Genomic DNA, 135,664 nt, shown 5'->3' on the forward strand with positions numbered 1-135,664 from the left:
GCCACTCGTCCCCACCTCATTGATGTTACGTATGGAAAGGAGAATGAGGATAGAGGACCAATCACGACAATCTGTCGTAATTTAGCACACGAGTCCTGGCCTCTGATTGGCCGAAGCGTCTACCAATCACAACCGATAACGGCATTCTGGTAAGGGGGGGGGGGGTGCAAAAAATATTTCTGGTGCCAGTTCCGGTTGTAATTAACTGAAGAGAGAGAGAGAGAGAGAAAAAAAAAAGGCTCCCGTGCAATTCTCTTTTTTCGTTTTTCTCGCCGCTTCCGGGTTTCATCGGCTGACAAGCTTTCATTTTTTTCTTTTTATTTCTTTTATTTTCCAAAAAACAAAACAAAACACAGAATTACCCACTTATGAGTTTCTTCAGATTCCAGAAACGCTCTGTGTGCTGTTAGTTATTTCTTGCTTGAATACCAGGTAATGGTCGTCTTAATTTGGTTTTGCGAAATCTCAAATCCAAAAGAAAAACCTGAACAAACACAGAATTACCCACTTATGAGTTTCTTCAGATTCCAGAAACGCTCTGTGTGTATGGAGATTTTGTTCTAATCGGTTGCACACACTGGCTGCAATAGAGTCATTTTGCTTTTTCCTTAAAATTTACCCAATAGTTTATAAAATTTTTCCCCAAATTGAATATTTCATGTCATACGATATTAATAAGGACACTGGTTTACTACCTTGTTGTGTGATTATGTTTTATTATGGCATAAATGCTAGCTTTTGTAGACAGGGAGTGAGAGAGAGAGAGAGAAAAAAAAAAGAGAACTTCTTAGCCGTGCTTTAACTTAAGGTTTATTTCTCAATAATCTACAGAAAAAGCATCACAATATGTCTTATGAAATATAGTTTATCATCACTGACTGATGTATGTTTGTGATTGATACTTGCGAATATCATCGTACTAGAACGTATGAATACATAATGGTATACAAAATAATGGTATTTCCTGAGACCCGACTGAATTTATCAACATAGTTATAATGATATCAGACCGTCTCAATCCTGTTCAGTTTACTAAAACTGAAATAAAAGAAAAAAATGTAAATACAAATAGGCTATAACTGTGCTCATTAGTGATCTCATGAAAGTCTGTGCATAGGCCCTATCTGCTCAACGTTCTTGAACATATACAAGAGATGAACAGAAACTGATGACTCTGTTTTTTCTCCATTAGTGTATGAACAAGCAAGGTTTTCAAAGTAACTCATTTTGAAAGCAAAAGTCATCTAATGAGTTGTTTGCGCGATCATTACCTTTGGCGAGGTCTGCCAATTTTTGCACAAAAGTGGAAAATTGTTCCTGCGTCACGATTTCATAGCTCCTCGTTATCTTTTCATTTAGATTTCTGGCGTTGTTAAAGCGTTTTATGAGTAGCCGTGATTGTTCGGAGCACGACCTTCGAAGAAGAACACATGGGGTATAAAGACTGCAGAGTGAGAAACTCTATAGTGGATCGTATAGCGGGAGTCCGGTTACGCGTGGAGCGGTCTGTGTTTGCGATAGCCTGGTCTCTTGTCCCAGTCCTTGTTACGTTGTATACTTGGTGTCTGCTCTGCACCGCGCCTCCTGTGCAAATCTTACTCATCATCTGCTTAAACCGACGCTGAAATCTGACTGGCAAACTGATAATCAATCTTCCTAATCTACTCGATAAAGCTGTGTCGCCCTGTGTATGCAAGATATCCAATGTCCTGCTGGATTGCAATCGGCGTTGACGCTGCAGTGGGTCTGCCGTCGCATTGTTGGAGCACCTTCTCTCTTGGCTCAATAAATTCCAAATCCACGCCAGTTTTCTTAAAGACCGATAGATGCTCATTAAGTAGACCAGAATATCCCAATGGATTTAAATAACAACGGTAGTTTCATCTTTCACGCATGCAAGACATAGAATTTAAATCCGTGCTTTAAAAGACATTTTACCATCTACTGTAGATCGTTTACTCCGCAATCTTTCCCATTTGTGCGCATATCTACTCCGTGCAATCTTTTCGTTATTTCCCAGAACTTTGGAGTTGATTCTATCAGGGGAACAAAATGACCAATACCTCAGATGCACATGACACATGGCTTTTGATCGATCCTATCGTCGATATCTTGTTAGCCACGATATTAACGATAGCCAACATCCTCGTAATCGTCGCCCTACTTCGAGAATCGTCTGAGCTCACGTACAGCAATCGTGTGTTCATGACTTGTATCGCTATCGCCGATACTCTCGTTGGGCTCTCTCTGTACCTGTCGATCATCAATCTGGTGGTGTCGGAATGGCCACTCGGTCGGGTGATGTGCACGATAGTACTCATTGTGTCCGCCATTATTCTAAAGGGCGCCCCCTTCTTCTTAATCATATTGACATTAGACAACGCCATTGCCTATGGTCGACCTTCCATGTACCATATTGTGATGACGAGAAAGAGGACGAAAGTCCTGGTGGTGGGTGTGTGCATTTTGATGATACTGGCGTCCACTTTCGACTTTGTCAAGGACATCGACTTCCACAGCTGTAAGTGGAAGCAGGACAGCGTTGTTCTGGAGATCCTAGCTTTGACGGTGCTCATAGTCGCGCCCGGCATCCTCATCAACGTCTTGTACGCGCATATGAGGATCGCAACCAGAATGGCCGTCGTTGACGACTCGGTGAAAGCTGCTCAGGATCCGACCCAGTCGCCGACGTCTGCACGAGCACTCGAAGAAAGCGCCATCACAAAATCTCGTCGGAGTCGCCATCAGAAGCGGAAGGCGGCGCCTTCCACCAGCGCGGGCGATGACCCTTCGAACAAAGACGGGACGGGCCAGGGACAGGCTGGCTTTCTTCCTCCACCACCGCAGCAGCAGACATCACCAGTATCGCTGCAATTGGGTCGTGTACCGGATCCAGTTCCCGCCTCGCTGGTGTCTCCCACCGCGTCATACGACTCATCTGCAGCAGCACCGCGCTTTTCTCTGGCCCGCCCTCCTGTCAGCCCAATCAGTAACAGACGCACCGCACTGCACATGTCCTCTACCATTACACTGGCTTACTTCCTGGCGTGGGTACCCATTATTGTCTTCAGAATCTTCGATGCGGCGGCTGCGCCCAACGGTCCTCGGGTGCCCGCGCTCTGTCATAGGATCGGATACATCCTCATCATCATCAACCGCTGCTGGAACGTCATCATTTACGCAGTCATCAGCAACGAGTTCAGAAAGACGCTGAGGAGAGAACTTGGCTGCTTGTTGCCGGCCTGCTGTAAGGCGGACAGCCGTCATCGCCGAATTGCCCCGCTTGGGACATGATGACAGTCGACAAGTTTTTCGACGTTTATACCTTTTCCAAGTCGGAGCTTCAGAAAGCTCCATACGGAATGACGATGCCGTTACTCTAAGTTATGCTGGGTCCCCGCTGTCGTGCGGTACGCTACACGCACGCCATGCACGATAGGCCGTTGTACCCTCATTCCGCAGAGATTTTCTCTCTCCGGTCACTCATCGCAAGCAAAGTTTATAGCTTCCGGCCACCAACCGAAATGTATCGGATCGCAGTCCGATGAATCCGACCTATGTGTTGGTCGACTATCAGGTCAGTGTCAGACATGTCTGGCGGTGATCCAATGAGGCAAGATCGTCCGATGAGGATCACGCGCGACATGTCTGACACTCACCTGACAGTCGATTAACCACCCACGTCGGATTCATCAGACTGCGATTCAATACATTTCGGTGGATGGCCGATGAGTGACCGATGAGAGAAAATCTCTGTGGAATGGGGGTAGCGGCTGACTGTGGAATTTCTGTTTCAGTCTGGCACAATATGCGTCACGATTGAAATCGTGGTCTGAATCGTGGAGTAGTCGTTGAAGTGTGACCTTACCGGATCAAAGACCAGTCGTGGCAATCGCGTTGATTGTAGACAAGTTTTTGACAGTTCAAAATCGGCTCAAGATCTGATAAAATCTGATAAGATCACCACGACTACTCCACGTTCAATGCCACGAATTCAAAAGTGGCGAGATTTTTGAACAGACATACACAAAAGTTCTAAGATCAGTATACTAATTTCGATCATGGCGTGTGTAGCGGATAGCACGATAATGGGAACCCAGCATTATGAAACCCCGCATCATGCATTGTGTGATTTCAAATTCTCTCTAGATGAGTTCAACAGAATAATTATGATTGTCGTACGTTAGGTTTCTACTCTATGGGAGTCGGCGGCCGAGATGAAAAAGTATTGCACGAGGACTTGCTATACACGATACAAGTCCAGTGTGATGATAGGGAAATGCCTCTATCGCCAAGAAGGCCAGTGCACCTGATGCTAAAAGTGGACGACGAAATATAAAAAGGAGAACAAAATGTTTTTGACTTCATTATGAACACTAGAAGCTTACACGCAAAAAAGTGGACGACGAAATATAAAAAGGCGAACAAAATGTTCTTGACTTCATTATGAATACTAGAAGCTTACACGCAGCGTGTTGAACAGTGAAGTATATAAAGATCGATGAATAAAACCATAAATCAACATTAGCCGTACTCTCTGTCAGTCCCTATGTAAATACGATGTTAAACAAACTATGTAACTTGATTCGTGAACCATTCTGTGATTATGCTGATTAATAATCATCATAATCACAGAATGGGTTACGAATCAAGTTACAAAGTCTGTTTAACTGGTTATACCTTGTATATAGTTCGTTATTCTGAAGGTGCGTTAATCCGAAAATAAAATAAGGTTCGTTATTACGAAGAAACCTTTAACACGAATTTTGGGAATAACTGGATAACCTCTTTCATCTTCTGATTGACGGACCTCCGGAATAACGCCACAAATGTTCGGATTAACGAACATCTTATGGGTAAAGGGAATTAATTCTTGTGTTTTTGAATAAAGTGCCTTCGGAATAATGGATCGTATTTCATTTTCGAATCAACGAACCTAGGTAACAACGAATACCATGCACCCATTTAACTTAGTCACAAAATGGTTCTCTCTCGGTGCCAAGCTTGATTTGTACTATAGCAAGGACAAAATTAAAACTTGTTAAATATTGAACTTCCGGAATGTCCGGATGGACCTTCAGCTTACAGAATGTTCAGACATTAGTGTAATAAAGTTGTGGTCCATCTGATAGTAACGATAACTACTTTGTACATAATGAAAATATTGTGTTCCACCTGACTGTATAATGATATTCCGTTTATTATACTGTGTGAATAGCGGAACTAATTTAAAGGGTGCGTACAGTTCTGGTTGAGGTGAGGATTTAGCTTTTAACGTTTTGCGAGATATTCAGAAACCACTCTATGAGATGTCAAAGAGCATGCAATTCTAAGGGGTATCAAAAGTTATTTGATGAAAAATCGGTTTTGAAATGGTTGAGATATCCAAAAACAAAGTGAAACAAAGAGATCTTAATAAAAGGCGTGGCCTGTCGCCTTTTATTGTGATCACTTTTTTTAAAGATATCTCAGCCATTTGAAAACTAATTTTCATCAAATAAACGTTGAATCCTTCTTAAAATTACATGCTCTTTCATATTTCACAAGAGGTTTCTCATTATCTCACTTAGGAATGTTATAAACCTGAATCCCCACCTCAACCAGTACTGTACAGTCCCTTTAACATTCTATGTCGACACTTCTCTTGTATAGTAATCCACCAGAGATTGTAAATTGCGACGGATGTTCAGATGGTGTACTATATCATTCATAATTATAATTGTGTTGGTAGTTTGAGCATCTATCTTTTTTAATGAAGTGAAAAGAGGTATAAAACGCAAAAAAAGTGTTAAAGGACATAAATTTTCTCTCTTTTTTTTTTACCAGTTGTGAGTTGTTTTGTGATGGCGACTGATATGCTGATCCATACAATTTCATCTTCAGTTTTCAGTTTCAATCAAAATGGTTTTAAAATAAAAAGGTAATCAGTCAAAAATCAAGAATTTAACGCGCATGTTAATCACCCACATAATCATTGCAATATTATACGTAAGCGATCATTCTTTTTAATCTAGTTAGAGTCCGATTTACTTTTCTTACTTAACATATAGTCGCAATAAAAATGAACAAAGATGTAAGTCCGGTCATAGATCTTATAAGTACATTACATGTTGGGTCACCATTACAAACAATGGACGAATTGTGCAAAATATTAATTTTCGATAGAAATAAATCAACTCAGTCAGGTTTATTCATAATAAGTGTCATAAATTATGAGCAATAAACATAATTTTCAAAGTATAGGTCATATTGCCTTCATTATGTATTATGATTACATTTCTTTTTAAGTAAAAGCATCAATATATAGGGTCATCTTTTCCCCCAGAAGATAATAGGTTATAAGAGGAAGACTAATTAAAAACGCCTGGCTTATCAGAGCAGTGGAAGTTCCCTGAAAAAGAAAGTGAGGAGAGCTTCAATGAGCAGTGGGTACGAATAAAGTGGGAAGGGCAAGACAACGCTACTGGGATAGATCACAGGAAACGAAATTATTGTATATAAAATTAAGGGGGAAAGCCCAATGTAGTTATAACGCAGTGTCGTTGATACGTTGATCAAGCTTGTCTTGTCTTAATTAATGCATAATGATGACACTAATAGAATTGATGTAGTAGTAATTATGATAATAACAAAGCTGATAATATATAGTATAGTAATAATGAGAGCATGAAAAAATGTAATCTATTTCTAAACAAGTGCATGTAACATATTCCAGGGCCGGCGCAGCGTTTTCAAAAGTGTGGGGGCCCACTTCCGGGTTTCATGAGCTAACAAGCAAAAAAAAAAAAAAAAAAAAAAAAAAGGTCCTCAGCTCATCTCTCCCCGTCCCCGTCCACTTCCGGGTTTCTTCAGCTGACAAAAAAAAAAAGGTAAAAAAGAAAATGGGTCCTCAGCTCATTCTCTCCCATCCAATTTCCGGGTGTTATAAAAAAAAAAAAGGTCTTCAGAGAAAACACTTAACCTTACCGCCGCCATACTTCAAGATCTCTATATATTTCTGTTTTAGTGCCACTTACGTACTTCCGGATTTAAAAAAGTGTGGGGGCCCAAAGTGAAGACACCTTATGTATTCCTTTGTATGGTGCACAAAAAGTGTGGGGGCCCGAGCCCCCACGGCCCCCACGGCTGCGCCGCCCTTGATATTTAATAATAAAACGAATGTGCACGAGTTAAAAACGCAAATGACCAGCACACAGTCGGTATGTAAATAAAAAGCTATCACAAATGACGAATATGTAATATAAATATATCATATTATGTCATATCACATTATGTTATATTATAATTATTATATCACATTATAATACATATTTTGTATATTATATCATAATAAACAATATTCGTGTGTGTGTGTGTGGCGTTTGTGTGTACTGTCTGTGTGTAATAGACGCTCATGCATTGATTAACTCAATAGATGCATTCTAAGATGAACATTCAGTTCTCTACAGTATTAAATAAAACGCTAAGAATCAATCTGATGTGTTTACGACATGTTATAGGTGTGACAAGTATAATGTGAGGTGTCGGGTGATTTGAAATAATGTTATCATTTTTATCATTTTCTGGCGAACCGTTTTCGATGACTGTCGTTACAAGATATCTTTATCTTTGTCATGGAAATTAAACAGGAATGTTCTCTTTATTCAGCAAATGCTCCATGTTATCTTGGAAGAGCTCAATTGTAGCGGTAAATGTCACAGCTCGAAAGTTTTGTAGCCTTCAAACTTGAAACTGAAATTAACGAAACTAAAAAAAAAAAACTAAACTAAAAGAAAAAAAAAACTTGAACTAAAAATGACTTGTTTGGAAACTGAGATTGAAACTATAAATGCAATTAATTGTCCGGGCAAGCACACCCTTACTTCAAATGCGCTAAATTTTAGTACAAAAGCAGGCATCACCAGTTATATCTACCAAAGAAATCTATACTATAAGGTATAATTAAAATAACAAATCTTTTCACCAATGAGCCAAGAATTCAACTCAGAGTTCTCCTAGCAGTCACCGTAGAGGGCGAAAAGTATACTAAGTTGGCTGACGGCAAAGCGAAACGCTACCGATTGCGCACAGCAAACAAGACTGCTGCACGTAGAAAGTATGGTAAGAGCGTGCTCAGCGAATTACTTCCATCTCTTTCTCCTTCTCTCTCCCTCTCTCTCTCACTGGCTTCGTAATCTCAATGCGGAAGTGAATGGACCAGACATGCCCTCTGTGCAGTGCACTATGCGAGCAGTTTCCCATCGAAGTTCCCATACATGCTGCGCAGTGTACTGTACGTTCTTGCTGCGCTATTCGTTGAAGAAAGATCCCGAGACGAGTCGTGTAGAGTACGAGGTATCACATTATTTGTACACAAAAACGGCTCATAACGAGTCGGGGAAACCCATACCACGGTCTCATTCACGTTGACATGACACCGATATATTGCTCCGTAGCTAGAAATACGGAAGTTAGTAATGATCGAAACTGGATTTATTTTGGCATCGTTTGACTGAAGATGGATTAAGTATCGATGCCTGAGTCTGAGACTTGCTTTCTGTTCAGCTGCCTGTAGCTGTGCTGTGGTCGGTATCGGTGATAAATCTGAAATGGCTGCTCAATGGCTTTGAAGCCCGAGATATGAGGTGTCATGTTCGGGAAAAGTTCAAGTTCATCTCTGTTCCTGTTGATGCTGAGACTGTCTGCGTAGACGAGGATTGATTGCGTACCGGAAGGTGAGGAATATCTCTGATCTACACTTACACTGTTAACAGCAACACTGAACAGTAGATCAGGGGAGGCCGAGCATTGTTATGATCTACCTGATCCAACGTTACTTAGAGAATCTCGATAATCATAATAGGGCCTACTCAAATAGGGTTCTACAGCTATACAGTGCAGGCATGATATTAAATTTATTAACTCTAACTTAATAATACAGAGATTCAGAGCCGAGGTTGTTTACTCAACTCGGTACGCTTGTCACCTGGTGACATGGATTGGTTGTCCAGCCATTGTACTAGGGTAATTTAACTGTTCAGTTCAGTGTGAATTAACGGTTAGATCTATTCTATGTAGGTTTTAGGATACCTAGCCTTCTACGTTACAACTGTAGTGGCCAGTGTGAGCATAATAAATGTAGAGAAGAGTCCAATCTAACACTTAGAACTCTGCTCCATGGCATAGGTGTCATTTGACCGAAAGATCGGTCTGTATCTGTTCGTCGGGGAATGTTCCGCGGAGACTGCGTCTGGCTTCACGGATCCCCTCCGTATACAGACCGAAGTCAATGATGCCAGCTACTGTGTGGCAGTAGCGCACAGATAAAACGTTACGATAAACCAAATTACAGGCAGCTTTTTTACATTCAAACAAGTTTGACATGATACGACACATTATGTAGCAATATTTGGGGTTAATTTCTCACATTTTGCAATCGAAATACTCACAGTAACGCGGTTATAATGCAGAAATTTTGGGAACATATCGCAACATATCGCAACATCGCCGTTCGCTAGCTGTAAGTCGCCATTTTGAATCTGTAAACCAATCACATGCGAGGTACTTTATTAAGTAAAAAAAACACATAGAAACTACCTCGCATGTGATTGGCTAATAGATTCATACTGTATGTTTCTGCAGTTTGAACGTGACGACGCGACGGGCTGGTTGATGTGTGTTTTGCGTTGAAAATTCGACCGAAATATTGGATTATTCATTAATCTGGTGAGTGTAGTCTATTCTTGAATAGTTGATTTAACTATTCAAGCTTAAATTTGCCGAACTAGGGCCGTGAATTAGACGCAATCGAGAAGGGTGAGGTACCTCACCCAATTTTCCATAGAGACAGTGGTTAAGAACATCCACACAGCAATGGGTACTACAACCTTCCGTCTGTCTACGGAGGACGGCGTTAATGGCAAAATACAAAAGAGTCCTCCGGACAGACGGATCTTTCTGTCTAAGGTGTCATTTGATGGATGCATGTTGATGTATCAATTGCATAATTACACAGCCCTGTTGCTGTACACAAGTGTCGCGGCTGGCGCACGTAGACGTCGTGCAAAGCACGCTGTCTGGTCAGGCTACATATTTTGATGTTCTGTGTCATTGTGCTGCTAGTCAATTTGTACAACAGACCCCCACAGAGCTAGAGTCTGGTAGAGAGGCCAGAAGGGCCGAGGGCCAATCTAACTAGGCAAGGGCTTTCTGTTAATCCAGGGGCAGGGCAAGGGTTTAGGTTGACCAAAAGATCGGTCTGTACACATATCTTGCCATCGCAGGGATGTTCTGTGGAGACTCCGGCAAAATCGTGAAGCAGGCCCCACTGCAATGCGCGTGCACCCGTGCGTAAGCAAGCAAGGTTAGGTTAGGGTTTAGGGTTAGGTAGGGTTGTAGAAATTCATAGTTAAATTGGCCATAAAATTAGTCAAGGGACATTAGGGAGTCCTTCCGAGAATAAAAAGTTGAAGACCAAAGAAATAAACGGGAGAAAAGGAGGACGAAAGATGCTATCAACTATGCTGTGGAAATCGGCCCAACCGCTGTCCAATCAATCTCGCGTATACGCCGTTTGGTGGGGCTGCATTCGCGAGTATTTATAATGTGGAAGAAAGCCCCACCGCCGTGCTTATCTACCGATGAACGCCACACGGTGGGGCTAATTTCATGAGTATAAGTAGGTGAGCCGCCGTAGTACTAGTATAGTACGGACACGCAGTGGTGGGTCCTATTTCACGAGTATGCTGAGACTACGTCTGGCTTCACATCACAGAATCCCCTCATAAGGAGGAGGGCCGTAACAGTAAAGAGAATGATACAAGAACTCCTCTGGACAGACAGATTTTTCCGTCTAGGGTTTAGGAGCCATGCAGAATTAATTAATATGAGTCAGACTGTGAAATGACAGATTGATATAATACAGTGTACATGTAGAGGTCTATACACGTGTAGGTCTGATTTATTGTTCAAAAAATAAAGAGTGGTAGGGGGTCTACTCATGTTTCGGTTCCCCCACTTCATACGGTTTAAATGCAGAGGGGTGATCCTACTGACTATTGCCATAGATAATGATAACGTGATAAATTACGCAGAAATCTCACACTGCTCAATTGCTACTCCTGTCTGTAGAATGGGTGAGATTAGCCACTGTATAAAGTTTGGCATATAGATATCTAGCGCAATAATGTGACTGATGACAGTACATGTACCTACCTGTGCATCATGGTGCTCAATGCTCTTAGATCTCTCTTGTTTTGGCTTGCGAACTGTTTCAGTATAATTTCATTTTTCGTTGCTCAGCAGGGAGACGTGGAATGGAAATAATAAATTTCTGTATCATCTCTTCTTGAGAACAACAGACCCACCCCTCTCCCCCCTACCCGCCCAAAACAAGAATAACAACAGTGAAGGGAAATGCCTGTACATTCAGCCATTATTCAGGAATGTTGAAGGCCACCATACCCTGGCAACTGATAAACGGTGGCTGATTTTTAGTGGAGCCTATACAGCCTTGCTGGCTATGCCGGAAGTACAGATAGGAAGGGAGAAGTGTGCAATTTCTATCACGCGTCTGGCAATGTAATTAATACAAAATGTCAATATAGTTTCATATATCCTTTGGCTGAAGTACCTTGTAGGATTGCAATACATCATTGAGAAGCTGGAACAATTATTGTGAAAATACCATTTTGTGAATTTTAGATAAAAAGGTATCATTGTTAGATGATAACTCTGCATGACCATTGAAACATAACTCAGAATACAGAGCATACTATGAATCTGGACTTTGTCCATTTCCTCTTACAATCCGCCTGGTCTACAAATACAATTATAGTATCGCGTACATATGGTGCATGCATCTACGTGTACCGGTATGCTTCCCGTACAGTCTTGCATGTAGAGTCTGCACCAAGAGTGGTACATCTGATTGACAGACAGACCAAGGAATCTGCGATACGTACTGATGTGCGTAACGACTCATGCTGCAGTTTGCACTCAGCGAGGACACTCATTTCAGCGTAGTGTAAATGCGGATAGCTTGTAACTCTTGACATGATTAGGAACAGTGTGTTTACTTATTTTGAAGATTGCAAACGAAGTATTTTTTTGTTACCTTAAAATGAACTTGTGTGTGATATTCTGGCAGGCTTTTTTCTTCTTTTTTTTTTTGGGGGGGGGGGGGAGGGGGGTGAGGGGTTGTGTGAATTATGCATGCTGTAGGGGCAAATATTAAACATACACTGTACTTTAACATTTTTGAGGTGAGTTTACCATAATGATGCGCTTTATTTTTAAAGCAATAATCTGAAAAAAAAAATCAAATATGTAGAAAGTATGATGTACACTCTTACCCAATAAAGTCAGGCCTTGAATACAAAATTACATAGTGTATAGTTGTTGGAGAGGAAAGAATACTTGCATTGGATACAACTCCAATTTCTTTTTTCAGTGTCATACTGTAAACTACTTACTAAAAAATGTCAATAAAAACAATGCCAGTCCTTTCTTCATTGCTCTTCTCAAATCATTGCTTCAAGCTATATTAGATATCAATTACATGTCATCCACCTACTGCAAGATAATTAATCTGAAAATTATGCTAGATAGGGCCTACATACTATTACATATCTTATGAACAAAAAGAAAGAAAAAAAGCAGTGAGGTTTTCTTCGGCATGTACCATGCTGAAAACAGAGAGTTGTTCCGGACCAAACCAGTCACGAATGCTCATTGAATGTATGACCAAGATCAGAATGCCTTGTCATGCTGTTCCTGTAGATTGACATTGAAATATTCAGGACAAAGCCTTGTTTTAAGTTGTATTTTTGTGTACGTGCACGTGGATGACTGACTGTTCTTTCAAATTACTCATTCCAAGAGAATGAGAGAGAAAGAGACGGATAAAAATCCCCTTTTACAGACATGGTCATACAAAATAGCATTCTACAGGAAGTTTTCCTAGGTACGAGCGTGGTTGGTTTGAACTTTGCACTCTGCTTTAGATGGGTTTTTCCTCTTGTGTGGCGATGTGATCTGTAAATACATGCTGATACCAATGCAATGCCTGTTCATATGGCATTTGTGTGTTGAGGGAGAATGTAGCCTAAATCTCAGTGTATCAAGACTGTTATGTGTGACCCCAAAGTGCACCGTGTTGATGCAAGGTACACTAAAATTTTGATCCTGTCTCATAAAGTATACATTTGTAACTACCTTGTACAAGTGTATCACAAATATTGTATTAGGTAACTCCTACATTTCCACGAGATATGTTTTGCCTTTATGTACACATGGGCTTACATGCAGGATTGTAGTCACTTTTCTCTTGCTGTTTTGTTATCCCTGTTCTAGAATCAATGTCCGACGCTATAATTGAAAACTGCTATAAAAAAACAACAACAACAAAAACAACCTGTTAGTTTGAAACATTTTTGGCCTCATGGAAGGAACAGACCTGTAGACAGACAGACCTGAGACGAACGTACACTGTATACACCTGATAACCGACTGACATGCAGTATACAAGATGAAGATGCGCCATTAAAACACAAATTCCTTTTTGTAAAAACATAATCTGATAAAATTGCACCGCATGTTTCCTGATTCACCTCATAATTAACGCAAATATTTGTAAACACAGAAACCCGCTGCTTTTGCTTTAAAAGGTTGTTTTAATATTGTATGAGTAGATAGTAATATTGCTCATTTTTTGGCCTCAGTGAATTAAAGAGGTATACTTTATAATAGTTAGAATTTAAGTGAGTGAGAAGCAATACTTGTGTAAAGTTGATTGCACTGTCATGGTACTAGTAATGAGATAATACTTTTACCAGTGGTGAGATCTGCACATGCTATGTGGAAATGATAACAATTCCTTTGGTGATAAATGGCTGAGATACACTGTATAAATGAAGGTGTGATAAAATTTCTAGACAGAGTGTAGTTAATCCTTTAGACTCATTTAGGTCTCTGCTTCTCAAATGGTTGGCTGCGATGTCAGCCAAAAAAAGATAAAAGATTGATAATGTGATCTAACTGGGCCTCTAAAAAATTTGTAGTCCTGAGCCGAAAAGGTCCTTGGGTTGAAAAGGGTTGATATGCACAGACTTACATTTTGATTAAGTGAATCTTTTTGTGCGATCAAATTGAAAGTTTGTGTGTATGTATTTCGAAAATTACACAAAAAATGCTGCTATTTCAGCATCTTTGCAGCCAACAAGCCCTTTGGCAAAGCAGATTTTACCCTCCTTGATCATGAAAAAGGATACAACCAGAGTGGTGTTATACATGTAGATGGAGAAGGATCTACAATGTACATTTGTATTGCTCTCCTTTGAAGTTGTGCTCGACGCCGACACCGCCGGGAAGTTCTGCGTGAAATGGCAGGTGGTAGCAGGTGCTTTGACAGAATAGAGCATATATCAGTAATCAGGACTAGCGCTCTCAGAGCAGAAAAGACCTCCCATTGCTGCAGTTGAGTTCACTCTCTCTTACACTGCAGTGTGCTGGCAGTATCAAAGATATGTGCTTTGACTTGGAACAGCAAATCAAAATGCTGTGTAAAAATAACCATTTTGACAGCAAAAAAAAAAAAAACAGAAAAACTTCTGGAACACACTTTAGAAGAGTGCTTTATTTGAAAGATCAAATTTGCCAGATTAAAAGATAGTTTACACAGACAAATGTGTACATAGAGCATGCAAGTGTGTAAAAGAGGACCTACTGTAATTTTCATTTCATTTCAATTTGCATGTTACAAGTAGAAGAGATCCACAAACGATGTGTGTAATATGTAACTTTGAATTGTTTCCTATACTGCTCTAAATAAATTCTGCCATTTTATTTAACATTAAAATACAGCTAGTTATTCAATGAAATGGTAAACTCTTTCCTCTGTTTCCCTATTTTGTCTTCAAGCTACAATATTGTATATTGTGTAAAGCGATGCTGAGCATGACTTTAAAGCATAGAGGAATGTTCTGTACAAGTATCCCATTGTAATGCTTTAGAACCCAAACATCTGGATAACTACAAAGAGATGCTACTCCACTTCTCTGATACAACAGTGTAGCAATAGGAAGAGAGCAGGCCATAATCAAACAGTTTGCAGATGATTACAACATTTCAGTCATTGACATTTTAATGTGTCTAGTTGAATTAATTGCCTGTGAACTAAAAGTGAAGAATACAGATCTGGTATCATAATCTCAAATATTTGCTCAAAGCTGCCACCAAGTACATGTATCAAGTAGTCACAGTGTTTAGATTTTGGTAAATTCTCTTGTGTAAGGTACCTTCACTTAAATGTTTTTTTTTTTTCTTCAGGGGGTAGGGGTCGGGACACATTGAACCTAAGCTTGATGATGTTGTCAATATACATAGATATGCATACTACTAGTACTACACTCCATGGCTTGATTATGGACAACAGTGTAAAGAAGATATAAAGAAAATTCAACATATTCAAATAATTCAACATACATTGTATTTTCACTTTTCTAGCATAATGAAAGATCACTTGACTTTACTTCTTTCAGAAAGGAGGGGTAATGATATAACCCTTTATATCAATAACAAGTCAATGAAATCTGTATTTTTCACGTAATTTGTTTTCATTCTCCTTATATTTTCCCTATATTGTTGTCAAAATCGATATCATGAACTATAGTAGTTTTCTTTTAATATATCCAGCAATGACTGCACCGAAACTTTAAATATATTTAGGTGTATTATGTTTATATTGATTGTCTAATATCACGTTTCACTGATATAGTGTTCTACTGATATTGCTGCTTTCACTCAATCCACATTTATATTTTAGGCTTTGGGTTCCTTTACAAATAACAAGTTCTAAAGTTCACAAGCTACATGTATGTGTACAGTACAAATGTGTTAGAGCACTCCGGCTGGTGACTGCTGTGATTCTATCCTGCTGCTTGCATAGTCTCCTATTCCTCCTCATATACAGTTGTGTACCTGACCTTTTGACAGAGCAACAGATCGACAGAGTGATATGATGTATATGATGTCTGTGCTGTAAAAGTGGAAACTACATTTTCTTGGCTATTCTCGCTCTTCCAGTGCTCAAAATAGACCTCTTTTTTATTTAATAGAAGGGGCCCTCTCAGAACCCCTCAGATGGTTACACAGAAATCCTGCCCACAAAAACAGGTGTCTGTCTTGTATACAGCTTATGCCCATAGTATACAGTGTATTTTACCTAGAAATAGGAATGGATGGAGGCTTTAAATATGAAAAAAAAAGAAAAAAAATAAGCGAAGAAGAACAGGTGTCAGAGAAATATACATTTCCTTTTCGTCTGATGATCAATTTTCAGCCACAGGTGGCACAAGTTTTATAGTTGACTGAAGTTGCAATTATGGAGAAATGAAATGAAAAGAAACTGTTGCCATTATCACCATGCCACGAAATGTAATTTCTATCTGAACAGGTCGGTAGTAAGGGAAGGTCACTTTTTTATGTGTATCATGCCAGCTAATGAGAATGACATGTTGTACATTATTGTGTTAAATAGTTATTAATTTTCTGTTGCTGTTAAAGAGTTCAACTGAACATTACATTGTAACCATACAGTTTTTATGTACTTTTAGTAAAGTAGGAATATGTTGATTGAAACAGGAATGCTAAAACTCATGTCTACAGTTTTAGAAGCACTTTGACCTCAGAAATGGAAAAAATCAGGAGGCTTACACAGGGAATATCAAAAGACACTTCACACTACACTAATCGCATCATCTATTGCATTCAAACGAAAACTCTGCACTTGTAGCATGCCATCTTAGTGAAAAAAAAAAAACATTTCTGAAGGGTGAACAAATAATAGCTTCATCACTACCATTTTTTCATTCATTTTGTCCCTGTTCCATTTTATCCCCTGTGAAGTATTTTAGGCCCTGTTGGCAAGAACCACAAGGGCTCAACTCACTCTCTCTTTCTTTTGAAAATCTGTAGCCCCACCCCCCTCCTTCTTCCACATTTCTTTTCTTCGTCCCCATCTCGACCTCCCCCATTGAGGGAGGGGGCTGTTTACAAAGTGTACAAGCTCCTTCTCCTCCCTCGCTTCCCTCGCCCCTTCCTACACTCTCGCTGTTATCTCGATCGGTTCCAAACCCTCATTGTCTGCCAGTGTTTTCTCAGTGGTGTCCCCAAAGCGTCGGTCGCTGGATAAATTTTGCCGGGATTCCAGGCAGGGGCACGTGCATACGGTACGTCCGCAGGAGAAAAGTTTGCGAACGCTTCCATTCGGGTGGTCGGGTTTCATCCCCCGCCTGAGCTTGCCCGGCCAGAAAGGAAAACACACAAAACTTGTGCCAGCTCTTTTACACACAGACTATTAGTAATGATTTCTCTTCCCCCAGAAATTACAGGCAAGCCGTCACAATGATGATCGGCATTTCGACACCTGTGGTTTCTGCTGGAGTGTATGAAGTCTTTGGAAGCTGTTGCACTGTACGAGAACTGTCTAACATTTGCAGCACTTTGCAAGCAAATGGTTGAATTTTCCCATGATTGGAGATTGAGAAAATACATACTAGTAAAATGATTTTCACTGAAATTTCAAGCTCTTGTTGTTACGCTTGTTTGGCATTTACAGCCGAGTGATTTTTTAAAATAATTTTATCTGTGTGTGAATAGTGGCAAAATAAAATTAATGTTTGCCTCGCTATGCAAAAAACAGAAAAGAAAAGAAAGATGAATCGTTTTCGTGAATGTGGCCTTTTAAGTCCCCAAAATGGTATAACAGGGCCTACAAAAGTGGGTCATCACTGATATGTTATGGCTAGCAATTTTTGCAGAGGTTATTTCTCCGGCTCTAATACTATAAATGAAAGGAACATTAGCAGAGATGTCTGTGCAAGCTAAAGTAGACATTAAAGATGATGAAATCCTTTGTCTCATCTGATTTGCATTATATATTATCATAAACAAGTGTACATAGTAGGTTTCAAGTACCTGGTATTGGAATGCACCAGTAGGAACAGGTGTACTAAATTGTTTATCACTGGGTACTCATGATAAAAAATTGTATGAATATATGTTTGCAGTAAAGCTGGAATGTATCCTACAGTATGGCTGGTCCCCTTTCAGCTCCCAAACAATAAACTTTGTGTTATTGTACAGCAGCAATAAAAAAAAAGAAAAAGAAAATAGATCTTTAGAGAAAAAGACAAAGAAAAAGGAAGAAGATAAAAAGAATCAAATGAAAAAAAGTTGAGGTATGTTAACTCAGATTCCACATTAAGCTAGAAAAAAAATCAAATGAAAAAAGTTAAGGTATAGTTAACTCAGATTCCACATAATATGATACAAGGCAATGAACTTGAATGAAAATATTCAAAAGTTGTGTGTCAGGGAATTGTAATCTAGGGATTCTAATGGTACTCACCTGAACATTAAGCCATACTTTGTGCATTGTATACTGTTCTCCTTACAGAGCTGTTCATGATATTATTCATTGGTGTATGTGTTCACCTGCATGCGGTGCTCTTTTAAGCCCACTGCATGGGTCTCCTGGGATTATACATTGTATCTGTCGTAAGATATGCAGAGATAATTATGTGCGATAAGTCCTGCTGAAATTTGCATTGATGCATGTACGTTTCTTTGTTTATATTACTGTGCTAGACTTGCCTCATCCTTGGAGTACAGACATTGTCTCTCCTTATACGCTGTAGCTCTCTGAATTCCTAAAATATTCTTTAATAGCACCACTGCTCAATAGTTGCCCCTTTGAGGAAGATTTAAGTAGGAAACCTCTATACATAAAAATCAAGGCATTTGAAGTCATTGTTTATCTAATGTTATGGATGATATCATTTTTCAGCAAAATCACTTCCTGTTTAAAATTGTATGGCCATGAATATTACGATCATTCTATATGATATAATACAACTGCTGGAATGAAAGGTTACAAATAATGCATTGTGCATGTTAGTTTTGGTGAAAAGGGATGGAAATACAGTGTTAGGTGAGGTGAGAATTCAGCTTCTAACTTTTTGCGAGATACTTACAAACTGCTTCATGAAATGTTGAAAAGCACACAATTCTTAGAGGAATTCAAAGTTTATTTGATGAAAATTGATTTTGAAATGGCTGCGATATCCAGAAACAAAGTAAAACAAAGAGATCTACATTGTAAATTAAAGGTGAGTCCCACCTTTATAGTAGGATTGCTTTCTTTTGGATATCTCAGCCATTTCGAAACCAATTTTCATCACATAAACTTTGAATTCCTCTAAGAATGATATGCTCTTTCATATTTCATATCAGAGGTTTTTCATTATCTCAAAAAAAAAAAATCATCAAAAAACATTGGAAACCTCAAGCCCCATCTCAAACAAAACTGTACCATCCCTTTAAGGTGTGATATTGATACAAGTTTTTGTTCTTTTTCATTTTTTTTTTTTTACATTGTGAGTTGGGTGTACATTTTTTTTATATATAAGTACAATTTTGTATGCAGTTATAATCTGTCTGGTTTGTTGTAGATTACTACAGTGTACATGTGATGAAAACATATCATACTGCACAGTTAAACAAGGTTACAACAATTCTTCAATAGGAGATAATGTAATGCGATTATGATACACAGGTGGTCATTACATGCATGTTTGATATGGTTGCCATTTGTGGTAGATATTTTTGATGTTCCAGATGAGTACAATACTGCAAATGTATCATACACATTACATGTATACCTAGTGAGTTGTGGATTTCTCCCTGTTCTTTCATGTGATTACTGGTTACTTTAAAGGGAACCTCCAGAAGATTTTCAGACTTTTACATTTTGAACAACTATAAATAAGTTATACTAAGTACAGAGTTTCGGAATGTAAAGTGACTGGGGTGAGGAATAATAATGTTTTCAAATTTTATAACAAGTTGCAATGAACAAGGATGATGACATGGCAGCCTCACCATAAGAATGCATGAGTTGGGGCTCAAGGAAGCAGAACAAAAGAAGAAGGCATGCATAGATTCTACACAGGTGAACTTCTTAAGCAAGTGGTATTGTAATGGAATTACACTCCTACATGTCTGAAATATGCATAACTCCTATGTCATCAACATTGTTCAGTGTAATTTGTTTCAGATTTTCAGATTATTGGTTTCTCTGCTCAAGGGCCACAATAAATTCCACAAGTCTAGCTAGATACATGGAGTTGTTGATTTTATATGTACTACATGATGTGAAATTATGAAAATCGTCTGGAATACCCCTTTAAAGAAATAGCTGAGATAAGTATACCAGCTGCATAAATGTTTGTTTGATTCTGTGGTCAACACAGCTACAGGACTTATAAATCATTATAATAGACCTATTTTGCTCAGGTGTTTTTTTTTTTTTTACATCCAGTAATGTTAATGTCTATTTCAGCCATAGTTAGGGGGCGTCAGTACATATGTCTAATAATAGATCATTCATGCACTGACATATGTAGCAATGCGCCTGACTCATCGCATAACCCATTGAATCATCTTTTCATCTCATTTTGGAAGCCCTTCCAGTTATGGCCGACATATGAAGTTAAAGTGGTTGAAAACCAAATCTCGGTCTGTAAAGTAGCTGCTGTGCTGTGCTGCTGTGCACTGCTGGATGGCCAATCGTTGTGCACAGTTTTGAGTTGTGTAGTGGAAGCTGACTTTGTGGTTAGTGGTCATGTCAGGCAGGTGGTTGCTTGCTATGCGCAGGTTCTGAACTGCACCTCATCTTTGCCGAAGATTTCCACACGGCATCTGTGGACAGGTGGCCATTATAGCCAGGTGGTCTCTAGAGCAGGTTTGACTGTACATTAATAGGGTTGATTCTTGATTTATTAAGATCACTCCATGTGATAAAAACTAATATTACAAAGGTCATTTTATTCATGTTGCAGTCATTGATGACTCATTTTTAATTCATCGTGGATAATTGAACAATTGTTTCAAATTATTATTGAAAATGTTGTGACATTAATTATCATGGAACACACAGTACGACATACTGCACTTTTTTTAAAACTCTGTTTCAGGAGTGAATAAAAGCATGAAAGTTAACATAAACCCTACATACAGTACATTTGAACTGCATAATATTCATAGTGGATATCAGGTATTAATTCCAAATCATTCGCCACGTTGAATTTGTGTTCGATGAGCTCTCTGCACTGTGTGAATGTTGCTTCCTGTGTGAAAGAAGCCAGTGTGGTTGCAGACATCATTAGTGTGAAAGCCACTGCAACGGATCAATAGATAGTGTGAGAGGCTGTGATGGGATTACGTCGATAATGCCCCCATATATTTTTCACTCGTCGGAACAGGGATACACCGTGTTAATGTAGGCAGGAAACGGTGAAAAGTATATTTGCAGCCTACTGTAGATTTGTGAAATGTTACACTGTGATACAGCCTCTCTTCCAGGCTGCGAGGTTTTTAATTCAATCTTCTGCTCTTTGAGTAAAACTGTATTAGATTATTATAGTAGACAGGAAAAGATTGTAATGTATTGTAATGCAAATAAACCTTGTGCCTGCAAGAACATTCTTTAGGTGAATCATACTCCCATTAAGAATGTTAATCTTGGTTTTGAATGTATAGTATTTATGAAAAATGTGACAGACTAGAAGAAATTTGGATGGTGCATGCACTATCTGATATATGTGACCATGTGAATTTTAATCAAGTGAACAGACATAATGATTTGTGGTCATTTATGTAATATTAATTTTCGAGGGTAAATCACTGATTTCATAATTTGTTTTATTGATGTATTTCCTCGCATGTCTGCACTCAAGATATTTCCATTAATTTACAGATGATATCTTCTGATATATGCTCTGTATGATACGAACGGTTTATTTTTTCATACAAACTTGAAATGGATCTGTTATCTACATGTAGTGTGAGTCTTTTCGTGTATAGAACAGTCATGATTTCTGCACATACATGTACATTGTACAACATCACTGTCACGTGGCCAAGATGGCGCTATTGGATCTGGAGTTACTCATTCTGGATCATTCTAGACAACTTACCAACATCACTATGAAACATCAGATTCTTTATAGACACCATCCAGTTTAGTTTAGTTTTTTGTTTGAAATCTTTGCCACGTCAAGTGCCTTCTTTGATTACCCGGTATCCAGAAACTTTTCAAATAAGTATGTTTGACAGAGATGACGTTTACCCACCATGCATGAAGTTTTAATTATATTGGAAATGCGTGTATGGGGCCAAATAACATTCAGGGTACAATTTGCAGCCAGCTTGAAGCCTGGAAGAAAGACTACTGAAGTGCAGACCAACACAATGCAGTTTTGCAGTCTCCTCTACGAACTAATACGACACTGGTCTCTTGACTGTATTTTAATAGCATGTGAGTAAGACTTTGGCCGTCTTGCTGGCTGTAGACGAGTCCACTCCATAGTCTTACACCACACGCAGCTCTTTACAGCCACTACGTGCTGTATTATTGATCATAAATGATATTATTTACATAGAGCACATTATGGCCTATTAATATACCATGTGTGTGAGTATGTGGTAAGAGGGAGAAAAATATTGGGGGGGGGGGGGGGCTTTAGCATTTAGCCATAATCAAAAGGTCATGTGGCCTTGCATGCCGTATGCAATTATCTCTCTGCTATATACTGCTTAAACACATTACAGTGTCATCTCATAGCCAATTATCAGTGTAAGGCTCAAAACTAACCACAAGCTAATTACTGTATATAGCAGAGGTGCCCGAAACACTCGTCTGCTTAAATCCTTAATTGTACGTCACAGACAGCACAGAAATTTTACTGTGTACTAGTGTACTAGTTATCAGTGACTTTCATGTGTGTAGAAGACGTGCATATACATATTTCATTCTTTAACTTAGGATGTGTGTGGTGTGCAAGTAGTCGCGTGTGGTATACAAGTAATTTGGGTGTGGTATGTGTAATTTTGTGGTTCAGCGATGTTATAAGTTTGGCAGTGAAAACACGGCTTAGTATCTTGAAAGGGTGCGACGCGGAGTGGAGCGGAGCTGAGCACTCAACACACCTGTTCGAGACAAGCCCCCCCCCCCCCCGTTTGTTTCGAAAGGGTGCGTTGGGTGGAGTATGTTCGATGAACGCACCCATTCGAGACAACCGGGGGGGAGGGGCTAGTCTTGAATACAAGTACGCGTAAGCTAGTCTTTAGAGGCCAGACTTTTTGTGCCCATCATAGTTCGCGAGGGGACTATATGAAACAGGCTCCATACGCAGACACGTGTGTGTCAATCTCTTCAAACACACACACACACACACACAAATATATACACACACACACGCACACACAATACACACATACACACACAAATGCTACTTCTAATTGATTCTGATTGTTTTATCTGATAGGCTTGTTGGGAGCTACCAAACTTAACACATAATTCTGAAATTCATTAGGCCTTATGAAAATTTCTCCAAAAACATGAAAATGCTACTTCTCAAGACATTTTACAGTGGATTTTCATTCTATTTGTTTTATCTGATAGGGCAAAATTTGAAGTGTCCAGCCAAACAATTGTTTTAGTGCTTTTAAGGCACGTCAAATACACATTTTCCAGAGAATAAATAAATAACGTAAAAAAAAAGATAACAATAAATACAAAGTGGAAAAGTGGTGGGTGGATACAATGTGACAAAAAGGGTGCTTGTCTTGAACGGGTGCGTTGAGCACTCCGCTCCGCTCCACTCCGCGCCCCACCTTTTCGAGTGAGGAACTTGTAAGTCATATTGGCCCTTTGCTTGTTGAATACATAATGCGTATGAATGTCAGATACACGTAACTGAACCACAAACACTTTCCCTCACATTCAAGGTACAAGTGTATTTAGTCAATCATGCAACATACAATTGTACTGTGTACATTACCATATATCATATTTGTGCTTTAACAGATGGTACATCAATCAAACCATGAGGGGCAGGGGTCAGATGGGTTTGAACACAAAGGTTATTATTTTCTGTGTCTATTATAAACCACTACTGTCCAAATTGTACCTCCATGACTTCTTGACTCCTCATTTTATTACTTTGTGCTTTTATCTTTTTTTATTTTTTTTTTATCTGTTATTGCATTAAAGGTATGTTTTCTATATAAATACACAGATGTTTTCTATACAAGTACACAGGTATAATCCATGTTTCCTATACAAATTGTAAATAATGAGATTCCATGAGATTCTGCATTAATAGATGAAAGAGGACATGTTTTTCTGCATGGAGATTCTTATTTCACCGTAAGAATGAAGACTGTTCACTTTTTGTTTTTATTAAAATTTCATATGACACCTCTGACATTATAAACTATGTGCTACAAACCAAGGCCTGATTGTAATTACAATGGCAATTGTGATGCAAAACTGCGTGGTGGATTAGGAACAATTATGGAAGTAATGCTCATGTCTGATGACGCCATTATGCCCTATCCCAAACTGCTTGAAGGCAGTTGGTACTTGTTGAGCGAACGTCATGTGATGAGCAGTCAGCCAGTTGCGCGGCAAGAGCCTATAAATTACAGTTAGGTGTCATGGTTTAAAAAGGGCTGTAATACCTCAACAAATCTGGGTGCTGGCTTTTTTAGGTTTACATCATTATTTCAAACCAGACAGCAGAAAATCTGTTTAAACTGTGCTCAAAGAACAGCTGTTTGCTCAATAGCTATTGAACTCCCCTTTTGTTTCAAAACTGCAAAAATGTTCATGGAAGTATTTCACACTTTAAAAGTATTGTTATGGTATTTTACTCCATTTTTAAAAGGCATTTCAAAACATGCTAAGAATTTCAGTCAAAGTCCATGTATGTATTACATATGAACACTTGTTTGACAGAGGTGAGTACACAAAAGTGTGATCAATGAGTACTGTAAAAGTGGAAATTTTCGCGGTGTTGAAATTTTTGCGCATTTTGCGCAACCGGAAACTAGCGCGAACATAAAAGCACGCGAATATTTTTGCTTGCCATATGTTCCTGTGCGTGATGTCTTGATTCCGCGGATTTAAAAACACGCGAAACTCTTCTTACGCGGCCAAGCGCGAAAAATTAGTCGCGCGAAAATATCCACTTTTACAGTACATGGTCGAGCTTGGTTCCACCATGCTATCTGTGATTTTTAGGTCACAGTTCTATCAATTACAGATTAATGCAAACCTACAGTACAGCAAAATTCAACTTACAAATTTAATGGATGAGTCTCAATACCCGTGACGCGATATTTGCTCCTGCGACAATTGCTCTGGTCATATTTTCTCCAAGGACTGACACAATTAGGGTTGGAGTTGGAGTTAGGGTTGTGATAGGGTTTTAGGTTTAGTTTGATATGAGGATTAGGATTAAGGTTTAATTAGGATTTTGTTTGTGGATAGAATTTATGTTGGGCTTAGCATGCAGATATTTCATGGGAGCAGTTGTTGTAGGAGCAAATGTCATGCAGTACCCTCCATGCCATTTGTACAAAAGTTTGGACATGTTAGACTGGAGAATAATGGGAAAAAAAGCACACAATTCAAGTTTGCTCTTTGATTCAATCCAAGAAGTTAAGACTGCCATGAAATATATTTCTTTTAAAACACATGCACAGAACAAGTTTTTCTACCAGTGTGAACAAACCCATAGTCTTGGTACAGTCATTGTCATTTGCGTCTATTGCTTTGTGTGCAATGCATCTGTAATAGACACCATATTCATGGGACATGTGGTTATGAGCAATGATGTGTAATTTGAGTCAACAAGTATTTTTATGGCTGTGCCCTAGAGGCTCAGTTCTGATATCATCCTTCGATGTCTTATAATGACTTGCATTCAATATAAATTTGCCTACTACCTCAGGGCGACCTGTCTAGCCTACGGATAATACAACTTGCCTAGCAGTTTAGTATCAAGAGTTATTTTGTTCTCTTTTCAAAATTTGAAACATGACTGACGTGAATACGTTCTCCTCAATGTCTGCACATTAAAAACGTACATTGTACCAGTTGGTATTGATGTCATGTGTGAGGTGGACAGTTTTAGTCTACCATCGATCATCACTTTCGTACAAAATATATTGTACACTAAACTGTATGTTCCTTGTCCCATTTTCCTGTTGACGTAGGTAAGCTTCAGACTTAATTGATGGTAGCTGATTGCTGTGTTATTGTTAATAGCGCTTCTATTTCTGGCAGTCTCATTTGCTTGGTAATGACAACGATATGATGATGGATTATGTTGATAATATTCATCATCAATGCTAGCCAGTCTGATTCAATTGTCACTCCGATTATTGTTTGTAGAGATTATTTTTGCTCATATGATATTGATGATTACTCTTGTAGTTTTATAGCTGGTGCTTCTCAACCTTTTCTAACCTGAGGCCCACTTAAGGGCTTTTTACACTTGTGTTTCTTAACCCCGGACTTTCTCTGACCCAGGACTATCGTTAGTCCCGTACCAATTTTTTCAGCTTTTTACACTCGCCAATTAGTCCCGTACTATCTCTTGTCCGGGGCTAAGGAGAAAACTGACCTTTTTACACTCGTATTTCTTAGCCCCGGATTTCCAAACCACATGAATATTCATAAGTACGCTGTGTACTGTACACGTACACGCACGCACCGGCAGCACTTGATCACCTCGCTTCTGATTGGTCAGTGAGGGTTGGACTTCGTCTCCGTCGCTTAGCCCAGGATTATTTTTTCGTTCTGTTTACACTCACTTGCTTGGCACCGCAATTGCGGTGCTAGCACCGCAATTGTGGTGCTAACCCCTGCTATTTTGCAGGGCCAGATAGTACCGTACTATCGGTGGGGCTAGCCCACTTTGGCAAAAACGAGTGTAAACAGAAAGTGGGCTAAGGATAGTCCCGTACCAACGGTGGGGCTAAGGCCCCCCCTTAGCCCCACCGTTGGTCCGGGGCTAAGCAAAAATTTACAAGTGTAAAAAGCCCTTCAGGCTCCTGCAATTGTTTCAAGGCCAGTTAAAGGTCCTGTTTACCTTTGGGAACAAAGATTTAAAAAATGTTCAAGATATCACATTTGATGCATATGTGTATGTCTGTTGTATAACAAAACATCCTACCTTATAAAATTATTGCAATAAAGCCTAAAATATAAGGAGACATCTGTATTTTTTTCATGTAACCATAACTGTAGACGGTTTAGCCTGGTAACATTTTTATTATAATTATTGTTCACATTTTGTGTATTTAACAATGTACTTAACATTGATTATACGAATTCAAATTTTTACAATGGTTGTCTCTATCCCAAACTCACATTTTGGAACTATTTTAAAGCACTAATGCTGGGTTTTTGTTTCATCTGCAAATGGTAAATTATGCCTTTAAATCAAATACAAATCCGTTTTATCTCATTTTTGGCGGACATCAGGACCCATCTGAAACCCCGTTTTAACAGACCTTATCGTGACAACGTTGGGATAACGTCTGGAGGACAAAATTCCTGGCCTCGGACAATAAAACTGCAGAAGAGAGCGAGGGGTACCGTTTAATACAGACAAACACCGAAAACCGTCTATGGGTAGGTTTCCATATAAACAATCTACCAGTTCATGCGCCAAGGGGGTGTGGTTACAATCCATGCATGTGATCAGCGTGGGGTGTGTCATTCTGTCTGGACTATCATGCATGCGTGTTGAGTGTATCATCAGAATGTTAGTGCAAGAGCATCTTAACAGAAGGGTTGTTGAGGTAATGTCGGGGTAATGTTGGGGTAATTACCCTAGCTGGCTAGGGTAGACTTTGGCAAAAGTTACAGCGACAATGTCCGAGCAACATTTTGCATGGACCATCTTAACAGGCAGGATAAAACAAGATTCCCTGGACGTGTTGTGGTATTAAACTCTGGTGTTGCAATGCGCTGTTAAAGGGATTGTACAGTTTCGGTTGAGACCTAACTTCTGATTTCTAACATTTTTTTTTTTTGCCACCATGATGTTTACTACGTGCCCTCAGTTATGCAGTCAGCTGTGACACAACCATGGCTATTACCTAACCATTACCGGATGGCTAGCAGCACATTATGCATATGGCCGTGGGGAGGAATTCAGATGTGACATGAAGTCATCTGACAAAATATCTCTATTCTGAATATTTCTGCCGTGAACATACCGGTACTTATTGCAAAATGTCAGTGCAGCAAATGCCAAATGAGGTGAAAAAGAGCACGCTCTGGGCTGCTCCATTTCCAGCCATATTTCACATGGTGTGTGGTAGAGTTGCCTAGCAATTTTCACCCAAATGTCACAATTTGTTCACTGGCAGTGTGGATGACCCTATCTGTCTACTAAAAGTTTTTTTTTTGTTTGTTTGTTAAGAGAGGTTATAAAGTGGGCTTTAGAATCTCTGCATTCTGAGTGGTCAATAGTCATGCATTGATTTTCACTGATCCACACTGAGCCATGCATTCGGTAAAATCTGAACACATGGCCGTGCGTCTGGTAAAATCCATGGCTCAAGTCTTGTATAGTGTTGTAGGTGTACCGGACGCATAAAGAACGGTTGTATTTCATGAATTTATGGGCCCATTTTATAACACAAATGATGCACAGGCCTAATTCATGGATAAGTATAAAGAATTGGATGCTCTCGTTTAACTTTGGAACAGTCTAAAACGCACTCGCTGCGCTCGTTGGTTTAAACAGTTCCAAAATTAAACTCGCGCATCCAATTCTCACCGATTCACTCTGTCCTGTGCATCATTTGTATACAGTTGTATATGTTGTCTCATTGGTCTGTTGTGATGATTTCACCAATGTCATTCATGCTTCATGGGTGCAGATTTCTTGATCAGAAAATGCTCCATTACCAAAGCAATTTTGATCGTATACCTAGATGTGTGACAGTGATACTGTTTATAACACAGAAGTTAACACGGACTTCAGCTATTTCTTTCTTTTTAAACAGGCACTCAAAGAGAATGCTCTTGCCTCTCTATCACTAATTTGCCTTGCGTTTCCTCGTTAATTTTGCACACTTGTGGTATTCCATGCCAACCGACAGCTTTAGGGCCCCCTTTTAATGAAAACATGTCTTTTCATGGTCTCACGCCATCGCGGTTCCCATGACAACATATCGGATGCCAGCAGTCAGTCGAGAAGGTGTTGCAATATGGACCATTGTCTTGGTATTTGCACAGTGCGCACATGCTGACCAATTTGCGTAGCGAAATAGGACTCTCATCTTGAGGGCTTATGAAAGAGAAAGGTGCATTAAAACCGCACAATGCTGTGATGGCTTTTGTGTAATAGATAATGGAAAGGGAAAGAAGAAAAAAAACCTGTAACAGAAACTAAGTTTCATGTTTCTTTGTGTCATTACTAATTCAGGAGATAGGGACTGCATTGTCTTCAGGAGACATGCATCCGAGAAATGATTCAATTACTGTAAAAGTGGAAATTTTGGTGCTGTTGAAAGTTTTGCGCATTTGCGCAATCAGAAACTAGCGCCAAAATAAAAGCACGCGAATATTTTTGCTTGCCATATGTTCCTGTAGTTGATGTCTTGATACCGCGGAATTAAAAACACGCGAAACTCTTCTTACCTCGCCGAGCGTGAAAAATTATTCGTGCGAAAATATCCACTTTTACAGTAATACAAACTTTGTATGGCACCTACAGGAACACCACTGCAGATTCTGATGTTAGGACAGTTAACGAATGAAAGCAGAAATATTGTGTACAGTGACTATTTTTTAAGTATTCTCTTTTTTTTGTGTGTGTAATGGTTGCAACCACCGAAGGGAATCATGCCAATGTGCTACATTTGTTGGGTTCAGCGAATGCAGACAGATTTGAAGTGAAACTCTCAGTGGAGGTGTAATAGTAATTGGACGATCCGTTAACAAGATGTATACAAAATTGGTTTGATTCCGTCTGCTGCCCTCTCTCAATGGGAGCTGTGCAATAATTTGTGATGTCACTGTAGCAGAATGTAAAAAAAAAAACACAAAAAGCTAAGAACTGAAGGAATATCACAGAACATCATATTTGTGGGACATTAAAAGCATCTAACCCAGCATGGAGAATAAATTCTGTGTATTTGCCAGAACATACACGTACTTTCCATAATGACAGAAGAGTGGCCATGAAATTCCTTTTTCATTTTATTTCATTTTTGCCACTGTGACATTATTAATTGTTGCAGAATTCCCATTTGGAGATGAAAGCTCCTAATGGAATCGGTCAAACCTTTCAGAATTCATAACTCCTTACTGGAGTTTCCTCAAACTTTCACTGAGAACACATCATTAAAGGAGACCTCCAGATGATTTTAAGACTTTTGCATTTTAACAGCTGTGTGTTGGCTAAAAATATACCAGGTACAAAGTTTCAGAATTCATTGTGATTGGGACGAGGAATAAGAATATTTTCATATGTCGTCTATTAACAAATCACATAAACAAAGATGATGACCTAGCAGCTTTACGTAAGAATGCATAATTGGGTGCTCTATGGAGCAGAACAAAAGAAGAAAGCATGCATGTATTCTACACCTTTCACACCTACATCTTTTGTAGTGGAGTTACATTGCTACAGCTGTACATTACTGGAATATATGGGAGCCTCCACCGACATTATCCTTGTTAAGTGATAATATGTTTTGGGTTTTTCAGAGTATTGGTGTACAGTATCTGCTCAGGGACAACAATGAATTCAAAAAATCTGTATGTGGCACTATATCGATCTATGTGCTACATGTACCTGATGTGAAATCATATTGTCTGGAATGTCCCTTTAATCTCTTTGCATTTGCTCAAACCATGTACAGTGTACATGAATGAGAAAATGTCACTCTAAAACGATGCTGATTTTTATCGAGATTAGGGTAGCTGACAAATAGGGCAGAGACTCGAGTATTCTTTTAAGGTATTTGCCTCATCCAGTAGAGGGAAGCGTGCCAAAATGTGCCCTATTTGTCTCTTCACTGCCATCAAATTGTGTAGATGAGGTTAATAGATGCGGTACCCTTGAGCGTCGCAATTAATCAGCCTCTCTGTGATTCACCGTGTATCAAAACATCGGGCGCATGAAGGACATTCAAGAGGATGTTATATTTAAATATTTTGATCAGACGACATCTCTTTAATATCCTGTTTGTTCTGCAGTGTTTAATTTTTATCTCATATCTGTTGATGCATTTTTTTCTTTTTCTGGCATCAGAAGCAAAAAAGAGAAATAAAAAAAGATCAGGGCAGTGCAAGAACAGGAAATTTAATCATGATCTTGAAAAAGCCATCCTCTTGAACTCTAGTAAACACCTTTCATAACTCTAAAATATTCCCCTTGTCGCTTTGTTGCTTTTATATTTATTCTTTTTTTAGTTAATCTGAGCATTAAGGACACTGTATAACATCTGTGTGGCTCAATGTATAACAGTCATCAGACTTTTGCTGGTTGAACTATATGTGATGGCATTCATATTTATGGATGAAAACAAAAACATTGCCAAGCCTACAATAGTTGTGAAATATTATGTTACCACTGGCAAGATGTATCTGTGAACAGACATCTCCATGCTAATAAAAATTAATGTGCAACTAAGCTGTTGTCAATGGGAAAAAAATTGAGTATGGGTTCTTCAATATCTCACAGCTTCACTATAGCTCACAGATTTTTATCATTTTGTAGCATTTAGATATAATCATTTTGAACTTCAATATCTCAAAGCTACCTTCTTAAAAAAAAAAAGAATCAGAGATACTGGTGGTGTTAAGTATTGTACAGCTCAGATATTTCAAATGGAACAACTGTTGAATTGTACATTTAAAATGTAATATCCATTGAATTGTGCCTTTAAAACTTAATTGTTGGATCTCCCCACAATTTGCACACACACATTAGGGCCTATGCATTATTTACTCATATCAAATTAAAGTATAAATTGTACATAAACTGAGTTACACTGTAACTGTGTAAGGTGTGAAGAGGTCTCAATTGAGCTAAACGTGTATTCTGATTGCTCTGTCTTCTAAAGACCTACAATGTGATATCATGCAGTTTCGTGCACATGTTTTTGGAAATTTGTATAGTAGTTAACCCCAATGAATCCGAAGGAAAATCTGCCAGGCATGCAAGCTGTGACATTCAGAGGCAATGGGCATGATGGGGTTTATGGCGGGAATTTTGATGTTCATAAGCCCCAGCTATCAGATTGATCTTGACCTTAAAGGTCATGGACATGGACAGTTTGTGGTGTATGTACCTTTAATGTTTGCTGATGATACATGTCACATGCTGTAGCATTCATCCTGTTGCCAAAAGGAGCGGTGCTACTGTCACAGGCGGGCTATCGGCTGAATTACTCACGATATGGCTGCCTAATGTTGTGCCTTGATGGCGTCATTATGTGTAATTGACACAAATGCGATGAGCGAGGGGGGGGGGTGGGGATGAGGGAGAGGGGGATTTGGCCAGAGTTGAAGCTGTCCATGTCAGGCCACGTGGTGCTGCCTGTTTGCTGCATGCCGTCAGCAACCAATGACTAGGATGACGCCCGCAGCCCTCATCAGTTCTACGGGAGTCGAGGGGAGCTTTCCAAGAGCACCGCTGTCACTCTGGGATAATGGCATCGTTAGGCGGCTGTTTGCCGTGACCATTTAATTGCGAACGGCGGCGCAGGTAAAAAAATGGGAGAGCCCAATTTGTAGATGAGGAATCGCCCGAGGTATTAATACCTTTCTGATAGTGCCTGCCTCTCTGAGCCTGTGAGTGCTAATTTTTAAAGTTCATCAAGTTTTCAAAGTAGTCACATGGGAAGGGGGGGGGGGGAAGGGGTAAGATTAGCAATTTGCTCCTCTTCCCCTCCCTCTCCTCCTCCCCTTCCTCCTACCCTCCCCCTACCCTCCTTGTTATGATGTTCTAATAGGAAGAAGGATTACTTCAATACTAAGGATGTGAATAATACAACTGTCTGAAGATGTTTGATTATATTTGCTAGCTTTGAGAGATAACAAGGGAAGTATGCATTGCATGTACTAGAACTGTATACATGAAATGTAACTCCCATGACTTGTATAAGTACATTATTATTTTTCTTTTAGTCTCCACATGAGATGGTGGTACATTCACTTGAGGTACTGAAGACATAAGCTTTTATTTTTGCGAGGGTTTAATATTTGGGAGCTTAGCGAATCACAGTTGGACTGCGAATTTAACAACATGCAAAAATGTAATACTCAAGGATAATAGTGCACTGATGATAGTCTCGGTGTCATCTCAAAAACAGCATCTTCTGAAAATGTCTGTGACTTCCTCATTTGTGAAAATACAGCTTTTTAACAATACAGTTTTTAAAATCTTGATAGAGGGAGCTGTTTAATTGCAATGCAAAGGAAAAAAATAAAACGAACTTGATTTAGAACGGTTTCAAATTGTTTTCGCTGTATGTGACTGCTATTAAACAAAACATTGAATGATTGTAAGCAAGCAACCAGAAGACTGACACTTTGAGTCTCCTCCGAGGGACTAATATTAGGTACTGGTAATGAAGATTAAATGCCTTGCCTAGGGGCACAACCGCTGTGGCTAGGGAACTTGAACTACTAGGGAATTCAAACTTAACAGGATATTCCCATTCCTAATGTCATCTATATTACAGGGCTCCTCAAAATTTTGCTTTTGTTTTCTCCCTGTTTTCTTGAGAAGGGACATTCAGGCAAGGGTCCCATTCTTTGAACAGTCAAGGCCCCGATTTACTTAACCCATTGAGGACGAGCTGATTTTGCTATAACACGCACTTCCCATAGGCACCTGCCTGAGTATTCTCGGGACTCATCTTCAATGGGTTAACAGGCAAGGGTCCATTGATATCGCTTGTACAATAGTGAGAATTAGCAGCCCTATTAAGCAATTTGGCAAATGTGTCTGTCACACCCTGTAGAAGTGATAGAGCCATCTTGTCTCGTGCTACAGCAAATAACCTGTAAAACGTGTATTTCACTTGAAGTACATGTAGGAGGGCTGACAGGACAGACCCCAACTACAATTTAGCTTGAATACCTTTGTTTTGTTTATTGTTGTTTTTTTTTGGTGATTCTATTTTTTTTTTTTGTCCTGGTCTTTATAGATTCATCACATTCGTCAGTCAAGTGTTCACAAAGACATTCAATTTACTTGCTAGACATGTACATCCTCCAAATATTTCGTGAAGTTTTTATTTTCGTGAATTTCGCGAGTCGGGTGCTATTCGTGAAACGAACGACACATGAAAACATTGACTCTGATCCCGCTATGAATGTGACGCATATGTGTACAATTTCTCCATTCAGTACAGGACTCCACGATCTCAAATTTAACCACTCGCGAAATCACCGGGAAGTCCCAATTCACGAAAATATAGACTCGCTAAATATATAAATAGTATACAGCACTTTCGAAGTACATGCTACAAACTGTACTCCTTCAAAGCATTAATCATGAAAGACATTTAAAGTAACAAGCAAACAACAAAAATGAAAAAACAAATCTATGGGAATTATCAATTAGGTATGGTGTGGATTTTGTTCTCCTATTTTTGAATGAAAATGAATGAGGAGATGTGTGTTATGTGTGAAGTGCGTAATCGTCTGCTGTATGAAATTGTATGATACATTTTAGGTGAGTGGTAGTAGGCATGTTGTTTTGAACCCATCCTTTGCATTTGTTGTGTTTTATTTTTCATTTTGTCTTTTAGGCAAGCACACCCTAAATTGATCTACTTACGAACTGTGAGTAAGAGCTAATCTCCATAATCAATGATGTGCCATGTAATGGTCGTTACAGACATCCATCATGATCTGAGTACACTTTGGGGTTTTGGAGGGGAAGAAGATGTGATGTACCATATGCCGTCTGCGACTGGATGCGTGATATATTATTCCTGCCGTGCTGTGCTTCGGTGGCTGCATAAATGCTTAATTCATAGCAGTGGTGGTATGTATATTTGAAAAATCATGCTGTTGCAAGTTGTGTCCTGTTTTTCGTATTTGTTTGTTTGTTTGTTTGTTTGTTTTTTAATGCAATTGTGGGTGTGATGACCCAAGCTTAGGCTTTATTCCAGTCATAAATATCGCAACAATTTTAAGCATTATCTGTAGGGACCTGTGCAACTACCTGTCTTTTGTGCCTTTCTAAATAAAACCTCTGAGTCACAAAATGTTGACAGGTTGGTGGCTATGGTATGATTTAGGGAAGGGTGTGATGTGTTGCTTTCCAGTGTGGATGTTCAGCACTGATAGTCTTTTTAGCTCACCTGAGCCAAAGGCTCAAGTGAGCTATTGCGATCGCCCTTCGTCCGGCGTCCGTCGTGCGTCGTGCGTCGTCCGTCGTCCGTCGTCCGTCGTCCGTCGTCCGTCGTCCGTCGTCCGTCGTGCGTCGTGCGTAAACTTTTTACATTTTCATCTTCTTCTTGAAAACCCCATGACCGATTTTCATCAAACTTGGCAGGTAGCATCCCTAGGGGGTTAGGAACTCAATTTGTTAAAATGGGCACCATGCCCCACCCAGGGGGCCCCCAGGGGGGCCCAAACCCCCCAAAATGAAGGAATCTGTAAAAATCTTCTTCTCTAGAACCAGAAGTGATAGAGCGAAGTTAATACTATGAGTTAGTACATTGATGACTGTAGTTTCAAGTTTGTTCATGGCAGAATCAGGGGTGCCCCCCTTGGGACCCAGGGGAGGGGGGTGGGGAAGGGTTCTAATGGGGCCTAAATTGTACATTTTCATCTTCTTCTTGAGAACTCCATGACCCATTTTCACCAAACTTGGCAGGTAGCATCCCTAGGGGGTTAGGAACTCCATTTATTAAAATGGGCACCATGACCCACCCAGGGGGCCCCCAGGGGGCCCAAACCCCCCAAAATTAAGGAATCCGCAAAAACCTTCTTCTCTAGAACCAGAAGTGATAGAGCTAGGTTAATACTATGAGTTAGCACATTGATGACTGTAGTTTCAAGTTTGTTCATGGCAGAATCAGGGGTGCCCCCCTTGGGACCCAGGGGGGGGGGGGTGGGGGTGAGGAGGGGTCCTAATGGGGCCTAAATTGTACATTTTTATCTTCTTCTTGAGAACCCCATGACCCATTTTCACCAAACTTGGCAGGTAGCATTCCTAGGGGGTTAGGATCTCAATTTGTTAAAATGGGCACCATGCCCCGCCCAGGGGGCCCCCAGGGGGCCCAAACCCCCCAAATGAAGGAATCTTTAAAAATCTTCTCTAGAATCAGAAGTTATAGAGCTGAGATAATACTATGAGTGAGTACATTAATGACTGTAGTTTCAAGTTTGTTCATAGGAGATCCAGGGGTGCCCCTCTTGGGGGTAGGGGGAGGGGGGGTGGTTGGAAGGGTCCAAATGGGGGCCTGAATTGTACATTTTCATCTTCTTCCTGAAAACCTCATGATGGATTTTTGTCAAACTTGGCAGGTAGCATCCCTAGGTGGTCAGGATCTCAATTTATCAAACTGGGCACCATGCCCCACCCAGAGGGCCCCAGGGGACCCCAATTCCCCCAAATTAAGGAATCTTGAAAAAAATTGGGCCCTTATTGTACATTTTCATCTTCCACTTGAGAATGCCTCGTCAAATTTTGGTAGAGCTGTGAATAATTTAGATTAGTGACTGCGTGAAAGGTGAACTTGCGATACTCAGGTGAGCGCTAGACCCACGGGTCTCTTGTTTTTTTAAAGATTACGCATAATTTTTTTTGACGACCATGAGAATCGACAGCTTCCTTGTAAAGTGTGTGATCATGGATGTATTTACGTTCTCTCAACAGCCTCTTTGGTTGGTTTATCTTGCTCTCGCCCTCAACACTTCTAGTGGTTCTAAATGCGATGTTTTTGAAGGAATGACTGTGTGTCAACTGGATGCCGCATGATAATGACAAACGATTCGGTAACGAAGCGATGACTTGCACCGCCGCGGTGTCACATGTTATTCGATTGGCGCGTGGAACACGCAAACTGCGGCCTGCTGCAGACAGTTCGCTATGGTGACAGGGGCGTTTATGACTCACCCCGCAAAGTTCCTCGGCAAGACGGCTGTTATGGGAAGGAGGAGAGATTTTCAAGAATTAAAAGAAAAAAATTTCTAGTGTACGTAAAGCAGGGAATCAAAAGCTAACACTCCATCAGTCTTCCTAATGTGGGCATAGTACAGTGAGTAAGTATAGTCCTTCATTTTAAAAGCAATTGGGTTTAACCATCATAATTTTGATAATACTATGCACAGCATGCACTGATTTAATTGTTTTGCTTGTTTGTCCTTGTACTTTTACAGAACCAAATTTGAGTAGGAATTCACAGTAACTTGATACCTTAGTTGCAAAAATTGAGGATGGGAAAGAGGTCATTCAAATGCATCTAGGATGACCAGTGTTGCATTTTAGTACACGACAAAGATGAGGTAAAAAGGCAGCTGGTCACATTTTCTCGCCACAATGTAGGCCAGCTCAGCACATTTTGAATCTTTCATAGACTCTGATGTCTGAGGAAAAAGGTATCGGGAGCATACGTCTCGCACGAAAGGAAGGAATAAATACATTTCTGCACTGCTCTGCATCAATTTTGTGCAAACGATGGAAATGTGTGTGTGTTTTTATAGGGAGGGGTAAAATATCTCATGTTTATGACTCATTAAAGAAGCAGCGCGTGTGTATTTTTACGTATTATCTTTCGCCGTCGCTGCTCCGTGTGTTTGGTCACCTGCCTCCCATTACGGCTGCCGGCGTTGCCAAGAATCAGATGGGCTTTGTTGCGTGACCATCGTCGTTAGATAGACCGTTGTGATTTTCCCTCCTTTCTGAGACTGCGGCTCGTAGATTAGTTTGTTTTGGAAATATGACCAATGGGGACAATTTTTATATATCTTTATTCTAATGCCACTTGTCAATTGTGATTGTTGTTTGGGATGTTCAATCTAATGCATAGTGAGAGATAATGCATCATTGAGACACAGTCTATGTAGTGAACATTGAAACATGTAGATATTGCTGTCACCCATCCATTTTTGAACAGGAATTCTTTACTCATTGGACTCATTGTCTTTGAGAAATTATAACCCCCCCAGTAAGACTATATGCAGGGAGTCCTGATATAGTGAGGTCACCGAGACTACTAATTTGACGTAGTTATGACTGGTTCCGTGGCGTAAACATACTGAAATAGAGACCAGCTAAATGAAGTAACGGATAATCAGAACTGCTGAATTCATCTCACTGGAAGTGGTACCTCGTAAGTGAGCCTGCTGTATAAATGGGTTTTCCCAGTATGACTTACTGGGATCCGGCATTCAAGGTGTTAATCACCATCTTTTATCATGAAGAGAGAAAAGGCCTTGCATTATATTCTTCTGTTTTAAGGGAAAAAAAATAGTTCCAGACTAGATATGGATCTGCAATGTACACTGAAAACCTCTTATTCTGCTCAAACATTTCATCCACATCCAAATGCTTGGCAATATACATTTGTACACTGTCCCTCTTTGTTGGTGATGTGCAAGATGTAGGCACATAATAGTCAGATAGAAATACCTATAAAATATGAGTTGTTTGCTTTAAATTTCCAGATTGTGCAGCTTGGCACAGAGTACCTATACATATGTATTTTTATTATGTTTGTTCTATTCTTTTAAGACAGACTGTATTTAGTTAAACATTCTTAGTCGAATGTTTTAGTGTATGTAATGGAACCCACTCTGGGTCTGTGCGACCTTGCACTGCACCCAACCTTCAGAGTGCATAGCAATGCCATCTGCTTCTAGTTAAAAAAAATAGAACAAACAACAACACACATCTCCACGATGGAAACACACAGTAGGTTTCAAGACCCTGTTGCACCCTATTGAGAGCCTATTACATTTTATTCTGCTCGTCCTTGGACCATCTTGTTCAAAGAAAGAAATTACGAACGAAAGAAAGGAAGATAGAAAGAAAACAAAAACAGAAGAAGGAGAAGACGGAGGAATCTTGAACGTTTTTGCAAGTGGCTGTCTTTTCCATCTGCTCTTTAGGCCCGACTCCTCGTGCGGGTGCTCGGCAATAAACGCTGCCCCCCAGAGAGAGCCGTTTGCCCAGTGGAGCCATCGAGGGCAGCGTTCAGGGCCCGACTGAGGATGCTTCAGAGTTTGTCCTCTTGTGGCAGGGAAGGTGGGTGGGGGGTGGGGGGTGGGGGGGGGATGAAGGCTGCCTTTGATTCATCATGAAATGGTCCTACCAAACTTTGCAATGAAAGTGACAGAGAGTGCGAGAGAAGGGGGGGGGGAGGGGGGCGTGAAATGGTGAGGGATATAATGAAAGGGAGAGAAAGAATAAATAAAAGAGGGAATGTTTACTGTTGTGTCTTTGTGGAGAGAAGGATTAGTGCGGGGAGTACATACAGTACATTTAATTAGGGAAGCAGTTTTTGTCTCCATTTTATTCCACGATTCCATTGTGGGACTTGCGTACAGCACTAGAAGTGATTTTGAGCACAGGAATGTGCATGCATTACATTTGAAGTGGGCGTGCAAGAAATGTCAAGTCTGTAGATCATTTTGTCTAGAAGATGTTCAATGCCCTGTTTTGGAGGGGGAAAAAATCTTGCTGGAAGAGGATGTCACCCATCATACGCTCTAGTGCAATTTAAGGAAGTCAGGCATGGGTAGAAGCATTTTGGAGACCATCAATGAAATGTTTGAAGTGCCTTTGAAAGAACCAGCCTTTCTTTTGGCTACTATACTACTGGTTTGTATGGAATCAAAAGATTTGCCTGCTTCATGTACATGCACAGGGTGTACCGAGCCTAAGGTGACAATATTACTGTAGATGGCACAAAGACCCTTTAAGATCTGTGCAAGTACCCATAATCCTGGTTCTGAATAGGATCAAGATGACCAACAAAAGCTGATCACCTAGAAAGGATTCTCTCTGAAAATGTCAAAGAAATACATTCATGACATATTTAGTATCATTGCCAACAAACTCAAACAAACCGACTACCAGCAAAATCATACCTTGTTTGTAGAGGTAATTGATATATTAATGGCACTCCAAAGAAATGCATCAGGAATTGAATTGAATTTTTTTTTGATTGAATTGAAATGGTGTTTTATTAATCAATATCTTTCGCAGCCCGGAGGCTGAATTACAGACATTGTTAACAATGGCCATGTATACATTAAAAATGCTCACAAAATACAATGTAGCGATGAAAAAAGAAATACATTAAAATAACAAAGGGTCAATCTTATTCATCAGAACCATTGCACAATTAGATTAACCTATAATACAAAACAAAGTCAGATATTACAGATACAATATATTACTGTTCTCAATGATTATAAAAAAAAAACAACAACACTAGATTTATGTTAATTATATATACCAGTCATTCATACTTAATAATTAATACAGATGTTGTGTTGTATAACACGTGATTAAAAAAAAGGAAAAAATCCTCACAATCTTCTCTTCGTAATATACATATACTCCCATATCAGAATACATTCAATCTATACACAGCGCATTACATCAAATCAGTCAATCAATGATTCGCATTACATATGTGCATTGTATATACGAAAATAGCATCTGATAATTGCACATCTCTCCCCCTCTTTCTCCCCCCTCTCTCTCTCTTTCTCTCTCTCTCTTTCTCTCTCTCTCTCTCTTCTAACTCTCATTCCACTATTACACACACTCTCACGTACAATATGTATATCTAACAAACAAATATATACTATTGTTTCCATGACCAATACTCTGTGTTATATTATTGCACATTTTACGCCAAAATTCGATCTCACAAATAACCAACACCAAAACGCTAAAACATAACGTTATAAAAAAAAATCCAACCGTTTTTGAGACAATGCATACCATGCACATCATAATTAAAACAATATGTATATATACTTTCAAAAATTACATCTTCACATAATGAGGGAAATAATGAATGCTCTGTGGCATTTTATGAAGGAGACATAAACAAAGCAAACAGACAAAGAAACAAAACACTGTACTATTCATTAATATATGTATGAGGTAGAGAATGGCACTATTTGAAACCATTTTGTTTGAAACCGTTTTAAGAAAGTCTGATATTTGCACATCTATCTCCCTCTCTCTCTCTCACAAATACATTGTGTCTCAAAAGGAAGAGCATCATGACTCTTTTTGATAGAAGAGAACTCGTCAATTACTATGAATTGTTTGAGGAAAAATTCACAGTCGTCTGCTGAGCTCAATCATGTTACAACTAGAAATGGTTACTATTTAGCTTGTAACAGAGCGAAATTTTGTTAGTCATTTCCTGATGGCTTCATCAATTGCAACATTTTCATTATTAGGAAAAGCAATATTTTGCTACTGTATCAATGTTGTTTATTGCTTTCCTTTCTAATAGCAAACATTATTTGGACCATGATTCAATGAAAATGAAACTCGTACTAATAAATACCCAGATTTTATACCTACACTATATTTCAGGTGGTTTTTTGGGGCAGTCGTGGTTTAACTCAGGGCTGAGTTTCTTGTGAACATCACCATACTGAAAGAGCTTTATCTACCCAGTGATTACTATTATCCAGAATTCTGTGAATTTTGCTTTTTTGTGCGGTTTATGTCAGTATGTTTATTTCCTTATCTTGATGATACTCTGTTGACCTCAGATTTGTATTAAATGCTGCACCGTTTATCTTCGTATTAAGTAACATGCCAATCAAGATCTTGCGTGGGATGTGCACGCAATATTCGCGGAAGGCTTCCAGTGTAAAGTGACACCCTTGAAATTGCCTCTAATTATTACTTAATAAGGAAGCAATAAACTAGCCTGCCAGGAGATGACAGGAGTTCACAAAGGATGCGGAAAGCAAGTTGCTTTTCATTAAATGGTTAAAGGTGGAGTTTAGTGTTGGAAAAATTACCAGAGGGAGAAAAAAACCCACAAACAGAAAGCAAAACCACACACAATTCCCAAAACTGTTTTTCTTGCAAGATTTGTGCAAGAAAGGAAGCAGTGTTATATCTTTTTAGTGTATGTATGGTTCAGATGTCAGATGTATATGTGATACAGTGATGCAATTAAAAAAAAAGTACTTGTTTCAGTCCCATGTATGTTTATTTATGTTGGTACTTGTAATGTGCATGTATCGTTATTAGATAGATATTCTTTATTAGTGCTAGTCCACTTGATTAAAAACTATTCAGGAGTGTGCAATCAGCCCTCTTCTGAAGGTCTGAAATGTCATTATCAAATCCACCCAAGACCTTTAACTCTTGAGAAAGGAAATACTGTTTTGCTTTATTTTTTTTTATTTTTTTATGAGAATGAGTCTTGTCAACCCTAATGACCTTGAAAGAGCTTTGGTGTACATCTTTTCAAAGCAGGTCATGGTTGATTACTTTTGATCACATGAAAAATTGAAAGCAGCTAGCTGTGCAGACAAACTTGGAACATTCTAAAGGTGTGCCAGGCACATGAATAGACAAGTTTTTGTTCCCCTTTTCCTTTTCCAAACACCGTGGCCATGCTCAAAAGCTAATAAGCTTTCATGCTCTTGTTATAATGCCTATTCTCTCTGCATTTTTTTTGGTTCTACACCAACTTATGTGGTTTTGTCGCTTGATATGATTCTGCTCAGTGAGGGTTGGGTCGGCTTTTTTTTTCCCGACACTGTGCGTTTCCCCTCGAAGTGCTGTCAAGTGGTGCGTTTCTAGCAGCGGCACTCTCGCCGACATCTCGTCACTCTTTGACGTAACCATTCATGGGGATGCGCTGAAGAACGCCGCAAAAAGGGGACATAACGCTTTATGCTTGGCCATTCCTGTCCATGTACCATTCTGCGTCCCCCTTTTTTTTTCTTTCAAATGGCGCTGTTCGGGAGAGCAAACTGAAATCTTGCATGCGCAGTTGAAAGGAAGCAAATTTTAAAGGTCAGTTGAGTATTACATCACTTGATTTAACTGCATTTCACACCTTTTGAGTTGCTCTATGAAAAATGTGTTTGCAAATCCCATTAGTGACTGCAAAAACATCAGAATACTATGCTGGAATCCAGTGTTGAAAGATGTACATAATTTGTAAGATTGTGCCCTATGGTTGGTGAAGGAATTTAAGTGCTTATTGAGCTCATAACTGCTACACTTCAAAACAAAAACAACAGCAGATGTTGAAACAAACCTTTTTATGTTATATTACTGATTTTTTTTTTTTTTTTGCGTATCACTCTAACAAAGTTCATTCAACCAGAAAGCTGGCGAATATTGCCCAACATAGCAATAATGCACACACGCAAACTGACTTCCAAGTTCTTACATGCATTTCAAATGTACTGGTCGGTGAAGTATAGCTTCATACTAGACTGTGGTCTTCAGAATCAAGATATGCATCAAATGGTTGCAGACCACCAAATTGGCCTGCTGTTTTAGTGCTAAAGCGAAATTGAAAACGCCCACATCATGTCCGCATTACTAGCTATTAGGTCATACAGCTTTACCAGAGGTTGCGAGGGCGATATCAACTTCAAGCACATTTCAGGTGAAGGAAATCATGCAGCGTGATCCTTCAATAGTCTGCTTTGTGCCGATATACATTGTGCAACTGGAGAGCCTGAACTCTTAACTGGGAAAATATCTGCTAGAAACTGGCTTGAGTGGCCATCGGTCCAGCTGACAAAATAAGTGTGCTCACTATAGGGCTTTTTACACTTGTAAAATTTTGCTTAGCCCCGGACCAACGGTGGGGCTAAGGGGGGGGGGGGGGGGGGGGGGGGGGGGGGGGGGGGGGGGGCCTTAGCCCCACCGTTGGTACGGGACTATCCTTAGCCCACTTTCTGTTTACACTCGTTTTTGCCAAAGTGGGCTAGCCCCACCGATAGTACGGTACTATCTGGCCCTGCAAAATAGCAGGGGTTAGCACCGCAATTGCGGTGCCAAGCAAGTGAGTGTAAACAGAACGAAAAAATAATCCTGGGCTAAGCGACGGAGACGAAGTCCGACCCTCACTGACCAATCAGAAACGAGGTAATCAAGTGCTGCCGGTGCGTGCGTGTACGTGTACAGTACACAGCGTAATTATGAATATTCATGTGGTTTGAAAAGTCCGGGGCTAAGAAATACGAGTGTAAAAAGGTCAGTTTTCTCCTTAGCCCCGGACAAGAGATAGTACGGGACTAATTGGCGAGTGTAAAAAGCTGAAAAAATTGGTACGGGACTAACGATAGTCCTGGGTCAGAGAAAGTCCGGGGTTAAGAAACACAAGTGTAAAAAGCCCTTATAGGAATGTAGATCATGCATTCGTAGTTTGTCCATTCCGACATTCTGATAGCTGCATTGGCTGGATGTACACGCATTGGCTGGATGTACACGCAATAGACGATATGCAATGATAGGCAATTTTATAGGGAAACTGTTTGGAATATACTACTTTCAATTTCTGAAGAAAAAAATAGTTGGCACCTCATATGAGTAAACCTCAATGTCACTTCAGGAAATGGGAGTTTCAGGGCCAAATTTTCATAGACAAATCACATAACAAGAGTTTCATGTGTTTTAAAACAGAATCATAGCGTAGCATTGTGTTCCAGATACCTGTACACTAGTGAGTCTTCTTTAATGGACAGATGTCACCCATGATCAGTAATTTGAGAAACTGCATTTAATTGATTTTCCCACTCTTCACTCATCATATTTGAAATGCAACTACTTTCAGCTTTATTCAGCTTGAGTTCACTTTCTGTTTTCCCAGGAATATTTTTATATCCTTCTTTTATAGTGTTTACCATGTTACTCTTTCACATCTTTACTACAATTCATGTTAAAGCACCAGTACACCTATGAATTGATATTGCATACATCAATGGTTCATATCCTGCTTTGCATTCCCCATTGATGTGTCATTTTTCTTGCGAGTAAAATTCCTGACTGAACGTGATTTCCCCATTTGTTTGTTTGTTTTTTAATCTAGGTAATGTAGAGTTGCAAATAGTTTGTATTGCATACCAGGATATGGGATTTGGAGAGTCAGCAAAGAGCAGAGCGTGCATTTCTGAAAAAAAAAAAAATCAGCATTTCTAAGTATATCAATCAGGAAGCCCAACTCCATACACAAGTCTCGCATTCTTTTAACTCAGTTGCGTTTCTCTGTTGGAATCCATCGATATACTTTGGTAGCTTTTATTGTTTCAGAATGTATTCCGAATTCTATGCTTTACTTTGAATAATACATTGCTTTGATGAAGCCCAGATTGCATAGTTGTTGATTGTGCATTTGCGAAGGTTACATTCCACTATTACATACAGCAAAACACCCCCCCCCCCCCTCTCCAGTGCTAAAACTGTAGTTACATGATACAGCAATTTAAGAAAAAGCACTTTTCTATCTCTGCTGGTTGGGAGATCAAATTCCCATCGCCCGATGGTTCTTAAAAGATGAGTATAATTCAAACTAATTGCACGAGGTTGGCAGTGAACTCGAAGCCAACCCTTGAAACTGGCATTTTCAATGGAGATTTTGTTCGAGAGCAAATTTGATGTAGAGCTCAAGTTGTGCTTTAATTTGACAATCCTTTTCATATAGGTATTTTTGTACATCGATTACAAATCTGTAAAATTAAATCACATTTGTTTTTGTGTGTTTTATTTTTTTCTGAGGGGAACATTCAAGTGGTGACTGCTAGAATCATACATCGACACTGAACAGAAATCATGCAAGTTTTTGATTTGCAAATGCAATTTGTGAAGAAATTTCTCATTTACAGAGTTTTTACGAAGGTTTGTTATTCTAACCTGCCCAGATCAATGCAAAGTGGATTTGCTTTGTGATTTTTATCTTTCGTTTTTACGCAGAGGTAAAATTGATCGTGGCACATTTGACAGTCAAACTTTAACGAAAGGGGTCACCATGTCAATCAATATCTCGCAAAAAGGATTAAGTAGCGCATTTGCTCAGCAGACTACTGGCATACAGGATGAAGGCGGAAAGCCTAAAAGATTCATTCACAGTTTATTTTTGGCACCTCTCTCTGAAAGAATACATTGTGTTTCTCTCTTTTTTATTATATCTTGCCTAAAAAAGGGATATAGAGCACCAGAATATACTGTTCATCGTTGAAGTACTATTAGGAATTTGGAGAGATACTTATGAAAGAAAGTATGTGTCAAATTGTGAATAACAAACTATAAAATTTGCTAATATATTGGCATTTTACTCTCAAGGTTGCAACTTAATGTTAACTAAAAATTAGGGAATTATCATCATTCTTTTTTTGTCCCCTCCAAATTATATTTTGTATGCTTGATTTCTTGAATTTAAGTATCATATGTAGTGAGTTGCTATCATCTTACTTGTCCTCTCAACATGGAACAAAATTGAAATGCAATGGCTGTGCTCGTGGAAGTTTAAAGGGATAGTATAGTTTTGGTTGGAGGCCTCACTTCAGGTTTCTAACATTTTGGGGTGAGATAATGAGAAACCTCTTTATGAAATTTGAAAGAGCATGCAATTCCAAGAGAAATTCAATGTTTATTTGATGAAAATTGGTTTTGAAATGGCTGAGATACCCAAAACAGAGCAATACTAATAAAAGATGGGACCCACCTTTTATTCCGATGGCTTTGTTTTACTCTGTTTTTGGATGTCTCAGACATTACAAAACCGATTTTCATCAAATAAACTTTGAATTCTTCTTAGAATGGTAGGCTCTATACTACTTTACAAGTGGTTTCTTGATATCTCACAAAAAGTTAAAAGCCCATTTCACATCTCCACCAATACTGTACCATCCCTTTAAACATTTGTGAAGATGGCTGTCTTTTCATAGTTCTAGCATATCATATCTAAGATGCATTGGCTATAGATACGTCTTTTCCTACATGAACTGTGCCTTTTGTATGGTACCCTTTCATTATGGGGCAGTTTTCGTGGCATTGACAGTGGCTCTGGTGGGACGAAACCACCATCCATTGCTTAACCCGTTGAGGACCGACTGATTTTGCTGCAACACGCATTTCCCATAGACACCTGCCCGAGTATACTCGAGACTCATCCTCAATGGTATAAAGATTGAAGTATTAAGTGTGTTTGTACATTATCATTGTTCTTGGGTAATTTAGAGTGATGCCTGTATCATATGAACATGATAGGCTTACTTAAATAGAGCCAGAAAGCTAGCACTGCTCAACGTACCATCGACAGCAAGTATTATGTTGTGAATTACAGCGAGGAAATACTCTTCTAAAGGACAGTGTTGACCCTAGAGAACATAACCAGAATTTTGTAGAATTTCACAGGTATGGATGATACGATTCTCGATAGAAGAACTAAAAGTTAACGCTGACAGGTAACACCTTCCCTGTATTTGCATTGTTTTATTTTCTCCTGTAGCCGGGCATGTATCATGAATAATCTCCACTTTGTTCAGTTTCTTTCGTTGTTGTTGTCGCTGGAGTACATACTGCAAGCTAAAACTTGTCTTGAAATGGTATGGATAACTTGAACGGACACATTACGGTGAAATGAAGGAGAGCTCATGACTTCCCCTTGTGTTTAACGGAGAGGGACGCCACTCGCAAAAGACGTCCCAATTGGAGGTGCCAAAAGCCATCTCATCAAGGAGACTTCGCTCCCGCATTTCGGTCCTCTCTCTCTCTCCTCTCCTTTGCCCGAGCGACTCTTCCGGGTGGATGGATGGACTGCTGCCGTAAACCGATGTAAAACTGAAATGACAATATCTAGTGTCCCTCCATAATTTATTCCATGTTAGAGGACAATTAAGTCATCAGGCTTTACATTTCTCTTCCTTTTTTTGTTGAAGTCATAAGGCGAGGATTGTGTTTCGGATACAAGTGACACTTAAGGATGGTAAACTAGATGTTCCCTGATCCCCAGAGATACCACAGGGGGTGAAAGAACGGATCTGGTCTCTCCCCTCGTTCTGTCTCTCTCTTCTTCTCACTTATCCTCCACCGTTAAGCCCTCATGCATATTGTAAGAGTTTAGAGAGAGAGAGAAAAAAAAAAGGAACAGCAAGGGAGAGAACAGGATGGATTCAAGGACTTCTGGAGCCGATAAAAATTCATTGTGTATCAAGATGCGAGATGGTTTATTCAGAGGACGATTCTGGTGCCACTTTATTCATGACCATGATCAGTATTGTGGTTAGCCCTGACAGTCTTGTGTTACGTTTTTCAGTCTCCTTGGATTTTTTGTATTTTTTTTTTGTTGCTCTGTCCCTAGATGAGACTGCTATGGGTGGTGGCGATGCTATCATACCAAACAAGCTGCTTCCAATTTGTAGAACATGCAGTTTTGACTGAAAACTTACCCGCCCACTGGCAAGGCAGAAGTTTTTTTTTTTCCTTACTTGTATTTAAGCCTTTGCATGCTTTGAAGAAAATCCTGCAGCATTGTACCCATTGTCCAAAGTCCCTGGCTTAGAAAGGGTTAAGAGGAAAAAGACTCTTCCTTCAAGCCTCCCAGATTCAACCCATTTCAGTTGAAGATTGTAATAACTTGCAGGGGAGTAGAGATCCATTATTTTTGTTTTGTTTTGATAAGTGTTTCTCAGGAAGATGTTTTCAGAAAGGAAGACTTCTTCTAGTCATTTTTGCTAAAAGCATCTTCCTTTGGCTGCTTGCAGAAAAGATGATTTTTTTTTAAAAAAATTCCAGTCTAATTCAAACAGCAGCATTTTAAACAGATGTTGGATTTGATTTGACTTGAATTCAAGAGTCAAAGTCACAAAACATCTTGGTTTCTTTCTACGGTCGACCTCTTTCCACCACTTCTTTCCCATCTTTCTCCTTCATCATTTGTAACTCTTACCATTCTAAATCATTCTCACCTCTCTGCCACCTTTAATATCATCTTCAGCCCCTTCCCATTCCCTCCTCACTCATTCCCATTCCTGCACCCCTCTCTTCTCCCCCACCATTCTGTACCCCTCCCCCCTCTTTTATTTATTTCATTGTTCTCTGCCGCGCACCCTTTCCTTCCTCTCGTACCCCTTTTCATCATTCTCTACACCCTCCCATTTCTTACCCTTTCATCAATCCTTGCACCCCTGTACCCGTGCATTTTTTTTTCTGCCATCCATCCAACTCTGCCCCCTTGATTATTCTGTTCTTCATCCCCACCTGCCATCGTCATCTTATACTGGCCCCGCCCCTCCTTCCATCATATTTTCATGTTTCCCCTATTCCTCCAAATCAATTTTTCTTGTCGTGGTAACAATAGCTCATTACCCCCGGTTCTTGTTTGGCAGTATTTTGCAGGTGCCTGCTATCAATAACTGGCAAAATAATTGTTGATAATGACCCATAATTCCCAAATGATTGTGAACTTGATGATAGTTAAATGAAGGTGACATTAGTTAGATAGAGGCTTAACTTTTTTGCGCCATTGCCACCATGGTCTTTTTTTTTAGCTGCTTCGTTAGTACGTGATGTAAATACTGCACAGTAATGTAGCTCTGTCAATTATTAGATGATTAAGTATCATTAGTCCCACATGAAGGCTATCGTGTAATGTTTGAGATTAAGTAAGGTCAGGTAATCCCTCTGTGATGTTAATTTGTTTTGAAGCATTTTTGCTGATTGGCAAAACAAAGCTCTTAAAGTGCTATTGAAAGTAAAAGTAACCATACAGTTTACTTTTGAAAATAATGTAGGACATTACCTTATCACTGTGTACACATGTGCATGCACGTTCATATCTCATTCACACAATATCTTTTTTTTTTTTTTAGCAGTGGTTACTCAGAAAAACACCTGCATGCTTGTCAGAGGCTTGCCTTACCAGGCCACAAGCATTGTTCATGCCAAGTGCATACTGGTACTGGTTGTGATGGATATGACAATATCCAATAGCATTTAACAGCTGCAGAAAATGGTGCAAAATCATAAAATTTGTGTAGTTATTCCAACCCAAGTGTGATGCAACAGTATAATGTCAGTTGTTCAGTTTTCTAGCAGAGTTGTATAATTTTCCCTGAAGATGTACAGCTATTCAATACACTGCTTCCTATGATTCCCCACATTTTGATACTTTTGATACAGTTTGTGCACTGTAGTTGTCTCAAGTTGGACTTGTAAGTTTGTAGCAACCTGTCTGGTTGTTATGTTGCACTTATTTTTTTTTTCAAGAAAGTGGTGAACAAAATTTTGAAATTATTTGTTTGCCAATTAGTTCTTTGGTCTGTTGTAAAGTTTGAGAAGATTTCTTTTGAAGAAGAAGAAAGAAACGCAACAAAGTGCAAGAGAGAGTGAACGTCAGAAACAATTCATCACATCAAAATCAGAATGAAATTTGACAAATCCTAATGACATCTACATGATCCAATGGGATTCATGATTATTTATGGACCAATGATATAGCGCCCTCTTTATGTTTTGATTGACATGGGATAGTTTCATATCTAATCTAGATGCAGATGGGGGGTGGGGGTGGGGGGGGGGGGAGGGGGGTGGAGTCTGACCGCAGGTGAAAGATCAAGAAAGGGAGGGATAGAGATATGGTGAGAGCGTTTCCAATGACAATCTGCATCTAGCTCACCTATGCATTATGCAACCACATCAGTCTTTGTGATAGGACTGCCCCATTTTTGGCATTTTTGGCAAAACTTAAAGGGTGTGTACAGTTCTGGTTGAGGTGAGGATTTAGCTTTTAACGTTTTGCGAGATATTCAGAAACCACTCTATGAGATGTCAAAGAGCATGCAATTCTAAGGGGTATCGAAAGTTTATTTGATGAAAATCGGTTTTGAAGTGACCGAGATATCCAAATACAAGGTGAAACAAAGAGATCCTAATAAAGTTGTGGCCTGTAGTCTTTTATTATTATCACTTTTTTGGATATCTCAGCCATTTGAAAACCGATTTTCATCTAATAAACGTTGAATCTTTCTTAAAATTACATGCTCTTTCATATTTCTTAAGAGTTTTTCTCATTATCTCACTTAGGAATGTAAAAAACATGAATTCCCATCTCAACCAGTACTGTACAGCCCCTTTAAGCCTCCTTTATCTTATGCCTGTGTATACTGTGAGTGCCAAATGGCACAGAAGACCCCCGTAGCATCGGACACACCGTCCAAAGTCTTTGGCACAGGAAGGGTTAAAGTGGATACTTACTTTAAGCTCTGGATGATGACTTTTGTAGATCCGCATACAATCAAGCACACAGAGCAGTGATATTGCCATTGAAAGTGGACCAAAGAAAGTGAGAAATTGTGTCATTTTATAATTTTTCCAGAATCCTGATTTTGGTTGCAGTCACAATGTTATGCAAATTAGATGAAAGATGACATCCTTGCTGGACAAATTTATAAGTTGCTGGACGCACATCTTCAGTTAATTTCCTTCTCGCCACAAATTTTACTAAAACAAACTAAACTATACTTTGTCCTCTGCACAAGATTGATTTCAAATTGTAATGATTTGAAGAGGTGATAGACAGTTAGTGGCTGAATTCTTTGCAAATATGAGGAAGTGTATGTACAATATTTGTCATGCAGAAACTGATGTGGCATTCATGACGATATGACATTGCGACCTTGTCTGATTAGCATGTGACCAATTATACTGCTTTTGTCGAAGCATTTTGTACTACAATTTTCCATAACTTATTTGTGCCTTGTCCGATTTCCATTCTGTTTGCACGATTACACTGTTTTATTATTGAAGATGGCATGATCTAGAATGATGACTTTCACATTTTTTAATGACACTTAACTCTTTTCCAAAATATTTCATAAGTAATATTCCCTCCTGTGTGTGTGTGGGGGGGGGGGAAGCAAGAACAAAAAAAACATTACAATTAGCAGTCAATTACTAAGAATGTTTATAATGATCTTCATATGAGAGGAGCAGATAAACAGAACCAGTTCCTGTTTTGGTTTCAGCAAAATAGGTTGGGAGGCATGTATGGGGTGTGTCCGACATGTTTATAGAAAGAATTTCACTTTCAGGAGTCAGATAATTGTTACAGTGTCGGGGAAGAGACAAGTTAACCAAAAAAAAAAAAAAATCCAGGTTAAGGTGCCCTGGATGTTTTTGGAAGTGGCTCTGGCGGAATTGGTTCTTGTTTTCTCTGTGATCCGTCAACAAAATGGCTATACAGAACAGCGCTGCTGCCGTGGCTCGCAGAAGATCTTGTTATAGGCTGCATGAACACCTAAATTTGGAATGGCATGACAAGGATTATAGGGCATTCAAATAAACACAGGAGCGAATTCTTGTATTGACATAGAATTACCGTGTTTGTACGCGCCTAATTACGCACGGCTGAAAGGCTGGGAACTGCACTTGCAAAACATTTCCACACTGAGCATGTATCGAATTGTACTGCATCTACAATCATTGCCATTTCTCTTCCACCGTCTGCTCCATGTCCCATAGCAAGAACAAGTTTACATTTTGAATTGTGTCTTTCAAAGTTAGCAGTATTTACATCATTTGGAAAAAACAACCAAAGCAAAACTAGGAAGGCAAAGTGTAATAACACATCGAGATTGTATCCCTTTCCTCACTCAGTCTTTATTCATAGAAATTGATGCTGTGAAAAAGAGTGAAATTGAAAATCATGTGTCGAAAAAAAAAAAAGGAAGGAATGGTCTCAAAGTTTGAGTATAGTGATTGCCGTGCTCACTGTACAAGGGAATTATGGTGGAGACCAGTATTGCTATCAAACAAGCGCCACCAGCCACCTCTAATGGTCCCCATGTATCAGCCCAGTTGACGCAGCCCCTCTACGAGGGCCGCGACGCCGAGATGCTATCTTTCATCCGCGCCTTCTAAGAAAGTATCCCTTCACGACAGATTAGCCTCGGTTCAGACTGGCCATGTCTTCATTAGTATTCCCAGATGAGTTTCATAGCTTTCATGGATCAGAATAGTTCCCTTTCGTTTCCTCCCCCCCAACATACCACCTACGCCACCTGCCCACCCCAGGTTAACAGCAGGGTGAAAGTGGTTGTGTAGTCTTCACTCAAGGCTTTCTGAATATGTAAAGCCAAAGCCATTGTGCTTGTGGTAGAAGGATGATATGGAGATATATAGAGAGAGTGCTGTTTTCTTTTTCATCGTTACTTGCTGACACTGTAGTCTTCATGTAAATGGGGGCAGTGGACACTCTGTTATGATGTGATTCAGTCAATGTCAAACCATATCAAATTTTACACTGTATAACATTCAATGCGACACCTTGTCAAGATTGTAAATTGGAATATATACGTAAAGTGCTTTTTAAAATGTGTGGAAGACATTGAAGGCTTTTTCAAAAATTTTAAGCCTTAAACAGTATGCAGTCTTATAAATCTGGATAAGAATTTTGCAGTATTACATGAGGTACCAATTTGTATAGTTTGAGGTGAGATAAAATAACATCATTTCCTTGCAGAAGGAATTGTCGGTTCTGCTGGTGATGCCATGTAACTGTCCAGATTCCTCCATGAAAAAGACAAAGAAAGAAACCACAGAGTTTTTTTTTTTTTAAAGAAAAGCTAGTGTACCTTGATTGATGCTGCCATAAACTCTGCAAATGGCATTTCTCTTGGACACTGGAAATGCTCTTCACTTTGATCCAGGGCTACTGTTTCCATCGGGGAAGTATGAACCATCTGTTTTCTTTAAACATGCTTTCTATTTGTATCGTTTTGAAGAAAACAAAAATTGGCTTGGTTCCTGGGAGCCCTTCGGGAAAGTTTGAGAAGGCCAACGAAAGTTTCCTTCTAAAAACCTTGGGAATGAACTGGGTCATATCGATTCGGTAGGAAACTTTCTGGGAAGCGCATTGAATAGTTCAGTGTACTTTATTCATGGAAAAAGAAATCCAAAGCAAAAAAAAAAAAAAATAAGAGAGAGACAGACCCTCTTCATTGTTTTACAGTTATCTCTAGGGGGAAAATATTAACAAAGGATAGACCTGTAGGGAGATAACTATACTCGCTCAGGACTTTCCTCTTTAGATGACGTGGAAAGATTGCTATGGACATGGGAGGTTTCCTGTTGGTCTATTTTTTTACCAGTGTAGTGTTATCAAGCCGTGGCTGTAGACTTGATACTTGTATACAGTGTACTATTTGTATTCATTTTGTGTTTGGATTTACAGAGGAAGCTTAGCCCCTACTTTTTTTTTGCTTTATGTAATACATTGTTCATAGGAATACATAGCGTCTAACCACTTGGGCCCCCACCTTTTTTTTTACCCCAGAAGTGGCGCAAATAAAAAAAAGTGGTTAAGCTTTTTTTTGTTTTGCTTGTTAGTCGATTGGAAACTGATTGCAAGTTGTACCAAAGGGCTTTTTTTTTGTTGTTGCTTGTTAGCTGATGAAACCCAGAAGTGGCACCATAAACGATAAACTGCCCCCACTTTTAAAAACGTGGCACTGGCCGTGTGTAACAAAGTATCGGTGCTTCTGTGTTTCATTATGTGGATTTTCCCGTATCCTTAATATCAGGACATCGAACTGTGTGATATGGTTGCCAGTCTACCAGGATGTGGTACAATTTCATGTTATAGTGACAGTGCAATATTGATGCATCATTGAGACAACCAATGATCACTTCCTTTTTTTTTTGTTCTTTGAAAAAAATGACAGTTGGACAGTTAGGTGAGAGGTCACACAATGACAATCACAAAGAGTGGAATTTCACCGTTTTACACAATAGTGGAAATATTCGATAAGATTTCAGCAAACTTTAAGGTTCCAGACATCAGATACCACTGACCTCATCTTTGGTTGAAGTGAGTCTCAGATATGCTCAGGAAATACCAGAGATAAGAGTTACAATAGGTCATAAAGTTCATGATATTATCATAACCAGGGGGGCACTTCATGAAGCATTTTGTCCGACAAAGTTGTCGGACAAATTTGCTCTCAGCCAATCAGATGCAAGGATTGTAGTAGCTTGTAACAGTTTGTCAGAAAAATATTGGATCAAAACGCTTCATGAAATGCCCCCCAGAAAGGTATTCTTCAAAATTTTAAACATGCTCCAAGTATTTGACATAGGGAAAGGAACTGCACACTACCGGTAACCTATTGATCAAGGGTGTCAGGGTATGTACACATGTAAGTAATGAAAGCAAAGATAGACAAACTTTTGAATATCTGCTGTTCTTCCACAGAAATAGAGTATTGTCTAAGTGTGTAGTTACAGAGGATGCCATGTATGGGAATTAGCTTCAAATGCAAATGGGTGTGTGTGTGTGTGTGTGTGTGTGTGTGTGTGTGTGGTATCAGAGCAATGTTCTGAGTTTTGCAGTTTAAAGACACCTCCATTTTCTCTCATTATTTCTCTTTTTCATCTTACAACCTGTAATGCCAGTCATTAGCCTGTGTGAGAATCTCACGCTCTGCAAGATTCTTAAATAGGGGACGGTATATTTTTTAGGAAAAAAAAAGTGAAGATCTGCGGGGATGGGGGTCCTTGATCAAGACTACTGTACTGTACATGTCTTGTATCCAAGAGATGAGAGGTTGGCGCTGACAAAGAAGTAAGTAGCCCTGATCCACGGGTGCTTATTTTGCCTGTCCCATTAGCACAAATTGGTAAGTGTGAGAAGAGAGTGCGGTATTAAGGGGGAGGGGGGAATGGGGGGGGGGGGGGGGGCTTGATGGAAGAACTAGAATAGCCCACGCTCGCAGGTATAGTCGTGATTTACTACCGGAGAAACTGGGCGGAGAGACGGACGGGATGCGGAGGAAGGGGAACGGCGAGATGGGGTGCTGGGCGGGAAGGGTCGTAATATCTGTTGGGAAGATGGTAGTCATTTGGAGATGATGAGGAGCCGGGGAGGAAATGAATATATATGGACAAAAGGCAGAAGATGATTGCTATTTGTTTAATGTCCGCAGTCACCGACCGGCGCACAACGCAGAATCGCTTGCGGCATATGAAGTCTGATGTTAAAAGAGTGACATGGACACCCCCAGTTGTTTTCTTTCGTTTTCCCTTAGAAGGGAGTGGAGGGCATGGGGGAATGATGAGTTCATTCAAGTTCTTCTTGCAGCCTGACATGAAATGTTTTTTTTTTTTAATGGTTTGTTCCATAAGGTTCTGGAAACATCTTTCTCTCTGATCACGTGTCTAATCTTCCAGACTGTCCCCACACATCCCCTTTTCGTGTAGATCGAGATACCCGAGCCACAATATAAAAACAGTAGCTTTTCATTGTACTGAGCCGTCAATCAAACACTTTGTACATTTTTGTCACAGGTTTTACAACATACTGTATGTAATTATTAGGTAGACTTTTAATGACCCAGAAACATACATAACTGTTAGTATATGAGTATATTTTATATTCATATGTGTGCATGTGTGTGTGTGTGCATGTGTGTGTGTGTGTGTGTGTGTGTGTGTGTGTGTGTGTGTGTGTGTGTGTGTGTGTGTTATTGTACTCCACTTGATTTCTTCATTTGGTTAATAGCATGATGTCACTGAAAGCTTTTCTTGAGACCAAGTTCCACACCCAGGCAGAAGTTGTGGAATCAGTAATGAGCGCCCCCGCAGCATGTGGGAATGTCCCCATTTATTTCTTACTTGTGCAAAAGTAGACAAGCTTTCAGAGCTCAAGCTGAGCAGGGAAAAAAGTGTTAGCTTTTTGGATGTCTAAATATGGTAGTAACAATTCTCCTGTAGAATGCATTATGATTTGTCTTTTCAGAGTTCAGCCAGAATCGGTTCATTTCTTTGAAATTCATTTATGAGTGACCAGCTTGTCAAAAGTGAAAGTAAAGACTGGTCACATTATCTCCCCACTTTTTAAATTCCACATTTACAATTTTGTATTTATTAATTCATTTCTTTTTGTTGTTTTTTTCTTTCTGTCTCTTTATCTATCACAGATTTGCTTTGGGCAAATTTGATATGTATTGGCTCCTGTATAATTTGTTTTTCCATTTGGATAAACTTTAAATTCTAAATACATACAAAAACACGAAGATTGACCTGTTGTACAATTATAATGTACAATGTATTTTATTGAAATATCGATCTGTGAAATGTGTAGCATTATGATTCTGAATTCTGTCTGCCATTCCACACCCAAACCTTGAGAGTGGCCTGTGTTTTTGCAGCAGAATGAAAAGACAGCAGGAAATTATTACATGGATGGAGTGTATTTACCCATTTCATACTAAGTAAAAAAGGGTCCTACAGCCTCCTATAAATCAAGTCTGCAGTTATGTAAGAAACTCAAAAGCCCACGTCTTGCTTTGGAGGGAAACTTGGTTACCATGGGAACGGGACCAGTCAGGCCTGCTTGGGGTGAAACCAGCCTGAACAGTATAAACAGACAAGAGACCCTTTTTTTTTGAGTGGGCTTTTGAATCTCCACGAGGAGGCTGTGAAACCCGCTCATAGTATAAATGGGATATGTTGTAGCTACATTGTATTTTGTGTTTGTTTGTGTGTGTGTGTATGTGTGTATATGAGAAGAAGTCACTGCTGGAAACAGATAAAGGGGTGGGGGAAGGAAGAGATGAAAAAGGGGTGGGTTGGTGGGGAAGGGGTAGCAGGAATCAAATGGACAAACGAAGAGATCATGAAGCACGCTTTTTTTTTTTGTCACACCTGTGTGCCGATCTGAGAGTAGGGGGGTGGGTATTGATCGTCGCCCCTACATGGATGTGTAATTCGATTTTCGGGCGGAGCTTCGCCTTTCTCAATGGTGAGAGTGCATGCCTTTGCACTTTTATCCATTAACATAACTGTGGACACCCCAAACACTCTGTGTAAACGTGTTTGCTCTGCATAGCATGTCTGTTTTATTAGAGGGGTTTTCCAGGTTGTGTTTGTTTTTCATTTGCAGGAAATTGCCCTCATTGACAGCAGATATTTAGATTATTTTGCAGAAAACTTATGGTGTGGATTGACATTATGTATTGAATATGTTAATGCGTACATTATGTGTATGATGTACATGTGCACCAACAAATATAAAGTGCATTATATGCTTTTAAAGAGAGATTTACACATAAAAGAATAAAATATCATATTTCCATTGCTTAATATCAAGTACATGAAGTAGGTATGGTATGTTATTCTTATTTTGTTTTGTTTTTTGTAAGAATCCTTCACTTATATGGAATAGACTGGGTCAAATTTGGTCAAAAATTCCATTATTTTCTGTGCTGTACTTAGTACATCATACAATGGAAATGGCTTATTTTTGGACACCAGGAGAGTGGAATGCAAAAACAGCATATGTGCACAGATAAGCCAGTTTGTGCACTTATCTGAACGGAATACACATCGATTTCAGATTTGGTTTCCTGTAAATACTGTGTATGTACTCTGCATCAAAGATAAAAAAAATATATATATTGCACTGAATCTTTTCAAATTGCAAGGAACTCTGTGCATGAAATCAACACATACAGAAGTAGCCCACACAAAAGTTATTTTAATAGTATTATTGCGAGATTGTGAAATTTGTAAATAGTTGGTTTTGTATAACATAATGTGTGCCATGGCAGAATTTTTTAGAAGCAATTCTACCTTAACCCGTTGAGGATGAGTCCCGAATATAATACTCAGGCAGGTGTCTATGGGAAATTCATGTTGTAGCAAAATCAAACCATCCTCAACGAGTTAAATTGCTTTAGCTGCATTATCAAATTTTTCATCTAAAATGAACTCATAGATGATCATCCAAAACTTGAAAAGTGAAATATTAGAGTTCATATCTTGGGGATATTGCTGTCACTTGTAATTTAGTATCCAGCATTCATAGACCAGGCCGTGTGTAATACAATTTGTGTGTGTTACAGGCATGTCATAGAAATTAGAAGTCATCCATAACACTAAACACAGTTGTTGGTCTCAACTGCCAGCCCTCCCACATTCTATTGAATCTTACAGCTAAAATTCACCTTTTTTCCATTCTGATTGAGAGGCACATCTGCTAATGTAGATGTTTGCAGCTTGTTTTTTGCGAAGATCTCGAGGGCAGAATCATGCATGCTCCATCGAGAGACTCTAGCCAGGTAATCCATCATACTTTTGACGAGTAGCACGTTCAGTTTCCTCATCTCAATAGTTGCCTTTCGGGGCATTTTCAGCTGTTCTGTACGTCCAACCCTTTCGAAGATTCGTACGAGTGCCTGACGGAGTACCTTTCACTTTTGAATTTCGCCAGAAGAGGCTTGCTGGCATGGTTGTTGCTTTGCTGTAAGTTTTGAAACACTTGAGACTCTTAGTCTTACTTGCAGGCTTTTGAGCGATTAATTTTATGACCAAACAGAAGGAAGTGCAACTTATCAGAACATAGTCATCAAAAACAGATAAATCAAATGGGATCAATTTTGTTACACAAGAGCTCCTAGGATGGATAAACCATTTTAAAACACACTATTCATACATATCTGTATTTTAAAGTTTGTGTATAATATTGAATGTCCAGAGAAGAGTGTAAAGTTTTATAGTGTTACATTTCTGTGGTGGTGCATCTGTCAAACATCCTCATTTAATCTCTGTCAGCTACCCAACTCTCCTTAAATTCTGTAAGAGTAGCAGTAAACCAATTTTATTGGCCTTCTAGGTCAATACTGTATACTTTGCCTATCTTCTGATGACCCTTTATGTACATTTGCACAATTAAAACTAAAAGTAAGTTAGCTTAATTTTATTGTTCTTTGATCTTTGACCATTTTGCCCCCAATTTGGTCATTACATCTACACCTGATGTACATTGTAGCATAGCATACCTGGGCCAGGTACCAATAAAATCTATAATTTTTTGTTTTCCTTCAAGTGCAATAACAAGATATTCAAGATAGATTGAGAGAAGGATGGATGACCCCAAAACAAACAAATCGGCATTGGGGTGACAAGACCTTGTATCTGCAGTTTTGGTGAAAATGACTTTTTTTGATTAATGGTCAAATAATGGGTTAAGTGATGTCCTGTCCAAATCCCAACTGTCTTACTCCAAAAATGAAGCCACCATGACATGTCAAAGGAAAGGCTTTCCCATTCACTATAGTGCTTTGGTCACCATGTTTTTTAGCTCTCCTGAACATTTGACATTTTGTAGATACGAGGTCTTGTCGCCCCAGCGACGAAATAGAGTCTGTGTGATGATAACTGCCATGCTAGAATATTAAAAAAAAAAAAAACATCATTGTGAGAGAATGGTATAATGACCTTAACACATGGCATGCATTGTGGCTCTCTTTCCTGTTCAACCGAATTCTATAGTCAAGTCAGGCTACCAAGAACAAAAGCAATACAAACTAAAAGAAAAACACAACAACAACAACATCAACAAAATGTAGCAAGGAATTCTTGGTTTCGAATGAGATCGAGATGTTCTGTAAAATACATTGTGAATGAAGTTGAAAATACCATTGAACTACATCAGATAATGGACACCAATGTCACTGCCTCAGTAGCTTCACATCAGGCTGATAGGATGATGCAAAAGTATCGTGGGAAAATGTTCTTGTGAATAGGAGGCAGTAAAGATGAAGGAAATATTATTTCTATGGCATTTTTTTTTTCTTTTTTGTGTGTGTGAATGACATTTTGTAAGGTCAAAGTGCGAGATAATGGGAACATTGTGACAGTTTGAATGTTACGCATCATTTTTAAGATACTTACTATTTATGGACATTCGGATGGATCTCTTGTGAATTCATGTCAGGGGGAATCAATTTTCTGTGCCCTTCTTTTAAAGGTGAGATCCTTGATAGATGCTAAGAAGAATCACGAGGAAATTCGCCTAGCTGGGAAAAACATGATGACAAGATGACATTTCATGCATAGCTCAGATGAGGAGTACATGTGATTGTATTAACCCGTTCAATCTGAACCACCTGTGGCTCATGTATGTGTGTTTGTGTGTATGATGCGGTGTATCAAAGTTTTTGTGCGCTACAAAGCTTGAATTGAACTATCCCTGGTTTGCTCTACACTGTACTCTGGAGATTCCCTTCACTAAACACAATGTAATCAGGCTACTGTATATGCCAGATACTGCATTTCACTGGTCAAGTTCTACCCTTGCATTTAACAACACACACACAAAAATAAATGTGAATTCTGAACCCGACAAGACTGCAACATGTACGCATACAGTTCTCTGATTACTATACTCCACAGTTGAATTTAGATTACTGAAGAAATTGTCAGGAAGTCCTGATTTGTTGAAAGTATGACTTTTCTAAATATATGGCATATACAGTAGATCTTTCATTTACAAATGCCAAAAAGTGGGAGGTCAAAAATGTTGTCTGTAATGAATTTCGTAGAGATTTGGCAGTGGAAGAAGCCTACAGGTGTTGAAGGGTTAAACAGGCCACATGACAGTCATATGGTGGTAAGACAGAGCAGTTACCGTGTGTATGTCTTGGTGTTTGTCTGGATATGACAAAGGCCCTAATCAATCTCTGTTTCCTGTCATTACACACTATATTGAAGTGCAAAGTGTTTGCAAGTTTCTAATCAATCTCTGACGCAGAATTCAGTTCCCCTGTATTCAGGAGCACTTTTTCTCATGATATGAATTTAACAAAAAGGCAAGTTGAGGAAACAAAAAGATAAATGGCAAGGTAATAACTGCAGTGTCAAAGTTTAGGCTTGCTAAAACCATTACTTGCCAGGCTCAATGAAGAAGGTAGTAGTATTTACACCCAACAACTGTTCCTCCACATTTACATGTGTTTCTTCCTTCATGGTTCACATCCTGTTGAGTTGAAAAATAATGGTGGCAGAGTCTGTGAGGGAGGCTACTATCTGCTGTGAAGAGCCGCACTGGCTTTTGTGTGGCGAGGCAGTTTCACTTTCCTAAACGTGACAAATGATAATTGAAAGGAATAACTATAACCTCGGTGTTTATGAATAATCGCTCGGGCCGCACTTTGCATTGCTTCGAGGAAACTCTGCAGTACGAGGGATGGATATATGTGAGTGTTTTTACCCTGCCGTGCATTTCAAGTTCAATAGGAAAGGCGACATGATGCATGGGACGTACGAGAAGAGACCAAGGAAGAGGAGAACTTTCTCCTGAACAATATTTCAGGGCACTGTGCATATTTGTTTACTGGTTGCATTTCTCGTGGACACGGGGTGTAGAGTTTTCTTTCTTTGGCTAGTGTTTTTTTTTTTTTACCTATCTTGCCCTTCTTTTTTTGTTGTTGTCTTCTTTCATTTTGTTTCGGTGACATTTTCCAATTGCGGTGCTCAACTGAGCTGAACGTGGATCCGAATGTCTCTCCGTGTTTGCTGCGCCTCCTCTGCCATCGAGTGGGATACGTGCTCGCGATGGACAAACGGACGGACCGCTCGCGAATTATCCCCGCACTCGCCTCTTTCTCCCCTTCCTCTCAGCCCGAAGGAATCGCCTTGTGCCCTGTTTTTTGAGGGAGAGAGTCAAGCGAACTTTATGGTGCACTGTCAGATTTTAGTCTTGTGTTTGTTTTCAACTGAAGAAGGAGACAAAGTTGGATCTCCTTTCCTTTTTATACCTTCCCACCCGTGCTTCTGCACAAGGACTCAGAGGGGGCATATTTGTAACACTCTTGTGCAACTAGTTGTGGCTATTTTTGGATAGATCATGAGTACTATAAAGCAACTATCGAAAAGGTAGAGTTGACTCTCTGTATGATTCTCGCATTAGCTCACTGCTTTTACAGTGAAATGGGCAGATAGTACAGCAAACTTGTACACTTTGTATCACATGGGAGTTTTCAAGGAAGCAATAATGGAGTCACTGGAATATGATGTTAGCATAATATGCTATGGTTATTTCCCTTGTCTTTGGACATTGCCTTCATTTACATGTGTGTGTTTCATAACAAACATCTGTAAATCAGATTTAGTTCTGGTCATACAATTTGATACAGTGGTCTGGCATTGGTTCTTGGTATGAATAAAGAAAGTAATTTCAATCATGAAAAGCCACCGAAAGTGGTGGTAATGCATTCAGGATGTGCATCTAATAAGTGAAAGTTGTTTCTTATAACAGCAGTGGAGTGTAATGTTACAGCGGAAATTCAAAATAGTGAAGTATAATGAGCCAAATCAAATCAAAGTATTGTTAAATATTGTAGAATGAGTCGAAATGTCCATATTCTTCTGTTGCTGCATCATTTTCTTTTGGCCCTTTTTCAGTGTCAAGTTATTGATAATATTACTCCATTTGAAGTAATTTGCTTGTACTTCTTTTTATGATGTAGTTTTAACAATATTTTGTTTGATTTAGCTATTAAAGATTGATCTTCACCTGTCATTTCCTGGATTTCTTGAGGCAGGACCTTCATGTGAAAAGATTTTTATTTAATCCATATTGAAAGGTTCCAGACACCACACTTCTGCGGTTTGGTGTTATAATTTTTGATAATTAATGTTCAACTTTCATAAGGTAGAATAAAAACTTCTCTTTCATACGAGTCCTATCTTGCTCATGTACTGGTACAAGTTGTATGCACCATTGTTTATCTGGTCGCAGAAGGATCAATTGAAATAAAAACCTCTACTTCATGAAATTTACAAGTAACCAAAAAATGGTTACACATTTTAAAAGAGAAAAGATGGTATTTTTTGTGCCTTTTATTTGGTAAATTTTTGAAAGTTTTGTTCTGATTTTGTGGAGAGTTAAGAAATCTAACTAGACCCATCTAATCTCTGTCAAACATAGGATACAGTGTAAACATCTGGGCTGCCAATTCAATGTGGACAAAAAAACATTTCCATGGCAGAACTACCCAAGTGCCTGATAGTTTAGCTTATGATCTTTGAATACCTCTAAATTGTCACACATCATATTAATGAATTTCAAGCACACTCTATTATGACATGGCTGATGATTTAGGTGTAGAGTATAGCCAGAGTAGAAACAAAATTTGTGATGTCCTGTGAAATATGTCGCTGTCATGTAAAACATTTGACTTTCACTCATAACGTGTGATCGTCTGTCTCCCACTTGCAGGAAATCCAAGGTAAATGTTGAGAAGAGAATGCCTTCTGCCCAGCCCCCAGCCTCATCAGCGGGCTCTAACAGTGGGGAGATGGCCAAACGCAAGGAGGCTTCGGGCTTGACGGGCAAGATGCGCCGCACGCTGAAGCGCATGGGTGGCAGATTTCCGAAGGAGCTCCCTGCCCAGGATGACAACGTACATCACTCTGGCAGCTCTGTCGACACCATCATCCCTAGGCTCTCCGAAGACCTGGAGATTGAGCGGGAGATGCATGAAATCAGAGAAGTGAACGGCAGCCGTCAACCGCTTGCCTCGGACAACAGATCAAGCAAGCTCTATCGGCAGAATGGCAGTGCTAACTATGAGCGATGCAAGGAACATAATGGGAGTAATGTGTGTGGCAGAACTGAGTATGGTGGACAAAGTGTAGCCATGGCAAATGGAGTGTATGCAACAGCAGAGAGTAGAACGGATGATGAGCGGTCAAATGAGCGGGTCTCGCAAAATGATGAGTACAGCACCACTGATGACAGTGACAGTGTCAGGGAAAGAAAGGCTACTTCCTCGAACGGCCTGGCCATGTTTGAAAAGCAAGGGGCCCGTCCGAAGACGGGTCTCTATCGAAAGAAGAGCAGCCCCGTTGGCAAAAACATTGAGTTCGGTGTCACTGCCGTGGTGCTTAATGTCCAGGCAAATCGCAGCGGGGAGGATGGCAAAGGAAACGATGTCGTGGCGGATTTCCAGCTGAGAGTTGGTGGCCTCTCTAACGAAGAGGACTCTGAAACCAGCTCCAACCCTGTGCCTTTGCCTGGAAAGGGTTCAATGAGGAATGACATTTCTGTGAAGCTCAGCCCAGGTTTCGGGGGCAATCTGAACTCCGACGTTACACTGAACTGCTCGGTGAATGTCCACTGCCATATTTCTGGGGTAGATGCAGTCACGGAGGAAGCGGAAGATGGACAGGATGCTGCCGATAGCGTGGAAGGTGTTGTGAAAAATGAGGAGGGGTGGTCCAGTCAGAGGAGCAAATTCATGTCCTCTGCAGAGCTGGAACCCCTGGTCATCCAGATGGGGCAACAACCCGACAATGAAGTGCCAAGCAACCCGCGTACTCCTCATATAGCGGAGGTAGTAATGAGAGACAGTCTCTCCAACATGGAGAGTGACTCTGCGGACAAAGTGCAGAAGGGGGAGGGGGAATCTCTTGGTAGGGACGGCAGGCCACAGCCGAAGGGACACAAGGATGCCAGTGTTCCTCCCAACTCGGCCAAAGAGGTGGCCGAAAAGATGAAGCGCAAATTTGAGGAGGTTGTCCTCCTGCCAAAGGACAGTCAGATCATTGATGTTGTCACGGGTCACAGAGACCCCACTTATGATGAGGATGACATGAGGTTAGAGTACAGCCTTCCGCGCTCAGTGTCCGACGGTGCAGCGATTCTCTCCAGTTACAGGAACGATGAATCGTTCAAGGACAAAGCACTACTGGGACCAGCGGTCGATCGCAGAACAAAACCAAAGTCAATCTATGGAGATTATGCTCATCCAGAGGGCAGTCCTGCTGATGAGGATGACTGTCCTCCACCAATCCCTCCACGCATCTCGGTGCCAAACCAGGAGACCAAAAAGGAGGACTGGGAGACTGAGCCGACGCACATGTGTCTCCCCGCCCTCATGAACGGACTTTACCACGACAACGGCTCTAGCAACAGTGCCTCGACGCGGAGCAAGTCGCTTCCGCGTCACTCCTCCCTCAACGATGTCAGCATGGACCCCAGTGGGCCGAGGAGGTCCAAGACGGCGCACCTCAAGAATAGGGTGTCCCAGCTCTTCAAGACGCCCCGCCGCAAGTCCTGCGCCTTTCCCGACCGTCCCCTGCCTGACGTGCCAGCCAACAAAGCTGCCGTCCAGCGAGACAACAGGCGAAGTCAGGTCCAGAGACCCCAGTCCCTCTACTGCCCCACCGACAGCAGGAACCCTGCCCTGCCACCCCCACCAGCAAGACCATGTCCTCAAAGACCTTCAACAACATCTAGACAGACTCCTGCCAGACAAGGCCATGGTAAGTGCTTCTCCTTTGTCTTCACAAAAAACAAACAAACCAGCAACAACAAACCTGTCATCTCAAAGCATGTCAGTATGATTTTCTCTATAGTAATTGTGCTGTAAAACTTTTCCAAAGCCTTGCATTTTTTTTTTCTTTTCTACCCTCTTAATACCTCCGGCACATCCCTCACTTCTTTTCAGCTGGTCAAAGTTTTGGGTTTGCTGTATCATTTTCATTATGCACACCTGCGTTAGTGTATGGAGATCTAGTCGTGATGTTGTCAATCAACCCCAGATATTATGCGATTTGTATTCCTTAACCATGGCATCCCAAAGCCTGCATGGTTGCTGGCATCTCAAATTGCTGTCTGAACAAAAATCATTTTGATAGCAATGGTGTCAGCTATTTACTCTGTATTTTGACCAATGTTCAGTTTTTCTTGTAAATGTAGGTTATTACAAAATACAGGGCTTACATTTGATACAGAAAGGATTGCCTACGTTTTTTTTTTTCCTCTTTATGGTTTAATTGATTTCCAGGAAGTAGTTCATGTGTTTAATACCCAAGAAAATCTCTTGGGGCCTAACCATGTTTTGGTGTTCTGGTTTTGCTAAAATCATTTTGACGTGTCCCTGTCCCACATCCTTTCAAAGAAGAAATTGAAAGAAAAGAATAGAAAAATAGTCTGTGAGGGGATTTTAGTCTTTCAAAAAACATTGTTTGAAGTGGTTTTTTTTTCAACTGCCTCTCTCAATGTGTTTAGGTTTATGATCTAACCACCACATCCTAAATTGTCTTTAATGGTGAGATCACACTTTTCCGATTACTAAGGCATACCCAGAAATTGAGCATAATTCACATGAAATGTGTGCTTTTACTAGCTGTCAAACATAACCTTAAGAACATATTTAGAGGAGGAATATGATTTGAGTGTGTACTCAGCCTAACCGAAAAAAAAAATGAAAAGAAAAAATTCTGATTAGCATGTGAGATGTGTTTCTCAAACATGATTACTGACAAGTTGTTTTCGCCAGTGTGAAATGACTCTGCGACCGACTGTCCCAAGCTGCTAGCTGTCGTAGCTCTGTGAGGACATGCTCATCAGTTGCCTGTGCCCTCTGGCCAGAAGCTGAGAAATTCAGATGCTGTCTTTTCCTCCTAGAATGTGATTAGCGATTTGAAATGTCAGCAAGGCATGTAAGGCATCAATCATATCAAATCCAACGTGGGCCACAAGGCAAGCATATCTCTAAACAAAAGAAAAAAGAAAACGAACAAATAAGTCATCAGAGGGTACATTGTAAATTCAAGAATTGTCATCCCAGAGCAAGAAAGGTGATAAATTTACTGATCTTACATGTAACACTATCACCCTTTTGCAGCCCAAATGACAAAATTACACTCATGAGAATCAAACAAAAGTCTTACCGCCAGAGGTAAATGGGCAATGATGAGAATTGGAATGACAGGTTTTGCCAAACAGGTATACCTCACCAAATGCCATTACAGGTTGCAATTCATGACCATCCCACACATGGTTTCCTCAAACAGGCTTTTAGTTCCAAATCAACCGAAATAACTTATTGAAGCTTTCATATTCGCAAGTTGACTATGTTTGGACTGATCACCGTGTAAGGCAAGCATGTTCACCTCAAGCAATTTTGAATTCCCTTTTTGCGTCTCTGTGCTGGCTAGCCCAACCAATATTCCGTCTTCCCATCTCCAACAACTGTACTAAAAAACAAAACTTGTTCACCCTTCAGAACAACTGTCCCATCTAGAAAGTTTTTGCAAACAAGTCGTGTTTTAAAGTGCAAGTCCATACTCTTTTCCAATTTGCCCTAAATAGAATAGATCAGACTACTAAAAAGTATAGATGATTTCATCAAAACTGCATTTGACATAGCAGAGAATTAAATTCTAAAGTTTTGCATGTTTTTATCAAATAACATGTAGCTGCAGTGATGTCCACTGTCATCAAATTGTACTCATAACTTTCCTATTGATTTGTTGTTCAGAAAAATGTCATACAAACCATATCTTTGGTCAATAATTTTGCATCGTGAGATTTTTGCTTCCCAGCATCACTTTCTTATTGGAATACACCAAAGCTTTGATGCAAGGGGTACAGTCGTGTCAATGTGCATTCCTGGACTTTTTATTTTTTCTCCTTAAAAATCATGAACAGTAATATCTCTAATGGCATTTCATGATTATATGATAACATTTTCTTATTGTCCTTTTTAAATTTTAAAATATTATTATTATTATTATTATTTGTCATTAATGTTCTGTGATTATCATTGTGATAAGTACAGACCAATTTGGTATTTCAATTATCTGTGCTACTATTGTCAGGGAAGCCAGTTTTCGGGCAAAAGCCTGAATTCAGACTCTGGCAGTATCAAAATTCAGACCTTTTCATGTACAGAGCAGCTTCATGTAGATCCTATGTATTTCAGGCCCTCTCTTTTTTTATTCTTACTGGCATCCCGGTGTTGTCATTGTTATCTTTAATTGATATATTTCCAATTCAACTTTACCTCTACATCATATTGGGGGGGGGGGGGGCAGGGGGATCCAGACTTTGGATATCCTGTGGTGGTTACTGGAGTGTTATCACAGGCAATGTAGTATATAATAGATTGTAATTGTATCCTGACATAAAAAACACAAGACACTCTGGCTCAAAGATAACAAAAAACAAAATTCCCCCCCCCCCAAAAAAAAAGTCAAAACTGTATAGTGAGAAGAAGAGTAAATGTGACGTCTGTGATGTAAAAAAGAAAAGAAAAAGAGAAACTGAAGTTAAATATTTGATATAGTGCAGCCTCACATCCTTCTCATGATGCACTTCCGTTACTTATTTTGGGTAATTTGATTCTCTCTGTCAAAATGATTTATTTTATGAGAAGCAGGCATGACGGGTATTGACACATTGTACGTGGAAACGTAGACTTTTGCGTCACTTTATAGTTGCATCATGGATTTATAGTTACATCATGGAAGGATGTGCCATATCATGCTGTATGGGGAAATCATTTACACTACAGAATTAACATGTATACATACCTATGTTGTTGCTGTTGCAAACTTGTGGTAAGCATGGTGAGTGTATTTCCGCGAAGTAGTTTCAATTCCAACTCCATAAAAGATGGGATGTTTAGACTGTGCAGGTGCAAAGGGATTAATACCTTTCTCCTGACTGGGTGGATCATTTAGCAGCTCATTTTGGGACTATTCTACATTGTGATTTGGTGGATACCACGGCTTGTTTGACGTTGGAAACTGCATTGTGATATATTCTTTCATAACAAAAGGTACAGTGTTATCAACATGCGGAATATTTCACCCTGTGAAAATTTTTATGCATTTTATACCGTGTTTGATATCTGCACAGGCGCAAAGATCCATGAATAATGCTGTTTTCACTAATCTTGTTGATTAGAGTTTGTTTTTGTTTTTTACATGACAGATCACGCAACAATTATACTTGGTTCCCATTGTCATGCAATCTCCTACGCACACTACAGGTTGTTTCCCCCCCCCCCCAAAAAAAAAAAGAAAAAAAAAAAGAAAAATGAAATAAGAATTACAATTGGGTTTCAACATTGGTAACTTTAAAATTATTAAACAATCTGAATGCTGTTTCAGAGAATGAAACAATAACTTCTTACCTACATTTTGCAGAAAACCATATGATTCAATTTGCTTAAGTGGTCACAGACAATTGTGGATCGTTGTAAAGCATGCCATGGGTCTGTTTCTTCCCAGTTTCAGCTCTTGGATGTTCTTGCAACTGTGAACACAATGGACGAAACTTGGAGGGAAGGGATGCCTGATATACTCTAAAAAGAGTATGATTTCTCTTTGACCACTGAAGCAAATTGGATGAGGTTTTCTGTAATATGTAGGTAATAGTAACATACTTTGAAATTGCTTTCAGATTTATTCAAATTTTTAAAAGTTATTGTTACAAACAGACCGATTGTAATTTTTTTTTTAATTTTTTTTTTTTTTTTTTTTTTTTGGGGGGGATATACGGTACTGGCCATGATTAGTTGATCCTGGACTTTCCATTTAGAAATGTCTATCATAAAATCTATACCACTGTTTAACTCATGGTCTAAATCTTGGCATCATCATGGTAATAATATGAGATCTTGAGGTCAGTAGTGGCAACTGCGATGATTGAGAAAAGTTTTGGACAGTTCAAAAATGTCTATGATCAACGCAATTGCCACAACCGGCCTTAAGATCTCATAAGATCTAGTATGATAACCATGATTACTTTACAATGTAGACCACAATTTCAGTCATGGTACAAATTGTGATGGATGTAAACAAAGAAATTCACAATCAGCTCCTAAATGGCCAATCTTGGTGTGCGTAGCAGATCGCACAACAGCAGGAACCCAGCATTAGAAACTTCATACATTGTAGCAGGATAATTTCTAGAACAATGAAATTCTCTTTGAAACAGAAAACATGGTGGTCATCGAGATGGGCGAGGGCTTCCCATCGAAGGAGGAACTGGCGCGCTGCCGAGGAGAATTTGCTTCGAGCTTGAGGAGAATAAGCGAGGTAAGAAAGACATAGATCTCCATTTTCACACCCTTTAGAACTCAGTGGGGGTGATTGGACCTAAAGACTAGTGAAGAGTGAAATCTGCAGTAATAAAGGACAGTTTTGGGCCAGAAATAACTTGATTTAAAAACAAAGGGAAAAACAATTTACAATCTCCAACAACAAAATTTTTTATCAAAATTGTATTAAAAATAAGAAAGCAATGATAGTGTGAAGATTTACTAATTTGTGCAAAATGGTTCTTATACTTTAGCTCAGATGTACATTTAGCAAAACTTCACAATTTTATAATTTCTCTACTTTTTATCTAATTCTGTTCAAATTTTCATTACCATGCTTTAAAGATCTTGCTTTCATTTTTTAGCCTAACCTTAAACTTGGCTCAAATTGTCCTTTCCTAAATGTTCATTTGGGACCTCCTTGTGTCCACTTTCATTGCAAAATATCACAACATTCAACATCATGACGTGTGGGCTTTGCATTTAAAGTGCAACCGAAGCTTGAGACTTTAGAAAAGCCACAGTTACTTTTTTTCTTTTGCCACCATAAGTCGCATGTGCAAGTGACTTCAGTTTTCTGAAGTCTCATTTTTTTCGTTGTCAATGCGAAGGGCAGGAGAGTTTGTTGTGAGATTGTAATGAATGACAGTATTATATATCTATTACATCTCGTCAGGTAAAACAGCACCATGATGCCGGGAAAATATTATTTGAAGGATGTGAAGTAGGGTATCACTTTCCTCGCTACGAAGGATCCTTCATTTTGTGTGTTTCAATATGAAGACAGGCCTTCTTCAGGTGTACGATTACCCTTAAGCGCTACCACCAAGTGAAGTTATAGAAGTGCACAGGTTTTCACATGTTAAATGACATTACATTTATATGGAGCACCAAAATTACGAAAGTTGCTATTGCAAAATAGATAACCGAGAAACAAATTGGACTGAATTTTTCCCCCTTCTACTTTGAAGTGTTGAGAAGGATGCTTCTTTTGAATGTGCAATGACAATTTACAATACTTTCTTAGCAAGAGATTCCACTACTATGCTAACAAGTGTATTGATATACAAACATATATTTACATGATTATATTATATATATATATACATAGTGAAAACTTTGAGCAAAGAAAATGGGTTTTCATCGTTTATCTTCCTTTGTTTTAATATATATACATCGTATATGCCATATATTTAGGGAGTTTAATTTTTCATGAATTGGAACTCCCTGACAATTTCACTAGTGTTCAAATATGCGATTATGGAGCATGTAATGGACTGAGAAAGCTTTGTGTGCACGTCTCGTTCATGTTACGATCAGAGTTTTATAATTTTTTCGCGTTGCTTATTTCGCTATGAATACCTGGCTCACAAAATTTGTGGAAATAAAAACCTCGCAAAATATGTGCCGTATGACAAGTATGATATGCTGAAAAGTGGCAATGTTTCACTCTCATCCAGCCCCCAAAACAACAAATGATTGACAGTGCACAATTGTATTTGGGTCTGTAACATGAAACGTTGCTGCTTGTTTGATACACTCTGATGTTTTTGAAACAGTCAAGAAGAAATGACAAAATGCAATAATGGTTTAATGTCATTTGCTGGACGGAAACCCCGTCTCAACAATCTTTTGTCCCCATTTTTCTGCTTTTCCTCTCCTTTTTTTCCCCCTCTCTGAAACTACATGAACTGGGTCTCTTTCTGTTTGAACATAGTTTGTTTGTTTTTTCTTAGAAAAAACAACAACAAAGTGCTGTGCATGTGTATTGTGTGTATTTTAGATACTGCCAAACTAGATTACGAGGAGCCTGCACTTGAAATTCTGACACTGGCATGATACATGTGGTAGCTTGAGTCTTTGAACTACCTGCGTGCTACTTATTCATATCAAGCACAGAAGCATTAAAACCCTAATGCTCTTATCATGTTCAATTTGAAATTCCCCACTTTAGAACGAAGTTTATGCTTGCATTTGTCCTCTATGCATAATGCATTTTCTTCCAAACTTTTCCCCTTCTTTGAAACAATCATGTTTATTCGCTCCTCCCCCCCATAATGGAATTTCCTCTAGCATCAATAAATGGAAGATTTTGTCTGTGAAATAAGCTTATAGTGATATCAAAAGCACTACTCTCTATACTTTCAAGGGTAAAATAATATGAAATACACTGTAAAATCAGAAATTTTCATGCACATGAAACTTTCTCGAATTGCGCGATCAGCCAAGATTCACTTAAGTTTCATGCTACGAATATTTCTGCTTTTACAGTATGCATGGGACAGAAGACAGGGAACACACACAAAATGTGAAATGTGTGCTAATAATGTGCTAGCTACATGTATGATGCATTATTTTGAATTTTAGTTTTTGAATTTTGAGAGTAGATGTTGACATGCTTAAATATACATTCACACTGCAATGAGAAAATTAATGGTACAATATTGTGAAAATATGATGTGAAAATGTCACTTATTTCAGTTACAATTTGTCAGGGGGGGGGGGGGTTATATAACGAGGCATTGCCTAAAGTCATCATCTTCATCAGTACAAATGGGAAAATTTAGCTTGTGAATTAGACCCAATTTCAACGATTCATCCATTAGAAGTTGTGACAATTACATTTTTCTAGTAAATGCAAAATAGCCAGGGGGAGAGAGAAGGCCCTGCAAAGGAGGTAAAATCTAGCAAAGTGTTTATTCTGTGCTGGGCTGAATTTTTTGGTGATCTGTACAAGATGTCTGTAAATTCATTTCCTTTGCTCATCTCTGTTTAGATAACTAGGATTTGCCATTTTTCACCCTACTCTTACAGAATTCGCAAGACTGAAGGTGTTAAGAAAGGCCCATTGTTAGCCTAGAGCAGTTTTTCTAGGAATTATGTGTATGCCTGCCTACTTTGTAGTTTATCCGGAACAAAGTAGAGGACTAGAATTGAAGAATTATCTGCAAAGCAAACAATCTTTTTGTACATTGAATTATTTCGTGTCTTCAATGCAAACTGTATGGCTCGGATGAATTAAACATTCACACGTATACACACACTTGTTTTTTTCAATAATCTTTGATTCCTATAGTTTCACATGACAATGTCACATACACACTCATGCGCGCGCACACACACACACACACACCCAAGCACACACGTACATACAGATCACATAAATACTCATTACAAAGATAAAGGATTGGTGTGCATTTACAATTACATGCCATTTCCAGGGTATTGTCACAGTGGGATTACTGTATACGCTATAATTTTCGCGTACATAAATTTTCGCGAATTGCCGCTGTCACACATTTTCGCGAGTGGTTAAATTTGCAATTGGGGGACCAGAGAAAATATGAAGTGGCAAAGAAAGTGTGAATTTTCAATTTACTAGCAAATAAGAATGATACTAGTTATACACTGCATGAAAAAAACATACCAAACTCTGCGAACTAGTAAGTTAGAATTCAACATTTTTGAAGTGGTTAAGTCCATCGCGCTAGATTTCTGACGAGTGGTACGAGGGGTACGAGTAAAATTCAACGGCAACCAGCTGGAGCATACGAAGCCCCGGCCCCTAAAGTTGACATGTGAATGTAGCGGCATGCAAACGTAAGAGCTAGTGCTGATACGGTACATGTAATCCAAGGGTGACACGCCGCGCGTTTGTAACGTTGTGGCGCAATATATGTACGTAAACAAGCTTAGCCAGTATGGTCTGTTCGGTAAGCCTTGACATGGTATACTAGTACTGAAATGTTCGTATCATCAAGGCAAGGGATTCATTTTGGAAGGTAATATTTTCGCGCGTTGTTAATTTCGCGAATAGCTCCCGATTCGCGAAATTCGCGAAAATAAAACCCACGCGAAATATATAGCGTGTACAGTATATGAGTGATTAGTTTTTTGAGGTATGAAAGGGACTTGTGTTGGTACAGAATTGTGACTGCTTTAGTTTCAATGCAGTTCTTTATTTTTTGTTTGTCTAAACCTGCTCTGCACACTTTTCTTTTTCTCTTCTTTTTTGGTTGAATTCAAAAAGAAAAATCCCCAAATGCCCCCTTTTTTTCTTCTGGTTGTTAAATTCCCACAAAGCTCTGGTGTAGTGTCATTTAGTGATTTCCCAGAGGTATGCAAGGGTGGCAAAGATTTTCTCTACCTGTGCTGACGTATTGCGAGATTGCTTTAAATTCGTTATTCGTAGGATAATTCTTCACAGCCAGTCTTTGCTTAAAATGCAATTTGTTAGTTGGAGGTGCTGCAAAGTTCTGGCACTGCAATTCCACTGGGGCGTGGTGAAAGATTTGTGAAAATGAAATCGAAAGACTTTTGCCCAAAACACTTGATATCTTACTGTTGGTGGGATGCCGCAAAGTTTCAGCTTTGCAGAGTCACAGGCGCAGAGAAAGGAGTTTTAAAGATTTCTGAAGCCTTTGCGTGCCAAAGTTAAGAGGTGTGCTTTTGTTAGCATTGTTACTAAAGTGCATGAAAGCTGTTAACTCATCAGTGCCGACTCAAGTGTTTTATAGAAGGCCCCATTCACACTTGTGGTGAAACACTGTAATTCATACCATATTTCATCCGGTATTTCATTGTGTGAATGCAAATGCACTGTGAAGTACATGTACATTGCAAAATACGATGGTACTAAGGGTGGTAATTCAAATTTTGTGCGAAATACGCATGCACGCTTTTAGTGTGAATTGTGTCACGAAATACTGCCACCGTATAGCAGTGTTTGTCTTGTGTGACCTGACACACTTCCTGTCTTCTCCCCGTAGGATATTTGTGTATTTGCAGCGGCTTACACGTACCTTGAAGAGAGTTGTACTTTCGGGCCAGAAATACAGTGTGCCTCTGCATTTTGTGACTGAAAATGGTACCAATTGAAATACCCATGGTATCCATTACCACGCATATTTCAGCAGTGAGAATGGTAACAACAAATTACCGTGGTATCATCTAATACCATGGTAATTCTAATGTTAATTTATCTATTGTGGCTTTGGCAACACAAAAAAAAAAAATGAAAAAAAAAATCACATGCCTGTTATTCACCAGTAAGACCTTGTTATTTACCACAGTGGCATTGATGCATCTGTCGTGAAATATTTCTGACAAGACCGATAAGAAGGAGCGGTGTGGCTTTGGAGCCATTAAACATTCAGGATTCCGCATCGCCAATGGCAACCATTATTGAGCGATGATGATGATGAGCTGACGCACATTTGTACATTGTTCGTCGATGCAAACATTTCTGTTGTTGTCGTTTTTCTGTTTTTACGAAAGAAACTGGCACTGCGATCCCTAAATTAAACGAAACAAAAGGAAATCGGCAACGACGAGTCCCGCCGTTACGGGCCAATCCAATTAAAGATGGATGAAAGTGTCTGCTCACTTTGCCGGAGATGGAATGCTATTGACCGCTATTGACTTTCCAAAGTGCCAAAATCTCTCAAAAGACGCCATGCATTTTAATCTCTGCTGTGATTTTGGGAAGAGAGAAATAACACTAAAGCACTCAGATTCTGTGTTTAGAGGAAGCCAGCTACAAATACATTTTTACATCGAGGATTTCAAACCCTTGCCACTTTCTTCCAGTCGGGGTGCTTTCTTTGATAAGAGTGAAACCATGGTCAAAGTTTAAAAGGAAAAAGAATTTTTTTTCTGCCATATGATAAACACAAATCAATTTATAATGGTGAGATCGCCAGTGCTTAATGCCAAAGCTCAATACTTGTTAGAACTCTTTCTTATACCAGATTTCCAGCTGAAGAAGCCACTTTCCAAGCTGCTTTCTTCACAGATTTAGCATTTCTGAATTCAACGTGAATTTCACAAATTTTGTACATGGTATGTTTTGCATGAATTATTTGCATCTAGTATTGGAAAATGAGCTATTATTGGGAACCGAAGGCTACTTGACATTAATATGTGTGTTTTCAGGGCTTGACATTAGCTGTGGTCCGGTGGCCCAGGGCCACTAAAACTTGGTGTTGGGCCACCAAATTTATTTTTTGGTAGCCCAATCTGGCAACTAAGGTTGTTTCTTTTGCTCTTATTGTGGGTCACAAAAAAATGGATTGTTTCTTTTGCTCTTATTGTGGGTCACCACATATCTTTTTCTGGATACCAAAATTTCAGATTTCAAGACTTAAGTGGCCTGAGCCCTGATAATATGTGTTGTCTGACTCCTTAAATTGGCAATGTGTTGACTGTTGCCATGGTAACTACCATGTCATATACATGTTATATACTATGATTGGAATCATTGATCAGTCTGTGTTATTTCTTGAAAGTCTATCGGTGTTGTTTGATTCCCTAACTTGGCAATGTAGTGACTCCCTTACACAACTTTGCATTGTACTGACTGTTGCTACTTTAAGGCGACCACCATACATTGTCATATATGATTATATAATTTTTCATAGCCTAGCTGACTTTGTCCTTTACAGTGAATGTAAAAATGTACTTATGTCCGTACATACATTTCCATGAAAATTTGAAATGTCCACAGTAAAATTCTCATGAATTGGTCTCACAGGTGAGTCCCATTGAATTAAGGCTCAGTACCAGGTAATTCTTTCCCAATGGTGAGTTAGTGTTGTGCACACTGTATGACCAATGATTAATAGGTTGGTTCAAAATACTGATGATCAATATTGCACAGAAAAACAGTGGTATTTATTTAGTGCACACAGTAGTCAGGACCCCGCCAATACCCTTGTGTCCTAGCACTTAAATCAATGCGCTACCTCACAAACAAGTGCGGGGCAAATCTAGTATTTCATTGCCTAATCCTACCGTACGACCGTCGAATAATACCACATGATTAGAATGCGAGGAGATCCACGTGATTCATCAATAATAGACAGACCGAGTGCTGGGATGAAATTAGAGAGCCGGCAAATTCCAATTAGGCGGGGAAGTACAAACGATTTAGGTCCAACCGTTCGCTTGCTGCCGAGCGCTGCCGCAACCTCTTTAATGAGCATAATCGTATTACACAGTGGAGGAGATGCTGTGGTTGGATAATGCGTTTATCAACACTTTAGTTTCTCCTGTAACTGAATGTAAAACAGCCAGTCCCCCCTCCCCTTGTCAACCGTTTAGGGGATTTAGGCTGTTTCAGAAAAAAAAAAAAGATAAGCAGAGAATTACACCCTATCTAACATTATGACGGAGATTAAACTTTCAAGCACACAGGCATTAACCACCTTCCGGTGTAATATTTGGACAGTTTGATCCTCAGAACCATGAATTGGGACAAGTGAGCACATAATTTCTTTTTAAAAGGTTGTATGTCCCTTTTACAAAGGTCACAAAATTTTGCATGGTTGAAGAATAATGTCTCTCAGCATTGCATTACAAAATCTTACGATACTAACCCCAGAGTTTATAGAAAGAAATGAAAAAACTAAACCCCATGTCACTCAAGAATACATCCCCCTTTTTCTACCAAGAATAATGGCCTGAATTATTTTTTCAGGGATCAAACTAAATTCGCTGGAAATCTCTGATATTTATTCTCCCTCCATCATAAAGACATTTCCATTTTGCTAATGCTAAGGATAGGTGTGAATTACAATGTACGTACAACTTGTACCTTTACAAAATACAAGCTTATGAAAGGAATCTAATGATTAGGGTTGCAAAAGAGACACACAAACTTTAATTTAGAAACTAATCAGCACCACATATTTATTGTATGTTCCGCTTTCAGTCATTTTGAGTTTGAATCAATCCATGTTTGTTGTTGTTTTTTGGCAAGTTTTCGCAAGTGACTTGTAATCTTATGTAGAGTTGGGACCGAGATGCAGCAAATAGGATTATATAGGGAAAACCATACATGGCTTTTGAAAGTTCCTCTTTTATTTGTTTTTTTTTTAATGAGATTTCAAGAGTGGAAGTGTAAGACATAAGTCAGGCTTTGCTTTCATGGGTGAGATGTTCTCGAGCAGTGTCTAGAAATCCCCCGCTGCATTGCACATTTAGGCGCTCGCGATGTGTGGGTTAAATTAAGCATAGAGTGCAAGAGATGTTGACAGGGTGTTATTCTGCAGCTAGCGTTTAGTAGAAAGGAGCACGATATTGCAGTCATCGTTTTACATAAGCTGTACCAACTAGGCTTACATAGTCACTGCCCAGACATAGCCAGATATAATCTTCATTCCCCCTTTTTTTTGTCAATGTAAGACATAGACTGTAAAATGATATAAAGCAGGATAGAACGATATCTCCCCAAAGGTGAACCATGGACTCAAAAAGAAAAAAAAATATGGTGCATTTTATGGCATACTAGTGATATCCTGCATTAAGTAGATTTGTATCTTACAGTTAGATAAGAACTAACTGTACTTCTCCCTCCCTTCACAAAATAAAAGAGGCCATGAGTATTGTTTCTATGGCGATAAACCCTAATTGGAATGAGGATCCGCCCACCTATAGGAATAATATTTTTTTCCAAGTCAGGTATTTTAGGGTCATCTGCTTTGTTGTAGTGAAAATGATTAGGTATGAAATAAAGTAATCTCAAGCCACTGAGTTTCTGAAACCACACATCTCTTTGTAGACTGATGCTGTATCTTTTTATGAACATTTTTCGTGTTCATTATCAATATCTCATCAAGCAGAATTAAAAAAAATCTTTCATATTAGCCCTTTGATTCTTCAAATATGTTAATTGCTTTTTTTTTAGTTGTAGAATTTTCAAGGGCCTTTTAATTTTAAGTTTATAGCTTGAAATGACAGAAGATCAAAGTAGCTGTTTATCTGAAATGGAAATTTTTTTTTGTAAGTTTTGGATTTTGTTCAGATTTGATAAATTTCAATAACCAATTTCATCTTGTCTTTATCCAATATGGAATATCAAGGGTGAAAATTCAGTAAAAGTTTGTAAAGGAAATACCTCATAGAAAGCCAAGAGGATGCAAGTTCTGAAACTCTTAAGCTTGTAAACCAACTCTTGATACTGATGTGAAACAGAGAAGGAAAAAAAGATAAAAACCCCCACTTGTGATATGCCTGTACTTGTGCAAGAGTTCATTCTTTATGTACATGTATGCATGCACCATTGTGGGGAACAAGAAATGGTTGAGCTACATAAGCTCCACTTCCTCGACAGAGATCATACTATTCAGACTGCCATACACTTCTTGATGGTGTCTTTCCGAACATGGGGTGGTATTCTGAAAATCTTTTTAAGTTTCTTCACAAGTCAGAAACTTTGGAAGTACCTAGGAAAGACAGAATTGGTATTCTGAAATTTCTTTCTAGGAATTTCGTAATGCAAATTAGGCCATCCTTATCCATGCCCACGTCCTTTCTTGAGCCAGTTATATGCCGTATCATAAGAAACCAACCAATGACAATCGCGTATTATGATGACGTAGGGTTAAATACATGTGTGCGCAGCATGTCCCCTTTCTCATGCCCATTTTGCGCATCAAGTACATGTTGCGCGCAGTAAATGGCAAGCGCCTATTACAATGTTTTGCAGCTTGCTATATCTGAACAATGTACTTGGGACAGGGGTGGGGCTTTCCTAAATATCTTCCTAAAATTTTTTCCTTAGTATATTCTAGAATACCAACTTCTTCCTTAGTCAGAAATTTGCATATATCTCATCCTCACTAGCATATCTTCCAAAGTTTCTTCCTAAGTTTAGGAAAAAAGTTAGGAAGACACTTGGGAAGAAACTTAGGAAGATTTTCAGAATGCCACTTAGAAAAAAATCCTGACTTAGAAAAAAATTTCTTCCTAGGATGGATTTCAGAATACCACCCATGATTTGTAAACCATGTTTCAGAAAAGCTTGACTTTCTTTGCTTTCATATTTGCAGAACTAGCATATAAGGTGTTTCTAACACATTGATAATCGAGTTCTCTTTTGTGTCTGAAACATGATTGTGCTTTGATTGAAGCAAACTTAATATCAAAATACCTTTCCAGGACCTTATTATACTCTTCTCTCAACCAAGGGGTATAGCAATCCTGATCTGTCGGCACAACCGATCACTGGTGTATGTCTATGATAACCATGGATGTGATTGCATCCGTTGATATCCTGCGATAACAAATACGAAGCATATTCAAAATCATCTCTGTTGACATTTCTTGGCTCCCCTCCTTACTTTGCCGAGTGCCACTGTTATTCTTGGAACCAAATTTCAATGCTCTTTCAAGTGTATCGACAATGCGAGGCACATTCCTGTAGTGAAGATATATCTGTAGCCACATGGGCAACAGAAGCTTGAGAAAACAAACATGCATTCATACGATTGCGGATGTCTTTAGCGATGCCATTGCCGTCCTTTGTATTAGGACCAAAGAATAGAGCTTTGACTACCGATTGACGGTGTTCTCCCTGGCATCGGAGGTAGCACACCTTGGTTGCCATGGCAACTGGTACAATATACCATATCTGTCATCCTCTATTGATGCCTCCGAAGTGTTTTCCCATTCTTTCTCTTTTTCTCTCTTTTTCATGAGCTTTGCAGGTTTTATGATTCTAATTGGCAATTTCTGATTACAGTGTATGGATAAACTGGAAGCTAAAAATGATTATTGTTCTATGATATTGCATTTATCCTTTTTTTCATTGCGGATATATTCCATTTTTTATTCTATCCGACATTTGGTACAGGGATTTCCTTGTAATCAGTTCTTTCATATTCGTAGCATATCACACACACAATGAAAGCCTATGGCATAGTTGAGTATTCAGTGTAAACACTGTCTAAGAAATTCATTCATTTCAGTCAAATTGCTGCAAAATGTATTTTAAATCATCTTATAGTATAAAATATAGTTGAGTTTTGTTTATGTAGAAACTGAGCACAGTGTCTTTACTAGATGGGTATGATATCTTCAACTGCCATTTCAATAAACATTTGAAAATATGTTATGCTCACCATTACATTTTACCGTATTAAAATATAAACATATGTTCATACTCTGATGTATGCACTTATTTATTGATGGTTTAATATTCAAAAGATATATTTTAAAAAAATGATTTTGGGGGCCCTTTTTTCAATATGATGATGGCATTTATGCATCAATGACTTCTACATACAAAGTACCTGTATGAGAACTGTGTGTAAAGATTCTGACACACCAGCCAATGACCAGTCATGAGAGCTAGAGGGTCCACTGCAATGTACGCAACTCCTCCTCCCCCTGTTCTTATTTTTTTAAAGGAGCAGAGTGGGGGTCAGATTCCAAAAGTCATAAAATACAAGACAAGACAGACCCACAGCAAGTTAATTACGTGTGCCAAGGACCATTTCCAAGTCTCATTTCCTCCGCTAGATTTTTGGGGGGCGGGCAGGGCGAGTGGACAGGTTGCCTTCCTCTGCTGGGATGGAAATGAATTTGGGCAGGTGGTCACCACGGCAACAGCAAAGACCCAAGATCTTCCTCCCTGTTGTCAGGACATGGGAGGAATGGGATACCAGAAGGAAAAAAAGGGGGAGGGGGATGAGGGGAGGGATACTGATGGGATATAATTTACGCCCATTGTCAGCGACAAATGGGGTCTTTCAATCAAAATTGTCGGAGAGATCATCTTCTCCTAGCTGATGGAATCGCATCGACGAATTCACCTCCCACAAATTTGAAAGTCGTGAAAGTTTTAATAGAAATGAAAAATGCGATATGGTGGGTGACTATTCATTGAGCGGTTGTGTTGGAGTACTTTTTGAGGTTGACACGGTGAAAAGTCTTTTATATTAAAAAGACAAAAATTCATGTTTTCTGACCGGCATAATATGTCCATGGGATTTGGAGGATAGCATTGAACGGGTAGCTCACAAGATGCAGTTGGCCCACAGGACAGTGTCACCAAATATATGAGGTCTGGTTTTATCTCATCAACATTTGCCATCTTTCCATCTGGCTACATTGTAGGGCCAAAAACAATGAAAGGAAAAGGAGTCAAAACAGAGTATTCAGGGGCGGATCCAGGAATTCCGTAAAGAGGGGGCGCGTTTACAAAATAAAAGGGGGGGGGGCGCACGCTCCCCTCCCCCATTTTTTTCTTTTTATTTCTTTTGTTTCAACAAAAAAATAAAGGGGGGGGGGGCGTGTGCCGGTTGCGGTCCTCCCTGGATCCGCCCTTGGTATTTACATGAATTTTTGTTGTTACTTTGATGGGTATGGCTGCTTTGTTATCATACATCCTGTTGTCACACTTGTACACACTTTCTATTTACATTTGTTCATGTGTGTTTGTATGTGTGTGTGTTTACAACACAGAAGCGCATATATATGCACACACATATATTGATGCCATAATAAGATATATTCTTGTGAACCTACGGAGCAATACAAACTTAATTTCATTTAAGACAAGCTTACATGTTTGTGCAAATGTTGCAGATTTGTTTTCTCCCTCTCTTACTGGTGCTTTAGTGAAAGCCCATCCCCATTCTCAAGCTTATGATTTGACAGTGTTGGTGGAGATGACAATTGGGCTTTTAACTTTTTGCGAGATACCAAGAAAACATTTATGATATAGTACAGAGCATACCATTTTAAGAGGAATTCAAAGTTTATTTGATTAAAATCGGGTTTGGAATGACTAAAACATCCAAAAACAAAGTAAAATAAAGCGATCGTAATATAGTGTGGGTCCCACACTTTATTAGAATCACTCTTTTTTGGATATCTCAGCCATTTCAAAACCAATTTTCATCAAATGAATGCTGAATTCCTCGTAGAATTACATGCTCTTTCATATTTCTTAAGAGGTTTCTCATTATCTCACCAAAAAATGTGAGAAACCTGAAGTAATAGGTCTCAACCAAAACTGTATGATCCCTTTAAGAGTCAAGTGAAATGTAGATTTATATGCATCCAGTCATACAGATATAATATATCAAATTTTAACATCAATTGTCATATTAAAAATTATTATTATATGGACAATGCATTGGATAAAGGGTCCCTTGCACTGAACCCACCCTGATGTGTCACAGTCTTAAGTTTTAAAAATTGTATCTTTACCTATTGGTAATGCAGGTGGTATCTGACCCTGGTTGCCTTTTGAACCCCATAAAACCACCTATGCAAAATGAAAAAGACCTTTAGAAGACTTAGAAAATGCATTTTGTCTCAAGACTTTGCCCATCAAAATGTATGAATGATTATGACTGCCACAGCTGTACAAAATCCTGACATGGATCTGCTACAACAGCTCTGAATTGATAATCATAGAATAAAGAATACTGCAAAGTGAGATATTTTCGTGGCATGAAATTTTCACAAATCGAAGTCGACGGCCTTTTTCACAGCATGACATGTACACAAATTGCCACTGGCATTCGATACATAATAGCCGTGACTTGTGTGATTTTATCATTATTGATATCCATGGATGGATAGGCCTAAATGCCATGCGATAATCTTGCGGTCAGAGTCGATGTTGTTTGTCGCCAAAGTCCTCAGAATGTCTCGTCTGATTTCTTGATCGCCCATCTTCGACAATGAACTCCACAGAGCTTTTAGTGCATATGAAAATAGCTGGTGGGAGATTTTCTGACACATGACACGAAGCGTTGTCGAAGTGCCCCGTCTTGCGGAATTATGGAAGGATCATCTTTCAGTGTCTTCAGGCCACTTCGTACGCAGAGAGTCATGTTGTTGTATTGCATTTATTGCCCCAAAGATCACATTTTGTGATCATAATCATCAGCCGAGATCAGCGGAGATCTGACAAAGTCCATTTTGAGATGGCTATTAAGACATGGTTTTATGATCACAGTATAAGAAACAGGTGTCTAACTCATGTCTAGATGTAGCATGCATGTACATAGGCTGGTCAGACACCATAGTTGAGTCTTTTCAACAACTGCAAATGGCAGATAACATTTCATACGGCAGCTTGGCTGCAAACCGTACAAACTGTCAATCAAATCTACATTGCTCTACATACATACCCTGTACTCCCTTGAAAGAGTACGTATCATGTATGTGCATGCGCCGTACCTGAACCCGAAGGGCGTGTGGTGCGATGGCAGAAGTGCGTACGAGGTCAAGCCGAGCTCTATGTATGTCTGCAAATGTGATTTAGAGGGCCAAGCATTGAGAAGACAAAACCAGGACCCGGAATGGAGCCAAACTTGATTGACAAACTTCCCCGATGCACCATGACTGGCCAGAAATGACTAGAGAAAAATTGATTTGCATGCCTGACGTAGCATGAAGTTTGTTTCACAATTATGTTTTGTTCAAATAAATCTTTCTGCCATGAGGCATGATATTCTGTAGATTTAAATCTGATTTCAGATTTTTTTTTTTTGCCTCAAGTCTGTACACATTTTGCTTTTTCCATGTATCAACATCACCTGAAAATTTTGATTTCCAATTTTTTCAACAAACCTCAATATCATCCCTGGCCATCTGAAAGAGCTTTATCAAGCACACCCTAGATTCCCCCTGAGAACTTAATAAAGTTTTCACAAATTTTCTGTTACATGGTAAACATTAACAGAAAGAGGGATCACATGCTGAATGTAACTCATGAATAGTATTTGTTTGTTTTTTTTCCGACTGATATGCGCTTCTCTGCTTGAGCAGATTTACTCAAGCAGTATCACCCTCCTCGTAACCTTCGCTCAAGCACCCAAGCACTTCTTCACACACCCAGAACCAACACGTCATATTACGGGGGCAGATCTTTTGCAGTTGCTGGACCTACATATTGTAATCTTTGGAACAATCTCCCACAAAGCATTCGACGTGCATCCAATTTTGAAAATTTCAAATCCAGTCTTAAAACCCACCTTTTCCATCTTCCTTGATTAAGACAAACATTCATTACCCCTTTTGTTAATTATTGTATCTACACTGTATTATGTTGATTGTTATGTTTGTTAGTCTTTTGTTTGTATTTTGTATCTGAATTGTACAGCGCATCTAGAGAAGCATGTGCTTATTATGTGTTTTACCCTTTATGTATTAATATTGTTATTATACATTGCTGTATTTGTAGGGAAAAAAGCATAGAGAAGCATGTGCTTATTATGCGTTTTACCCTTTATGTATTGATATTATTATTATACATTGCTGTATTTGTAGGGAAAAAAGTAGAAGAACAATTTCCAGATATCTTTAAACCGACATGAGTGATACAAAAATGACAGATGGGAATGAAAGACTGGAGTACTCTGTATGCTTGTCCATCGTGGAAATAGATCAATGAAAAGGATTCAGAGAAATATCGATCGGGTTCAGCCGTTTGTAGGTCATGTTCTTAGGCTCTGAGGCTAGGTTGCTAACATTTATCCGACAGTTGAAATTGGATGAAAGTCGGGGGAAACTTTGAGAAGAAAAGGCTTTATTGCCGATAGGAGCTTTAAACCACCTGCTGTACCTGTTATGCACATGTGGTCATTTGTTGATGGATTTATGTTTGAAATGTGTTTGTATGGCTTGCAATGACAGATCAAAACATGATACTGCAGTGTAAATTGATCTGAATGGAAATGAAACTGTTTTGAAAGGTTGCATATATTTCAAAATCTCTACAATCTTTGCTCTTTAATCTGTGTTTGATCGAGTGTTGCAATTGGTTGTTTGTCTGTGGAGTAGTGTTTGAACAATTTCCACTATACACAGGCAAAGCTTGTTATCTTTGTAGGTAGGCAAATCTTTTTAATTTTTTCTCTTTTTTTTTTTGGGGGGGGGGAGGTTTGTTCCAAACTTTGTGCATTGGAGTATCATTAGCTAGTTAGGTTTATTATGAGCAGTCAGTCCGTGTTCGTTTCTAAATGATACACACATCGGATGCACAGCTGTTGATCATTAAGACACGATGTGTTTACCCTACGTGTACTTTAGTGCGTGGTAAACCCATATCGTCAGCTGATCGGTACCCGTCTCGGAGAGTGGGTTTGTCATCAGAAAAATAAGCTGGTGATGATAAACGATTTTGACACCTTGTTAAGAGAGTGTCAGTGTTTTGCTGTAAGATCAGAGTATGCCGAAGGGCTCGCACTCATTGATATCGTAACGAAAATCCGTGTCGCTATGCGGCTTTTCTGCCTACAGAATACCCTTTCCTCCTGTAACGGATGCCATCAGAGGCGGTTTTCTGACCTGTCGTAGTATGAAGCAAGGCATCATGGGTGAACTGCTGTCCTGTATAACAAATCTATCTTAATTGATGTGAATAATCATAACAATTAAGCTTTCATAGCACACATAACGAATCAATGTTTCCTATGCGTTTTGCGATAACTCTTATCCATTTTGCAATCACATTTATCACAAAAAGATATGAAATACTGTAAAGCAGGATAAAAAGGGAAGATGATGAACGCTTTTAAGCACCTAGCGGTTTCTTTCAATCTCAAGCTCTACCAGCTCACAGAAGGAAACTTTGAATGTTGCACAATTTTGTATCGATTCAAATGAATCGATCGTGTATTTATGACCATTCAATTGCAGAGCATATATTGTTGCAGCAGTGATATGAACTAGCTAGGCAAAGAAATGCACAAGTTTTCACATGCTATGACAATCCCCCCACCCTCCCCTCCCACACACGCATGCAGATCACATGCGGATGCTCACGCAAGGGCGGCTGCGGCTGGTGTAGAAGCTTTTGGGAGGTCTGGTTGCAGACAGTTCCAGGGACTGAAGATTTAATTTAACTGAGTGGTGTGTGCATAAGCAGTATAAAAAGAAAAGAAAAATGCGGAAGTAGCAAGTAAAAATTAAAGGAGACACCGAAAATGCCTTGCTGCACAGAAATTTAAGTTAAATGTATTTGTCTTTTTTTTTTGAAGGAACATCAACAGAAGCGCATGATTTGTGGTTGTAATGGGATAATCATATTAGAAGTGCACTGCGCTCCTCACAGCAGGAAGATGTTCCTTCATCCATTTGCTGACTGGCTGAATTCTTCAAGAACTTTGATATTTGTTCCTTGTGATTTCCTTGCAAGACAATATGAGAAATGTATTATATGACGAGGGGAATGTGAGTATGCAGTGTGGTTCGCTGAGCGGGAAGAGTGCACCAGTGCCATGTGGTTACCACACACAAGGGTCAGGGTTTATGGCTGTCTTACACAATAGGTGTCTAAAAGATTCTTGGTAAAATTCATTTTCCTCGGTGGAGAGCCCTTTTACAGCGTATAGTGTATGGCTTCCTGTGTATATTCCTAATAGGAGAACATGCTGACTGTTCTTCTTCAGACATACAATGTACTGCACTTAAATTTTTGAAGATTCTCAAAGGAACTAAATTTATCTAACATTCCATTCACAAAATATTTACCACACCCCTTTCCCCCGGTACTCTTGGCCAATTGACAAGAACCCTTGATGACCCTCCCCCCCCCCCCTTCTAAGAAAAGAGAAACAACAACAAATGTGCACCAGTTACTCTTTTGTAGATCAAGAAGTGCGACAGCCAAGTTGATGTGATCTCTAACGATATCAAGTGGGGAAGAAATTAAGGCTAGTCATGATGTTCCTGGACCCTTCACAGGAAACATTTTAATTTCACAGGGACAGGGTTCATATCTTCGAATGCCAGAATTAATACCCGTACAGTGTGTGTATAATCCTGTTCATATGTGCTTGTCATCTTTGTAGATGTTGTGAAGCTATGACTAGAGGTCAATCAAAACCAAAGACGCTTAACTAATAAGACAGGAAAGTGCGCGCTAATCCTGTACAAAACAAACGGACAGCGCGCGGTCCTCAAGCGTATTACGCACATCAACTGAGACGCGCTGCCTTGACGCTTGATAACAGCAGCAGCGGCTTCAGGGACAGCGCATCTCAGGTGATGTGTGTCTTTACCTGAGAAGCGCTGTCTTTGAAGATGTTGTTGTTGTTTATCAAGCGTTTTGATTGTGCGATCATGTAGTTGCCAAATTTTTACCTCCACGAAATAATCCTTATTACTTTAAAATCTCATTCTTCAAAATAATCCCCTTAATCGAAAAAAAGCTATGAGTATAATTTTTAAATATTTTTAAGATAATAAAAATACCATTACCTTTGGAAGTGAATGATGTTCCTAGGTGTACTGAGTTTGTACTTAGCTCTCTTTTGTATCGTCATGTAGGGTAGCCATTTTGTGTCCATTTTTATCGCGCGCCTTCGTATCTTGTTATCTCTACTATCTTTGATCAAAACTCTAGGGGCCACTGCTACAAAATTGTACTGCATATCCTTGTCTGCCAACCACTGCTATTTAAAAAGAAAGAAAAAAAAAAGAGCAAAAGACCATGGGGAAAAAAAGTCTGTGTGTAAGATATGGGCACATGAACCATCTTTGCAACAGCCTAGTGTCTTCATTGCAAAGGCCATGACATGCCATGTGATCATTGAAACTGGACATGAAAAGGGAAGAATCTTTTCGCACCGATACAGTTTGTCTTTCACTTCTATTGTATGCTGGCTTCTTCTTTGTCTTGGTAGGCGTGAAGGTGAGGGAGGAGATTGAAATGGTGCGCCTTGGGCAGAAGGGGGAATTCCCCCATGGGCACTTGGGAGGAAAACCCCCGGAGGGCATAATCCTTTCTCTGAGACCCCATTTATACAGGGCATTTAGAGCGCTCCAGGGGAGCATTTCATGAAGCGTTTTGTCTGACAGATTTTGTCAGACAAATTTGTTCTCAGCCAATCAGATGCAAGGATTTCGGTAGCTTATAACAGTTTGTCAGAAAAAAATATCTGACAAAAAGCTTCATAAAATGCTCCATAAGAATGTTTCTGAACCTCTCTAGACTCTCCATGAACAGACAGTCGGAACCTGGAGCGCTCTAAAGTTACGCCCTTCTCGAGCCTAGGCTCAGGAGCACTCCTGAAGTGCCCTACAAAAACTCTGTATAAATGGTCACCAACATTTAGAGTGTTCTGGGAGCATTTCATGAAGGAACTTGTTGGATAAAATGTCCGACAAGTCAATTATATCCGACAAGTTCAGAGAAATCAGCCAATCAGACTAAAGAATTTCTCAAATAAAACTTGTCGGATAAAAGAGACTTGTCAGATATTTTATCCGACAAGTTCCTTCATGAAACGCCCCCCCCCCCCCCCCGACTAAAGAACTTCTAAAAACGTGTCAGATATAACTGACTTGTCAGATATTTTATCTGACAAGTTCCATCATGAAATGCCCCCCTGGAAGTGGAATGTGGTGTGAACTGTGCATACAGTTTACATGTTCAAACTTTCTAGGCACCTGAAGGTCATCATAACAGTTATGCCCCTCTTGGTCACTTCTTGTGCGATCTTGGTGAACAGCAGTTCTCATTAGGCGTGTCTTCATCAGCCCGAAGTTCAAACTAGCGGGACATTTTGCGGTCTTAGAAAATAGCCCGATACAGCGAATGTCCGTCCTCATCAGCTCGAACAGCCTGCTTCGGGAAATTAGTCCGAAAATTGACGCATGCGCACTTTGCAATATTACTCTGCCTGGCTCGCGGTTCGAAAGTGGATTTCCCCGCTCAAAATCTCCTATATCACCGTATGTACGATTCTACAACCAGGGAGGTGAGCAGTACAGCAAATTCTCTCCAAAGGGATATTAATAACACTACTCTTTCTTCTGTCCAGTGAGGCATCTTACATGAAATTAACAAATTGCAATGTTTAAACAAATCCAAAATGCACACAATCTGCAAGAATCTTCAGCTAAGGTAGAGTGGACCAGAAGAAGAGGTTTAAAAAAAAAACCAGCTAGCATGCACGGCACTGAGTTTTAATAGGGAGGTGAGAGAAATCACCTCCCTGGTTTTAAAGATGACGACAACAGTAGGCCCATAGTACACACATGTGATCCTTGAATACACCGTGCGTGTAATGTACTATACACAATCACTAGCTGCTTGTACATGCGCTTTCCATTGCCAGCTGGCTAACCAGAAGCGTGGAGGGATCAAAAAAATTTCGGGCTGGTGGAGACGCACCCAAGATAGCGCGCTATTTCACGAATTAGCGCTCTAGTTGACGAACTAGACCAAGATTTTGGGGGAAATTTTCCCGATCAAATAGCGCGCTATCTGCGTCTTCACTACACAGATAGCGCGCTATTTTGACATCGGACTAGTTTGGTAACCGCAAGATAGCGCGCTATTTTGAAACTTCGGGCTGGTGAAGACACGCCTATCATGAACAGAGCAGAGGGGCATAAGTCAAAGCACTAGGAATAGGAGCACTTCTGAACCAACTGTGTGTATAAATGGGGTATTGGACACATAAAAGTGAGACTTACAAATGCATCAGCAGGGGTGTTTGATCATTTTTGTTCCTTGTGCATGCATTTAAATGGGATTCACACTGGTGCAAATTAGCAGGATGCAAATCTCGAGATTTGCATTGAGATCCAAATCTCCGAGATATTTACTTGTGTGGACATAGAAATCCCACTAACTAGTGCAGTCAACATTGCAGTTCAAATACAGTTGTAACAAGAAATCATGTGATTTTTTTTTCAGAATTATGATAATTTCAGAAACAGTGCATTAATTTGCACTGGGGCAAGTGTGAGAATGCTGGAGCAAAAAATCTGGATATTTCTTATCATGTCATTCAAAACATGCATGATTGAATAGCATATAAACACTAGGGCAAGGGTCACCGTCTCGGTAGATTTCGGGCATGCGCAGTTTGGTCAACAAATTATAACAATCCTCAATAAGCAAATGAGCAGGATATTTCTGTCTTTTTGAATGGGTGCAAAAAAATCTAGGTATTTGTATTGCGATTGCTATCCTGGTGTTTTATCTGTGTGACCGTGAATATAGTGTCTCAATTACGGTTTCTTGTTGTTTATGTTCTGTTCATACGGTGATTGGAATCTCCGTTCCCGGAAGTGGTGTGCAATTCACAAGTCCACACAGTTTGTATTCAGAGAAACCCAACTTACTTTTGCAAGAAGATAACAGCCCCTATTGTGAATATATGTGAAGAGTCACAACACAAATTGCCCCCATACAGTGTTGAATTATTAAAGTGGAACGTGGCATAACCTCAAGTCACCGTGACTATGACAAATACTTGAAAGCAAAAGAAGATGGAAATTGGAGCAATAATCAGACATACATTGTGTAATATGTATGAATGCAAGGACTTTAAGATGTGGTTGTCCATCTTCTTTTTATACTAGTTACGTTCAGATGACAAGCCCTAACCTCGAGGTTAAGGTTGTAGTTAGGGACCGTGTAGACGCACTCGTAGGTAGCTAACCTCAAGGTTAGCTCAATGTTAAGAGCCACGAGATATCTTATGGTTAGCGCTCTAACCACGAGCCGCAGGGGGTCCCCACTCGTTGTTTAATAGCACCGTGTGGACACAAAAATCAACGCACTCAAAGGGGCAGGAGTTTAACCTCGAGGTTAGGCTTCGTTGTATGGACGCACGTCGAAGTTAGGGGCAAGAGCTTAACCTCGAGGTTAGGGCTTGTCGTCTGAATGTAACTACTGTGTAGTATGTGTACCTTTAAATGTAATTAGTCATCTGTGTAGTGTACCTTTAAATGTAATTAGTCATTGTTTAGAGTAGGACTGCTGATGTGAAGGGGTTTTCCCCACATGGGAGAGGATCATCAAACACTACTGTGTGTTTGCCGGGTTCTGATGGTAGAGGTGAATTTGATTGTTCAGTACACAAAGTGGGGGGAGGGGTAGGGGAGAAGGATGGGGAAAGAAGGATGAAATGAATTAGAGGGAGCAAACAAGAAAAAAGAAACAAAATGGGATGGGAGATTAGGGGAGGAGGAAGGGTGGGGTATTAAGTTGCACTGTGATAGAACTACCTGTATGTAAATGTTCCCTATCCATTTTTTTTTTCTTTCGTGATTGCTTAGAACATAATTTCAGTGTCATGTATGTCATGATCTAAATTTATGTTAAAATTTGTAATGCGTGTGATTTTGTTTTGCAATCTAGGGTTGAGCAAAGTGTTCCTGGTCAGACACCTTTTATCTCCTGACCATTCTCATTTTATGTTACCGGAGCTTTAAGAATTCAATATATCACGTCCTAAGAAGAGAAAAATAATCTTCCTTTATCTGGGGATATACAAATTATTGTAATTTGACAGATTCCTATGGCGACCCTTTCAGTAGTGGGATTCGCACTGATGCGAATTAGCAGGATCCAAGATCTTGAGATTTGCATCACAATCTAAATCTTTAGATCTCTGCCTGTGTGGACAATCAAATCCCACTTAGTAGAGCGATCAGTATCATGAGCCAAATCCCAAGAAATGGTACAATTACAGTATTTCGGAATTATTGCAATAATTTGTGAAAAATATAATTTCTGTAACTATGTACCCAGTATAAACAATATGTGTAGATGTTTAAATGCAAAAGTCTGAAAATCATCTTTAGGTCTCCTTTAAGATTACATGCTGATATTTTCTTTTGCCCAAATTGATGAAAGTGGTTTACATTTCGACTATGGTTTGTTTCATGCACATTTCTTCGGCGTATTGGATACGTGTAACAGACTGTGTATGCCGACAGAACAAACACTCCAGCACCTACCTTTTATGATCGACAGCAAATGCTTCCTGTATCATCGTAGTTGATGATAAAAGTACCGATAATATCTGTAGATTTTTGATGATGATGATGATGATAATGATGATGATGAATACGTGATGATGATTAGACTAATTGAAGCAACATATCAGTGTCAGTTTAATTACGTCCGCCAAGGGGGGAGGTTATGTTTTCGTTACCGTTGGTTTGTTTGTTAGTTAGTTTGTTAGTTAGTTCGTTAGTTTCTCCGTGTGCAAAATAACTCAAAAAGTAGTTAACGGATTGGGATGAAACTTGCAGGAAAGGTTGAGAATGACACAAGTAACAAACGATTAACTTTTGGTAGTGATCCGAGAATTTTGGGGGAATTTATGAAGGATTTTTGATATTTTGGCAGGTAGGGTCAATGAACTTGGGAGTTCAGGCTGCGCGTATTTGAGGTTTGCATGTGCGCACTAAAGTGCATGCTCTAGTTTCTGCTAGGGCGAGGCGCGCCGTGCAGCTGAGGGTTTATGACGTAACATAGGCTTCTATATTGGGAAATCGGGCGATTTTTTTTTCAGTATGTATACCTATCGGTGGATATCACCGATCTCTATGGAAGAGCCCAAAGAGCTTTGAACTTCCACAGTGGTGGAGAGGAGAAAAATCTCTTTACAAGATCATCGGTGGAAAGTAGCTGCTTGGCAGAGGTCTGCGCTCTCAGAGTGCTTTTCTAGTTTGTACTGTTACCATTATTTCTTCAGCCTCTTTGATATCCCTTCCAACTTCACTGTAGCACTCAAAATCTGATGAGCCAGAAAGTAATGGAAAACCATGCAATGAATTGTATTTGCAGCCTCTTGTGAGGTTGAACAAGCAAGCAGAGAAAAATGTCGTGTGATTGTCAGAAAAACATGACATTCTAATTGGCAGAAAATTATCAAATGTGACATTCTCAAAATAGCCATTTAATTTTTTTCTTCGGATCCACAAAACTACTCGCGTGGAATTCCTTTTTAGAATACCAAGTGTTTGATTCCTGTGGAGTCTAACGTTTTTCTAGGAGTAGGCCTACTGTATATGCATCTATATTAAATTACGTTGTCCCCACTGTATCTTCCATAGACTCCTTAAAAATAGAGTGTTACTTGTTTCTTATGAAAAAACATAAAATGAGAAGCATTTCATGCCCAAAACAAATGATTATTACTCAGGAGGATTTCCAGGATAATGGCCAAGAATGCATGTGTGTGTGTGTGTTGGGGGGGGGGGGGATATTCTTCTTGCAATAAAATAAGATCATTCACAGACATTTAAATGGTCACAACTCTTAAACTTATCACAATTCTTAGCACTATGTAGGAAACGGTCATAACTCATGAAGTTAGCACAAGTCTATTCAAATATCATATGGTGGTCTTTCCTTATTTGTATTGCATTGCTTTCAAGCTAAATACAACTATACATTTTGTTGTTGTTGTTGATACATATAAATAAGTGAAGTATGCTTTGATAAGAAATGAAATGAAACAGAAACATTTATTCCAAGGTAAAATATCCCAGCAGTAAATGGAATCTTCCAGTCTGCTTGCATGTTGTGCCGCAGGACACAAAATATATACACCACCAGCTGTTCTTGCCCGTGTAGGTTTTAAAGGAGTTAGCCGCAAGATTCCCAAGTAATTTCATCTGTGCATTGATTTCATGTCGAGGGGAAATTGGATACGTGGTTATGAAGAGAAAAGGAGACAAGTCATTCAGATTGAAGAAACAAATGAGCAAATACTCGAGGCTAGATCAAAAGGAAGTGAAATGTAGAGGAATTTGTGTTAAAGTTTCCTGCGGGATATCATACATGGTTCTATGATTATATGTGGCAAAGCTATTGGAATATTTGTACTTGATTTAAGTGCAGTTGATATTTGGACTTGTACATGACAAGAACACATTACTGTATACGCCAAATATTTCGCAAGGTTTTTATTTTCGTGTATTTCGTGAGTCAGGTGCTATTCATGAAATTAAAAGCATGCGAAAATATGAACACTCATCGTGACGTACATGCATACATTTCTCCGTTCAGGACGGTACTCCACAATCGCAAATTCCACCATTCACGAAATTGTCTGGAAATCCCGATTCACGAAATATTAGATTCGCTACATACATGGTGTATACAGTACTGAATACGCCGAATATTTCGCGAGGTTTTTATTTTCGCGAATTTTGCGAGTCTGGTGCTAATTGCGAAATTAAAGACGCACGAAAATATTGACTCTGATCCCGATGTGATGTGATGGCGTGTACACTAAATTCTCCATTCAGTACAGGACTCCATGATCACAAATTGAACCACTCGAGAAATTGTCACGAATTCCCAATTCGCGAAAATTTAGACTCACGAAATATATGGCGTATACAGTATATTACTTGGACATCATAAGAAAAAAACAAAGAAAGCTGGTAAATCTGAAACCGTTTTTCCAGTCATGGGGAAAAACAGAAACCATGTGATATGCAAAGATGAGCAAGTATAAATGCAAGCAATGACATAATCACATGCCCAGGTTGAATTCGATGTTAGCCCTGTAATTGCCACAGTGGTAAATGTGTGTGACATTATCTGTGTAAACATGTTGCCCATGTTACTCATAGAGTTAACTGCCTATCTGTCATTCCAATGGTCATGTTTAGTTTTCTCATTGCTTGCCTATTTTTCTGATTTTTTTTTAATTCTTAGTCTTGCTTGTTCGTTTATTGAGCTCTCCTGCATTCATAACATAACATTTATAAGAAAAAAATTACTTTCTCCCTCAATACCTTCAAAAGGGAAAAAAAATCAGATGGATATGTTTAAAAACATATATTGATGAAATATTCATATAAGAACTTGACTGTAGGTGGTAAATATATGTATCATACATATTTATAGTGTATTCTTTTTTTCTCAATGCTCTATCAGGGAAAATACCTCTTCGTGAGTCCTGGGTAGTTTTCTGTTCACTGTACAAGAAATGTTGCTGAGTTTGTGTTTACGAGTGAATGGGTGTCAAACATTCATTCAGTATGATGAAATTTGATTTTCAAATCATGTAGTTCAATGAGCCAAACTCAGTCTTCCCCCCAAATTCATTGCCCATGCTTGATGCGATGTGTGTATGTGCAACTGGGCATGTTTGTAGGAATTCTTGTTTGTTTGTGTATGTGTGTGTGTGATTATAGTTGTGTGTTTGTCTGACTACCTATTTCTGTGCAACGTATCAATAATCATCATACCACATACTGTAAAGCATATCAAAGGCATTATTTACCATTTGCAGATAAAACAAAGACCCAGCTTTAAAGGGATAGTACAGTTTTGGTGGAGATGAGAATTTGGTTTTTAACTTTTTGCGAGATAACAAGAAAACACTTATGATATAGTACAGAACATACCATTTTAAGAGGAATTCAAAGTTTATTTGATGAAGATCGGGTTTGGAATGACTGAAACATCAAAAAACAAAGTAAAACAAAGCGATCGTAATAAAGTGTGGGTCCCACATTTTATTAGAATCGCTCTTTTTTGATATCTCGGCCATTTCAAAACCAATTTTCATCAAATAAACATTGAATTCCTCATAGAATTACCTGCTCTTTCACATTTTATAAGAGGTTTCTCATTATCTCACCAAAAAATGTTAGAAACCTGAAATTAGGTCTCAACCATAACTGTACAATCCCTTTAATTAGAGCTTCAAAGTAGTTTTAAAATGTGAGTTAGGGATAGAAACAGCCAATATAAGAATGTTAGTCAGTATATTCAGTGTTAAATATTGTTGAATATACAAAATATGAACAATATTTATAATGAAATTGTTTCTTGAGTAAACCATCTACAGTTATGTTTTATTGAGAAAAAGTAGTTATATCTCCTTATATTTTAGGCTTTATTGCCAGATTTTTGTATGGTAGGATGTTTTTAGATACAGCTGACCTACACATATATGCATCAAATGTGATAACTCAAACATTTTGTAAATCACTGCTCCCAATGATAAATAATACCTTTAATAGCCTGAAATCTTTCAAGGATGTTGCATCAGCTCTTATCGCAAGCGTAAGAAAGAGAGAGAGGGGGTGGGGGGGAATTTTCTTTTTGAGAATTCAACAAGTCATGTCCGGCAGGAGAAGAGGAGGAAGGATGGACATGCGTGAGTGGTGCCGATCGGCCGGCCGCAATGGGAGGGAATTGTTTGAGAAATATGGGCATCAAGCGGCCATGCAAGAAATAACAGCCGAGGAGCGGAGCAGCTCTCGCGACCGGCTCGATCAATAACCGCAGCGATTGTTTGGAGGCGGGCTTCGTTGAATAAATGCATGGGGCGTGCGGTGACGGATAGGAGGCGCGGAATCGTCCCACTTGGGCGCTAAGTGAACTTGGCGAGATTCGATCACTTGAGTGGTCGTTTTCATCTCTTCCATTTACTGTTCCTCTGGCCCTAGTCTTTCTCTCTCTCTCTCTCTTTTTTATGCCTCCATTTTAGTTTTTTTTTTTTTTTTTTTACCCCATCCCGCCCCGTCCCAACCGAATAGATGATCATCATCAAGTGCGAAAAGTGAAAGGATCCAAAGTTTAATGACACTGTTCTGGTCTGCGTCATTGCCAGACACACTGGCTGAAATGTGATGATGTTTGATGCGGTCCCTCACCACACCCCCCCCCCCCCCCAAAAAAAAAAAAAAAAAAAAAAGATGTACTTGAAATTGCACAAGGCTGCCTTTACACAGAACTATTAGCGCCTCAAACGGGCTACAGGATTGCAATTATAGTGTATGGCTGTATAGTTAACGTACCGCAAGCATTTCATTTACAGCCAGAATGATGCTATTTCATGGAAAAATCTATCATTTTCTTCTTTCAGATGGGAAGGAGGAGGGTGAGCATAGGATTAACAGTAGCTTTTGAGCTGGCATAGAAATTGACACAACATATTTCAAGGTTCAGTATTACTGTAAAAGTGGATATTTTCGTGTGAGTAATTTTTCGTGCTTGGCCTGGCAAGATGAATTTTGTGTGTTTTTGATTCCGCAGAATCAGGACATCGATTACTGGAACATATGACATGCAAAAAATATTTCTGTGCTTTTATTTTCACGCTAGCTTCTGGTCCCATCATAGTTGTTCCCTGTAGCCCATTACTGACTAGTAGGTGTGGGCAAAATGATGTACTACTAGGGAGAAAGAAAAATTATAGATGTACTGTACAGCTTTAAGTGATTTACAGTTATTTGTGATGAGAGTTTTATTGATGCATAAAAATATATCAATGAGTCATATTTTTTTTTGAATGGCATTTATACTTGAAAGGTATGTGTATCTCTCTCTGCCATCACTTAAATGTTCCTTTCTCAGAACTTTCATGCACCAGTGCCTGTTAGTGATAGTTATATCTGAAATGCAATAATTGTATCAAGTAAATTTGTAGAAGAAAAATAACAGGACAACCAAAAAAAAATATATATGTGAAAGCCAAATTTGCAATGGAACTGAAGATATTCAAAGAAATCCATAGATGAGAGTGGTGCGTGTCATGCATCGGGTCTGCTGTACATTAAAAGCCCTTGCACCATTCCATGTTTGCAGTTGTAAAGTGGCTGTATTTCTTTGCAGATGGGGATGAGAGACACCGGGAGTGCTTTATTGCATTGTGTCGAGATCACTTAGGGGACTTAATGAGAATGTGATTTATGTCGGCACGAAATCCCACTTGCGGAGGGCTGACGAGAGCGGCACGTAGGCCTCATTTGCATAGATGTCGAGTAAGGAGAGAGAGAAGCTGCCGCAGTTGCTCCGTATCGTTTTTATTTTTATTTTTTTGGTGGAACACATCCGCCGTGAAGTTCAGAGGTCAGTCCGTTCCAAATGAAGTCATGATCTTGCACGGTTCTCGTTAGCCGCGCGTGGAAATGCTCTTCCAGCAAAATTTCAACAGGTTTGGCTTGGATCGTTGATGTGATTGGCACGGACTGGTGTGAAATCGTGGTATCACGCTGCTTCAGTAGCTCGCTGGCGCACACAGTTTCTCTGAACAGTACTCTTGGGTGTTTGGATAATTATTGATAATACTGTTTGCAACACGCAATTGGAAAAAAAAGTACTGCATTAGTTTAATTCATGGTCCAGTGTGATTAAACAACAAATCATTACCATTACAGACATGTGACCACTGGCCAGTCATGGGAAATTATTTTTATTGCTCTACCAGAGCATAATATCATATGTCAATAATGTACTTTGATCATATATCACATTATTCAATGAATTCAAGTAGGAGTTAGAGGAATAATAACATAATCAATACAGCATTGTTTTGAACAAATGCATTGACATAATATTCGTTGAACAAGGAACTGACCAGTGAGACTTGGAATCGGAAGGATTGTTAAAGATTAATAGCAGTTATGGTAGTCTGAAGGAAAGAGATTCTTTGAACATGACATACAAAATGGACTCTCGTCATCAAAAGTTGTTATTATTATGTCGACTGATTTCTCTTCCATTACACTTCTCATTTCCTGTGTACTTAACAGTGCAATTTTACACCATATATCAAAGTTCATTTCCGCGAACAGCATGGAATCTTGAACGAAATGAAGGAGGAAGTCAGACCGACAGAATGGTTGAAGCTTCAGCCAGTTTGAAAAAGACAAAATGATAGAGCTATGGAATTTCAGTGATTCACACACTGCCGCCGTCCTCACACCTGGGGGTATTTAATAACAAAAAGAGAAAGAATTGAAAGGAAAAACATAACCTATGAAAAGCCATGAATTTCCAAGGGCTCATGGCAAAATCCTTCCCATTGGAGTATTGTAACATTCTCTGTCTTTGACCTTGTGAAAAAGTGTGTGCTGAGTACGACATATATCTCAAACAAAAGTATGGAAGGTGTTTGCATGTATTAAAGAAGTAATCAAACTGGCATTGATCCATTTACATAGGATTTCAACGACTCAAGAACACATTGGTCAAATGACTTTGACAGCTCATTAGCAGTGCCGACGGACACTTTTGTGCTTGATGTCTCGGCTACAAGTGGTCATTAGACTCTATAAATATCTGTCAAATTGCTCTCACATGCATCGTATGTAGCTGGAAGCCATCATCACATTCTATGAGTATGTTTTCCTTTAGAAGCAGCTCACCATGATTACTTAGGCTGCCAGAGGTTTTCAGGGAGAAGGTGATTTACCGATGAATTCCTTCCGGTCTAGAAATTTTATTGCATTTGGAAGCTTCCTTGAATTTGAGCCTGTATCGTAAAGCAAAAAAAAAACAAAACAAAACAAAAAAAACAAAAAAAAACCAAACATATATATATATATATTTGTAATTATGTATTTGTTAAGTTATGTCATGCTAATTGACTGTTAACTTTTGTATGTCTGAAAACAAACTGGGATCTCACTTTTTTTTTCAAACATATTTCTCGAATCTTGCATGCCCCATTGTCATCCTGTCTCATTTTCCAGTAAGCCAGTCCAGAGTTACATTCTGTGCATGAGCAGATAAAGGTCATCAGAGAGAAACAACTTACTAGCCGAGTTCACACGTACAAAATAGCGGGATGACGATCGCGATCCACATCTCGAGTTTTTTTGCGAGCGTCCACACGTACCAAATTAGTGGGATAGCGATCGCGATCGGTATCCCGCTAATTTGGTGAGCGTCCACACGTACCGAATTATCCCTCTAATTGCCGATAAACATAACAGCAAAGCCTGCAAACTGGGTCACGCAGCGCCCTTCTCTATCACTGCCTGTGCGCACTTTCCTTTGCCCATTGTCTTGTGCGTCAGTGGTGTGGTTCGCGCGCTGTCGTTTTGGTATGCCAAAGAGGTGAAGGACCTCTTTGCAGAGGCCTCGCTGTTGTGATGTGCGCATTGCATGATGGGATATAAAAACTCAAGATTCTGATCCCGACCGTTCACACGTACCAGCGCGGGGCCAATTATCCCGCTAATTGATAAACCAGCGCAAGATTTCTTGGGATTAGCATTGCGATGCTTACTGTATACGCTATAATTTTCGCGTACATAAATTTTCGCGAATTGCCGCTGTCACACACTTTCGCGAGTGGTTAAATTCGCGATTGGGGGACCAGAGAAAATATGAAGTGGCAAAGAAAGTGTGAATTTTCAACTTACTAGCAAATAAGAATGATACTAGTTTTACACTGCATGAAAAAGCTTACCAAGCTCTGCGAACTAGTAAGTTAGAATTCAACATTTTTGAAGTGGTTAAGTCCATCGCGCTAGATTTCTGACGAGTGGTCCCCTTGCGATAATGGATTGGCTCTCTACAGTATTCGTAAGTAGACGTGGACGTGCGTAAACGTAAACAAGCTGAGCCAGTATGGTCTGTTCGGTAAGCCGTGACATGGTATACTAGTACTGAAATGTTCGTATCATCAAGGCAAGGGATTCATTTTGGAAGGTAATATTTTCGCGTGTTGTTAATTTCGCGAATAGCTCTTGACTCGCGAAATTCGCGAAAACAAAACCCACGCGAAATATATAGCGTATACAGTATCCTGCTAATTTTTGGGTTTTTTCTGTCCACACGTGCAAAAAACTCAGGATGACGATCGCGATGCAAATCTCGCGATTTGTATCCAGCTAATTGGTGTATGTGTGAACCCCCCTAATGAGACACAGAGTTGTAAATGTTGCTATGTCATGGACAGCACCTGAATGGTTTCTTTACGTTGCAGTGAAAGAATGATTCTATAAACATTCAAGGGAGCTTGTTAACACATACAAGCAAGTTGGATTACTGAAGTGGGTGATATCTACACAATCGTAGCTGTACAACTGTTTTGTTTCAATGGCTTAAAATTTGTGGTCATTTGAACCATCACCATTCCAAATTGATTCGGTTCATGCATTTGCATTATGAATAGCAGAACCTCTAAAACACGATATTAGGAGGTGGAACTTGACCTTCCATTTACTTCTACCATTGTGCGTGCATACAGGTATGATTTGTACATTCTCTTGCATGCAAGCACATCAAGCGTTGTGTGTTTGATTGACATAGGCTGTGTCAAAAATACATTTTGTAACTGTTGTATGAGGTGCCATGAACACTGATACAATCATAGCGTGCAACATGATAGTGTTGGTGATTCAGAAATACATTCATGTTCAGGTTCTTTCATAAGTGTGAAGTCCCTCGATCTGCGACAACTATTTTACGCAACACATGTTACCTCCTTGTTGGTCTCTTTGGAACAAATTATCTTGCATCTGTGGACGCCATAAAATGTGACTTTGCCAACATCTTATTGATTGTTACTCTCTTTACGCTTGTCTAAGTTTCCTGAAACGCTTCGTCAATCTTCTGCTTTTGCTCAAATACCATTCCTCATGAGGTAACATCAGTGTAGTGCCCGATTTCTTCCAGAAAAGGTATATTTAAACCACTTCCCCCCCCCCAAAAAAAAAAAAAAAAAAAGAGAAAAAAACATGATGCAAGTCTGTTGGTTATATGTCTTCAGGTTCTGCAAAGTCGTATTTCAACTCTCACTGCTCAAGGTCCATGTGGTCAGTGTGATGTTAGGACGTGACCAACTGGAACAACATATCCGCTGGGAGTAAAATCTTAGCGGCTGTCCACAGATCAATTCTGTTTCTCAAAGGAGAACATTAAAGCATCCGTGTTTCAGATTAATGCACAGTTTGGTGATTTCTTATTTTACCAAGTTAGTCTATGTGTGTTGATTATGAGATAATAGATTGAGGACGGATTCTACATTTCTCCTTGTAGTTATAGTCATGCTGCATTTCATTGATGCTCACAGGAATAAACTTCCCAAGAATGAGGAAAGAATTCAACATATTGTTGATTTCATTGTTAGTTAGTATTAGTGATTTTAAATCCAATCTCTACCTCTTCACAGATACAAATCGGCAGTCCCATGCCTTTTAATCCTTCTGATGCTTCCAGCAAATGTCGTAAAAGAACTTGAGGAACTGACAGAAATTACGACTAAAAATTGCCGCGAGGTGAAAGTAGTTCTCGTACGGTTTTACTGATTTTAGAGATCATTCCCCCGTGGTGCAGGGATGACTGAGCAGCACGCTGTTCTGGGGGAGTCGATCGGGCGCTAAGTGTGGGTTGGATTTCGTCTCAAGAGAGATTCTATATCTTGTTTTGAAGCGAAACAGTCGAGAGCTGGGTGACTTCCGCCGCCACAGTGTCCAGTAATCCCTCTTCTCGCGCTTTTTAATCCATTATGGAACTGGATACTGGAATTGGCACCGCGGTTTACTGTTTGTGTGTGTTTGTGTGTCTGTCTCTGCATGTGTATGTTCATTGTGTTTGTGTATATGTGTGTGTCTGTATGTGTATATATGCATATATGCTTGTACAAATTTATATGATAAAACAGGATACAATTTTTTTTTTAAAGTGAATGGAATTTTAGCTGCTATCATATTGTCTGTGTGTGTGTTTGTGTATATTTGTTTCTTTTTGCATATGATTTGGAAATTATTAAAACAAATTCAAATAAGGAATACACAAAAAGTGTATGTGTGTGTGTGTTTGTGAGTTTGTTCTTGTGTGTGTGCATGAGGTAAAGCTAAGAATGTGTGCTGAATCGAACAAGGAGGTTAAGTCTGCATTTCCATAGATTTTTAGAATAGTGTACACAAAGTGAGTTGTAGATTTGAGCCCTTTGAGTTGAGTGTTACGAGGTACGTGTTTGCAATAATTCTTGAGCTGCTGAGTATCTGATGAAAGGGGACCCAAATCTGCTTTCCCCAGAAGCCTCCTTTATAAGTGATGCTCATGCTTCGGCAGTCAAAGACTTAACCTCTGCATAGTGTGGGTGCAACCAAGTCGATGCATTGTTCTTGCCAGCTAGGTGCATGCTAACCCACGCACAGCCACTGGTACATACCTTAAGAATGGCATGCTATTCTGTAGGTGTCCCACATCGAGTCCCCCCATTAACCCTGCAAATTGGCACATTAGCTATTGCGCCGGAAAATGCCTGGTATTGAGTTCGCACCCTCCATTGGAATCGTTAGCCCATTGACCCGTTTGAAATCGACTGGGAGATAAATCTGGTCGTCGGGAGTGTCCTCAAGAATTGCTTGCATAATGCCCCTGAGATCGACCTCCAAATTGCCCCACGAGACATCCAGTCATTACGTCCTCACTGAAAGAGAATTGCCAGGCTAAAAGTGACAGTGGAACGTATTACTTTATAGCTAAACCCTTTGAGCATTTACCTTTGTGCTCTAGTATAGACAGGCTTCTTTCTTGATGTTTGCTCGTGTTTAACCACAACAACAGTAGTTTACAGGAATTAATAAGGCATGCAAACTCATTCAAATATTGACAGTGCATATCTGTATGGTGAACACTAGTGAAAATAGGTTGTTGTACATGAACAAAGCAGATAAAAAAAGGTTACTCGAGAGTGAGCAGCAGCTATAAAGTCAAACATTTTTCTTTTCCGAAAAGATCAGTATTGACAGGAAAACATGGGCAAAACACAAAAACACAGCACAATTGCTGCTAAGTAGATGATTTTTTGCCTAACTAATGGCAACAACTGACATGTGCGTGAATTAGATTTTACTTCAGTGTTGTTGACGATGTATATGAAATAGTACGTTCTTGAGGTGACAGTTCTGTGAACTCTATGAATTGAATGTAATTAAGATGTCGACGTGTATCGATCGTGATGTACCAGCCTCGCACTGAGATCGGAAGTCGTCTTCGCGTGCATGCCGCCGCGTTTTGATGAGGAAACGGGTCATTGAAATCGGAGGGCCTTTCAAGTGATTGCATTGTGTACTTGGGATTTCTTGAGATATGGAAGTCACTTAAAATCTCAACGGTTCTGCCGGAAGCCTCCCAAGGGGTGGCATAGAAATGTTGTCATTTTTGTTTGAGATGCTACGCCGCGACGTTAGGTCCACGGGAATATCCCGTGCGTCTGTCGAGACGAGTGGTGAGCAGTATTGATCATGAGATCTTGATATTCTCCTCCTGAAGATGACCTCGGGGTAGGTTGACGGAATTCAATGTACCTCGGTGATGCGGTTCGAAATGTCATGGCAGAGCACTGCGGAAGATGTTTGCCATTGTATAGAAAGCTGGAAAAAAAAAGAATAGAGGAGAAAATGTAGGTCATGTATAAACATAAGGACTCTACATGTCAGCAAATGCACTTCTTGTCTTCGGCATTTATATTGTAAGAAACAAAGGGACAGCTAGGACACGCCCTCCAATAAACCTTACCATGCTATCAATGGATCGTCCTGTGCGGTTTCGGTTTCGATCTAATGGGCCGCCTTGTGGAGTGTCTGTTGTCTTTTCAATGAATGGATGGACATCGCAAGCTCTCATACGGGGGTATCACATTCCCTGCTTTCACAGTGGATCATAATCAGAGAGATTTCTCTCATTTTCCGCATAGGATGGCCAACTTGTAGCCGGCCATGCAAAGATTTTAACTCGAGACAAACAATCTAGCCCCTCCCGTCTGTGTTGTGAATGTGTGCGCAGGTTACGAACCCAATGTACACATTCTGCTGCCACTGCTGTCAAGCGAAATGAGCGACTCCTCCAACAGGTGCTTGTATTAACCCGTTCCCTATGGGATCCTAGTGGTCTGTGTATTCAGTCTATGGGGATTTCAGCATTCAGTAAGGAACGGGTTAAAAGATACCACAAGTGTAGGAGCTTGAAGGCATGCACAGTTTAGAGTACTGTAAAAGTGGAAATTTTCGTGGTGTTGAAATTATTGCGCATTTCTCGCAACTTGAAACCAGTGCAAAAATAAAAGCACGCGAATATTTTTGCTTGCCATATGTTTCAGTAGTCGATGTTTTGAGTCCGCGGAATTAAAAACACGCGAAGCTCTTCTTACCCCACCGAGTGCGAAAAATTAGTCTCGCGAAAATATCCACTTTTACAGTAATATTCAGTGGATGAAGAGGTTACTCCAGGGAAAGACTCTAGCATTTTAGTTGAGCTGATTTCAAGTTCCGTTCCAATGCAATTTTTAGATACCATCCTGTTCGCTTGATTTCAATTTGTTCAGTAAATGTCAGCCTTATTGCGGAGTAGATTTTCACATTTAACCTGGTGTGCTGTTATGCAGATTTGTAGGTTTATGCACCGGTATGTGCTAGTGAATGTGGAGTTTGCAATGCAGCTGTGAGGTAAATGTTGCCATTTTGTGAAACCTGAATTTTGAACAGTTCATAGCTTTCTGTAATATTTGTCTAGTTCTAATGAAACGTTCACTCTTCCTTCACCTTGAAAACAAAATAGAGATTCCTTGTAAATCCCTGATTGAAAAAGAAAAGAAAAGAATGAGTGCTTTAATTTGCTTGTAAATGTACGTGTATGCAGATTTAATGAAAGTAATGCAAACTTCAATGTAGACCCTGAAGTGTCATATGAGTCGTGCAGGAAAGAGAATACAGGGCCCAAAGAGTTAAGACTGGTCTGTGCGTTGCAGAGTCACACATTCTCTCTCCATGAATAAAAGAATAAGTTTCACCTAAGTCTGCAGAGGCCCAGCCAGCTAGGGCTTAGTTTGCATTTTTTCTTCTTATTTTTCTTTCTTTGTTTGTTTGTTGTTATTATTTTTGTTTTGGTGCCTGAAGTAGAGAAGAGGAGAGGAAAAACAGTATCCTCCTTGTGGGAATGCTGTTCCATTATGGCTTAACCCTATTAATGCCACTGGCATCCTGTTTGTGTACAATAATTGTATCATTTAGAAGTGATGTTTCCATGTGGGTTTAGTCCCTTTTTATATCTTATTTGTCTTCGTTTTGTATGTACATTTGTTTATTTATTTATTTATTTTTTATGTATAATCAATTAATTAATTAATTTATTTATTTATAATTTATGTATAATTTATATATATATTTATCTATTTATTATTTATTATTTATTATTTATGTATAATCGATTAATTTATCTATTTATTATTTATGTATAATTTATATATATATAAATTTATTTATTATTTATGTATAATTAATTATTTAATTTATTATTTATGTATAATTTATATATTTATATATTTATTTATTCATTCATTCATTCATTTATTTCTATTTTTTTTTTATCTATTTTTTTTTTTTTTTGGGGGGGGGGGGGATTCTGTCGACTTTGCTCCATTCAATGAACTCATATTTACCCTCTGCCAGCGTGTGCAGTAAGCTGGAGAAGGTGAAATTTTTCACCTTGAGGTGATGACACTACTTGTGCCATTGTTGCATTAATGGGGCTCAATGACTAGAAGTCCGCCACCAGCAGTATTCACCTCTCTAGGAGCTATCAGAATGAAATCGAGGACGATGGTTCAAGTAACTATGTAAAGATGTCATGATGTTATCATGTACTCAGTATTGTCATGTTTTTATTGAATACAGGGTCGCCAATAGGTGAAGTACCTCGTATGAATAGAGGTTTTTCTGCATCATTGGGCTTTTCTTATATCTTCATATAATATTTTCAGAATTATGTATATATTAATGTGTGCTTGCTTGCATGTACCACATACAATGTACGTAACCGTGAAGAAATAGATATAGATACAGTACTTTTCAAAAGTTGAATGAGGATTTTTTTATGATGTAGAACAATTTGGCAAATAATTGATAACTGATCAAGGACTGATCAAAGATCTGCTTGTTGTGTGGTCATCTTTTTCTTGATGTAAACCTGAACCATGGAATTCAAAACACAACAAGTGCGTCTGCTGTTGAATAAGATTGCTATCATTGAGAGTATCCCACAGTGCACTGCACCAGTTTTGACCCGCTTCATCTAAAAATGGTCACTGTCTCGTGTGGCACTACAATGGAGTTGTGAATGGGCTCGGAGGGAGCCTGCTGGATGTTATTGCTCTTCGAGTGGCTTCCTTGAGGGAAACTGCATGTGCGTAGCCGGCTAGGTTCTGGCTTGAACTCTTGAGTGTCTGATATGCCTCAACCAACAGGCCGTTATCATGGCACTTCTTCATGAGTAGTCGTCAGTGCAGACTGACATGTGTGACAGCATGTAGCAGAGGCAGAATCGTCAGTTCGACTGTGATTCGGCCGATTACAAGCCGCTGTATTTCCATTGTGCAATCATCATAAAGATGCAGGAAAAAATCTTTATTTTTGTGATTTGGTTTCATACGGTTTTGATTCTAGGTATGGCAATTATTACACTTTGTGGGAAGAAACATACGCTATATGAAAATTACGTGAGCATCAAGATTGCGTCAAATCTCCTGGCATTGTTTCAACTTGTTCTGAATGGAATATCGACCGCATGCGAGGGTTACTTGGTCAGATGAATAAAATATAAGAGTCATGTCCCTAAAGGGGAATAATACGGGAGGATGGGAGAATAGTGAGAAAGGAAAGGGGGGAAAAAAAAAGAAGAAATAGAAGATAATGAAGTGTTGAGAAAGTTCTCCGTCTGCCATGCCCATTGAGGGACAATTGAGGTAATTCAAGAAGATGCCCGCTAGGAGTCGTCAATATTTGATAGATGTAACTCTCCTGTTTTTGGCCCGGGATTCGGGACTCGTTTAATTTGCAAGCCGAGACTCGCGCGACCCACTTCCTCCTCCGATGCTGGCGAAAAGTGGCGGGGTCGTCTTCATTTCAGCTGCAGGCGTGCCGATATAGGCATCGCAAATGAAGGCATCGTCGTTGTTGCTTTGGAGGCTCAGAAATTTTTAGGCGCTTGATGAGGAAAAGCCTCATCAACAAGTGTCTGATCATTGGTGATTGCAAGAATGCGATCTGTTTAAAGGTAGAGGGAGGTTGTAAGCAGTTGCGGACTATCACTTCATGTTTTAGTGCCAAAAGACCTGATTTATGAATGCAGATTCTAGTCATGAATGTTTGTAGGTTTACCGTAACCCCTTTTGAGCTATCCACACCCCTTTCCATCTTTCCTACTGGATTTGTTTCTTTTTTTTGCCTTTATCAATTGATAATAAGTTGTAGAGTTGTTATTAAAAGTGGTTTCAAAGGAGGTATTATTGATTAATACTTTGAACATTCTTAAACTAGAGTAGTATACAAAATAGTACTGAGGTGAAGCTGGGTCATGACATTGACATTGATATGGCTGGCAGTGTTTGTAGGCATAGAGATCAAACATGCAATCTTGCTTGCAGAGAGTATCAGTAAGATAAATATTTACAACTACAATCTCTCTCAACCCCCCCCCCCCCCCCCACAACAACTACATCAAATTCTCTTTATTTATCTCAAGAGACATTTGAACTTACTGATGCATTTGCACTGTGAAAGAGAGAATGCTAATGAAAACAAAATCAATTTCTGTAAATACTGAGCTGTATGTGTGACAGGAGATACATTTTGGCATAGTAGTAAGTATTGATCTCTGGGCAACAAGGATGAGAACATCATGATGGCCGATGCTGCGCTGATGTGTTCATGATTTATTTTTTGTATCTTTGAATATCTTGAATTATTTCATGATAGGCCCTGTGACCGTCAATGGAACTAGACCCTTAGAATTCTGTCTTCCTCACTTGAAAATCATTGTTAATATTCCAAGAAAGAAAAAGGATTCAAGTTACCAAGAAATGCAACTCTTGTGTCGAACACATTGCAGGAGGAAGTTAGCGGTCATTTTTTCTGAGGTGGTCATTACTATGAAACATGCTTCATTTTCTGTTTTTTTGGAGGCTTGTCCTTTTCCACATGATGAAGTAGTATCATAGTTTGTTTGCAGTGCACCATGTGTGGTAGTCTTTCTAAAGACTTTAGTCCTTTTTTGGTAAATCTCTCAAGAGAACTGTAGCTAATGCTTGGCCAGAGCATTCCCTTTAGATCTTGCTATAGAACTTGCTCAAGGAAAAAAAAAAAAACACCAGACAGACAATCCTCATGAAGGCTTGTATGCATGGTTTATCACAAAATGTACTACACTCACTTCATTTCCATTCCACTATGCTCCAATTACTTGTCGTGGGAAATAATGTCACCCCTGAGAATGACGTAGAGTCCTCTCTTCCGCTCTTGTTTCTTCCAGTGTGGCTGGTACTGGGGGCCGATGAGCTGGGACGATGCTGAGATGAGACTGGAGAACACGCCGGACGGCTCGTTCCTCGTGCGGGACAGCTCGGACGACCGCCACATTCTGAGCCTGACGTTCCGTGTCCAGGGCAGCACGCACCACACCCGCATCGAGCATCACAATGGTAAGGAGCCTAGCTCAAACCTCAGGGGAGGGGGGGGGGGGGGGGGGGGGGGGAGGACAGAGATGCTTCATGAGGTTGCAGTGAGCCTGCCTCCCAGAAGCTATATCTGAATGCTGTATCGGAGTCTGGTGATCAGACTAGAACAGTTTGTGGTTCAGTGGATGAGACCACAGGTCTCTAATCTCTCAGAACCTACATTCAAGTCTATCAGCAGCAACAGTACTGCTCCTTGGACAAAGTTGTTTTTTTTCCTCATTGCCTCGTACTTTGGAGAAAACTTACAGGCAAGCATTTTCTTGTATTTTTTTTTTCCTGGCTTTGTGTAGATAGACCTGTAGATGTTTTGTGATATGCTGTGCAAAAATCTTCATATTGAGGACTGTTGGGTTGCCTTGTCCTGAGTAAGTCCTTCAATGAACTTTTAATAGTGAGGTATACTATTAAAGGTTCGATATTTTGGACAGGTTGAATTCCCGTTGCCCAATGGCTTGTCCGTCAGACAACTTGGACTTGCTCAGACGATGATCTAGGCCAACAGTTTATGTCAGAGCACTCAGGTTTTATGCTGAAAGTGCTCTGCCATGAGTCAACTTGGGCAAATTGGAAAGAAAATGGGCCAGGAGTTCTTGTCAGGACACTCGAGTAGTCTTGGTAGTCCAAACCATCTCTAGTAGGCAAGTGCCAACCTACAATTAGGAATTTGATTGTTACCATCACAAAGTGAACATAAGATTGGCACTGTGAGATATTTCACAGTATCGGGTTTCAAGATCATACTGTGTACATTTACGTGACATAGCCAATGCATGCCACATATATTATTAGAAGCATGAGAGAGAATACAATGGGACGTTCAGAAAACATTTTCAGTTTTTTACCAAATTTTGAAGGTGCGGCCAGTTGGCAACATTGACTTTCCTACAGCCACCTGTCAAGTAGTCACAAGGTCTGTCTTTAGCCGGCCCCTGAAAATCTCTGTTATTGTGCCATAGCCTGTTGTTGTTCCACCGAGAAACAGAAAACAAGACAGTCTGTTTCTGGCGATCACCTAGAACAGTGATCTTTGCAGGGTTACGTCTAGCCTTGTATCAGACTTGCGGATCTATTTGTGCATGTCAGTGAGGCGTTCAGAACTACTGTGCTGTGCCACCATACTTGCCAGAATTCTGATACTCTCTGCAGGCGATGCCCATTGAGCCTCTATCAAAGACTATTCGAGGAGAGGGAGATGTTGAGAAATTAGACAGAAAGAAGCCTGCTATTTTCAATCTGATGGTAACCTTGTTGGTGGAACCTATGAGCACTCACAGGAAATGAAGAGAAAGGCGAACTTTTTTAATTTCTCTCCTCTTGCCATTTTACCATTCTTGCGTTCCATCTTTGGGGACGCTTTAACCCTGTGAAAGCATAGACCTCATACTGTGATGTGATAGCCTTTTGCCTCTATGAACGTCATATCCTGCAAATGTGGAACCCTTTGTAACACCGTCAATGCTTTCATGAATTTCACACTCAACTGAACTACCATGAAAATAATGTGCACACTGATATTTTTGAAGATATCAAATTCTGTACAAAAATAGATTCATCTGAAACACAAGTCGCTGAATTTGATCCAGCATGAAAAATCAATTTCATGATATGTTTCACTTTTGCTGTGTATGTCCTACGGCTAGCACAGCAGTAAAGCTAGAGTACAATTCATTCATTTCTTCTGACTTTGTTTTTAAGCAGACAGCTTGTTGAAACAACAACAGTTTTTTTTGACAGAATATGTTGTATTGGCCAGAAAGACAAACAAAGTCAGCCTATGTCTGCTTCCCCCACCCCCTTTTTAATTTCCTGCGGCTCTTAAGAAGGTTTCAGAATCGTGCACTACTACGAGAACATCTTTAATCGAGTCCGTGACCGTTACCGTGTTTACAGTTGGTGGCAATTTCAGGTGTTCTCAGTTCAGTAGCTGCAGTGTTTTGCAGCTTGATAATCTCTGCGAGCTGGGAAAAGCAGGTGGAATTTCAGACGTCCTAACCATGTCTCTGAACAGCCGGGGAAATCTTGTGCGCTTTACCGGGGATTGAGAGTGGGACGAGAGCCCCCCGGAGGTTCGAGCATTGGTTTCAAAGACAACTTGACCACAGCAGAGACCAGAACCTTCTGATGACTTTGACAAAGTGTGTTCAGAAACAAGCTGAAATGCCACAATCAACTAAAGTGATGATTTTTTCCTTTGATACAAAAAATGTGGTAGCGGGTGTCCAGCCGTGCAGACATCCGCATATATTTGGCGACAAACTCTTATGAAAGGAGGAGATTGAGACAGTTTTAATTTCAGATGTGATCTGAGCCGCAAAAAACAACAACACTTAGTCACCAAAATCTGGTATGCTTATGAAGGAGTATTGAAAAAAGAAGAAGAAGAGGAAGAGGAGGAAGAAGAAGGTAGAAGAAAGAAGAAGAAGGAAGAAGAAGATGATGATGAAATAGATGAAGGGAAATTGATGTTGAAAAAGGCAAATCAAACGATTTCTGAGACTTCCAGTTGAAGAGACATTTTCCATCAACAGGAGAGTTGATACACGTGAATAACCACAACCATCACCATCTCCACACGAATCAAGATGAAGAGATGATGTCCACTCTCCTTTTCAAAGAACCAAATGGGGCTCCACTTCCTGTCGAAAGTGTTGTGCCTTCCCTGACAACTGATATCTGTGTTGTTATGAAAATTTGGGATGTCGAAGGGCCCAGGGTTACGCTGACGTGCCACAAGCGGAATAGAATTGAGCTCTTCCCCGTTGGACTTTTTTTTTTTTTTTTTTTTGCAGGGGCAGACGGTGCTTGCTGTCTATTGATTTCATTCCGTCGTTGTTGCCGCGGCGTGTGTGACGTTGCTAATGGTTCGCGTGATTTCCATCGGCTGTAATTGAGCCGGTAACCGTAGCTTTTTAATCAATAGGTCGGGGGAGCCGATGATCTGAGAGCGGCAAAATGCAGCGATTTTGTGTCGCTATGTGGTTGTAGGGGCGCCTCGTTTTGTAGCTTTTAAAGGCGAGAGGAAGGTTTTGCTTTCGCATGTCGTTGGCACGAATTCTGTTCACTTCAGTCACCCTTGACCAAACTTCACCCGTCATTCCAAGGTTTGATCACAGTAGTGACAGAATTAATGCACATATGAGTTGAAGGGTTACTGGGTGAACAAAATGTATTGAGAAAAAGAAGTGAGACATGAAAATACCATGTGGAATAATTCCAAAATTAATGATTCTTGTGTCAGGTTATTTGTATTGCAACTGATTGTATGTTTCCGTCGATGAAGGCAATTTGTCAGTCATTTGCAATGTACAGTTGTACATAGCCATTGATATCTTGCAAATTTTAAAAGCAGGTAACGTTGTAATGATTGTATATATGATATTTATGTTTTGCAATTGCAATGAGCATAATGTATTGACACCCTGCATTAGAGGGAGATAGAATTAAGTGCAATAATGACAACTAATCATAGAATATAATATCAAACTTCATGTAAATGCCATTACACAAAAAGATTTTAATTGGCCTATGTTGCAGTGACTTGGCTTATTGTAATGGCCTTATGTTATATAATTGTATGGATTTCTTCTATCTGGATTGTCATTAATCATTTCCCGTAATGTTTCCCAATATTGCGTAATCATCTATGGGACCTAACATTCCATGAATATCTGTGTTAGGCAAGTGTGAATGTGCATTGTACTATTATACAAGAGCAGCAGGAATTATTTTCAGTGATAGCAAAATAGCAATATATGCATTGAGGAAATATTTGACTGATATTTTCAGTTCAATAAAGATATTGATACATTATATTACTTCCCCCTTTCAAAAACATGTTATAATGTCTGCCATGTAGACAAAAATCCCTTTGGAAACATTTGCAAAGAGCACATATCATCTTACTCTTGATACACTGTAGCCATTTTCTGGTTTTATTATTGTTTGCATATGATGAAAGGTACCTACACTATAGTCCCACCATAATCTATTGCCTGAAAGTGGTGAAAGTAGATGCTAATGCTACTATTGAATAAATACGATCATGATTTTGTGGCCCGCTGTACTGTGTGATGTTCGTCAACGGCATTATAGGCCTATCAAAGTCACACATTTGCTGTAAAACCAGAAGTGTTCACACACAAGAAACTTTCATGAGTTTCATGGTGAGCAAAGATTTGCAAAAGTAAAATGCACACAAAAGTTTGTTGTCTACAAATGACACTGAATGCCAGTGGCAATTCACAAAAGTTTTGTGCCGCAAAAAGGGCCAATGGCTCAAATTCCTGAGAGTTTCATGCCGAAAATATTTCTTGTTTTACAGTATACACCAATACCCAGTCAGTCAGCCTCCTGTATCATTTTAGGTGTATGCTTCACTGTTTCCTAACTAATTTCTGTCTTGCAGGCAAGTTCAGCTTCTGGTCCCAACCCACAACGCATGGCAGCTCCTCCATCGTAGAGTTCATCGAAGAGGCGATGCGGCACTCGCGGAACGGGCGGTTCCTCTACTTCCTGCGCCCTCGCTGGCCGGGCCTCCCGCCGATCCCGCTGCAGCTGCTGTACCCCATCTCGCGCTTCCAGAAAGCGCGCTCGCTCCAGCACATGTGCCGCTTCGTCATCCGCCGCCACGTCCGCCTCGACCACATCGATGCCCTCCCGTTGCCGCGACGACTCAAGGAGTACCTCCGGGAGGGGCAATACTATACCCCCGACGACATCAAGCCTTAGCGGCAGAAGTTTTGACATGATGCCGCTGTGACTCCAGAAAAGAGGGGCGAGATCTTCTCTCGTCAAACATCTCTGTCAGTAGCCTTCATGAAAATGCAAAGATCATCCTCGCGAAAATATATTCCTTCCGCCGCTTGAAATCTTATCGCCCTCCCGCTACTTGATGCTGCATTTGTGAGTGAGCATCAGATAATCAGGGCGCAAGTTCACTAGCTTCAGTATGATGGCGGCATGAAGGTTCCCTCTCATTCCTGTAGAGATGAGGGGAATATACATATATCTTTGCTGACATCACTTTATGCTGGGCCCCTCTGTACCCAAATGAGATCATCTCTTTCTAGGAATGGTAATCGAGCAGAAGATGGAGGAGAAAAAAATAGAAAGACTCAAACTGAAGTGACATCACAAAGCAGGAGAGATTCTGACAATGTGTGTGTATCTATTTCTCTGTAAAGTCACAGAGGAACTGGACTGTGAACCACAGGAAGAAAAAATCATATATACAGACAAGATTAGTTTCTGAAAAAATTTGCATCCAAAAATACATACCTGGAATTGAGTTATGAGCAGGAAATAGCCACAAATCTTCCTGTAAAACTTATCCCTGCAGTTTGCCATACTGGGCCGAGTCCGGGTGCAGGCTTGTACTATTTTTTCACTCGTAAAGCTTTTGGAAGGTTATTCAAAATTTAAAGGAATGAAATGATAATCCCCAGTAGAGTGGCTGTACAGGTCTTCAGATGATGTACTGAATCTTTTGTCTGGACAATTTATTATCATAATTTTTTTTAAACACATTTATTTTATAATATGACATCAAGTATCTTTTTTTTTTGCTGTTGCCCAAAAGTAGATAAGTATATCATAATTTGTGGACAGATGAATGCTTAAAAAGATTTAGAAAAAAATATAGCTAAAAAAGCAGGTATAAAGCAGATTGGGTAGTAAGAGCAGAGTTTTTAAAGTTCATAAATATTGCAAATCACATCATAGAATGTAATGGCAGTTCTTTTGGGTTGGGTTGGATAATCTTCTGCTGATAAAATGCTGTTTCTATCTTCAAATCAACTGGAATATTTTTATTTGAAGCTAGTGATTTCTTGCCCTGTATGAAATCTCTGATTGATGATGATATCAAATCTTGCTGTCAAATACTGTATACGCTGTTACTTTCGCGTACAGATATTTTCACGAATGAGGAGGTCATAGACATTTTCGCGAGATGTTGTTTTCACAAATTGACGCTGATGCTAAAGTGAATGCACTATTTCCCAAGTGCATGGAGACATATTCGCGTGTTGTTAAATTTGCGATCCAACTGTAATTCGCAAAATTTGCGAAAATTAAACCCTCGTGAGAATAACAGCTTATACAGTTAGACTGTGTACCTTCAGGCCATGATATACATTATGATTGATTCATGCAACTCATGCTCATTGCACTCATTGGTTGATAGAAATTTTTCAGTAAATCTCAAAACATCTATCTGTAAAGGTATAGAGCTACGTACCTGCAGTATACCTTTATTCTTAGTCTACCACACTACTACTGCACATTTGATTCTATATTTTTGATCAACTCAAGCACCCAAGAATTGGTGCTGACCGGTCGATATGCGAGTTCATGCCAGCTAAGTGGCATGAGAAGTGTATCAGGGTGAGACCAACAGTCACGGTTTTTCAAAAGTACAGTAGTGAAATGAGAAAATGCATACACTGTGCCTGGGAACAATTTTCAGTGGAGGGTATTTTGTATGTTTTCTGTGGCAACTTTGTGTCTGTGTGATGTGATGTGGGTTGATGGGGATGTTGCATTTGGCAAGAAACCAAAGCCAAGAATGATTTGCATATTGTTTGCATATTTGAATTGATTGACTTTTGATGTTAAGTTGTGGCTTGCTACCATGTGCTTGATGCTGGAAAGACTTAATGTGGGTGAAGTCGCATTTAAAGGTTACTTAAAGGTTATCATAGATAATCTCATGAGAAATGATCAACTCAACTGGACTTACAAAAACAAACTCTTTTAGATCAAACTTTTTAGTATAAAGTTTATTTTATTCATATCTATTCATATCTATTCTTATGTTGATGGAACAACTACTGTGTAAAATTTGAAGAATCGAGATGTCAAAGTATAAGTTGATTTCAATTTCCACTCAAGAAATTGTTTTTGTTTGTAGGCTGAAGCAATATCAGAAATTGTGTAGAATGCCATTTGTATATTCTAAAACATTAAAAAGATTGAAAGCAGAGCCCTCTACAGAGATTTTATCATTATTAGTTGTTTTTTTAGGTCCATTCAATGACTTATCTAGCGGAACATTTGGTATTTGATGGACCTGGACGGAACATAGTAATGCGTTAGGTCTCGGGGGCTACGCTCTCTCCTTTGCCGCTCCTCTGCCGCGGCGAGGAGCGAGGCGTTGTTACTTTTGCCAAAGAACCGTCTGTTGCCTTGCTTTCGTCACGTCGGTGTGTCGGTCTGTATGTCTGTCTGTTTTCTGTCCATCTTCCGTTGCTGCACGTCCTACCTACACTAGGTGTTGTCCAACTTGTTTGCGTTGTGTGTCCGTCCGTGACGACGGGGCAAGTTGCGATGAATAACCGACGGGATTTTCTTCATGTCATTGTTTGTTTCACTCTTCTTATATTTTGTTGGTTTGGAGTCGTCAACCCGCTGCTTTATTAGACATACATTGTGCACATTTCGTTCATGAGCCACATTTGTACGTGTAATCTAATCTGTCTTCAGGTTTTGGTTGTGGTTTAGTGTCCTTATATATCTTTATTCTGTCATCCACTTTTTTTTTCTTTCTTGTTTCCTTGTTTCATATATTCATCCTATTTGATATTGTTGCTGTTCTTTTTTTTTTCCATAATTGCCATCACATCCATGGGCAAACAATGAGCCACTCTCATCTCTTGCTTCTGTGAGGTGAAGGTTGACGTGTCTGCATTGTTATTAAAGGTGATACGACAGATGCGAGATATTGAAATATGTACAGTGCAGTTTCGGTGTGATGAAAAAACAAAAACAACAACGTATTAGCTTTCATATCACAGATTCCTTACTCACTAGAGTGTTTAGTGTAGATAAAGCATTGGATATCTATTTGGTGTTCCCGTGTTGATACAACACACTGCAACTGAACTCACGCAGTCGTCGTCAAAACTGAAATCTTTCTCTTATGCCTCTAAACAACACTGGTTGTGAGGCTTGCAACCATGGTAACGAATGATTATATGAGAACTTACAACAAACTAAATTCACAGTGGCGCACACTCAGTAGTGAAGAAACAAAGGCACTATGTATTACACTGTGAAAGGCGCCATCACTACTTTTATTACCCGTGGCAACTAGCTAGCACTACCATTACCACCAGTACCACTCTTCTACCACAACTGCTACCGTGTCTACCACTGCTGCAACAACTATTACTATTCCTTCTACTACGACTACTGCAGGTACAGTTGCTCTCCCTGCTGCTGCTGCTACTACTACCACTACTACTACTACTTACACTACTGCTACTCGTACTGTACAGTACGATGTAAAACTGCATTCTCACTGGTCGTAAGGACTTTCCTATTACAGATGTTATGTGTGAAGTGTTGTCAGGTTTTTTTTTTTTCTTTTTTTAAATCATCAGCAAAGATTAGAGAGTTGGAGAGAAAAAAGACAAAAATGAAAAGGAAATCTTTAGCCCCTCAAGAAATGAGGGGGCACTCCTTCCCTCCCCCCCCCCATGAGTATTTTGGTTTATAATTGTGATTGCTGGTTAGCTGAACGAGATTTGGGAATGGTTTTTTTTTGCCAAGGGACCCAAAGTATTCCCATCAAGGAAGGTAGCTAGGGAGAGTAGTGAGTAGCAAGACATACTGACAGAAAAATAGACGGAGAAATAGATTTAGAGGGAGATAAAAAGGCCTGGAGAGAGAGAGAGAGAGAGAGAGAGGGAGAGATAGCCTTACACCTTAAAACAGAAGTCGAACCAATGAGTAAAGTAGCAATTTTATCTTGTGTGCTTTCTATTTTTGCCCACAGATATTTTCGTCAGTTCTAACTCTGCCTCAGAGAGGTACAGGAGATCAGGCAATAGACTTGATAATATATGGATGGGCCTCTTGTTGTGTTACAAAAATATCTCCTCTTGCATATGATCTTTCTGTACAAGGTGAAAAAAAAAGACCGTCTAGTTCTGAGAGGCGCCCACATCGGGCTGTCCAGACCCTGCTGTCAGATTTTGAAGTGTTATTGACACGAAAGCCAATTTCTTTTCTATTCCCCAATGTCAGATGTCATTCATTGTTATCAAAATACCCCCCTCTTTTTTTTTCCCTGTCGAGGTCAAACCTCCGCGAACTCCCTGACATTTGATTGACACATATCTAGGTAATGGTACGTTCCATTGCCTTTATTTGTCCAATCAGGTGTCAGAGGGTCGTGATCTGTCATATGAACGTGATGTGATTACAGTTTTTTTTTAATTGGAATGATTTTGTAGGTTGTAGCACCTCCTGAAAGTGACAGCATGAAATGATATGCCCAGTAATTTTTATTCTTTTTTAATATATTGATTTTGTATTTTTGTTTTTCCAATTGATATGCTGCTTTTTGTAATAGTCTAAGCATACAATAGAAGAAACTCTATGCTCAGAAGGCCGTAGTCACCATTGGATACGAGGGGATGATGGGAAGTGTGCGTGGCAGAGGAGAAAAGAAGGGTGCCGACCAAGGTGAAGACTCGTCTGAGGACGCACCGCAGCAAAAAAAAAAAGGCTCCAGCAGCGGTTTTCTAGTCGCGTGTATGTACCGCTCAATATCCTGTCGGTAAATTGGATTTCTCGTCGCGGCAGATTTATTTTAGGTGAGAGTGAACAGGAATGGCGGCAGGGGGGGGGGGGGGTTGGTGGATGGCTGTGTCGGAGGGGGGGGGGGGGCGATGGTATCACTAGAGAGTAGAGGGTATGAAGGTGTCTGCACTTATGTGCGTCCTCGAAGAAACCGTGTGATATTGCTTCTGAGGGGCGACCGAACGGAGCACACTCCACGAGAACGCAAAAAGGCCGAGTCGGTGGCATCGGGAGAAACCGAGCCCGGCTCCGCTCCTCGCCGATTTTTCTGGCCGGCGAAAGGCTCAAGTAGCTCTCGTGACGGTAAAGTGGCAGTCATTTACGGCCCATGCATGAGTGGAATATCAAGCCCTTGTAATGCAATTCAGCTGTAAGCTGCCGGAGAGACAAACAACGGTGTCTATGAGTGAATATCAAATTGACACTGACCACTTGAGCTTTTTACTTGTAACTAAAAGAGACACAACCCCAACCCCCCCCCCCCCCCCACTCCCCATGCTCTCAATGATATACAAAAATGTAGCATCATGAGTAGAAAAGAGCAATTCTTAATCAGCAAATAATATACTTAAAGACAGCTATAAAAGTATTTGGGGGTTGGCTTTTAGCCTAATTACTGTAACAAAAATGTGCATTTTATTTTGTTAATATTACCATGAACGTATTTCGTAAAGATGACACGGTTATAGAGATGAAAATAATGAATAATGTCACCCAAATTACACGTGGTATATATTATCATTGTTGATGAATAAGAGGAATTTGAGAAGGAGCTGTGTTATTGCCCAGGGTAAGAATTTCCTCAAAAAAGTGCATTTCCCTGCTCCTTTAAGACAAAATTTACAAAGGCACAGAGCAGGAAGGAAGAATGGGAAAGATGACACCTCCCGCTAAGCCGTCGTTTGACTGGCTCCGAAATTAGCGGGCCGAGGGTGAGCTGTCGCGGGGGAGCGATCAGTCGGGGAGACGGCGCGAGACGCTATGGTTTCCCAAGCCCAACTGTGAGTCACGGAGGCATGACTAATAGCAAAATTTCTTCCCTCTCCCAATTTTTGCTCTTTCTTTTTTTTTTGGGGGGGGGGGGGGGGGGGGGGGGGGAGGGGGTCTCTTCTCCTTCCTCTCCCCCCTCCCTTCCCCCTCCCTGACTAACAAGTGTTAGTGAGCACCCTAATTCTGAAATTCCCATAGTGGTCCCGGATTTTCCCCTTATATCACATTCCTCCCTTCCCCCCACCCCCTGCACAGTCAAAATGTGATCTGCCAGGTCAAATAAACAAATTTATCCTAAAGCCCAATCATGTTCAGGCCCTCTCAATGTGTTAGGCTGTATGTGTCTCATGTTTCTCCGCTGATTGTACTGCCACTTAACAGTCTCGTTTTGTGCGTCGTCGCTTGAAGCGACCCTTTAAGCCATGTCTGATACAGTGTTGTTGCCTTTTTTTTGTGTGTGTGTGTTTTTTTAATGTCTTGCGAGTTTGTTTGGCACTGTTTGGTTGTCTGTTTGGTGAGTCAGCATAAACAGACCCGTTCGAATCCCCCCAAGGCGCTATAATTGATCGAAGCTACCGAGCGGTCTTCCTCTATCGAGCACGCTTCGTCCCGCGGAGAGACTACATTTCTTTGTAACATATCCAACTGCAACCGAAGACAGTCCAATGCTATCTGGTCAGTCTTTCCAGGAAAACTATGTGGTCACGCTCAATAACAATTAAAATAACTGATGAAGTGCAGCGATTGATTTTCCAACATTCACCCAAAATACCAAAGTTTGTGATTGTTTGTTTTTGGTATATACTGCAATACACATTAATTTCCTCTGTTTATTTCACAATTGGTTGTTTGTTTTTTGAAGTCTAATGATGTATCGATTGTAACAATCTTCTTCCAACGATCACATGGTTGATGTCTATGATCACCAGTGTCGAGCAGCAAACAGGCAGATGACTTCTAAATGTTTGTGCAATTGCACTTTGCACTGCTGTCTTCTCATAATTCCTCTTCCATCTTGTCGAATGTTTTCGTGGGGAAATGATAGACTCGTGTCATTTGTCCTGGGGGTGTTTCATAAAGCTGTTCTTAAAGTTACAAACAACTTTAACGACTGATGATCAGTCGTTGTGCAGAATTATTGAAATTTTGATAAGTATAGCACATAAGAACTGATCACTAGTCATTCAAATTCATGAAATTCTTCCATCAAGATATTTTTCATTGCAACTGATTGACAAATTGCCCTACATCGACGTAAATACCTACGTAGGCCCATGATTTTTTATCATGGCTACTACTAAAACACTGATCAATTCAGTGCTTATTTACGTCGATGTAGGGCAATTTGTTGATCAGTTGCAATGATCACCAGTCGTTCTTAAGTTGTTTGTAACTTTAAGAACAGCTTTATGAAACACCCCCCTGGTCTTTTCCATTTCTTCTCTGTCACTTTTTTTGGATGGTGTTGTCAAGGATCTCTCATAAAGAAGAGTCATTATATTTTATGGTTTGCTTTGTTTTAATTATCAGACTTGTATTTATTCTATCTCTACAGAGCATTTGCGTGGATTTGGCACTCCATTGTGTTTCTCATTCTATCTCTTTCTCTCTCTGCCTTCTATTACCTTTTCTCTCTGGTGGACTTGATCTTGTTGCGTGTGGTCACCCGTTCAGTCTACTGTCTAGACGGTCACTAATGCCGTGCCAGAAAATGATGTGTAACAAAATTCATCACCGCAGAGAGGCTGCCAACAATCTGATGTTATCCCGATCAAGAATGTGATCGTTGTAAAGCCGGGCTTCTCCCTGTACTCTGTGATGAAAATGCATGGACAGGGGATTCGAAACCAATCTTTTTCTTTACCGATTGAAACGGAACTAAATGGTCGATTATGCAGGATTCTGCTTCGTGCTGATGAACCGATTTCCACATCATACATGAGGAGGTACTTGCATCTCAAGCACTTCCAAGAATCAGTTTGGGAAGGAAAGCATAGGAGAGAGGGAGAGGATGAAAAAATAAATGGGAAATGTAATTCCCAAAACACCCTCGGCAAAGGGTTTGCGGCGAGAGCCTGAAACACAAGACGCGCCCGATTAGCCCATCCCAATGCATGCAATAATTTTTTTCGCGATGCCCACCCGCCTCTGATTGATGTACGGAGGAGCGGCCGATCCCGGGCCGTTCGAAACCGGAGCAAAAATGCAGCAAATCCGACTGGCGCTCGCGTTCAGCCATCCATTTTGTAAACAGCCTCCACTGGATACATTATACATGGTAAAATGATACCCCATTTTTCTGTGTGTGTACTGGGTAGTAGCATATGGTACTCTAAAGACATGGGTAAAGTGATGGCAGAAATGACAAAATAAAAGTTACAGTTTTTCTTTTTCCATCTGTGCTTGCCCCCCCCCCCCTACTTCTCAAATGTGTTTCTTGGTAGCATGTCCCCTGGGTGTATGTCTTGAGAACAGTTTAAAAGGTAGCCTTTCAATGCTGTCCTAGATTAGGAGGGGGGGGGGGTCTTTGTGTATAAATGGCTTCTGACATACAGGACACTGTGTTTATGTGCAAGTTCCCGATGGTAGCTTCGTTGAGATGGCTTACAGTATATGTATTGCACAGACAAATGAATCAAGAGGGCGTGGAAAGGGTTCTAAAATCATGGTGGTTTTTGTGGGGGCTTCTTATAATTGAGCTTTATGAAATGATGCCCTGTCGAAAGTTTGTATTTTCAAAGACTTTATTCAGGATTGTGATACAGTGCACTCCCGTTATAATGAGCACGGTTATAAGGAAATTCCGGTTACAACAAAGTAGAAATTCAGGCAGCAACCTTATCTGATCTTTTTTTTTTTAGTTGTTTACTGTATTTGTTTGGTTATAATGAAATTTCAATATAATGAAAGAAAAATGCCAGTCCCGAGGACTTCATTATGACGGGAGTCCACTGTATTGCTTTATCTTTTGATGCATTTCTTTTCGTTTCTTTTCTCTTTTTTCGGGGTGGGGGGAGGGAGAGGCGATGGGGCTCAGTTGGAAATTTATAGTGGGAATTGAAATCATTCATCAGTCTCCATTTCAACTTAATTAAATGTCCTCAGATGGACGGGGAGATAGAAAAAGAAATATGGGGGCTTTACATCAGATTAATCAATCCCGTAAGTACTAGTAATCACTTTGAGGAATTACATGCAAGCTTGAAATTAGTCTCTCTTTCCCACCCCTTTTTTCTGTGTTGTATGTTAAAATATTCTTGTCGTGCACTATGCATTCCATCAGGTCAATTCTGTATGTATGTATCTATATACAAATACAGTGAAGGGTACACATAGATATGGATTGATTGATAGATAGACTGATAAACAGAGAGAGAGAAATATATATATATATACATGTGTGTGTGTATATATATATATATATATATATATATATATATACACACACACACATTGCTATTTACCGTAACTGACAGATTAGAACATATAACATTTAAGGGAGAGAGAGAGAGAGAGAGAGAGAGAGAGAGAGAGAGAGAAAGAGTCGTAGGGAAAAAAAGGCAGCAACACAATGCAAAAGTTTTATACATGCCAGCAGTGAATCTAGTAAAGAGATTGTCACACAACAGTTGAATACATGCATGTTTTCCATACATCACAGAAAGACCTGCATATATTCATGATATATTTATCTCATCTATTATCTTTTACAGCTTCATAAAAGTCTCTCTCTCACGATGTTACAAGTAAAAAAATGAGGCGTATTATTTATGTCGAAAGGAAAGAAAAACTCTGCCTCTCTCCCTCTCCTGCCCTCTCTAGCTCGTCTCTCTCTCTCTCTCTCTCTCTCTCTCACTATTTTTGTAATGTTTAATTCATCCACTTGGCAAAGTAACCGAAGCAAAATTGATCGCGCAAACATGTTTTGTTCATGTGAAACTTTGGGGGATACGCGTAATGCTATATCTGTGATGTCCTTGAGGCTATAGTCATGCTCGATGTACGACTTATGTCATCACTTTGTTGATTTTAGGCTGATTCGCTCTCTCCCTCCCTTCCCCCTCCCCCCTCCAGTTTTTCGCGCTCCCTCTCCCTCTCCGTTCAGGGTGGGAGGGGGGTGGGGGGGAAGAGGACTGTCTAGGCCGATGTAAAGGTCATATAAAGTTTTGTACTTACGCTGAAATGATGCGCATATTTATCCACGGATGTCAGTATCTATTTTCAAGTCATGGGGCATGGGGGGGGGGGGGAGGGGCCGCTGTGATGTGATCAGTATTGTTGTCTCATATACCCAATCACAAATGTCAGAAGCTAATCTCTTGTTTTGAAGTTAGTTTTGCATCCCAGGTTTTTTTAATCATTTTGTTTTGACAATGTGGCATCACTGAAATTCAGTACAACTCTAGTTCGGTTGGATTTCAAGTATCACGAAGGAGATTGGCGGGAGCGTGCTTCAAGGGTTAGAATTACCATGATCCTTTGTTCATCGTAGAGATGATATTTCTCCCCATTTTTTTAAACTCCAGCATCTATTTTTAATGGAATAGGTATGCTGCAAATCTGCATCCATAATGTTGTTCGTAGATTCTATATTGGTATAAATGTAATATTAATGGCCAAACCTGCAGTGATGCATTGAAAATGAAAATTTGATTGACAGTGCGGTTTAGAATTCATAGCTCATTAATGAATTAGTTTGAATTTCAATGATTTTGAATATTTTAAGAATTCTTATGGAATGAATCATCATTGGCTGCATTTTAGAGTGATAGTGAGAAGATACTTGCCCACTTCAAAGTTTGATCGAATATCAGGATTGAAAAGTACTGGACCTAACTTGTCCCTGTATTTCAGCTTCACCCTGTGAAACTGCCCTGGGCTACTGTGGAGGGGTCCATGGTTTCCATTTTGCCAGCTTCTGCTGTTCTGATACATTTTGTATCCTTTTTGTTGCTGTTTTTTTGATAGCATGTCCGCTGTATTGTTCAGATGTTTTGTGGGTGTGAAATTTCTTTTACTTGTGTTGGTAATGTTATGGTTGCACATGTTTGTGCTGTTCCCTGGTATTCCTTTACTAAACAGAAAAAAAAAGACAGGGAAGATAAAAGAGAGATAAGAATAAAACTTACGCCTCCTGGATGGTTGCAACGCTCCTCCTTTGCATGGAAAAATCCATCATGAATTTGGTAATTACGTGCACATTTCCCCCATCCATTAATACATTTATTTCCCCTTTGCATTCCTTTTCTCATTCAGAAGGCCAGGTTCTATTCAGATTTCTACATAAAATGAAAGAAAGAAAGGAAAAAAAAAAGATGGTGATATTTCTGTGAATTTCACATTTTTTCTGAAGGGTGAGAGGAGGATCCCCCGCAGCACCAGAGAATTAGGGAGTTGCTGCGCCGTGTCTCGGCGGTGCCTGCAATGTCCGCGGGCCAATCACGCTTGCGCGGAGAAGAGGTCCCAACAGTGAACAAATTTCCTGTCGTGTGGCAAAAATTTGCCAAACAACAATAACAGCAACAAAAAGAAGCATACCTTTTAGACATCCATGCAATTTTGCAAAATGGGCATTAGCTCCATGTCTGGAAAAAGAAAAAAAAAATCACCAGCTGGGTCAGGTTTCTATGGTAACAGAGAGAACATGCATTTTGTTTTTTCTTTCTTTCAGCACTCTGTAATCTCTCCCCTCGATGTGCCCGTGGTGTTATGTCTCGGGATACGATTTTGAAGAAAATTCAGCAGCCAAAAATTATATTCCCATATGTATGACTGTGATCTGTAAGCAAGAAATATATGCCTCAGAGCCTCCGAAACCAACAACTCCATTAACGGTTGAAAGCCCATTAACGACCCCATTAGCTCATCGAAGACCAGTTCTGTAGCTTCAGAAGACTTTGTGAAGAACGAGTGTTACTCGCGGGCAGTGCCCATTCCTGGAAGGACAAATTCTATGCCTCTCATCGTTAGTGCTAGGGTGATAGGAGCTCCTCTATTGTCTTGCGATCTTGGAGATGATGTCGTTGAAGTCAAGGCAGCCTGCCGGGGGAAATCGGTGCCTTCGTGATGAAAAATTTCCCAGCAATTTTGTTTGTGTTGTTTGGTCTTCGTGTGTTTGGTAATTACGCATAATCTCACCCAGAAACGTGGGGTTAACTTCGGAAAAATCTTAGTATTAAACATCCCCCAAATAGCCTGCGGGTCAGCTAGCATGAGAAACTCTAATGTCATCGTTAACACACATGGACCCTGCTAGCCAAAGATTTATTATTTTTTTAAAATTAAATGCATATTAGCGTGAATATCAGTCAGTGTTTGTTGTTGTTTTTGTTTTTTAACTCCCATGCCCTAGATGAACACCTGGCACATTGTCACATGATCGGAGGTGGCAGAGGAAACATACAGCATTCAGATATTTTTCCACCATTTCTGGCAACCATCACAATCCCAGGAGAGGAGGTGGTATTCTCGGAAAAACACACACAGACAAAAAAATTAACCTCTTCTTTGGAAGGCTGCTGGAGAGTAGTTTATTCATGTAGAATCTGTCTGTTTGCTTGCGATGACGACAGGGAAAAATGTTCTAGTGCGTGAGAAGCAAGGAACAGGTTTCCATTGTCAAAGTCTTCCTGATTCATAGTCCAGCGATTTATAAGAATAGATAGAGGAAGTTTGCTACATATTTCTTCTTCTTCTTTTTTCTTTTCTTTTTTTTTTTGCATTGCCTGGTTAGAGTTCATAGAAAATGGTTGGCCCGCTAATAGCGTTTTACCTCGATGCCAGCTGGTATGCTCTTTTCGAGAAGGAAGATACATTGTCAAACTTGTGATTGCAGGAAGAGATATCATTTTCAGAACTGAATGAAGAATGTGATCTTTAAACCTCTCCTTATGAATTAAGAATGCTATGATGATTTTCTGGAGGGTAATTTAAGGGTCAGGGCAAATTTTGATGGGCAAGAGTAAAGAATGAAGCATGAATTTGTTTCTTTTAAAAAAAGATAAAGTATACAAGGATGTATGACAATATGTGAATTTTGGGTCTAAGTGACAAATTATGATATCAGAGTTGGCTGAGTGTTTTAGATTTCAAAGATAGAGGGGGATTTCCAAACTGAGTTTTGAGATAAGAGAACATTATTTTCATTTCCATGCCAAAATGCAATCTATGATTATGATAGATATGTTTGATAGCACTGGCAACTTTGAACAGAGTTGAGGTAATATACACCAGGTACTTCCAGGAACTGGTCTTTTGCAGGGATTGAAGTAACTTTGCTTAAACCTCAGTTGCAGAATATTCAGCCAGTCTTCGTTCAGTGGGAAAGGTGACATTGACCTCATGAATCTTTTACTGGTGTGAACGAGGCTGCAATAATTGGCTGCCAACCAACTGTAGTAATTTGTTTTCTGCGAAAACTAAAGGCCAGCTCCCGAGGAAACTTTTCACCACCTCGCGCGTGGATTATGTTTGCTTGTTCATTTTGAGAGTTTGGTTGTGGTTGGTCTGCGTAGCTCGGTAAGGACAGAGAATTGCTTAGTGATGAGATTATGTCTAAATTATCAGTTTAATTGTGCCATTTTTCTCTGCCTAATGGGTTCTTTGATGGCCACCAATCAGGTCCTTGGATTGCCCTGGAGCATGTTCAGATGAAAGCTCATTATTTTTTCATGCACAAGGAGATTCAGATGTGTGGCCTGCCACCGAACCATTCGAGAGCAAATCCAATTTCTCCTAACCCTACCCCCCCCCCCCCCCCCGTTAAAAAAAATCCAACAATCACACGCAACATCACTTCTTTTTTTTTTTTCTTTCTTTTTTGGATGTCCCTCACAAAATTTCCGTATCATGTGGATTTCAGTATTTAAACTGTGTGATGAAGTTTTCTCCTGGAGATTTTGTTCATTTTGTTATGCTTCTCTCCTGCTTGTTAGTTCGTGTATTCTGTATTCCACATGTGGTGCTTTGAGGCTTTTAACAGTGGTGTTTATAGAACTTGATAGTCATAAAAAGTGTAATTGTGGTGTCACCCATGACAAATCCAGATATCAAATTTCATGACATAACTCGTATTAAGAGACCACATTAGTAAATTCATTTTTTTCAGTGAAATTTACAGACTGTTGTCATTGTCGTAAGTGATATTTCATTATAACCCCATATGCTTAATATTTTCATTTATATTTATGTAAGAACATAGTATGGGATAGTTATATTTTTTTTCTCAAAGGAGTTTTCCTGTCTTAAAAAAAGAAAATGGTGTACAACTGTATCTGCTTTTATTCACACAACTTCTTAACTGATTTATGTATGTGGCATATTTCAAAACTTCTGCTGTGAACATTTTTCTGTCTTTTGTTTTGTCTACCTGCCATCCATACAATTTCCCAATTTCATACTTCATGTGGAATTTGTAAAACTTCCCTTGCGACTGCTCTCTTGACCAAGAGACCGCATGACTGATGACTGTCACTTCGGACAATTGACCACCCTCCTAGCCCCCCCACCCTCCTAGCCCCCCCCCCCCCCCCCCCCCCCCCCCCGACTCTCGGACAGCTACTGATAAATACTGCAAGTGATGGTGCACAAGCTCTGTGAGCAATGCACTTGTATGTGCAAATCATCTGTATAATTTGCCAGGGTTACCCCGAATGGTGCCGTTATTTTACACTCTCCTCTATCCCACATGCTGTTTAAAAACGCGTAAGAGGCTGACATTTTTGCACATAGATGAATTCTAGCTTGCTGGTATTTGTGATTAGGTATCTATTCGGATGTTAGCTTTTTCAGAGAGAAAGGGGCTAGGGGGAAATCTGTGGTGTGTTTTGTTCTAGATAGTTAAAAATATTCCACTTTTGATATTTCTTTGGCTGTGGGAAATAAGCGTAATGTTCCATCCAATTCAGCCTGTAATGCTACAAGTGCCATTGCCTGTGAACTGCACATTCAGAGAGAAACACAACCAACAAAATCAGGGTAATGCGTTCGGTCATTATGCTATTATGTGGAAAGATCAGTTTGAATACTGATACCTACTTTTCAGTCCACCAAGATGTATGCAGGATAGAGTACAAATGAAACCAAGCAAAGGATTATGTTGAAGGAAAAAAAAAAGTTTGTCTTTCAGTATAATTTCCCTTTGAATCAGAACATGTACAAAAAGCAAGCATCAATAGAAGAATGTGTGGAGTGAGCCGCATCATTTGAAATTGAAAAAAAAAAAGTGCTTTCTTTGATGATTATGGCAATGATTAGCAAGTTTAAGACGTCCGTGTGTAGTTATGCGAACTGGCACATTATGTAGAGTTGCAATTCTGTGGTCACCCTGTGACACAAACAAAAATCCATCCATATTTTGCTCGTTGATGAATACTATTTCTCACTTCTCACTAAATGCTTGACTTCTGCATAGCAAGACTACATCCTGTATGTACACTTGAGTGATTAAACCCATCATTTTGTCAATTTGTTTGTCTTTTTTAAAGGAAACAAAGAAATATCATATTTGTCGAAAGAAGGGGGTTATTGGTAATGCCTTCCATCTGTTTAGACTGTTAGGAGCTCAGGTTTATGTATTTATGTGTGTTGCCACTGACTGCCCAATGCTTTATAGTGAGTGCTTGTGTTTAAAGTGTCTTATTTTTGTTTTGTATTTTTTGTGTGTGTCTGTTTAAAATGTGATGTGTACGAATTCTCTCTCTATTTTTTTTTTCCCCTATAGAATTTGTCAAAATAGAGTTTTATCATTTACCCAAGGTGGAAATCTCTGTGAGAGTTTTGTGTGTGTCGTTCGGCTGTGAACTCGGCAGTTAGATTAGAATTTTGAGACTTTGATGGAGTGATCAAGCTTTCCTTTTTCCTGTTCATGCTTTTCTGCACTTTGTCATATCAAACTGATGTAAAACATTGTATTCCTTATTATCACATCTCTATGAGAATGTTGTAGATTTTCTTTGTACAGTTGTATCATGTCTACATGTTATATTTTGATGTATGTGTTTAATCCTGCGTATCACGATAGCCACCTATACGCCTAGAAGGCACTTTTATGTTTTTTCGTACATTTTTTATGGTACCTCCTCTAATTTTTACATTTCTGCTGAAAGAAATTTGAATATGAATTTTATGTTACATTATCAGAGGTTATATATTCTTAAGATGACTATCAGTATGAATATTGCGTGAAATGGTGGATGGTTTTGCATTTGATGAAGTTTAAAAGCTTGGGTTACGAAACGTCGTTGTGTCTACTTTTAATATGCAAATGAAAGACCTTTAATCAACTCTGACGCTATTCAGTACAATGATGTATTTGTTTCTGTTTTTATACTGGCATTCATACATGGCAAATTATATGATGTCTTTGATTGCATAATATCACTTTGTGTTGAATGCATGAGTAGGCATTTCACATCCAGTGTAGTGTAATCATACACCATACAAGGCTATACACACATCGAGAGGAATCAAATTGCCAGTGTGGTATGTCAGGAACAGCTAATCAGACATCTGCTACAATTGAGATGAATATTTCATGAGCACATTAATTGAAATATTCATTGTGCCATTAGGGTATTGCACAGAAAGGATGCCAATGGCCATATTCTTTTTTGTTTTTTCAGTTCCACAGATAAACCTTTGCCGTCAGCAACGATTTAAGACGCGGATTACATATGTCCGACTAATTCTGCTTGATGTTTCAAGTATGACATCGTTCATGAACACTCGCACTCCTCAGCATGAATAAATTTGCAGAGACACTGCAGCAATCATGGAAAAAAAAAATCCATATCCGTTCAAAGATTAAAATGCTGATTGAATATCAAGTATGTGAGTGGGAATACGATGAGAAATGAAATTCAGGTCAGGCTATTCCATAAAACTGTTACCTTTTGATGGCATTTCCCTGCGACGGCAAATGTACAGACTTGCATAGTTTGCATACATCATCCTACTTGCATCCACATACAATTAGTCATCCACTATCAATAGTTGTGCATGTATAAGCTTTGAAATTAATGTGTTGGTACAGACATTATTTGATTTCATGCGTGCCTGCGTATGTCATTCCCACTATGCTCGTCTTAACAGGAGCTCAGGATTTGCTTCAGAGAATAATGTTTTGAAAATTCAACTCAATTTGTAAATTTTAGGCAATTACAGACATGCAGTTTGGCTGTGACATGTTGAACATCGCAGGGTTCATAAAAAAAGTCAGTTCTCTTTGTAAATTTTAGGACATTTTGTGGCTGTGATGTGGCGAACCTAACAGGGGTCATATATTGTAGAGACAGTGGGAAAAAAAGTAGGGAAAAAAAACACCAACCATTACACCACTGTAAGTCTTCTGTAAAGATATGATGTGCATGTACAAAGTATATTGATAAAAAGATAAGTAAAAGAACTTTCATCTATCTGCTGAATAAGATATATGTATATGTTGATCAATCTGAAAGTTATCGTACAGCTGTGTATAGTTTTTGATTTCATGTGAAGGAGAAAGAGGATACTTAAAGCAGTGACATGGTGGTAGTGTTCAATTACTGCCCGTTTGTTGTGGATTTGATTCACACATTGAGGTTTCGAGATAGATAAGATAATATAGCTTTTAAAGGAAATTGCACTAACTTTCGCCAATATTGTGCAGGAAATGCAACATTACAGAGTGGTAATGTGATCAAGTATTTGCAAAATAAAAAAAAATAAGAAAAAAATGGAATCATTGTTGACTGTGTTGTCAAGGTAACCCATCTGTTACAGCAAAATATTATCTGATCTAAGTGTCTTTTCCAATTTACAATCAGACCTTTGGTCTCTTACATGTACCTGGTCATTTTTTTTTTTCATCTCATTTGGCATAGAAAAGGGGGAGGATTAGGAAAATGATGTATTATGGATTTGCATCTGGCATTTCCAATGAAAATTCCAGCTTACAGTGCCACACTGTTATCCAAAAAGAAATGAAAGCATAGAACATTGTAGTGATAGGAGAGGTTGTCCTCCATGATATAAAATTGCGGTTTATTTACTGATTTCAAAATACGGATTTTAAATTTCGAGCCATATTACAATGCCCTGGACTGTGCATTAATAATAACAGCGAAAACAAATACGCACAACCAAACTGTAGCTCAGTATGTTACCATAGTCTGGTTGACTGGTATGGTGAGACAGAAAATTCACTGAACCAGCAAGATTATCTTTACTCACAAAACATTTGACTTCCACAAATGTGATATTGGCCTGGGGTTTTTTTTCTCACCCAAAGAGAGTTACAAAGCCAAAAAAGTCTTCTTTTTCTTTTATAGACAGCTGAAGGATAATATGAAGTGCAGGTCATTTTGCCCAGCTGATGTGAATGATAGCATTTTGTGAATGCATGGTGTTATGCACTTTTCAGCCTAGCTACGTCATATCGAATTGCAGGATTTTGAAATGGGATAACCCATCTTGTGTGAACCGAAAAAAGAGAACAAATCTAGTTGATCGTGTCCCTGTTTTCTCGTATCGATTAGTCTCTTTGTTGACGTACATACCAGCAAAAAAAGAATGAGATATGTGTAGAAGTAGTATGAAAATATACGCACTGTCTTTTTATAACCATTTGTCTCAAGTTCAGAAGTAGATGCCAGCTCGTCCACCCTGTACAAATGTTGGATGTAAAAACATATGGTCAACTTAGAAGCAGAAGGGAATAAGTTCCATGGGCTTCACACAGAGCTTACACTCATCTGCTTCTACCTGACTATGTGTCACGAACCAAACTTACATCATGAAGATGTCTTTAACAATCACACCTCACTGTCTGAAAGAGCGAGAGAGAGAAAGAAAAATGCTTGTTGTGTACACAATTTTGTAATCCAAAGTGCTGGTTTTCTATCAAAAAAAAAATGATACAAATGCAGATTATTAAATATATATCTATCATTTTATGTAAGAAAGTTGGAATGAAAAGTTGCAATTTCTTATATCAACAAAATTGCCTGTGTCCTGTGTTTCATTTTGCATTTTAAAATGTCTGACTATTTGGTGTGTGTGTGTGTGTGTGTGTGTGTAACTTTATATGACAAGGGATAGTGGTCGGGTATGAATGATATAAATATAATGTATATATGTAGTACTGAAGAAAGAGCTTGCTACATAGAGCAAGGTGGTATTCATAAAATCAAGGGCTGCGGAACCATAGGTGATGGGGATGGGGTTGACCCTCCTCTGGCTTGCAGCCCCCCCCCCCCCCAAAAAAAAAGCATTCCGCTCCCCCTGCATATACAGATTGTATATGCATGTGTGTGTGTGTACGTGTACATATATATGTATATATATATATATATATATATGTATATATATATATGTATATATATATATATAATTATATAAATTATATATATATATATATATATATATATATATATATATATATATATATTGTAGTTGTTCCGCGTATTGGCAGTACTAGAAATAGCAATAATAAAGTCACAACAGAGGAATGCAGGGAATGCATTAATAGCCAATCTTGATTTAATGAATCATTAAATCAAGATTGGCTATTAATGCATTCCCTGCATTCCTCTGTTGTGACTTTATTATTGCTATATATATATATATATATATATATATATATATATATATATATATATATATATACATATATATATCATATATGTATATTTATGTGTGTGTGTGTGTGTGTGTGTGTGTATGTATGATATATACATGTATTTGTACATAAGTATGTATGTTTTTGGTCAAACCTGTTCTATTGACCAGCTGCATAATATGAGCAGACACCGCAAACTGATTTCTGCTGGACAACTGAAAAGTTTGCACCACCGCTGTTACATCTTTCAAGGCAGAGCACGAGTTGGCTCGGGAGACTACACACTACCTGCACTTTTCAATTTTTTTTTTTCTCAAACAAGTATGAGAAAAAATGAAACCAAACCGAACAGCCCTTTCAGGGTTATCAAATCCAATGACTCTCTCCAGGTCTATCAAACCCAATGGTCCATTTCAAGGGTTCACATCACATGGAGTTGCAAAGGCAGAGGCTCCAACTCTCACTTTCGATGGGAAATCTCCTGCTTTGAGGCAATTTTTGCAGAATTTCCCACCCTCACTATTAAGTATAAATTTCTCCCATTCTAGCTGTGTGTCTCCTGCTTTAAAGATGTACTTTCTACTCTTAAACATTAGCTCTTTCCGATGACATGACGTCCTGCGAAGATTGCTCCGGTCTTATTTTCTCCAAGGACTTGAGGGCTACGGTTGTGGTGGGGTTTTAGGTTTAGTTTGATGTGATGATTAAGGTTAGGATGAGGGTTAGGACTGTGGGTAGAATTTATGCTTGGTTTGGGTGCAGATATTTCATGGGAGCAATTGTCACAGGCACAAATTTTATGTCATGGAACTGCTTTTTCCAACCCAACTTGATTTTGTCATAATGGTATGCGTTCAAACATAAGGTTGTGATAGCACCAAAGAACATGATACCTATCGCAGGGCTCCACACTAACTTTTATTTTTGGTGGCCCAAAGGCAAACATCCGACCTTTTTTGGTGGCCCGATCAGGCCACCAAATTCTTCATTTCTGAAATTTTGGTGACCCGACGTGTATTTTTGGTGGCCCCGGGCCACCGGGCCACCCCAGGGTGCTATTTTATCCATCCTGTATTTGAAATAATGCTTATTTCATCTACCCACTTTTGATTACATAAACTTTTGATTTCATGAAAATTATATTGTATTGTATTGTGTATTACAAAGGTGTGTATGCACATGTAGTGTCATGAAATCCATGTAATC

General features: G+C 39.5%; 1 protein-coding gene across 1 annotated transcript; it reads left to right on the forward strand.

Moving 5' to 3' along the window:
* Positions 1-8,315: 8,315 nt before the first annotated feature.
* LOC139735937 (uncharacterized) lies at positions 8,316-115,052 on the forward strand. Its single transcript, XM_071646691.1, has 5 exons — positions 8,316-8,714; positions 63,895-65,942; positions 70,411-70,511; positions 110,082-110,250; positions 114,692-115,052. The coding sequence occupies exons 2-5, from the start codon at positions 63,923-63,925 to the stop codon at positions 115,012-115,014; spliced, it is 2,613 nt and encodes an 870-aa protein (XP_071502792.1). The 5' UTR covers positions 8,316-8,714; positions 63,895-63,922; the 3' UTR covers positions 115,015-115,052.
* Positions 115,053-135,664: the final 20,612 nt, after the last annotated feature.

Source organism: Diadema antillarum, unplaced genomic scaffold (assembly GCF_040938485.1).
Source record: "Diadema antillarum isolate AM-2024a unplaced genomic scaffold, OU_Dant_1.0 seq00000611_RagTag, whole genome shotgun sequence".
NCBI lineage: Eukaryota > Metazoa > Echinodermata > Echinoidea > Diadematoida > Diadematidae > Diadema > Diadema antillarum.

Coding starts and splice junctions, on each gene's coding strand:
- LOC139735937 (XM_071646691.1), top strand. CDS start 63,923: ATGCCTTCTGCCCAGCCCCCAGCCTCATCAGCGGGCTCTAACAGTGGG. Junction 70,512..110,081: donor GCTTGAGGAGAATAAGCGAG/GTAAGAAAGACA, acceptor TGTTTCTTCCAG/TGTGGCTGGTACTGGGGGCC. Junction 110,251..114,691: donor CCGCATCGAGCATCACAATG/GTAAGGAGCCTA, acceptor TCTGTCTTGCAG/GCAAGTTCAGCTTCTGGTCC.